The sequence below is a fragment of the Vigna unguiculata genome, chromosome 9 (genome assembly GCF_004118075.2).
Source record: "Vigna unguiculata cultivar IT97K-499-35 chromosome 9, ASM411807v1, whole genome shotgun sequence".
NCBI classification, from domain to species: Eukaryota; Viridiplantae; Streptophyta; class Magnoliopsida; order Fabales; family Fabaceae; genus Vigna; species Vigna unguiculata.
Window position 1 is genome coordinate 31,971,476 of NC_040287.1, and position 144,179 is coordinate 32,115,654.

General features: G+C 31.3%; 14 protein-coding genes and 1 long non-coding RNA gene across 18 annotated transcripts in view; 9 read left to right on the top strand and 6 right to left on the bottom strand.

Moving 5' to 3' along the window:
* The first annotated feature begins 15,228 nt into the window (after positions 1 to 15,228).
* LOC114162832 (dof zinc finger protein DOF3.5-like) lies at positions 15,229 to 16,911 on the top strand. Its single transcript, XM_028046811.1, has one exon. It carries the CDS (start codon positions 15,691 to 15,693, stop codon positions 16,549 to 16,551), a length of 861 nt encoding a protein of 286 aa, XP_027902612.1. The 5' UTR covers positions 15,229 to 15,690; the 3' UTR covers positions 16,552 to 16,911.
* A 2,670-nt stretch (positions 16,912 to 19,581) lies between these two features.
* Positions 19,582 to 22,534, bottom strand: LOC114164415. Its single transcript, XM_028049086.1, has 6 exons — positions 22,088 to 22,534; positions 21,832 to 21,976; positions 20,530 to 20,617; positions 20,392 to 20,443; positions 20,013 to 20,067; positions 19,582 to 19,818 (listed from the first exon to the last, which is right to left on the bottom strand). The coding sequence occupies exons 1-6, from the start codon at positions 22,448 to 22,450 to the stop codon at positions 19,784 to 19,786; spliced, it is 738 nt and encodes a 245-aa protein (XP_027904887.1). The 5' UTR covers positions 22,451 to 22,534; the 3' UTR covers positions 19,582 to 19,783.
* Positions 22,535 to 29,029: 6,495 nt separating this feature from the next.
* On the top strand, positions 29,030 to 33,134 carry LOC114162241 (receptor-like protein kinase 2). The gene is made up of 2 exons (XM_028046069.1): positions 29,030 to 32,106; positions 32,469 to 33,134. The coding sequence occupies exons 1-2, from the start codon at positions 29,301 to 29,303 to the stop codon at positions 32,930 to 32,932; spliced, it is 3,270 nt and encodes a 1,089-aa protein (XP_027901870.1). The 5' UTR covers positions 29,030 to 29,300; the 3' UTR covers positions 32,933 to 33,134.
* Positions 33,135 to 36,172: 3,038 nt separating this feature from the next.
* LOC114162650 lies at positions 36,173 to 39,142 on the bottom strand. Its single transcript, XM_028046607.1, has 10 exons — positions 38,789 to 39,142; positions 38,604 to 38,669; positions 38,072 to 38,152; positions 37,931 to 37,984; positions 37,781 to 37,849; positions 37,233 to 37,295; positions 37,027 to 37,109; positions 36,871 to 36,936; positions 36,694 to 36,776; positions 36,173 to 36,602 (listed from the first exon to the last, which is right to left on the bottom strand). The coding sequence occupies exons 1-9, from the start codon at positions 39,017 to 39,019 to the stop codon at positions 36,734 to 36,736; spliced, it is 756 nt and encodes a 251-aa protein (XP_027902408.1). The 5' UTR covers positions 39,020 to 39,142; the 3' UTR covers positions 36,173 to 36,602; positions 36,694 to 36,733.
* Positions 39,143 to 49,399: 10,257 nt separating this feature from the next.
* On the top strand, positions 49,400 to 51,311 carry LOC114162316 (glycolipid transfer protein 2-like). The gene is made up of 6 exons (XM_028046162.1): positions 49,400 to 49,847; positions 49,938 to 49,993; positions 50,198 to 50,328; positions 50,518 to 50,653; positions 50,827 to 50,970; positions 51,061 to 51,311. Exons 1-6 carry the CDS (start codon positions 49,688 to 49,690, stop codon positions 51,094 to 51,096), a joined length of 663 nt encoding a protein of 220 aa, XP_027901963.1. The 5' UTR covers positions 49,400 to 49,687; the 3' UTR covers positions 51,097 to 51,311.
* A 527-nt stretch (positions 51,312 to 51,838) lies between these two features.
* LOC114163668 (endoglucanase 25-like) lies at positions 51,839 to 54,129 on the bottom strand. The gene is made up of 6 exons (XM_028047964.1): positions 53,748 to 54,129; positions 53,359 to 53,666; positions 52,774 to 53,235; positions 52,570 to 52,702; positions 52,284 to 52,456; positions 51,839 to 52,195 (listed from the first exon to the last, which is right to left on the bottom strand). Exons 1-6 carry the CDS (start codon positions 54,127 to 54,129, stop codon positions 51,839 to 51,841), a joined length of 1,815 nt encoding a protein of 604 aa, XP_027903765.1.
* Positions 54,130 to 60,657: 6,528 nt separating this feature from the next.
* On the bottom strand, positions 60,658 to 62,030 carry LOC114162245 (pathogen-related protein-like). The gene is made up of 4 exons (XM_028046072.1): positions 61,787 to 62,030; positions 61,561 to 61,693; positions 61,171 to 61,472; positions 60,658 to 61,084 (listed from the first exon to the last, which is right to left on the bottom strand). The coding sequence occupies exons 1-4, from the start codon at positions 61,919 to 61,921 to the stop codon at positions 60,941 to 60,943; spliced, it is 714 nt and encodes a 237-aa protein (XP_027901873.1). The 5' UTR covers positions 61,922 to 62,030; the 3' UTR covers positions 60,658 to 60,940.
* Positions 62,031 to 79,250: 17,220 nt separating this feature from the next.
* On the top strand, positions 79,251 to 81,694 carry LOC114162848 (WAT1-related protein At3g28050-like). The gene is made up of 7 exons (XM_028046827.1): positions 79,251 to 79,639; positions 79,762 to 79,827; positions 79,950 to 80,063; positions 80,272 to 80,509; positions 80,611 to 80,769; positions 80,864 to 81,015; positions 81,216 to 81,694. Exons 1-7 carry the CDS (start codon positions 79,467 to 79,469, stop codon positions 81,364 to 81,366), a joined length of 1,053 nt encoding a protein of 350 aa, XP_027902628.1. The 5' UTR covers positions 79,251 to 79,466; the 3' UTR covers positions 81,367 to 81,694.
* Positions 81,695 to 82,669: 975 nt separating this feature from the next.
* On the bottom strand, positions 82,670 to 86,772 carry LOC114164332 (WAT1-related protein At5g40240-like). The gene is made up of 7 exons (XM_028048966.1): positions 86,424 to 86,772; positions 86,257 to 86,319; positions 85,868 to 85,981; positions 83,705 to 83,939; positions 83,439 to 83,597; positions 83,202 to 83,353; positions 82,670 to 83,121 (listed from the first exon to the last, which is right to left on the bottom strand). The coding sequence occupies exons 1-7, from the start codon at positions 86,597 to 86,599 to the stop codon at positions 82,959 to 82,961; spliced, it is 1,062 nt and encodes a 353-aa protein (XP_027904767.1). The 5' UTR covers positions 86,600 to 86,772; the 3' UTR covers positions 82,670 to 82,958.
* A 5,281-nt stretch (positions 86,773 to 92,053) lies between these two features.
* Positions 92,054 to 94,792, top strand: LOC114195856 (WAT1-related protein At1g70260-like). Its single transcript, XM_028086276.1, has 7 exons — positions 92,054 to 92,332; positions 92,446 to 92,508; positions 92,606 to 92,722; positions 93,513 to 93,753; positions 93,879 to 94,037; positions 94,133 to 94,284; positions 94,432 to 94,792. Exons 1-7 carry the CDS (start codon positions 92,133 to 92,135, stop codon positions 94,589 to 94,591), a joined length of 1,092 nt encoding a protein of 363 aa, XP_027942077.1. The 5' UTR covers positions 92,054 to 92,132; the 3' UTR covers positions 94,592 to 94,792.
* Positions 94,793 to 106,862: 12,070 nt separating this feature from the next.
* On the top strand, positions 106,863 to 109,562 carry LOC114162614 (WAT1-related protein At1g70260-like). 3 transcript variants are annotated; one of them, XM_028046561.1, is made up of 7 exons: positions 106,863 to 107,357; positions 107,464 to 107,526; positions 107,657 to 107,794; positions 108,432 to 108,672; positions 108,784 to 108,942; positions 109,040 to 109,130; positions 109,287 to 109,452. In XM_028046561.1, the coding sequence occupies exons 1-7, from the start codon at positions 107,158 to 107,160 to the stop codon at positions 109,292 to 109,294; spliced, it is 900 nt and encodes a 299-aa protein (XP_027902362.1). In that variant the 5' UTR covers positions 106,863 to 107,157; the 3' UTR covers positions 109,295 to 109,452. The 3 variants fall into 3 exon arrangements, with proteins under 3 accessions (XP_027902362.1, XP_027902359.1, XP_027902360.1); XM_028046558.1 differs by having other exon boundaries at positions 106,867 to 107,357; positions 109,040 to 109,191; positions 109,287 to 109,562; XM_028046559.1 differs by having other exon boundaries at positions 106,872 to 107,357; positions 107,657 to 107,773; positions 109,040 to 109,191; positions 109,287 to 109,562.
* A 14,538-nt stretch (positions 109,563 to 124,100) lies between these two features.
* On the top strand, positions 124,101 to 130,429 carry LOC114196229. Of its 2 annotated transcripts, none has more exons than XM_028086810.1 (5): positions 124,101 to 124,561; positions 124,649 to 124,728; positions 124,803 to 124,990; positions 129,518 to 129,626; positions 129,923 to 130,429. In XM_028086810.1, the coding sequence occupies exons 1-5, from the start codon at positions 124,267 to 124,269 to the stop codon at positions 130,229 to 130,231; spliced, it is 981 nt and encodes a 326-aa protein (XP_027942611.1). In that variant the 5' UTR covers positions 124,101 to 124,266; the 3' UTR covers positions 130,232 to 130,429. The 2 variants fall into 2 exon arrangements, with proteins under 2 accessions (XP_027942611.1, XP_027942612.1); XM_028086811.1 differs by having other exon boundaries at positions 124,102 to 124,561; positions 124,815 to 124,990.
* A 2,609-nt stretch (positions 130,430 to 133,038) lies between these two features.
* LOC114162652 (serine carboxypeptidase-like 42) lies at positions 133,039 to 136,370 on the top strand. Its single transcript, XM_028046610.1, is given in 11 exon segments — positions 133,039 to 133,416; positions 133,888 to 133,995; positions 134,109 to 134,201; positions 134,343 to 134,435; positions 134,759 to 134,844; positions 134,951 to 135,229; positions 135,326 to 135,459; positions 135,616 to 135,708; positions 135,795 to 135,874; positions 135,877 to 135,911; positions 136,013 to 136,370. Coding segments are annotated over 11 exon segments (1,419 nt in total). The 5' UTR covers positions 133,039 to 133,166; the 3' UTR covers positions 136,181 to 136,370.
* A 116-nt stretch (positions 136,371 to 136,486) lies between these two features.
* Positions 136,487 to 138,321, bottom strand: LOC114162653. The gene is made up of 3 exons (XR_003599269.1): positions 138,196 to 138,321; positions 137,969 to 138,040; positions 136,487 to 136,741 (listed from the first exon to the last, which is right to left on the bottom strand). It is a non-coding gene; the product is annotated as an uncharacterized LOC114162653 (long non-coding RNA).
* Positions 138,322 to 142,072: 3,751 nt separating this feature from the next.
* The window catches only part of LOC114196263 (protein trichome berefringence-like 7), a 3,351-nt gene continuing 1,244 nt past the window's right edge, over positions 142,073 to 144,179 (top strand). The window contains exon 1 of the mRNA XM_028086851.1: positions 142,073 to 143,426. Within this exon, the coding sequence (XP_027942652.1) occupies positions 142,453 to 143,426 (974 nt within the window). The 5' untranslated portion in view covers positions 142,073 to 142,452. The remainder of the gene's footprint in view (positions 143,427 to 144,179) is intronic.

Consider the following 144,179-nt stretch of genomic DNA (forward strand, 5'->3'; position numbering starts at 1 on the left):
TAAAGTGAATAGAAAGTGAAGTGTTTGATATAATGGAAAGATAATGAATTTTACAAAGTTAATAGTTATGTATGATTGATTTTATTTATTATAAATGTTGATAGGTTGCTTTTATATATATATATATATATATATATATATATATATATATATATATATATATATATATATATATTAAATTATAAATATTTTTGTCAGAAATATTAGTTGGAAAAACGAAAATATATAAATTACTTTATAAATAATAATCATTAATATTTTTTTATAATTGATAATAATATTAAAAAGTAAAAGAAAACAAGAAAGTAAAATTATTTAAAAAAAATGAAATATTAGATAGAGGAAAAAAAGGGGTAATTGATAACGATAATGTCAAGTTAAGTAAAAAAGTCAAGTTGAATCATAACCTTTGAACATGAAGAATTTTAAAGAAAGACGATATAAATACGTTAAAATTATTGTTGTACAATAATTGAAAGTTTTGTAATACTATATAAAAAAAAATACTTTATCGACATAATTTTATTGAGAAAAAAATTTGTTGTAAAACATAATTTATTAATAAATTTTATCGATGAATTTTATAATTTTAATTATTTATGGGTATAGATAAAAGAATATTAATTAAACTCAACCATTCTTATAATAAAGAAAAAAAAATACAAGATAAAAATAAATGAGAAAATGAGTAAAAATAGCATGAGGCATGCATAATGGTGTCTTTAGAGAAAAAATGTCTCTCATTATTCTCGCTGTTGCACAAGATAAAATAAAGTTACATGTGTTTCTCTCTCAAGATACAAATTTGAGATTTTGAAATAAAAATTTAAAAGGACATATATGGTCAGTATCTAAAATTCGAGAAGAAAAAGAAAAAACAAAACATGTGGGTTTGGTAGTACATTGATAAACAACACTTGTGGGAGAAAAATAATTTTGAGATTGTTAGGTCAAGGCGAGAAGAACTTTATATTGCTCTTTAAAGAAACCAAACTGAGCTTCAGCTTTGTCATCATTCTTGGCACAAAGATCGGCAGGAGATGAGTCAATATCAACCATACTAGTAGAGGGATTGGAGGGAGGAGAATCGACTTTGGCGTTTTGGCAAGGTCATGCTTAATCCAACAGTTATCAGAAGCATGATTGGTTCAATGACTATGGTCATAATATTTGGGACTAGACTAAGGAAAGTGTCCCTATCCATGATTGTCAGATAAAACACCACGAAAATGTTTACCATGTCTTCGTGAAAAGCAAGATTAGCAATATATAGAGTCTTGAGAAGTAGAATAAAAAATAGCCTTAAATTTACGTTCTTGTTGAAGAATCAAAGAGAATTATTTCATTATGGTAAGAGATCAACAAGAAAGGAGTAAATGTGAAATGTAATTTAAATCTGATACCATGTCAGATATGTATAAGCAATGAGAAGGAAAAATATGCACAAGAGAGTTTGCTTACTAATTTATTAGAACCTTGTTCAATATATAGAGTACAATGTCTCATCATGTAAAATAAAATTAAAACCTAATAAAACATAATATTTGATAATAATAAAAGAGAATCAAATATATGATATTTTTATCAATATAAATAAAAGCAGAAGATATATAATATCTTTATCATTTTCAAGACAATAACCCGTTAGATCAACTGAGTGTAGTGAAGAATTTATGAACCTTATAAACACTATTATCTTACAACACAACATGGAGAAGAAGACTAAAAACACAGTTTTTATAAGTTGATGTGTTTGTTGTGTATTTTTTTCATGTAAATAAGTGACACTTATAAATAGAAGAAAAAGACCTAGGAGTAGATTATAATAAATGATTTTATAATAAAATAGTTTGTAACCAATAAACTTAATGTAAAAAATCCTTTATTCATAAAGACATTTACCTCTAAAATTAATATTGTATAAAAATATTATTAACAATGAAATTTTATTTTTAATTATTTATTTTTTAAATTGTATTAAATATTTCCCTCAATTAATATCATATTGTAATATGAAATAATCACAAATTAGTATAGTCAAAAACAAACACATAATTTGTTATCCACAAAAAAAAAAGGAAAAATTGAAAACAAATAATATGATTTTGTTTGTATCAATATTAATACAAAATAAAATTCTTCGTAATTGATAATGAATTGCTCATAATCGATTATAACAAGCTTATTGCGAAATCAATTTAGAGTGTGTTTGGAAACACTTTGATAAAATTGATTTTATTTGATGTGGAAAAATCAATTTTGGTTAATGGAGAAGTAGAAAGAATTGTTTCTCTTTTATGTGAGTTTTCCATCTACAATTGATTTTAAAAATTGATTTGGGTGCCTCCAAACAATTTATTAGCATGAATTAATTTTAGGTATTGATTTGGGTGTTTTCAAAGTGAAACCAAACATGCAATTAGTATATTTAGTTATATGTTACATAATTAATTTTACTTGAATGGATTCATGACAAATAAGTTATAATTAGTTTTTTTTTTTTAAAAACGTGAATTAATTTTTAAATTGATTTTACAAACCAAACAAGTATATCTATTCTGCAACAATGATAATTAAGGTCGAACTTAATTTATTATTTTTATCCCCTAATCAAATACGTAAACCAACTTCAACATAATCTATTAACTCTCATCTATAATTAATGACATCATATATGTGTTTACATTTTTTTTCCACCATAAACGTCATCATTGGCCCCATATACTTCAACAATCACTTCAAAAACCATGTGAACACATAAATCAACCATCAGACACTTACTTGAAATTATTCGAAATTAGAGTATTAACAAAGTTTCTCACGCCTGAGCACAAACCCTTTTACCACACTTGTAGCACTTCAAAGGGCGGAGGAAATACATCGGTGCCTTACTCAACCTATGGTCACCACAAGTTGCTGGATTGAAGCCACAAATTTTATTTTTCCTGACCATAGAAGTTTCTTGTCTCTGTCTTTGTTCACATGTTTGAATGCTTTTTGTCTATTTTACGTGCAAACACAAATGTGGTTTAGCTTTAAATATTATTATTCAAGCATAGTAAAAAAGATGGTGTTGTAGTAATACATTCAATATTTTAAAACATCCAGGTGCATGAAGATGGAGCAAACTAGTCATTATACACATAATACCGACAAATCCTCCACTCTTTTCTCATCTTACACACATTTTCTCACTCCAATCTGTTTCCAATCCACTAAAATATTTAATTCCTCATAAATAGTAAATTATCTATACCAAACACAAGGCACAAGAAAGCTGAAAAAATAGAATTCTCAAAATGGGTTGGAACCCACGACGTCAACCTGTCTTATCACGAGTTCGGATCGGATTGAATTAAAATTTTTTTATAAATTTTAATACGGGTTGATTTTTTACCTGGCTCACCTAGAACCCGACTCACTCGGGTTGAACCCGTGGTGAGCCGGGTTGGCTTATCAACCCACAAATAAATGGTCACACAATATTTTTTATTAAGTTGGATTTTGTATTTGGGTCATGTTAGGTTATTTTTTTAGCCAACACATAGATAATTTGTATTTTTGTGATTTTAATTTGTATTTAGATTGTATTAAAATTTATTTATATTTTAATTAGAATTAGAATTTAGTTTTGATTGAAAAAAATTAAACAAATTGTATTTTTTTTTAATTAAGTGAATATGTGAGCTAACCCGTTTAACACATCAATCCGAGATGGATCGGGGCGCAGGTTCGAATTTTTTTGGCTCGCTAATAAGTGAACCAAGTTGGGTTGACTCACTAAGTAATCAACCCGTGGTTGATCGAGTCAAATCAGACCGGATTATCCATTTTAACAGCTCTAGAAAAAGGATAGAATGAATAATTTTATGATTTATCATTAATTACCTGGAGTATTTAAAACAAGAAAAAACACTTGCATTTTTCAATTTAAACTTTGATGAAAAAAAAATCATCAAACATTAAATATCACTGCTGGACTTAGACTGATAGATTAAACCCTTATAACTGTTTGAGTTTCTCTCTATGGGATAAGAATTAAATATCTCTCTTGCAGTTGAATTGTTTAGTTAAGTTAGATAAGGACGAAGAAGTTAACAAATACACTTTATCTGTTTATTGGCTAAGAATACAAGTATTAGAATTTTTTTTTTTTCAATGTAAACCTCTTGATTATATCCTTATTTATTTAGAGTTTATCAGTAAATATATTATAACCCTCTATATTATTTTAATTCCTTTTCTCTTTGTGATCGTGTACAGGAATTGGTACATTGTACACCGAATTAATCATAATTTAGTATTTTGTTGATAAAAAAATACTTATTATTTTTTATTTTCATTAGATTTTAATTAATAGTTACACATGTTAAAATAAGTTTGAATATATTTTGAACAATTGTATTTCACTTTAAATTGAGATTCATGAAATTGAACTCATGTTACTTAAGTGGATCAAATCTAAGGTATAAAATAATATCAAAATGATTCAATCGACGAAGGCCAGTTAAACTTATTTAATGAAAAACTGATTTGTTAATAGGTTTACCAACTCAAAAAATTACAACATTTAAGAATTAGTCCAAGTTAGGTAATAACTCTAGACAAATTGAAACACTTGAGAAATAGTTAAAAATAGTGATTTTCTTTTCTTCTTTTGTAAAAAGTGTTTACAACCCGTTCTTTTTAATTTTAATTTTTTAATTTAATTTAAATTATTTTGAAGGTAAATTAAAGGATTAAATATATTTTTAGTTCAATTTTAAGTGAAAATTGGAATTAGTTTTTTTTTTTAATTTTAGTCTGATTTAGTTTCCAACTTTAAAAATGCTTGAATTTAGTTTTTTTAACCAAATTTTAATAAATTTATTTGATGTTTCAAACATGTTTCACAATAGTCTTTGAATTGTTTACACCGTTTGATACATATTTCACCCTCAATGTCTATTGAGATTATGCGTCTGAAACGTCACATCAATTTAACAAAATTTGATTAAAATGAATAAATTCATACATCTATAAAATTAGGAGATTAACCGGTCAAAGTTTTAAATAAAAACTAATTTTAATTTTAAATGAAAGTTAGAAAACAAAAAACATATTCAACCCTAAATTAAAAGTATGTACTTCATATCATAATTACTTTCTCAAATATCATTAATTTTCGTCTTGTAAAATATACGATTTAATAATTTATATTAATTTATAGATTTTAATCACAACCTTTATAATTTTATATTACTTTTACTAACAATATTTTACAACATTAAAAATACTAATTTATTTACTTTCTTTATTTGCGATTAGATTATTAAACATGGAATAAAGCCTATAATTACCAACTCTAAAATATTACATTTAGTATTTAAAAAAAGTATTCAATAGAAGTGTTTTGCTATACATAATTGAACAAGAGCAATTGAAATGTGAACTCTAAATATTCATTAAAACATAATAATTTGTTTGATCTGGAAATTCATCTAAATAACTGTATTTTAAAATGAAATTATAAATAAATGTACAAATAATATGCACTATAAAAGGAAATGTAATGATTAAGTTTGCGATTAAACATGATATAGTATGTATTGTGTTGTCCCTTTTTGTTTCCAAGAAATCCAAAACTAATCATTTGAACAAGCAATGTGTATTTGGCAGCCCTTTAGGAACCCTTATGACTCTCAGAAAAGTCTTCTTTTGACGGCTTTACTTTAAAGTTGAAATAGCATTCATGCTTGACTTTGCATTTATTACACACATATATATAATACATCTAATAATACTACTCACTAGTCTACACGTTTTGCCTATGACTTTATTCAAATTTCTTAAATACCTTCACCAATATATTTAATAATCATAAAACCCTAAATTAATATCTTGTTCTGGGGACTTCATTTTTATTTTACCAATATAGAGCTAATTAATTATTTAACAAAACTTATGGAAAATATATTTTAGAAAAACACTTTTTAAAAGAATTTTCTTATACTTGGCGTAATAGGCAAGGATGCATGTTTTTTAATTGATTGTGGTAACTTAGTGAAGGAGGAGATCTAATCAAAGTGTATGAAAGCGTTTTTGTAACCATCTTTTGTTGAAAGCAACAACTCAATCAACTAATGAAGTTATTAATTTCGTAATAAAAAAGGAAGATAAAACTCTTGTATATGCATGAAAAGTGACGTTGAAATCGTGTTTAATTTTTCATAAATGTTCAATATCGGTCCACTTGATTAATGTCTATCATAAAGGGATCAAAAGTTTTAACATGTCAACTTTTGGTATCATTGATATGCTAGCTAGAGGATAAATTCTCATAAAATAAATATAAAACCATCAAACAAAAATAACCATATGAACAATGTAGTGTTAAATTTATTTATACCCGTATAAGACTATAATTTAATCTCAACTCAACTCATTTTAAGACTTTAAATAAAAAGTTTTAATATACTTTTAACTTATATGATGTTCAAATTACTTATTTATACACAACGGAAGACTTTAACTTGTACATGCATAATTTATATAATAACAAAACTTCAATTCAACTATAATTTTTAAGATAAAATTATGTAATAAAAAGTAATCGTGTGAGTGGAATTTGGATTTAGATTAGTTTAAGAAGCACCTAATTAGGTAGGACTTAGTGATTTACGCTTCTAGATGATCCATTTAATAAGAAAAGAACAGTAATTAGAAATTAGTAACTACCCTGCATCACAAAATAGTGATAAAAAGAATTTAAAGGTCTTATACTCCTTCAGTCAAAGTAGTACCCTCCATCAAATAGAATCTGAAGGGTGATTTGTGGGGCCAAAAACAAGAACATTTAGAAAGGACATGGTCATGAGCACTTTGCTGAAACGGTCCTAATTTCATATGCTTGATTTGATAAAGAAAAAGTTAAATATATATTTTTTCGTTTAATTTTTAGTGAGAATTGAAATTAGTATTTTTTGGAAACTCAAATCAATTTAGTCCATCAATTATGTAAATACATAAATTTAATCTTTTTAATCAAATTTTATTAAGTTTATTTGACGTTTCAAACATATTTCACTACAGTATTTTAGTTTGTTTACATCGTTTTACACATGTTCGTTTCAATGTTATCTGAAAAATGCGTTTGAAAAGTAAAATAAATTTAAAAAAATTTAGTTTAAGTGACTAAATTCACATATTTATCAAGATACAAAAGACTAAATTGATTTAAAATTTTCAAGAAGGACTAATTTCAATTTTTACTATAAGTTAAAGGACAAAAAATATATTTAAAAAAAGAGAGTAACATTTGAATTCGTAATGATAGGAAGTTGTGTACAATTAATCCTACTCTATGAATATTGTAATTAAATTTAGTGGTGATATAGATATGTTTGGCATCCTATTTTCTAACCAAACCTCGTATTTATATTTTACCTTTTTGAAGTTTTCAATGAATAGAACTAATCAACATGTAATCACATGTGAAAGGAAACAAGCAGTGGTAGCTAGCTTCCAAAAAACTTTAATTTGACTTTAACTTCGGTCCAAAGGATGAATGTCAATGAAATTGTTACTTAATTAAAATCATTATGAAATTGTGGCAGAATTCAACCTTGTTTTTAATAACAAAGAAAGCACATTAGAGAACGTAAATGAATATGATGGAGGGAACGATAATCTTAATTAAACCACATATGGATGTTAACAATTATGTTTGGATACTTCAAAAAGGCTGCGTGTGCTTCCAAATACGTGGCTTTCATTGAATTGTGAACAATAAATTTTTTCCATATATTTTAAAAAATTGTTGTTCGTGAGACATACTAAAAACATATGAATTTTTTTTTCTCTACTTGAATAGAAAAGGAAAATTGGAATATGTTTGTTTTCGTGTTTGACTAAAAGTCAGAAAAAGTACTGAAAATGAACAAAATCACAGTGGGTTTTGGGTAATTATGAAGGTATTTCTTTGTATGTATATATCTTATAAGGAAAATTCTATCGTTCCTTTTTATTTTGGAAAAAGTACGATTTCAGAATGCAAAGAATGATAAAATAATTTTATGAATACCTTATAAAGAAAATTCCATCGTTCCTTTTTATTTTGGAAAAAAGTATTATTTCAGAATGAAAAAGAATGATAAAAAAGTTTATGAATTAAAGGTTTATCCTAATAATTATTATTATTACTCCTTAAGAAACGTTCCTTTATTTATTTATTTTATTGTAAGGGCTTTAGCAAAAGCTCTAAAAAAAACGGACCTTTTGAGAGAGTATATTAAAAAAAAAAACTAATATCTGTAATATTAATTTTAAAGCAGTCTGTACGGATTTTGGGTGAAATCCTATAATGGCCCAATATGTGTACCAAGCCTGAAACTTTTCATTCATAGTAGCTATTTCTATCTATAATCCCACAATTTACTTCTAGCACCCCTCCCACTTTTAAGTTGTTTTTTTTATCTAAATAAATACATATGTTCTCGAGCACCTCTGTCCCCTTCACCATTTCAATTTTACATACAACGAAAATTTATTAGCACTATTTTCTTACAAAATCCCTTGTACGTGTAAAATTATATTTTAAGAAAAAAAATTATATTGTGTATTCATAAATATCATTGAAAAATGTCAATATTGTATTTTATCGTAAAAGACTTATATAATTACTTACACCGCAACAAAATTATTAAATAATAAATAATTATAATTAGTCTCTAAATTAATTAAAAATTAATAAATAATTAAAATTTTGATAGTTAATATTAAGAATTAATTTAAACTATATTTCATAAATCAGTTATAATTTTTTATTGAGACTATTTTAGATAACAAAATTATTTAATTAGAGACTAATTTAAAATTAATAATAATAGTAACTAAAATTTTGATAATTAATGTTAGAAACTAATTTATACTCTAATTCATAAATCAATTATAGTTTTTGTGTTGAAGATCCAATTTTGTTTGATTTTTATCATAGTGTGATTATATGTTTTTTTCTTCTCTCCTTCCCAATCTTCTTTGTAAAATCTTAGTCTTTGAATTTTTTTTTTCTGATATTTTTGTAAAAGGGTTGAAATACTTCGAGTATTTCCATTTAATATATTTTTTATTAATCGGTTGAGTCCTAACATGAGGTTATTATTTTTATTTTGTTATTATTTTTGAAAGATTTTTATACTCCCTGTTCTTCTTGGAAAAGAAAAACACTTTGTAATGGATTTGCCTAACAAAACACTAACTCTCGCCACTAACCATTTAGACCTGAGTGTTCTCTAAAGTCAAGAGGTTATATTCGTATTTGTCTTGATAAAAGACACTCTTTGATAATTAATTATCAGTAGATATGTTCTTCTTAATATTATTAAAAGTAATTTAAATATTTTAATAGAATTATCAAAATTGTTCACTAAATATACATTAATATCATATGAATAAAATATTAATATAACAAAGACAAATAATATACTATTAAGTCTTAACATTATATTCTTTTCATTTCTTTCATCTTTTTTCTTTTTACATGTCACTGCACCGCTTAATTGACGATATTGACTTCGGTCATAATTTACGATTTTGATTAGTTAATCTTTACGAATTTAGAAAATCCAATATATTAGGATTGAATCCCATCCAATAATAGGAATTTAAAATTATTACAGTGGGTTTCGTTTTGTTGTTTTATCAAAACAGGCTATTCAAATTCTTCAGCGCGAGCTTATCCCTATGATCTATGAATAGAGATGGCAAATAAACTCGTCTCCGTGGGTATTGCCCGAACCCGTCCCCGTTTTGACGGGAAATCCCCGCATTGACTGGGTATGGGTATGGGTATGGGGAATCCCCGACTTTTTCAGTTGAGTATGGGGATGGGTATGGGGATGTACATATACCCGCCATAATACCCGTCCCTGCCATATCTTCATTCTCGTTTAAATTATTAAAATATTCACAATTAATCAAGTAACCCATATATATATATATATATATATATATATATATATTCTATTTTTTATTTCTTTTAATTATTTCATTTGTCATTAAACTCATTCTCATCTCCAATATATTTTTTATCTTATCATAACCTTTATGTAATTATGTTAAAATAATGTATGTTAATAAAAAAAATTATGCCTTACATTTGAATATTTATATTATTTTTTAATATTTTTATTTATTATAAATTTTCCTTTCACATGAGAATGTTTATACTCTCAATTTAAGGTAATATAAAAAAAATTCTTTACTTATTATTATTATTATTAATTTTTGTTTAATTTGAAGAACTCTTTTGTTTCATTAAAGTAATTTTCGTTATTTTTCAACCATTAAGTATATATGTTGATATTTGAAAAGTTTTCTTAGTTCTCTGAGATATTTTTCGTCTTATCATACCTTAGTTATACATTTGATTTCCTTTGTGTGATTTTTTTCGATAGTCTCTCAAATTATTTCTAAAACACACATTTGTTAGTTTTTTAATATTTTTATTTATTGTTTTTATTTTCATCATGTAGAATAATATATCATAATGTAATTGTTTCACTTTAAATTCTGTTTGAAGTGGTTAAAATTATATATATATATATATATATATATATATATATATATATATATATATATATATATAATGATATTTAGGAATAGTATATGATAATTCACTACAAGAAAAAATGAAATGGTGACTGATTTAGTCAGTAACCCATATCAGTCACTATTTTTCGTCATTGGTGGTAGTAGTTGATTTATTGTCTAAATTAGTGACTGATTCAATGATCGAATCGGTACTTGATTTAGTGACCAATTTAATTACTAATTTATTTGTAATTTAATGATAAATTTTTTGGTCACTAATGATATTTCTATTTATTTTTAACCACTTCAAACATAATTTAATAATTAGTTCTCTAAGGTTTTTTTCATTTTATCATACCTTAATTATACATTTGATTTCCTTTGTGCGATTTCTTTCGATAGTCTCTCAAATTATTTCTAAAACACACATTTGTTAGTTTTTTAATATTTTTATTTATTGTTTATTTTCATCATGTAGAATAAAATATTTCGATATATTCTATCTAATTATTTGTTATTTTATAACTCACTATTAATCATACTGTAATTTTTTTTACTTTAATTGTATAAATAACTTTTATTTACTACAATATAAAAATTTAATGTAATTTCTATGAATATTTTTTTGTCACTATGCAACATATATTGAAGTTCAAAAGATACAAAATCTATGTCAAAATTTTATTATTATGTTTATTATTTGTTTTTTGTGTTATTTTGATCAAGTGATGTATTATAACTTTTTATTAGTGTATAAAAAAGAGATTCATTATAATTTAAAAAATTGAAGTAAACAAATATTTAAAATATATTTTAATTTGAATATTTGTTCTTTGTGTCATTTTGATCAAGTGATATATTATAACTTTTATTAGTGTATAAAAAAGAGATTCATTAGAATTTAAAAAATTGAAGGAAACCAATATTTAAAATATATTTTAATTTGAATATTTGTTTTCCTTTTATACTTTTTTGAAATATTTTTTAATTTTATCAACTAAGTTCATTAATGTTGTAGTTTGCAAATTTAATAAATGTTTTGGTTCACATGAAATTTTATTTGGTATTCTAATATAAAATATAAACAATTATAATTTATTTTAATGTATTTGGCATCGAAGAAAATCCTCCTAATATTGAATATTTCATAATATTATGTTTTCTTTACCGTAATTTTTTTTCTTTTATAAAAATTAATATTGAAGTAGTTAGAACATGGGTATGGGTATGGGTACGAGATTATACCCGTTACCCGGTGGGGATGGGGATGGGAAAAAAGTTTGATACCCGTTGAGTTTGGGTATGGGGATGAGGATGAATTTTTTATGCGGGGATGGGTATGGGATAGTGAAACCCGTCCCCGCCCCGCCCCGTTGCCATCCCTATCTACGAAGGTTATCTCCAACAGATTCTCGTAAAGAAAGAAAATATTTACAAAAAAATATATGAGTCACATATATATATATATATATATATATATATATATATATATATATATATATATATATATATATATATATATATATATACACACGAGCCATGTAATCTTAGATCATATAGGGATGGGTACATCCCATCTCAACAAGGGACAAATAAATCTCGACCTAATCCATATCTGAACTTAGGAATACAAACGTACACCTCAGTGTATATGAGTTCATGCATATAGACGCAGTGGCGGATCTTAACCTATATCTTTATGGAAGTCAAAATAATACATTCAAAATTTGTATTATTAATACAATAAAAACATGAGTATAATTGTAACTATAAAAGAATTCACACACATACGTAAAATATATAAGTATATAAATGATTGTCCTTAGTTTCTTAAGATCCTTAACCAATAGTTAAGTTTCTTAAGATCTTTCATCAATAATTAAAACAAAACTAAAAGTAATTGAATCAGAGCTAAAATGGTCTACAATAAATTCATCTTTCATTTTATTTTACAATATATATATATATATATATATATATATATATATATATATATATAAACTTAAGACTGAAAAATAATTTATCATAAACTAATAAAAATTAAAATACGTAATTCCCAGAAACAAAATATATGATAATCAAGTTACAAATAAAAATCGGTTATGAAAAAACATATAATACATTATTTTTTCTTCTATATTATAAACAATGAATAAACCAAAGACTTATATTTCTTCAAGTGAGACAATACACTTACCTTCTTTTTTTCTTCGATAATGGAAGAGAATAAAGGAGGGAAATAAGAACAAAAATAACGAGTTTGTGTCTAATTATTTTTTTTTTCATAAACAAACGAAAGAAACACGAGTGAAGAGAGAGATGAGAACAAAAATAACGAGTTTATGTCTAATTTCATTTTTTTGTTCATAAACAAAAGAAAAACACACACAAATAAGTGTGAAAAATCACTACAATATATAAAAAATTAAAAAATAATTGGAAAAAAATTAAAAAATTAAAAAATTAAAAAATATTTTTTAATTCTTTATTATATTTAATTTATGTTTTATTATTTATTAATATTAAATATTATACTTTATAAAATAAATAAAAATATATTCAATTAAATTTTCATAAATTTTCAACATTTTCAATATATATAATCCATAGTTTAAAACATTTTAAAATAAAATATATAACTTTAAACTTTTTTTAAATAAAATATATAACTAAAAAAAAATTTAAAAAAAATAGGGAGGTCAGGCCACCCGCCTGCTCTTCCTATAATCCACCACTGTATAGATGTATGTTCCCGTACATATGGGGTCATACAGAACTATAAGAGTGTATTTAAGAATATGGTGAACGTAAAGAAATGTACAACAATTATGATTACAACATAACATTGATGGGTTTTATTGATATTTACAAAAAGAATAAAATCGGTTACAAAAATAAGGAAGTCATGATTAGATTAAATAATATAAAAAAGGGTTCAATATTCAAGGTAAAGAATATATCTTTGTATTCATATTTTACTCACACTTAAACTAAAAGTATTATTGACTTAAGTGTCGGAGTGTTACAGGTATCCAACCTCCATAAACATTGCTAAGTAGTAGTCCAGGGAAGCCTTGCCAAAAAGAAACAAAAGATCTAACATTTTTGAGACAACTCGATTTCATACAAGAATAATATATATTAATTATTAAGATTGGTATTATGATTATTATTTGGGAAAAATAAGGTGTAACAGGTAGCAATTAGGACAGTGGTCGATCTATAATCATATTTTTCAATATAAACTAAGAATCAATTTCAGCTGGCGGTGTTCTTCTCCTCGTGCAGTTCAAATTGGAAAAATAATTTATACTACTATTTTATAACACCTTAAATGATTCTTTTATTTCATGGTCAATTTTAAATGTATGAGAAAACTGATAGATATTTTATGTTAATATGGCAGCAACAGACCGAAAAAGCCAAGTAATCACTCACGCAGAACAAAATTCCAGAGGAGTTGATATACAGAGACATTAATTAGCTAAGGAGGAAAATGCTTTTTCTTTTTAAATTTAAGATAACTTTGTTGAACTTTTTAAATCTAGAGAACAAATTTTGAGATACATATATATTACAACCCATGCGATAATATTTATATACTAAATGATTTAAATAAATAAAATTTGAACTTAAAAGATGAAACAGCGGTTTTGGAGCAGATAGGAGCACAAGGTGTTGTGGAGCATGAATAGGTCATTGGGACTTATTATCGGTCTAGTCCACCATCATGGTGCCTTTATTTCTACTTCTGATTTCTGAAATTCAATACTGATGAAGCTTCAAGCACATGTGGTGTGTATTATATATGCTACTATATAATTATTTGGTTGATGCATGCACGCATTCCTCATAGATGCATTGTTAGTTGAAACATACGTAGATTGAAATATTGAGTACGTTAATGTTAGAGGGAGTGAAGTACGTAGGAACTAAGTGCAATTTGATTTGTTGGAACATCGTTAACCATGCTAGATTTAATGATAATAAAAGTTTAGCGAAACATGCATAATGCATAAGAAAAGAAATAGCGGAAGGAGTTTGAGACGTGGAAGCCACTGATCCCGAAGTATGAATACGTATGATAGCATCTTTCGTGAAAGCAACGTTAAACCCCCACGTGCCTCGAATGTTCTCTTTGGATCGAATCTCCTCCAATGCTACCATCGCAACCCTTCTCTCTTTCTCTTCCTTCCATGTAACATCAATTCCTTTCCAACTCATTTCTATTTTAATCCCACATACCATTGCAAACTTCTCCACTCCAACTTCACTTGGACTCCGTTTCAGAGTACCCAGCTTTTTTATTTTAGGAATATAATTACTGTCATTTGTTTAGTTTAGTTTATAAGGGGAAGAAAGATTAATGTATTGTGGGAAGTGTGGAATTGAATGAAGTGAGCGGTGAAATAAAGAAAAGAAGAATGGATTTAGTTATAGCATTAGGAAACGAAAGGATGGGAAATGTGCCACGTATCCCCGTTAAGCACGTGGTGGTGGTTTCCATACCCGTAACGCTAGGCTTCCATATGATGTGAATACATTACTGTATATAGTATTCTATAAACCTTAATTCCCTGCTCTGCATCCAGTACACTGCATTGTTTCACACATTAATAATTTATATATCTATTTGGTAATGCAGAACTACCTGAATTTAACCCTGCCTCTGGAACTACATCATCAAATCAATATTGAACTTTCCTTAAACACATAAAACGTCTCTGATTCTCAAACTAGTGTGGGTCAATTCATAGTTTTAAGCTGGATGATGATTTTTGGGCACGCGGCTTGTTAAAGAATGAGTGGAGAAGCAAGTGTTTGACTTATGAAGCTGAATCAGTATCAGAAAGTAAGGGCAATGAAGAAAAATCCAGTGTCGAAGGAGACACGCCCCATCCGCCTATGAAACAGCACAGCATAACATGAAATTGACATCAACATCAAAGACTCACACAAACACATGCACACCCTTCCTTAATTTTAACGATTCCCCAACCGCCCACGTTCCTCCCAACGCTTCCACCACACATATATTCACACACACCAACAAATCCCTCTCCAATCTCACTCTCACTCCATCCCCACCCACCCTTCTTATATCACACCTCTCCCAAATAAATGTTCCCACATACCCTTATTACCGCGGCTGCCCTTCAACGCATGTTGCATCATCACTTTCCCACCCCAATGGAACAACGTTCGAGGTGGAAACCCAACATCGAGGTCGCGCCCAATTGTCCTCGTTGCGCTTCCACCAACACCAAATTCTGTTACTACAACAACTACAGCTTGTCGCAGCCCCGCTATTTCTGCAAAGCCTGCAGACGCTACTGGACCAAAGGCGGCTCTCTCCGCAACGTCCCCGTCGGCGGCGGCTGCCGCAAGAACCGCCGCGCCAAGTCCTCCTCGCGCCACAACCAAACCCAACGCTCTTTCACCTCTCATCAAACCCATCCAAACAACAACGCCTCTCGTGAAATAGACATGGCCCTTGTCTTCGCCAAATTCTTGAACCCCAAACAAAACGTTGGAGAGGATAACAATGCCTCCTCTTCTTCCAACAATTACTTCACACCCGACACCGTTCAAACCGAGAATGATACTGCAGTTGTTCAGTCGCCGAACAAGGGTTTGTCGTCGGATCCTGCCATTGTTGAATCCGACTCCGACGCGGTGGTGGCAATTGAGAATTTCGGTGGGGAGGAATTGAGTTTGGGTGAGATTGACGACTTGGAGAGGCTTCTGGGTGTGTGTGGTGATGAAGACGGTCTCTGGTGTGATGCTACCTTGTCCTCTTCCGTTACTTGGGAACCACCCGTGAAGGAATTGGAATGCTCGATGCCGTTGAGTGAAAACGATGCCCAATTATTACCCATCACTTCTGCTTCTTCTACCGTGCATTCAATGAGTGACACTTGCTGGAGCAGTTGGGGTTCCTTAGATCTTTCAGCCATGGAAGTGTTCTCATCAACTCCTTGATCAATTCGATCTGATGATTTTACATGAACTTCATAAGATCTGATCTTCTTCTTATTATTTGAAAAGAAGAGAAGAAGCAGAGAGAGTTAATTAATTACGCTACGAATACCTCACATGTGTTCCTATATTTCTAAAAAGGTAGAATCTTATAGAAATTGTTTGTGTTTAGTGGATGTAGAATAAAGTTGTATTTGGGGTCGTGGAAATGCAGTTGAGAAAGCTATATATACCCTCGGATCTGAAACTCGGTTCACGCAGCCCATCTGTACCTTTTGGAATATATACATACTAATCATATAGATACTATAAACTTGAATTTTCTATGCAATCTCTTCACTCTTCATATCATACATTAATTCTTGTAGCCGTTGATTTCAGTCAAAGTTTTATAGTTACATCTCAATCTAATATGTATTCAACACGACAATATATTAATTCGTATTACAAATATAAAAAAGTATGTTTATCATATTTAAAAATTGTATATTATTGACGTTAATGAGTAAAAACTGTGTTTTAATTGTTTTTAGACGAACGACAACAGTTTTAGTCGTTTCTAGATGGATAACAAAGGTTTATGCATGTCGTGGGATTCAGAGTGATGGATTCTATTTTTTTTTTCAGATCCATGTACTAATAATTTCTCTTGACTAATCAATTCCAATTTTTTCACACGCCTGTTCCAAAACCCTAGTCATTTTTGGGGTAAGGTTTCCTTCACCTTCTTCATACCCACGAGTGGTGCATGCAATTGATATTAGGATGGAGTATATTTCATAGATTGACTCCACCCAATGACGAGAAAGACCCCTATAATAGTTGCGTAGGAGTGTTTCATAAGTGGACTTTACACCAATGATGAGGAAGAACCCTAATACTGGAGTAGGAGACACACACACACAAACACTATTACCTTATAACGAACTATATCTTTCAGAACCCTTCATCCTCCTTTCAAGCGATTTTTCTCAGTCTTGGTGTCCCTTTTGTGAGTCAGATTTTGTAACTATCTCCTCTTCCATCCACCAACAAATGGATATGGGGTTCGTTAATATGTCTCACTTTTTCTTCTATGTAATTGTTGGTTCTGAATAAATATCTCACGAGTTAATATGGCTTTGGTTATTTCTACAACTTCGCATACCTTATGCTAAGTTTATATACTACAGTGTTTGACTTAATAAAAAATATGATAAGTGTGGGTTCCCAGGCATGATATATATACATATAATCTAGAGAGAAAGTGGGGAGGGTACGTCTAACAGTTCTATTTTGAACTTCTTTACCATAAATAATGTATTTTTTTTTTCAAGTTAAAGTGAAACTTAAGATTTGATAGTTTATTTGCTATATTTTAAAGTGAACATTTTTTATTGTGGAACGAACGTAGGAATGAATTGTTGAAATTATTCTGACTTAATTAAGTGCTAATCCCGACATACATATATATATATATATATATATATATATAATAATTCGGAAAAAAAAATTGTGTGGTCCAAGTTGTTATCTGAAAAGTCTAAGATGGTGGATTTTGTATCTTGTTATTCACATCTAAAAGAAGTTATTCAAACACGAGATACTTATGCATTCCGGGAAGAATATGAAAAAATAATGATATTTTGACTACTAAATTTTAATAACTTTCTCTTACAACTTAAAATATCATTTTGTAAGTGATTTTGAAATATAAAGAAATTAGAAAATGAAAAAAATAAATAGTCACTTATAAAATATCATCGTATTATAAAAAAATATTGTCAAAATTTAGTTGTCAAAAAATATTTTTTAATATTTTTCGATATGAAATTTCTTAGATTTCGATTTGAGTGTGGCATGAAAGATTTGATTATTTTAGGTGACGACAAATGTAGTCGTGGTACACGAGTAGGTTCTAGGTAACAGTTTGGAAGGGAAAATGTTGAGGTGGTGGGATAGAATTAATGAATTAGTTATAGTCCATATGCATGTAATAAAGTAAAAGACGATAGGGAAAAGAGTCCCACCCATATTCCAACTTAGTTTGCTTCCTTCCATCGTTTTCTCTCTTCTATAGGAAAATTTACAGATGGAATCACCTTACACTTTAATATCAATTATGTCCTCGCTTTATTTCTGGTTTTGCAGCTGTACACCACCCACTATATATATTGTGAAAAATAAAATCTGTATATTTGTTATTTAAAATTTAAATATATTATTACAAGTGGAGAAGCACTAAAAATGGAAATTAGTATACTACAATATTGCTAAGATGTTATTTGGAATGTAAGAAAGTAAAATTTATTTTTGCAGACATAATATTAAATTGTTTCTCCCTTTTGTGTTATCAGAGAAAGGAAGAGGGGTGAAAATCGATTGTAGAGAAGGTTCGTAAGAAGCGGAAGATATGTTGCTTTAATTTCTAATGTTGTTCTTTCTATCCTTCTTCAGAATTCCTAAAAAGGTTGCTAGAAAATTGATTTAAATGCAGAGTACTTTTGTGTGAGGTAAAGGACAAGAAAGTAGGAAGATTGATTCATAGAGATGGAAAAATATTTGTAACCCGAAAGAGTTTGAGATACTTACAATAAAAAACATGCTATTTTAACGATATACTTCTATGAAAATAATGTATAAGGGATTTGTTGCTATCAAGTGTGGTCTAGTGCGATATAATTTTTGAACAAACTGGTTTAGGTTTTGACAATGAGAAGTTTTAGACGGTGCAAATATTAATGTTTCTTGCTTTTTTTCTGATTATGTTTTTGTTTAGGATGATTGTCTAATATTTATATTTGTATAATTACTCTCTATCTTTTTTTTTTTTTCTTTCTGACTTGATGGTATATGTAAGTTTGGATAAGCATTATTTGTTTGCTTATAAAAGAAATGTACAATTTTTTAACTACAAATGAAATTTAACCTATACAAGCGTCATACCTAACCTATTAAGTTATAAATTGATATAAAGTTGTGCATTTTAACGCTTTTCTTTTATTAAGCTTTTAATTACCATATACGCCTGGTTGGATATTAAAATATTCGAACTTGAGAAAGAAGACACATACATGGTGTCTTTAAAATATATTTAAAAATATTAAAAGTAATATTTTAAAGATACAATACAATACCAAAAATACAATAAAAAAATTCAAATTTTAAAAATAAATATTGTTTCTTCATAAATAGGACATTTGAAGTGTTAAAAGCATGTGATGGACTTCACCGACCCAATCACGCATGTGTGTCATCAATCATCGCGAAAGGCAGGATAGTTAAGCAACGCTGTTAGGCACCAAATTGAATCGTATTTTGTTAGAATCATACCATACCATACCAACTTCTTACGGTATTAAATATAAGTATTTATTGTCAATATAAATTGAAAATAAATGATGATGCCTAAAATTTATTCAGTAATATTTTTAATAATAATAATGAATAGAAGAAATAATTAAGAAAGGGATGGATATATGTACCTGAAGCCATGGGTGGATAGCTGTCCAAAAATGTACTAATTGCTTTCAAGGCATTCTGCAGAGATTAGAGCTCCCAGTTAATCTAAAAGTATTGATTCTTCTTTTTCACCACAAAAATAATTTTTTTTATTTTTAAAAATTAATATTAGAAAATTAAAAGCAAAATCATCATTGTATTAAAATAGACCGACATACAAAATATAAATAATGCTCGTTTTGTCACAAAGTAGAAAAAAAATCACAATTTTTTTTAATTGAATTATGCTATTACTCGTTGATATCATCACTCTATTCTAAAAATAATAATTTAAGTTTAAAAATACTTTAACAATACTTGTGTTGAAAAAAAAAGAAATTAAATTTTGAATGAGGAAGATACCAGTACTAGTTCACCCGGTTTTATTGGAAGTTCCTCCAAGCCCGTTATCTTGCTGCAAATAGCTACACATAGTTATATCTGCCTTTTATAAGAAAAAAAAAATGTTTAGAAATTAGAGAACAGATATCATGGATTTACCTAATAACCAATCTTCCTTCAACTTCTTCAAACCAAAAGAATCTGCATCCTTTTGAGAAGGGTAGCTTCTTTTTGTCGTTTCCCCACTCTGCAAACAACATTAACAAGTGTTCTCTTTTATTAAAAAAAGAAGTTTAAAGTTTTACAATGCAGATTACCAATTTAAAAAAGGTAAATGATTTGTAGGGTCAGAGAAGAAATAAACTTGCTAAAACTGTGTCCGGATTTAGCCCACCCGTTGTTTATGACGAACCCAATTTCCAATAGGAAGTGATAAGGCCACACAAACCCAGAGTATTTGGATATTGTTGTGAGAGATGCTGATTCAAAGTTGATATAAAAAATAAGACTGTTTTCTTTCTGTATGTCCATTATTACTAAACACACCCCATACTGATTATAAGATTAAAATATTCTCTCACCACATTACATCACCACTGTTGTTCAAGGATGTCAATGTGAGTCGACCGACTCACATGGATTGGCTCAACACGAGTTTAGTTAAAAATGAGTGAGTTTAACTTCGTTTTTGAATCATAAATGTTGAATTAGTGAGTTGACCTACTTATAATTTTTTTTTTTGTAATTTATTTTATATATTTATTTCATAATCGTGGAAGTAAATTGACTTAATTTATTTTTGTATAATAGTAGAATCAGAGTGTTCACTCAATTCTCAAAATATTATTATAAAGACATTAGTTAAAAATTAAAATATCAACTTATATAATTTGACAAATAAATAAATTAAACTTTCAAACTATTCAAATATTATTGAGCAACATTTATTAAATTGTAAATTTATATAATTAGAAGCAGTAAATAGTTATAATAAAAAAATTAAATATTGTAAAAAATTAATAGTATTGTTATTGATAGGTTGCGGATCAACCACTTTAACTCATGAGTTAAGTGAGTCGAATAAATTTAATCACAAAATAAAATTTGTTCAATCTAAACGGTTATGAACAAGGTTGACTCAGTCATTATAACTCATTTTAAGATTTGTAAATAACAATAAAAGAGGAGAGAGAACCTCATTTCATATATTATGTAAAACTTATTTAAAAAAATTAATTTCCAAGATTATCATTGTAGAAAACTTGTTCTAAAAATTCTTTTATTAGAAGGTAATTCAAAATCGTAAGATAAAAATATCAGAAAACTTAAATCTTCAGATATTCTTGAAACAGATTTTACAAAGTATAAAATAATCATTTTGAGAATTAGGACGTAGCTAAAAATTGTAGGAGTGGAAGAAGAAAAAGACGAAAACAAAAAGAAGGAAAAGAAGTGAGATACCCAAGTGCCAAAACACTGTAGCCATGAGTTTGGCCTCTCTCACATCTTTCACGTTGACATCTTCCACATTGATATCTCGCACAGCAATTTTTACATTTGGACCCATCGCTTCCATCACGCTCTGCAAGAACTTTATCACATTCTCCTAAATCAAAAAGCAACGCAGGGAGTAATTTGTTAGAGTTAATCGAAACCATGAAATGCACATTATTGAAAGAAGGTAAAGAGAAAAAGAAGAGAAAATATTGAAACTAACCTGGCCTTTGTAGGGACTGTAGAAGAGGTAGTCCTGGTATTCACAATCATCTGAAATCAACTGTTGCAATTCCTCAATGTTTTTATCATTCAAGGCACGGTGGAAATCTTTCACAACGCTCTCTATAACCGAACGTGGCACCAATTCACCACTTTCCCCTGCCCCCACTTTCCAGTTTCGTAACCCTATTTTGGGCCTCTTTTCTCCCACCAACGTCAATGGAAACAACGCACCCTTCAAACGAGTACTCTTGTTCTTGTTGTTGTTGTTTATTTGGGCAATGCATGGTCGTGCGTCACTGATCTTAATTTTTGAGCTTATGCAAGTTCCTAATGTGGCACACGTTTGGGGTAGTGATGCCATGGCTAGCAAAACAAAACGAATTTGGGAATTGAAACAACTCGGCGCTTATTTCATTATTCTAAGTTACTTGCCAAGTGGTCTTTGCATCTAACTAGTGTCCATAGTTTTTCATTTAAGAAAGGAATGAATGCTATTTGGAGGCACGCTTTTTGTGAAGTTCCACATCTTTTACAACCTTTTCATTTACATAAAACATTAAGAGATAATTGTGAACTAAACTTAAATGAGAGTTAGTGACAAAAGTTAATTGACATTTTGTGAGTTATATTATAGAAGGAAGGTGTGATTTGAGGCGATTGAGATGATTAATTGAGAAGTTGAGTGTGATAGATAGATAGACATAGAAAGACATAAAGGAGTAAATGGTTAGATTTAGGTTAACATTTGTGATTGGAAGATTATACATGTGAAAGGGCACAGAAATTATTGTTGTGGCAGATAATGCAACGACAAGCAAGGGTCCCTCAATCATGAATTATGATCTCACATCACAAGAATGTTTGCTTTCCCATTTTCCATCCTCTTCATTTAATGAACCTTTGCTTATTCTCTACCTTCGTTTTTCGGAAACTAAAACCTACACTCAATTAATTAGTTCAAATGCTAGGGACAACAAGTTTTTGTATGCATGACCCTTCAGCAGAACAGCAAGCACACACATGCATGATGGGATATGTTAACTATTGCATTATTCTGTTTCTTCCCCATTTAACAAATCTGCCCCTTCCACACGCACTCATTAATTATTACTATACATACATATCAACATTTTCTACATCTATATAATTAAAAAATAGAATAAAATTAACCTTTAACATCTTTTTCAACGATCATATCTTCCTTAAATTTGTTGTATAATATTGATATAATATATTTAACACATTTTTTTTGAAAGTGATTCTTAAGATTTGATCTAATAAATTAATGTTAAAAAATTTCTAATCGTTTTCAATTCCATATATATATATATATATATATATATATATATATATATATATATATATATAAAGAATAAAAGTACAAAAATAGTATACACATCTAATTCAATATATTAATCAAAACTAAATAAAAAATATTAAATTGAAATTTTATTTAAAATATATACTTCTCATTTTCCATGAGGTTTTTATATGATTAGTAATAGTATATGTATAACGATGTTCTAATTCAAGAGATTATTATTAGTGGTAGTATATAAGTTCTTTGTCTGTAATTTTGTGTAAGGTTATTCTTTGATTGTAATTTTTTAATTTAGGACTTTAAATTGGACCTCAATTAAAACATAATCAATCAATTAAGAGTTGATGAGTGAAGGAGAGAATGGGGTGGACCAAGCAAATCATGAGAAGTGTGACTTAGAGTAAGGAAAGTCATGATACAAGCATAGGATATGCCATACTTGGATGTGGTACTAAGAGAGATATTCTATATTCTTTTCAAGTTTAGGTGCCATTGAGTTCTTAAATTTTGTAACCTAGAAAAAAAGGAAGTTTAATTAGTGGTAGAATTAAAGACAAACTTTTAGATATTATTTTAAAATTAAAAAAATGGTGTCACAATTAATATTGTTCTAGATCCTTTGGTTTTGTTCAGCATCTCTTTATAAGAGAGTTATGTTCCCATTGTAACAATTTTTTTTTTAACGAATATATTTTCTTTTAATTTGGTGAGAGTTTATTTGTTGAGAGGTAATCACTTTTTTTCTTAGGCAGTGTTCTTTTAGGAAGAATGATTTGAGGGAGAGGAAAATAATTAGAGGTTGAAGTTGGTGTTGTTTCTTTTATGGAATTTGGAGGTGGTTTTGGAGTGCGTTAGAGAGTGAAGTTTGTGAAAGTTTGTAATTGGATTGACTTATGTGACATTAAAAAAAAGGTTTAAATATTATTGTGGTCCCTGATTTGATTCAGTTTGTTCAATTTGGTCCTTTTTTCTTGCATTCAATTTAGTCCCTGATTTGTTAAATTATATTCAATTTGATCATTTTTGTTGATGCTGTTTAAATTGAAAACGACATAGTGTACATGTTGACACTGTTCACATTATGACTGATTGTGTTTTATTCAAATAAATCCTAGTTAAATTTATTAAATTTAGTTCATGTTTTAGTTAAATTGGTTCAATATAATCTCATCCTTTATTTCATAACCATTCATCATTATCACCACCACCACCACTACCACCACTAAATTTAATTAAATCTATGTCTCAAATCTAAATCAAAGTGACATGTTCTCATCTCTCTTCTTACTCCATCTTTCATTTTTCTTCACTTATATTTATTCTTATAGTGTTATATGTTAACACAAAACTTAAACATAGGAGATTCTCATATTTTATAATAAAAAAATCGTTTTATTGATGATCTTAAAAGATAATATGTAATTGATTTACTTCTATTGTCAATTAAACTTGATAGACGGTCAACTTCAAAATCATTTATATAGAAGATTTTTTATACTCTTTATACTCGTTAAGAATATATATTAATTAACTATCAAGAAGATATCGTGTCTACTTTAAAAAAAATCGTTTAATTTCAAACTTGATTTGATTGAGCAAATATTAATCGTTGTTAAAGAAAACTTTGCTGAATAAATGAGCTGGATAAAAGTATAAGAAATATTTTTATTAATTGCAAATTCTCTGTAAATTTAAATTTTCTTATCACAGTCAATAATCAATTACGTGCAGAAGATGGAAATTTCAACACTTTTTGTAATTACTTCATTAATATATTATTTTTCTGTAAGCAAGTGATCCAAGTAATAATACACTCAATTCCTTATAAATATCTTAAATTCGAACCGTATGAATGTTAAAAAAAGAAAACACGATTAAGGTATAATTGAAAAGATTGCTCCTATAAAAACATAATATTATAACTAAAAACCTAATTATTACTTGTTCTAAAATCTTACATGATTTTCTATAAAACCTTGTTTCTTTGCCACGGATGATTTTTTCAAAATATAATTTAAATTCAGTAAAACAGATTACATTTATAATTCAGATTCCTTTTAATTAGATCAATTAGATTTGAATTTTTTTAATCCAATTTAAATTGAATTACATTTAGATTAAATTTACTCTGTTAATTAGATTAAATATAATGAAATCGATATAATATATTTGACTATTAGGTTTCTTAGACAGAGTCAGACTAACTTGACTCAATTTGAATGTCGACATGGATTTGGTTCACTCGGTTTGACTTAGGTCTCGGTCACTTCACCTCTGCTCGATCTTCCATCCTATCCTACTTGGCTTGATTCTTCAACTAGGGTTGATTCGACTCTATTCTTTGGCCTTGACTGACTCAGTTCAATTCTTCGATCAAGGCCATCTCAACTTTACCTTTCGACTCTAGTTGACTTGCCTTAATTTTCAGATTAGGTTGACTCACATTGACCTTTGGCCTAACCCGACTTGTCTAGGCCTTTAACCTGGGCAAACTCAACTTGATCTTTGGTCCTAATTGACTCACCTTGGCCTTTGGTCTGAGCAAACATATCTTGATCTTCGACTTGGACCGACTCAACTTGTCCTTTTGGTCTGACACAGTCAACTCTATCGAGGTTGACTTGGCTTGATTTTCGTCTTAAGCCAAGTCACCTCAACCTTCAATCTGAGTCAATTTTGCGACCTTAAACCTAGATCGACTTGGTTTGACGTTATCCTCAACCACCTTGATTTAAGTTAGATGCACTTTGATTTTGAATTTTCAAAATTTAAAAAATATCATGTCTAAATCTGATCCAAATCAATTAGGTGGATTCTACATAAAATCCAAATATATAAATTTAGATTTAAAATAAATTCATTTTAATAGACTTAAATAATATAAATTTAAATTATTATGGATTGAATTGTGTTGTCCATGCTTACATCTCATTAACTCAGATATTTTTTCTTAAAAAAAGTTAAACCGAATAAAAAAAAGTTCATGATAAATTTAAATCATATTTATTAAGCAAAATTTTATTTATCATAATAGCTTATTTCCACCCAGAGCGAGTTAACTGTAACTGTATTCAACCATGTACAGTGTTGAGATTATAATATCTTCTGCCCACTTCTTATTTTTTGCTTGAAGAATTTTGTCCTTTTCTTTTTTATAAGTCTGTTTGTTAAGTTTAACTTTGATTCAGCAAATTCAGAGAGGTAAGAATCATATGATTTCCAATTACATTCCAAGAAAGGTATGAAAGAAGTCAAAGATTAAAGGAAGAGGTAGAAGCAGTAATTGCAAACAAAAAATAATTATCGAAGAAATTAGTCACTAATCTCTAGTTGTTGTGGTTAGGGAATCATTTGTCCCCACCTTCCAAATCCCAGCTTATCCTAACCCTAAGGCCCACATGATCCCTAAACAGATACCAACTTGTTTTCATCCCCAAATCACTCCACATCTCCTTAAGTCCTCTGTTACTCAAATATCATTTTCTGTCCTTCAATTTTTTCTCTCTGTCTGCTTTCTTCACATTCAAGTTCTCTTTGCTGTTTCTCAACAATTATTTCCCAACATATCACACACAGTTAAGACAACCTCACCTACAATAATTTAGTATTATTTATATTCATTATCTCAACTCAACCCTTCTCTTAGACCAATCAAGATAATACAAATAATTAAATGAGCTGCACAATTTTCACTTTCATGACGAATTGATCTGATTACTAGCATAGGCTATTGTTAAAGGAACAATTGTATGTGAAGAAGAGCTGGATTCACATCACTGTTAGTTGGATTTAGAAGAATATTTGTGTTAGAAAAAAGGCATTCATACAATGTATCTATATTTTCTTTGGGAAAGTCGTATGCTGACTTTCATGATAAGGAATAACTTTATCAAATAGAACATGATTTGAGATCTCTCCATGCAGGTATAACAGAAAAGGTTGTAGTTATGTGACTTCTTCTACCACTTCTTAATTACTTTTGTGTTTCTCATTTTCTATTAGGTGGAGCTACTCCATCTTAATACTTGGATTCTTATGTCAAATTAGATGAACCATCATTGTGGTGACTTGGTAAATTCACAGCAACTCTTGTCACTTGCACCTAAAAGAAGAGGAGAAGAATCGAAAATAGAACTGCTGTCATGTCATTCAAATGTGTATCAGCAATTTCTGATGACTGTCTGCTAGTTACCTTTATATATATATATATATATATGAAAGATGTTAAAAAGTGAAGTTTAAGATTAACTCAACACTACAAAACTGATTTATGAGGAATTGCTTTATCTGAAAAGTAATGTCCAAGAAATCTTGCTAGGATAGACTTTTCTTAACAAATTGCTCTAATACCATGTTAAGAAGTAGAGTTTAAGCCTAATTCAACCCCACAAAATCAACTTGTATGGTAAGGTTTGTACCCTATTTATATACTATAAAATTATTTTATCTCTAGTCGATCTGAGACTTAAAAAAAAAACAATATACATGTTGGAAGAGTAAGACTTACACATATTAAAGTTAATTTATCTGTTCATATAAATTTGACAAATCCAAAAACGGATGTTCTGATAACTACTGCTATGTCAAAGTTTGTATGTATATTATGCAATCTTATAGATCATATTTAATTGTAAGAGAAACTGTGATTACTTTTTTTAATAAATTTCTTTAATTTTTAAACATGTACTTTTAGAGGAGTTAAGTGAAAATTTCCTTCAATGATATTTAAAAAATAAACCATGCATAAAAATGAAGTTAATTAATGATATACCAAATGACTATAAAATTATATGAAACTTTACAATTTGAATAAAAATTCTTAAGTCAGCAGTTGGATTAATGAAATTTATTTTCTGTAAAAAGTTGTGAAACTAGAAATTCTGTAATGATGAGTTGATAAAAGTATTAGATAATCAGAATAAACAGTAATATTCCTTATACTTCCATTCAAATTTGGTATACAAGTTTATGGATTTCATTTTGTTTTGTGCATGTTGACTACATACAGGGAAAATAGATTAGATTTTGGACCTCCACCTTGCAGAATAGCCAGTTACATTTAGGTTTCAAAGTATATCCACCATAAGAATGTTGTGTCAAATTATAGCAATACTTGCCCTTTTTCTATAATTCTATTTTCCAAATTTGTATCTCTCTGCAAGTAGCGGATGCACAGGACCCATTAGACACTATAAAAGGCAATCAAGTCATTTTCCCAATGGATATTCTACTGCATTAGATCTTCTATATTGCTCCCTTACTCTCTCTAGAATCTTGCAAGAGAAATGTTTAGATTTCATAGAAATCTGGTAAATAAATTTTTAGACTGCTTAGTGTACGCTTGAATAGTAAAAAATAAACCATCATTAGAGTTGCTTAACACACTCTTAACACGTCCAATAATGACGTATAAAATTTAAAAGTTTTAAGGAGTTTTCTTTCGAAGTGTTCAATCTTCAAGAGCTTAAAATAGAAATTAGAATTATCTCAAGTTAAAAGAAACGACTTTTAAATTTATGAAAACACTCCCACTACAGAAGCTATCAGTAAATATGTAGCGATAAGGATTACAGCTAGGAAGGGTTAAATAATACAGAGACAAGTGAAGTAGAAAATCGTGTAGTACCTCGTCTTCCCTACCTTTCTGTCTGCTTAATGATGCTTCTAATTTGTCTGTTTCTTTGTTCGGGCTTTGCTGTAAATTCACCACAAATATAAAAGTGAAGCAGTGTTTAAAGAGTAAGGAACGGTCTACATCTTCATCAGTAAACTTAAATGGAGATAAGAGACTTTCAATGTCCAACCATGGTGCAAAAGAGGGCATAGTAACTTAGAGACTAGTGCTGCTATGTTTGGATGAGATACAACAGTAGCAGAACACCACCTCATCATGTCAAGAAATGCATTAACTCTTTTTATCTTGTTTCTTAATATCTCCTTGTGTCCTTCCATCTCTGCTCTGAACCAGGAAGGCCTCTCTCTACTGTCATGGCTTTCAACATTTAACTCCTCCAACTCTGTCTCTGCCTTCTCTTCATGGGATCCAACAGACCAAGATCCTTGCACATGGGATTACATAACATGTTCCAAAGAAGGGTTTGTGTCAGAGATCATAATAACATCCATAGATATGCGTAGCAGCTTCCCAACGCAGGTCCTTTCTTTTGGCCACCTCACCACTCTTGTGATCTCAAATGGGAATCTCACGGGTGAGATTCCAGGTTCAGTGGGAAACTTGTCCTCCTTGGTCACTTTGGATCTTAGCTTCAATGCTTTGTCAGGAAGCATTCCAGAAGAAATAGGAATGCTAGCCAAGCTGCAGTTGTTATTGTTGAATTCCAATTCCTTGAAGGGTGGAATTCCAACTACAATTGGAAACTGTTCAAAGCTTCAGCATCTGGCACTTTACGACAACCAGCTATCTGGAATGATACCTGGAGAAATAGGGCAGTTGAGTAATCTGGAAACTCTTAGAGCAGGAGGAAATCCAGGTATTCATGGAGAAATTCCAATGCAGATATCAGACTGCAAGGCCCTTGTTTTTCTGGGACTTGCAGTTACTGGGGTTTCTGGGGAGATTCCACCGAGTATAGGGGAGCTTAAAAATCTCAAGACACTTTCAGTCTACACGGCGCATCTCTCAGGTCATATCCCAGCAGAGATTCAGAACTGCTCAGCCTTGGAGGATTTGTTTCTGTATGAAAACCAGCTTTCTGGAAACATTCCTTATGAATTGGGCTCCATGCAAAACCTGAGGAGGGTGTTGCTGTGGCAGAACAATTTAACTGGGACCATTCCGGAAAGTCTTGGTAACTGCACAAATCTCAAGGTTATAGATTTCTCTTTGAATTCTCTGGAGGGTCAGATACCTGGGACTCTCAGTAATCTACTCTTTCTGGAGGAGTTTCTTTTGTCTGATAATAGTATTTATGGCGAAATACCTTCCTATGTTGGCAACTTTTCCAGGCTAAAGCAACTTGAATTGGACAACAACAAATTCTCCGGGCAGATTCCACCTGTTATGGGACAACTGAAGGAACTCACCCTCTTTTATGCTTGGCAGAATCAACTGAATGGAAGTATACCAACAGAACTTTCCAACTGTGATAAACTTGAAGCACTTGATCTTTCGCACAATTTCCTCACTGGCTCTATTCCAAGTGCACTCTTTCATCTGGGGAATTTGACTCAGTTGTTGCTGATATCAAACAGACTTTCAGGTCAAATTCCAGCTGATATTGGCAGTTGCACTAGTTTGATCAGGTTACGGCTGGGATCAAATAACTTTACTGGTCAAATTCCACCAGAAATAGGTCATTTAAGAAGTTTGAGCTTTCTTGAATTGTCAAATAATCTACTCAGTGGAGATATTCCCTCTGAGATAGGTAACTGTGCTCATCTAGAATTGCTTGACTTGCACTGCAATGTGCTGGAAGGAAGCATTCCTTCCTCGTTGAAATTCCTAGTTGGTCTCAATGTGTTAGATCTTTCTGCAAACAGAATAACGGGAAGCATTCCGGAGGATTTGGGCAAACTGAAATCTCTAAATAAGTTTATTTTAAGTGGAAACCTTATCTCTGGTGTGATCCCAGGGACACTGGGGCAGTGTAAGGATTTGCAGTTGCTGGATATAAGTAACAATAGGATCACTGGTTCTATTCCAGATGAGATTGGTCATTTGCAAGGATTAGATATCCTCTTGAACTTGAGTTGGAATTCACTTAGTGGCCCCATTCCAGGGACCTTCTCAAATCTCTCAAAACTATCCATCTTGGACCTCTCTCACAACAAGCTCACAGGTACACTCACTGTATTGGTTAGTCTTGACAATCTTGTGTCTTTAAATGTCTCCTATAATAGCTTTTCTGGTACTCTTCCTGATACGAAGTTCTTCCGGGATCTACCCTCCGCTGCATTTGCTGGTAACCCTGACCTTTGCATCAGCAAATGTTATACAAGTGAAAATGGCCAGGGCTTCAACAAGTCAATAAGAAATGTTATTGTCTACACTTTCCTTGGGGTTGTTTTAACTTCTGTTTTTGTCACTTGTGGAGTAATTTTAGCTCTCCGTATTCATGGGGGAAACTTTGGCAGGAATTTTGATAGTGATGAAATGGAATGGGCTTTCACTCCATTCCAGAAAGTCAACTTCTCCATTGATGACATTTTAACAAAGTTGTCAGAATCAAACATTGTCGGAAAGGGTTGCTCAGGAATTGTTTATCGCGTAGAGACTCCTATGAAACAGATTATTGCAGTGAAGAAACTATGGCCAATAAAGAAGGAAGAGCCACAAGAGAGAGATCTGTTTACTGCAGAAGTTCAGACCCTTGGATCAATAAGACACAAGAATATAGTGAGACTTTTAGGTTGCTGTGACAATGGAAGAACTAGATTGCTCTTGTTTGATTACATATGTAATGGAAGTTTGTTCGGACTGCTTCATGAAAAGAGATTGTTCTTGGATTGGGATGCGAGGTATAAGATCATACTGGGAGCAGCTCATGGTTTAGAATATCTTCATCACGATTGTATCCCTCCAATCGTACACAGGGATATTAAGGCTAACAACATCTTAGTAGGTCCACAATTTGAAGCCTTTCTTGCAGATTTTGGCCTTGCAAAGCTCGTGAGTTCCTCAGAGTGTTCAGGGGCCTCTCATACAGTTGCAGGTTCTTATGGATACATTGCTCCTGGTGAGTATAAAAGTTTTTGTCATTCTAAAACAGAAGTTCCGTTTAAGAAAACTCAGTCCTACATCATTGTTTTGTCAAAAAGTCATTAAAAAAATCACTGCCTTTCTATTCTTTAAGACATTCCTTTACTCTCTCTTTTGGTACATTAAAAAAAACCTGCGCGTGCACACTTTAAGACATTGATTTTTTATTTTAAAATTAGGTTGTTCTTTCCATAATAGTTCCTGAAACCGTATTAGAATTAAGAGCTATATCCTACTTTAATCTTCTTTTATTCTTGTTTCGTATTTTTGTCCATTTTGGGTCATTATCCCAATGGATTGTGACTGCTGACTAATCACCTATTATCTCTCAAACTGCAGAATATGGATACAGTTTAAGGATCACAGAAAAGAGTGATGTATACAGTTTCGGTGTTGTACTTCTTGAGGTCTTAACGGGGATGGAACCAACTGATAACAGTATTCCAGAGGGTGCCCACATTGTCACATGGGTTAGCAACGAAATACGAGAGAAAAGAAGGGAATTTACATCCATCCTTGATCAGCAACTAGTATTGCAGAGTGGAACAAAAACCTCTGAGATGCTTCAAGTTCTAGGAGTGGCTCTCCTCTGTGTGAATCCATCACCAGAAGAAAGGCCTACTATGAAAGACGTAACAGCAATGCTCAAGGAGATCAGGCTTGAAAATGATGACTTCGAAAAACCAAATTTTCTCCATAAAGGCATGGTTGTGAATCCAAAAGCAGCAGTTCACTGTTCAAGTTTCTCCAGATCATGTGAACCATTAATAATAGAATCAACATCTTCTTCTTCTTCTTCTTAGCCACCAATTTGATTACTAGATTTGTTAATTTTTTTTTCAAGTGACAAATTATTTGTATAGATTAGTATTATATGGATTTGGATCCTTCTCTTTAGGAGATATGATGTTGTTAGAAAGAGAAAGGCACAAAACATAATTGGTGGATGGATTCTACAACCACGGTGGTAATTGTTTAATAAAAACTATGCCTCTCTCTATTCAACAAAGACCACATGTCGATATCTTTTTACTCAAGAGCAATATGTTATCTTATGGCAATTCCTCACTACACAATTATGTTCTTTCTGTAGATAAACTCGAGTTAAAAACAAGTGAGATAACGCCAGAAACTTGCATTTCAATGAGAATAGAAGAGCGTTGTTGCAATAAAGTATCAAACTGTTGCTTGTATTGCACTAAAATCCATGAAGAAAATGGTGTAGGACTAGTCCCTCTCACACAATCTAAGAACCTGCTTTTGCCGACAACAGTGGCAGAAGTAAACAAATTAATAGTGGTACCGTGGCTCAGAGCTTTGGTTCAATTAACCTTGCTAATAATGACTTGTTAGAGAAGGGGCCTTAGCATACGAACAAAGCTTTCAAGGGACTGGAGAGATGGGCCATTGAAAAGCAAGAGTTGACAGTGCCTTCTTTCCTGGCATAAACCTCTAAAGCGCAAAATTATAGAGAAGAGAAGCACCTGGACCACAAGCCTTCATAAATGTTCCCACCAATTATTTATGTATAGATAGAGATAGCTCGTGCCCATGTCAGTGAAAAGAAGTCCTTGCTTTTATTCATGTGATAGGTGACCATCCTTGGCCCACACATAGTTTCATACATCTTATCTGCATGCCTGGTTACAAACCAAGCAATTAACTACTAGTTTTCCCTTACAACACTAAACTCTGTAATCAGATATTTAATATATCTAGTTATTTTGCCCAGTAACAAAATACTGTACGTAGTTCAGTTTATGTAGAACAGCATTTCATTTGTACCTTATATACTTGAGGAAATATAGAACTGCGTGCATCAGCAACAAAGAGAACAAATGGAGCACAATAAACCACGTTTGGAGGAAACAAAAACAGGAGACAAAGATGAATCTATTCAAGAGGACAGCACGGAGTAACTACTGGTGTTTTTGTTTCTTACAAACACAAACACATATAAATTAACCCTACTGGTGTCAGGAGAAGAGCTGAAGAACTAGAAAACAGTCAAATGATGTAATAATGACTATAGTTCGAATTCAAGGGACTTTCAGAAGTTAAGGTGTGAATGCTTCTAAACAAAATTTCTGGTTTTGTTCAAGTGCCCTAATGGGGCAGTGGGAACAGCCAATGATGTTCGTTTCATGTTTGCATAATATTGGACATTAATTATTTAAAAAAAATATATAATGGTAGATTAATTAATATTTCATACTAAACTACATTAGAAAATATAAAATAGGTGTTAAATAGTAGAAGTCTATGATTTTTTTTTTCTTATTCTTTTGGAGCATGGTTTGTTTTTTTTTTTTTTTATCAAAATTCTGAACAAAATCATTAAAACTTGTTTGGATTTAAATATACATTTCTATAAAAACTGATTTGGATTTATTGAAGTAGTATGAAACTGTTCTGAACCAGAAATCAATTTTAAAAATCAGTTATAAGTGTTATTTTATGTGAGCTTAGGTTTTTGAAATAAAGAAGTGTAAATTTCATTTTAAGAAATGTAATTTATACAATACTTCATGTAATATAACAACATTTTTATGCGCATATCTTCTTCCTCATGTTTATTACTTATTATAATGAAGAGAGATAAAAACACAAAAAGAATAAATCGTACAAAGGAAAGCATTTTCTCTCTAATTTTATTGTGTTTGAACTTAAAAATAGGAAATATGCAAAAAGAAAGAAAGATGAAAGAGTTTGTGAATTCAATTCTTCAATTAATATTTAAAAATTATAAGGTTGGATTAATAAGTTCATAATAGAAGACATAAGAGATCTTGAGTTTTTCTCCTCTATGGATAAAAAATTGTGGTTAATATATATATATATATATATATATATATATATATATATATATATATATATATATATAACATTTTCTCTTTCACCCTTGTACATCTACTGCACATTACAAATTACAGGTTTAGAGATGTCTGTTTTGTGTTTCATCCACTCCATTTCAAGGTAAAAATAGGACATTCACAGAAAGAAAAGAAGAAAAGGTAGGAAAAAACAGCAGTAGACATGGCACGTGAAAGTCATTCTCTATTTTCCTCCACTTACAATACAACCATAGAAATAGGGTGCAAGAATTTAGGAAAGTCCACAAAACGTAGAAGTAAAGGTTTTGTTCACTAGAAAAGTCTATACGAATGGATTATCATTCCCATATTAGTGTTATTTTATTTGATTTTTTAGATTTTATATAGTGATATTTATTTTTATAAAGTTTTATTTTGTTAGCAAGTTAATTCCGTTAATTCTATAATAATAATTCTGTTAAAGTATGTTTCTCTCTCTCTCTCCCAGTTTTTGTAGACATTTTTCTTTCAGTTTTGTTTAACAACCATTATCATCTAAATTAAAAATGTAAGAAGATAAAATTACTAAAGTATTTTCGTCCTTAGAAAATACAAACAGCAGCACTAATAACAGATTCCTACATAAAAAGTAACTTACTATAAAGAAAACCTTAAAAACTTAATTACCACTATAATTGTTTTAATAATCAATCATATCTTTTCGTGAATTTCATCACAAATCTTTCTGTGCTAAAATAATAACAGCAGATATAGAGATATTAATTATAGGTAAAGTGTTTCGGGTACAGGTGACAAATAGACAATGCTTGATCAATAAAAAAAGGTGGAAGCAAGGGTAGTGGAGTGTGATAGTACAAGTAAATAATTGTAGATAAAACACAAGGAGCAGAATATCTTGGTACTTTTTTGGGGTCCATAACTTGGTACTTTAAAGTTACTTCGTTTACCTGTTTCGCCTCATTAAAACGGTTAAGCAATTTACATTGAAAGAACTGGACCATGTTATGATGGTCTTCAGCAACCGCAACACTTGGAAACTGGAAAGTATCAATTATAAGACAAATCACACGGACACCCCATCATGATTTCTCAATTATGCGTCCCAGAAAGAGAGGCCAAACATGAGATGAAATGATATTAATGAAGTTTACTTTGGTTCTATGAGTATACTTTTAGAGTTTTATTGTCCTATATTATTAATGCAAAAAATAAATAAAAAGCTAATATTATTATACATTACAGTGTAAATAATCCATTTCAAGTTCTACATATTAAAAATGAGAAAACATGTTAAGCATTACAGTATAAAACAGTATGACATCACAGATTGTTGTGTAAGTGGATATATAGTACATGGACATTGTACCCTTAGAAAATATCATAAATAGCTTATAACAAAAGAAAATATGATTGTATTTCCAGGAGGATTGCAAAACAAATTTCATGACATTATTACAATTATAACATAAGATACAAAGAACAATGACACCCGAACCTCGTGCGATCAAATGGTGTTTCAATATTTTGATCAGCTCAATGTAGCACACAACTTCAGTGAGATAGCAGTATCCATAAGAACCACAAATGACACCATTTCCTTGAATGCCACACTTACCAAAATTCTAGGTGGAGAGGAACACTGAGAAAACAATAAGCAGGTGTAAGATTGTAATATGGTTTGTGACATTACATAAAACATAGAAAAGCCTGAAAAAGAAACTTTAACTCACTGAATAGTATCTTTTGAACAGGATAATTACGGTTTATCGATCAAAACTTCTTCCCTGGGTGCCACTTTATGCTGCATCCAACACTTTATACAAGTAGAAAAACAACGTAAATGTAACATAGGCCTAAGCTTGAAAGACTCTCAAACAATTTAAAGGACAACAATATGTAGAAAGTACCTGGGCTTTTGCACTGATGGTACCGGTTGGCCACTAAGAACACGATCTATTGCCAAGCCCAAGTCTCTTTATATAGAAATATAAATGGTTACTACTGCCAAGAAATAAAAAATGTTTGAACAATTGTTCAATGGTAATTCAATATAAGAAACCAACCTTCCAGTGACTGGTACATTATTACTTGGCCGTGAATCATCAAATTGGCCATGATAAACCAGCTCAAATGGCCTTCGACCAGCCTGTTATTAATTTATAGAAATATGATATATACACTGACACTTGAGGGTTTAGTTTAACCCCTAATCAAATCATGCTGATCAATGTGCAGTACAATGAATAATGATGGTTGTAATTGTAATTGCCTTTTTGAAAAGGAAAAATTCTGGGGTACAAACAGCTCCAAAATCCCGTGCAACATCCTGCGACTGCATAAAAAAATTCATCAAATATCAGTGTTTAACCACATTCCAGATAAAGCTTCTATTCAATTTGAGTCATTGCTATCAGAAAAGACTTTCCAGTTTTAATATAAATATGCTATAGTGATCTGGAAAATGCAGAACTTTTAAGACATTCTGAATTGAACATATGGATAATAATAATAAATTATTGACATTTCAATATGTGGTTCTGATATTCACATCATAAAAATACGTACATTAGTTTGTGAATTAAATAATTCAATAAAAACAAAAAATTGATTGACCTCCTTTTTCTAGATGGTCTTAGGTTTTAATGGCAGAGTTTGGATAACTGTTTAATATTATTTTAAGTAGTTGGTTATTTAGGTTCATCATCCCAGTATCAACATGATATTCACCACTGCTTTACATGGAAAAAGATCATGTCATTAACTGTAGGCTAAAGGAGTCCAACTCAGATAATGTTACTGAAGAATGTAAAAGCATACCTCATCATATAGGTATGGAAAAGGATATTTAAACAGTTTAGCATCTTCTGCCATGAATTCTGGACCATCCTGTGAGGCACAATTCCAAGTTGCACAAGTCATTCAATACTTTCAATGTAGCTTTATTCCAGGATATGAAGTTACTAGAACCTGGGGGTGTGTGGCTACGGAATTTGAAGATATAGCAACTACAGCAAGTCCTTTCTGTACAAAGAGGAAAGAATATTCTTATAACATATTTTACTTGTGAAGAAAGTAGTATGTTTCTTCCCGGGTAATTGATTTGACTACCTCCATAAAGAATTTTGTAAGCTTTACAATGTCTTTTTTCAGGTGCTTAACGAATGGACAGTGGTTGCATAGAAACATAACCTGCATGACCGCAAAAAATAGGAGGATGAGCAGGGTCTTACTTTGCCTATTGTCACTACTTTAACAACTAGAGAATATCGAAATGTCACCAAATTAAGAACTAGAGAAAGGTCTTAATTTATGCATCGTAATTCATAAGGAAGAACAACCATAACACTTCACAAAATTTTAGCCACGAAAATGGTTTCCCTCAATTTCTTTTAGCTTGTACGAACGAAGACATAAGCATCCCATAAGCAAAAAGGGAATTACTTACTTGCAACTATTATTCTGCAATATCTACTTTAATACAAAAGTTGCATGAAAATGCTAACACTTGGACAGTTAAATAAACTCTTCCCAATTATATATTAAAGACTCCAAACATAACATAAGAATGAACAATCAATGAAGTGAGAAAAACAAACAAAGTTGACAAAAGGCAGAAAAAATGAAGATAGTGGCATCTTACCAGTAGAGCTGGATATGCTTCAAAATCTTCTAATGTCCAAACCTTCCCAGTAAGGGGCTCCGGAAGCTAATACAATTTCAATCCATCCAAAATAAATAAATAAATCATATAATAATTACTCCATTCCATGTTCCCCAAAGAAAACAAAAACTAAAAAAAAATGGTGCAGAGGGGAAGGTAAAAACCTCGAATTCCGGTGCCCTGAATCCCAAGGTAACACCTTTGGACTCGGTTCTAGAAGCCCGAACAAAGAATGTTGTTGGGGATAGATTTTTTCTGCGTTGCAAGCGTAGGGGATGAAAACCCAGGTTTGGAACAGAGCATGCTTGTGATAATGAGAAGGCAGTTGCAGAAGAACCAAACTGCACAAAAGGTGACCCAACAGAAAATATGTTCGGTCTCAGTCTCAATGCCATTGCTGTGTTACTCTTACTCCAACATTCACCTCAACCTCAATTCTCCATCATCATCATCATCAATATCGTCCTCTTCTTTCGTCACCCCTTCGTTCTTTTCTGGTCTTCGTTATTCCACACTCATAATGGGCCTTTATTGTAATGGGTCATCACTGAAACCCAATTAGAAGGGCCATTATATAAAATAAATAAATTATGGGGGCTTCTTCCTGCACCTCCAATAATTTCTCCTGTACTCCTAAAATCTACTTTAATTCTATCTTTGTCCATGGTTAAAATTTGAGTTAATGCTTTTTACCGCAGTGCACCCCCAAAATTTCGTGCCTCACCGTACTGCACCCCCAAAAGCAGATTCTCTGCACTCTCTGCACCCCTTGCACATGGAATCTCTTTGACCTTTATTTTATGCACTCTCTGCGCAGCACTCTCTGCACCCCCTCCACACACTCTTCATCCCCTTCTCCTTCTTCTCCCTCTTCTCCCACACAACACCACCCACCTTCTCCCTCTTCTCCCACACAACAACACCCACGCCATCCTTTTCTCTTCTCCACACACCATTGTTCTCCCCAGCGTCGTCGGCAAGCGCGTTTCTTCTCTTCCCGCCGGTTCTCCATTTTTCACGGTACGTGTGTATGTTGATTTTAATTGATTTTAGTTGTAGCTTTGAATGTTGTTGTTTTGTCTTAAACCTGTTTCGAAAATAATGTGGAAGGTGGGTTGTGTTGATGTCTGTGTATTTGAGAGAGGGTTTTCGAGTTTTTTTTTTTATTTAGGAAACGGATTATGGAATCCGTTTCCCCTGCTTTTTGTTTTTTTTTTCTAAACGGATTGTGGAATCCGTTTGGGTTATTTTTTTTTTTAGGAAACGGATTTTGTAATCCGTTTCCTTTTTATTTATTTTTTTTCAAAAACGGATTGTGAAATCCGTTTGGTAACTTTTTTTTTGTTTTTTTGCTAAACGGATTGTGGAATCCGTTTGGGTAATTTTTTACGACCTCTTCATCGCTGGCTTATCAGATTACTATTTGCATCCTTTTTCTGCACTTTTCATATTTTATATCTTTTGAAAAATTAAATAACTATTAATTTAAAGAATGTCAATAAATATTGAGGTTAAAAGAAATTAAGATTTTGGTAGAACAAAAAATAAGAAAAAAAATGCATTAATTATAGTTAGTAAGAAAAAAATGTAAAAAAGAAAAGTAAGAAAAAAAAATCAAGTAACAATTTCTTTCTACGTAGTGTTCTTTCTCTGCAGTGGCAACGAGACATGTAAGCTTATTATGTATTTGTTAGGTGGTGTATTTAGTAATCACGGATGCATAAAGCAAAAGAATCCGTTTCCTTTTTATTTATTTTTTCAAAAACGGATTGTGAAATCCGTTTGGTAACTTTTTTTTTTGGAAACGGATTGTGGATTCCGTTTCCTTTTTTTTTTCAAAAAAATTTGTTTTTTTTTTTTGGAAACGGATTGTGGAATCCGTTTCGTGTTTATGAAACGGATTCTGTAATCCGTTTCATAAAAAAATTTGCAAATTTTTTATGAAACGGATTACATAATCCGTTTCATACACTGTGAAACGGATTCCGTAATCCGTTTCATAAAAAAAATTGCAATTTTTTTTATGAAATGAATCACGGAATCCGTTTCACAGTGTTATGAAACGGATTCTGTAATCCGTTTCCCATAAATTTTGATTTTTTTGGAGAAACAGCTTTTGTATTCCGTTTGGTAAAAGTTTGAAACGCGTTATATAGTTTATGAAACGGAAAACAAATTCCGTTTCACTTCACAAGCAAACAGAAAAAAAACTTTAGCTAGTAAGAAGCTGGTAAGAAGGCTAACCTGGATGGGAAAAGACAACGCAGTTAACCAAAACGACCTTCTTTCAAACAACCACCAATCAAATAACCTTCGATCACAATAAACACAATGCTAAAGACAACGACAGAATAAAAAACATTCCTTAAAAAAAATGTGATACAAACCAGAGGGACCACCACTGACAATGAACGAATGAATGAAGGTTAGAAAATCTCAGGGACCACGAACCACACAGAAGAGAATGAGAGCAAGAAAGCACCAGACAAGAAACGAAACGCAACGCGAGCACAAAATAGTTGGGGGTGTAGGAGGTTGGTGACGCAGTAAATTTCCTAACGACTTTCACCCACTCTGATAAATAAGGGTATAAGAGTCTTTTTTGAGGGTACAGAAGAAGTGTTGGAGGTGCAGGGAGAAGACCCCTAAATTATTGGGCTAAAAAACTTGCCTGTGTGTAGATTGGACTCCTGTTGTTGCTGCTTGATATCTTGTTTCTTTCTGGATCTAAAAAGGGACTTCTCGTTGCACTCCAATTTTTTTTTTTAGAACTCTCAAAAATTACTCTTTTATTCTTACTTACTTTTACCTACCTTGGTGGTGGAACATAATTAAAAAAAATTTACTGCGGTGCTACTATTATTTTGCTTTTTACTTTTGAGAGTCTGCACCTCCAACACTTCAAAGGATGTCAGATTATACTGTGGATCTCGACATCAATAACCTACTTTTTTTTTCATTTCATATGTAATTTTTTTTGATAAAATTTATGATTCTTAAATTCAAGTAAAGATCGTATAATATGTATAAAAATTAATATATTGGTTTTATGATTTTTTTTTCATTTATTTGAGTATGTTTTCATTAAAAAAAAATTAAAAAATGAGGGTAATTAAAAAATACATTGCGAATGTTAACATCCACAATACAAATTCAACGGATGTCAGGTTATGTTGCGGATGTTGACATCCGCAACATACTTTTATTTTTTCTTTTCATATGTAATTTTTTTGGATAAAATTTATGATCCATAAATTCTAATAAAAATTGTATAATATGTATAAAGATTAATATAGTGGTTTGATAATTTTTTTTCCTTTATTTGAATATGTTTTCATTAAAAAAAAAAACATGGGTAATTAAAAAATACATTGTGGAATGTCGACATCCGCAATACAATTTTACAGATGTTAGATTATGTTACAGATGTCGACATTCGTAACATATTTTTTTTATATGTACTTTTTTTAGATAAAATTTATGATCCATGTAAAAATTATATAATATATATAAAGATTAATATAGTATTTGATAATTTGCTTTCATTTATTTGAGTATATTTTTATTAAAAAATGGGGATAATTAGAAAATGTATTACGAAGGTTGACCTCCGCAATACAATTTTAATAAATGTGATGTTATATCTAAATTTAATGAGTAAAATCATATTTAACCATCCAATAAATTAAATTAGATGTAGAATATTCATGGCTCATGTCACAACAACCACATACGTTGCATACGTTGGGGGGAAAAGAACATAAATTAGGTACTAGTACAGAAAAGAGGGAACCAGTTTAGTTGGGACTTCGGAACTCTTACTGAAAATTCTAATAAAGTTATAAACTCAATTGGGTTCATAATTTCTGCCGACAACAATAAATTATGATTTGCTTTTGGCAGAGAAACTGTTATTTTTTGTTTGTAAACTACAATGTAGACACACTTCCATTATTTAGGACTCATCTGATTTTAGTATAAGTACTACACAAATGTTGTTTCAAAAGATCAAACATCATTTTGAAGATGATTAGCAGCGTGACAATGCCAAGTGTTCTCTAACAGGAAAATGTTGGCTTAAAAAATTTAATTATTTGATCAAATTAGAAATTTTCCATGGCTTCAGGAGTTTACTTAAGAGAGAAAATTTAATACATTAATTATATTGGATAGAATCTCTAATTAATTTCAAATTGGTTCGATCCATTATCAGTTTCTCGTGAAACATATTCTGAAATAGTTTGTGTGGATTGGATTCCGGTCCTTAATTATTAATTGATATTTTTTATTTAAAAACTAAGACGAAACTTATGTCGTCTTCCAATGGGTTGTGTTGAGTGTTAAATAAATGAGCAAAATATAATTAAGAAGCTTCCTAAAGAATCTAGCATGTTCACACTTCCATATCCATATGCATAATATGCATATAAAAAGTGTATTTTGTTTTGTAATTTGTATATGAGTAGCTCATACATACGTAAATTGTTAATATCAAAATTGAGCAAGTTATGCTCTATCCAACGTTTTACGTCATTGGTGACGGATGCGATCGCATATTTACACTTCCATTTCATAAGTTTTTTAATTCCATTTTAGTGTAAATTATTATGATATCTGTTTAATTATAAATCATCGCAGTTGAATTTTTTTAACTATTATAATATTCACTTAAGAAAAAACAATATCTAAATAACTTATAGTTGACTTGGCCACTAAATAAAAGTTATCATAGAATATAGGTCAATTTTACAAATTTAATGTTTTAAAACTATTTGGTATTTTATTAAATAAACTCAAATTAACAAAACAAACGCACACATATAATTTAATTATTTAAACATATTTTTGAAATACTATCAAAATATTTTATTAATATCCAACAATAAAACCATTTAAATATTGAAATTACTATATGCTCATGCAAATAGTTATTAAATAGAGTAACTTGATTCCTATGTATCGGATGCATCACATGTTTTTTTTTTTTTTTTTACTTTAATAAATGAGAATTATATAATTATATATTATTAGATAACATTTGAATGGTATTATTGAAAGAAAAAAATACACATGACTTTTTAAAGTAGTCATGAAACTATTATTAATTCTTTTTTTTACCGTGAAGCAAATTAGTTTTAATTTTTTACATAATAAAAAAATGGGAATTCAAAAAAACATGAGTTGAAAATACAATAAATGATAAAATTAAAAAAAAATAATATATATATATATATATATATATATATATAACTCATAAATATATTAGTGTTTTAGATTAGGTGTCATAGTAGTTTATTATATGAGTTGATTTAGGACTTATTAATACTAAATATTTTCGTGTCTCCTGAAAATAAATTAAGGAGACAAATAAACTTGTTTTAGAGGAGTATTGTTCGAATTCGTTTCGATTTTAATGAAAATTTATTACATTGATAAAATATTATGAGTTGTACCAATTTTTAAAGGGTTAAATATGTTTATTGTCCCTTAATTTTAAGTGAATTTTGGAATTAGTTTATTTCAAAATTTTAGACTAATTTAGTCCTTCATCCTTTAAGATACGTAGATTTAGTCATTTTAATCAAATTATGTTAAGTTTATTTGACATTTCAAGCGTGTTTCATAACAGTATTTGACTTACTATTAAAGCAAAAATGTGTCAAACAGTATAAACAACTCAAATACAATCTTGAAACGTGTTTGAAATGTCAAATATCAAATAAACTTAATAAAATTTTATTAAAATGACTAAATCCACACATTCCAAAAGATGAAAGATTAAATTAGTCTAAAGTTTCGAAATGAACTAATTCCAAAATTCACTGAGAATTAAGAGACCAAAAACATATTTAACCATTTTTTTTAAACTAGGTATATGGGATGAATATGTATATCTCTCTCGTCCTCGTCTCCATACTCATTCTAATATTAATTTTTGTCCTCATACATGATCTCCTTTTAAAATGTTAAAATTAACACCTCTAATTTATTAGATTATCTAAAAAAAATTATTTAATCTTAGTTTCATAACTTATTTTTAAGATATGCATTTATATTTAACCATTTTTACTATTTTCTATAATTATTTGATATTTATCTAATTGTTATTTATTATTTTTATTTGATATTTATAAATTGTAAATTCTTTATTAATATCTGACATTGGAAAAAAGTAATGTGTATCCTTTTAATGTGTAATACTTCACAAAATAATGTTTTATTTAATGTGATTTTTATTGTTTGTAAAACAATAATTTAATTAATATTTAAAACAATAATATACGTTTCTGAATGGAGATGAAAATGCGATTTGAAAGTCGTTGTATATTTGGATCAATTTTTACTTTAGCATAAAAATGTGATAGACAAACCCACGCTCCCATATCTCATTGTCATCCTTTGAAGAAACTCAACAATCATATTAAAGGTAATTGACTTAGATGGAGACAAACATACTTTACTGCAGTAAAATTCAACCCACATGATAAAAATACTACTACAAATCAAGTATGAGTTAAAAGGTCTTATATCAAATAAAAATAATAGGCTTGAGGAACACAGAGAAAATCAAATTGATAAAATAGAAATTGAGTTTACATGCTAATATACTAAGGAAAACACATATATTAATATAATGGTGTATTTTTATTTTTGTCATGTTATTTTATTTTATTTTGTTGAATTAAAAAAATATTTTTTATAATAGTTCTCGTTAATTTTAATATGTACTATCTTAATTTTAATATATTTTAATCGATTTGTTTGTTTTTTGTGTTATTTTGTTTAAATTTTAAACAATATTTAAGATTTAAATATGAAATTAAAAGAATATGAAGTAATAAATCAGTGAGAAAACAAATGAGATGTGATGTAAGAGAGGATAGAAAACTTGAGAATCGTAAAAAAAGGTTAGAATTTTAAGAGCAAGAAAAGTATATTTAAAATACTTTATACCTTTTATATCTTTTTATAAATGATATATTACGTTAATAATTTGATTTGTTTTTCTGGACAGTTATCTAAAGCTGATTTGTATAATTATTTAAGTAAAATAATAGAAGTACGTAGGTTGGTTTTTGAATTAAACAATATATTCCAGTGATGGCTGCAGATAAAGCAGTGAAAATATATTTGAGAAGGGAATGGTGATGTAAGTCTAAAATTAGAAATGGAGAAGCAAAACCACTAACCAACAACTAACCCAACCTCTTTGATTTCAATTTTAATTGGAAACCCATCTTATCTTAAGATCTATGCATCCTAACAAAACTCAATCCAACCACAATAACCTATAATTTAAGCTTTGTCCCGTGCTTGCTGGACCACTCACAAAACAGAATAACTTCAATAAAAAAAATAAACTTTGCTATGAACGATTTCATATCATAATGTTTTATTGTTTCATAATTTTTAATAATAATAATAATTAAAATTCATCAAGTTGATAGTAAATATTATTTCTATTACAGTAAAAAAATTAACTGAAAAGTAGGCTCTTAACTTTTTTCAGGAGAATAATTTAGTGGAAAAGCATGACAAGATATTACCAAAAATATTATTTTTAGATGATATTATTTTCGAAGAATAAACTAAACTTATGAAACGATTTTCATCTTCAATTTTTTTTTTCTGTATCAATCACATTTTAAACATGAAGTTAAACGCTAGCTATATATTTTTTGAAACATTCTTCTAAATATATTTTCATTAACTAAAATTTGTCTAAAGTTATAATTTTTTATTAACTTGGTTAAGAATCGAAGTGTGAGTGTAAATTTCACATTGATTAAAAATAAGAAAGTAGAGTACTATGTAACGATATTGATTGATTAGAAATGAGAAAATATAATATTATATAGAGATTCTGTAAGGTTTTGGGTTAAAAGTGGTCTCAATATTTTATGTGATCAGACTCAGATCTCATTGATGTTGTATCTTTTATGTAAAAGCATAAGGTTTTTGGTTAAAAGTGGTCTCAATATTTTATGTGATCAGACTCAGATCTCATTAATATTGTATCTTTTATGTAAAAGCATAGATACTTCCCTTATATAATATAGGTCCTAGATTGGAAATGGCATACCACAAATTTTAGAGGTGCTGATACCTAATAGTGCGAAAGCAATTGTACGATATTGTCACAAAAGAATGGCACACCAATGAGATGTTAGCATGACCATACTTGATTGGTAAAACAGAACGATCTATTAAACTACACTTTTGTTTCTTAAACATTTTATATTCCAGGTAGAAGAGAGATTCGGGATAAGCCAAAGAGAACGGCATTCACCAATTACGTAAATAGTTCAGGTTATTTTAGAACCAATATGATGTAAGGACAAGGACAAATGCAATATTAGATTTATTAAAGTAGTCACGAAAAATATAATAGATATATTAAACGAATGATTTAATGTTTTACAATGAAAATGAGTTAACCAAGAATACACTTATGTTAATTGATTTGAGATGAGTTGATGTCAAACAACTTTCGACTAAGTAATCACAAGTGGAGTATCTTTCCAGTATTTGAAAGTTGTAGAAGGTGATAGATATGTGTCTAATTATTCGTTTTTTTCTTATTTGGATCTCTGAGGAAAAAAAATAATCTAGTATTTAAATCATTCGCTAAGTTGAATTGTTAATAGCAGTCCACATAATCACTTAATTTTCATGCTAATATATTTCTCAATCCTAGTTGACTTCAATTTATCAGGTATACTAAATAGTAACTTATATATGTATGTAGATTTTCAAAGCCAACTGTATTTTTGAAATTGGTTATTCGATAAAGTTCTCCATGGTAGATATATTTACGGTTATAGTCATAGAGATTATAATTTTATATTTATGACATTGATTTTACACGCTTTTTCTCCGTGATAAACAATGGCTCCACAACAAAGTATTAAAATAAAATTTTTACTCCAAAACCTTAAGACAATAATATTATGAGTCTTTATTCTTATATAATGTTTAATCCCTCAAGGGTGAGTTCCTAAGGCATTTGATACCACTCTTACTCCAAAACCTTAAAACAATAATATTATCAGTCTTTATTTTAATATAGTATTTAATTTTGTATATTTTATCCAATGTGAAACTTTTGACTCACACTTAAATTATTTCCTATAAAAACATATAAAAAAGCACACACCAATAATCATACAATAAAAAATTAAAACAAAGAAAAAACAGAATACCTAGGTTCATCATCATTTTAAACCTCGATCAAAATAGAGTCACGTATAAAATGCAACTAAAACATGTTTATACTCACCTATAAATTCATAAATACACAAACCTCTTTCCTTAGTATCCAAGAATCCAATTTCATTCTTTCTGAGTTTGCTTTCATTTTTTCACTAACCATATTCTTAAACACTCTCCTCACACTTTGGTGGGAGAATTAAGTTTCAAAATTTTGAACTTATTACTATTACCTCCTCTATGTATTGTCACGTAAAATTGAGTAAACATTTCAACTTTATCTCACTAACATAATAATTACTGTGCTAATTATTTGGAGTTTAAGGTAAGTTGGAAACATTAGGTAAAATTGGAGAAAAAATGACCAATATATAAGTAGAAAGACTTTAAAATTTATTGTTTTAAGATTTTGAATAAGAAGTGACGTGTTAATAATATTTTATATGAGCTTATTAACACCTCGATGATATTAAATCTCCTAGTGTCTAATCTCGTGAAAAACTTTGGTATCAGAGTTAAAATTTCCCTGTATCTCCTCTGATAAAAATATCACACTAACTGCAAAAGGTTTTAAGAACTCTAATCTGAAAAAAACGAGAATCAAATAAGGCATCATCACCTTGCAAAATCACCCCAACACACACTCTAGGCTTTTATCTTACTGTTTAAAGTTTTATCTAAACTGCTTTTCAGAAGAAAAGTATTAAAGACAAAAGTACTAAAAAAATGTTAAAAATAAAAACAAAATCCAGTAAGTATTAAAGACAAAAATAATATTTGAATCTTCGTAATTTACATAAAAATAACAGAATTAAAAAGAACAAGGGGCGTATGTATCAAATTAAGAATGTATTATACTTATAAAAATTAAATTAAGCATTGATAAAACGTACATGAGCAAAAATCAGTAACATTTTGCACTTATACACTGTATTAATAATTTTGTCTACAGAGAATCCATTGCACGTACATGTTTAACCTTAAAAATATGTTAAATATTAATGTTAAACCAATTTGAGAAGTTATAATTGAATAGCTTCTAGGAAAAGAAAATAAAAGACTCCAAAAAAGAAGTCACTTCTTTCACATAATGCTTTGATATTTTATTTTAACTCAAACAAACAAAACAAAGTTGGTTTGTCCCTGTGATGCCTGTGATGAACCATACTTTTCTGTTCATCATATGAGACCCAATTGAAAAAGCATATCCTACTATTATCTTTATCAGTTCTGATGCAAGGCCCAATAGGGCAACATTTAACACCAAAATGTATAAAAATTCTAAGCAGCAGTAACAACTAACAAAGCTGTAACAGTTAATATGAGATCTAGATAAACGGCTATAATCTCTGGCCATGTCAATTTCAGCATGGGACCTATACAAATTTGATTTATTCGGATAATGTTTCATTAACATAAGGTAAGGGAGTGATTGATGATAACTACAAGGTCAAATATAAAGTCACAATCAATGACTTACAGAGGAAACTGATAGCACAAGAATATTATTAAGAAATCAATACCAAAAAAAAAACTAGTTGAAGCCAAACTCGCTGTTTTACTAGACGTGAAGAACAATTAAATAATTGGTAAGGTGGGCAAAGCAAGATTCACTCCTTGGTTCAACCACTTGATCAAAATTTTGAAATTTCTCTTACTCTCTCTCTATCTGGGAGCAAGTATAATATAGATATTTGAACCAATTAACTACGGTTGGAAGTTCAAGGCTTGAAGCTATCTAGCTAGAGGTATTAATAGAGAAGCCAAGTTGGGTATTGAAGCTGCATACATAACATACATGTTTGTGTATCCGAGAAGTGGAAGAGGGAGAGGGAGGGAAGATAACAAGGAGAATGAAGAGGAGCAGAGATATGGAGAAGAGATCAGAGATAAACTCTGCCATTGAAGAGTTGTCTTTAATGGCTATAGTCAAACCAGGAGGAAATCATGAGACAGCACACATCCCCACCAAACCTTTCCTATCTCTATGCTACATGGTTCTTCAAGTTCTTGGTGGGTTTACTCGCTTGTTTTTACTTGAAACATGAATGTGATGTAACACCAAACACATTGTCTTTATGTTTGATTGATGCTCTCTTGCAGATAAGATAGGCCCAACGATGGCTGTTTTGAGACAAGACGTTCACCAGAATATTATGGTACAAATCAAACTTGAAACTCTCAATTGATTCAGTTCACTTCAAGGAAACTATCTCTGCATGCCAATTATTGGGATCTTCTAAATTTTCTGCTTCTTGTGTAGTTGTACGAGGTTTAGTTTTCAGTAAGCATTTAATTGCACATTGATCGAATAGTCAACTATCAGTTATTGGCTTGTGCTATTGAATTCTGTGTCTGTGCAGAGATTGGAAATGATGCATGAATTGAACCCCTCAATGAATTCAAATTTGGTTGAAATATTGAAATCAGAAGCTAGCAAAGGCAACACAAGAAAGAGGTTTAGTTGTAGTAAAGCCTTTCTTTGGCTCACTAGGTAAACATTGCATATATTATATTGCTGTTTTCATTTACTATTTTGTTATTCCTAACACTTGGGTTAGGTTGTATCATCAGTTTCTTTCAGCTCTAAAAATTGTTGAGAAAAAACGACAGGCTAATAACTGTTACTCAGATTAAGTAACAGAAGAAATTAATATTCATTCATAGATGTGCAACTTTACAGATCCCTGGATTTCTCTTCAGCATTGTTACGAGCACTAGAAATGGATCCTAAAAAGAATATGGAGCAAATAGTTCAAGAGTCTTATGATGCAACCCTGTCACCATGGCATGGATGGATTTCATCAGCTGCTTTCAGAGTAAGAAATAGCCACTTGTTCATCTCTTTCTTGTGTTAAATCAATTTCAAACATGTTGATGGCTTTTACAAGCTAACCTCAACTTGTCTGTTCCAATAAAACTTGCAGACTTTAGTGTAGTCACCAAAATTGTGCAATTGCTTCTTGCTGAACTAACCGGAACACTGCTGCAGGTAGCTATAAAACTAGTGCCAGATACTCAAACTTTCATGGATCTCCTCAAGGAAAGAGATGAAAGCTGTGACACCCTAAAGGACCAAATGCAGATCTTGGTTTCTTTGCTTGTGCCTTTTCTTGAGGATGTTCATTGTATTCTTGTAAGCTTATTTCATGCTTTCAAACATAACATATGTCCGACATGCTCCTTCAATTTTCTGTCATCTTACCTCATTAATATTATTTTGCAGAAAGTGTATAACTTGGACAGGATTAAATCAACTTGAAGATAGAAGAATTTGTACAGCTTTTGTGTAGTGTATATTTTGGTTTCATTCCTCTCTGTTTTCATGTAAATGGCTTGTATAGTAAAATTTTCGTCAACACTGATATGTAGTTATAAGTTTGCTTTCGGCTACTCAATCTATAGATATTATTATACATCAAAATTGTACATGTTGAATTCAAAGTTTTATTTTGTCTACATGGAGGATCTAATTTAGAGCCTTGTTACATCCAAAACGTGCTAAGTTAATTAAAGTTAGTAATTTCTTTGCGTTACATATATGCTTGCTGTTTATTTGAGCACAACAATTTCTTCTTGTGTTGGGCTATAGCGTGCAGTGCTCACAAATTTTCAAAGGTAAAATGATAGATAGTATGATTACAAATATGCACTTTTTCTGTTTCCAAAGATTGGTTGTTTCCACAAACAGTTTTTTGATATGTTGAAGAAATGAAAACCTTGAGGATACTGTTAAACGTTCCTCCAAATAAAGTGTTATGCATGACCAGATTTTTTATATTTCAAATGATTTCACAGTTGAATATAACACCTTGGTGGCGTAAAAGATTCCTAATATAACCAATTCCTGGGTCTGTCCTCGTACAAAATTGCATGGTGGACGCGTGAACTTACATTAGAAAACACGAAACATCATTAAAATTCAATCCATCAAATGATTGACGTTTAATGCACATGCTCAATTTGGAACAAAACAGAATCTAATGAACATGTTCAAATATAGATCAAGTCCATCCCCACAATGTGCTCTTTAGGTCACGTGAACTATAAGGAGGATCTTGAAGCGCAATCAGTGCTGCAACTAAGCCTGCATTACTGGCTATGTTCGGTTCAGTGAACTTTTGGTTGGTCCTCTGATCCATGAAATTATCATTAGTGTCTGGCCCTCCCACCATGGCTCCCAAAAGAACTTGTGGATTTGGATCTTTGGAGTTTAGCCATTTCTTACCATCGTCACAATTGTAAGGTTGGTTATTCCAAGGGATTGATGCACTTCTGTGATGAACTTGGACAGGATACCTGTCACCATAGCCCACTAAATAACTCATTTGCAAAGGGTTCTGCCCCAATATGTAGTTAACCTGAAGAACACATTACAGAATGAAACATAAATAAACCTTTTTTCCAATTTACATGCAACAATGAAATGGTAAGGAAGCTAGGAATTGCCTGAGAAGTGGCAAAATCGCGAAGCATTTTCACGGAGAATGTATCAGTCTTGCAACTTGCACTAGACATTTTGAGATGATCAAGGTAATCGCTGTATAATTTACTGAGAAAAGATGCTGTAGCAGCAAACTGGAGCAATGGTTCATAATCAGGTTTCAGGATAATCAACCCACCTATCATTATGTTTAACATGTCATATACATAGATAACACGCATGCGCACACATAGGTAAATAATCGCAAACAAACGAGTGATGTAGGATGCAATTGATAGTAGAATTAATTACCAGGTGTCCTGCTAAAGTATTTATTGAATACATAAGAACACATGAGTGCATCGGTTGAGTTAGATGAAAGTTTCAGAACATCCTCGTATGGGAAGCCAGGATCACGGAAGTATCGAATACCGGTTAGCAAAACCTACAAAGATAAAAAATCAGACCAAAAATAAATTCTCCTCAAAATTCAGTTTGTGTATCTATTGAAGTTACCTCCACTGCATTGAGCTTGTTATTCCAGTAAACAACCCCTTTGTCAACGCTTGATTCACTACTCTTGGCTGAAAAAAAAGTTTCAGTTGCAATTTCAAGGTAATTAGTGTTTGCAGTAGCAAGAAATAACCATGTTGCACCCCAAGCCAACTCATCTTGGTAGCTGGTTGAGTTATAAAGCATTGTTGCTTGTTTTCCACATGCATCAACCATGGTGTGAGTCCCTTGTTTGGTAGGTATTGCCCCAAAGAGCCCTTCTGCTGCATCCTTAAGTCTCTTTGAGTAATCTCTGTCCTCCTTGAATACCATCGATGCTGCAGATAATGCTGCAACAATTTCACCAGCTAAATCTGTAGCAGAGCCATTGCAAATTGAAACTGGTCTCTCATATTTCATATCTTCGGGTCGTTGCCAGCAACTCAAATCATTAGGTTCATTGTTGATACTAATGGTACTTCCAACCTAATGAAATTGAATAAAACAATGAAAAAAAAGGATCAATTTCTCTTCATATCTATTAGTATTTAATTCAGAATTGGAGTGGTACCCCAAGATCCTTTCCCAACAAAAAAAGTTGTAACTTGCCTGGGAATACAGCATCAAGTTTGATCCATCTGCTGAATTTGGGGGAGTGAACACCTTGAGCAGGTAGTCACTGCCCCATCTAATGATGTCCCTAACATGATCAAGTTCACCAATATCAGCATATTTACTTTGATATTCCATGACAGTCCAACTCAACAAGGTCATGGTGTAAGCTGTGGTGAAGGTAAACTTAATGTTGTTGCCAGAATCATAAAATCCACCAGTAAGATCATTGTTAGCGGAATCCCCATCTTTTAATCCTGAATCTCCCCGAAATTTAACTGGACTGTTCCTCGGATAATGCCCAGCTGAACAAAAGTAAAAAATAAATAACCAGTTGAACTGCACCTAGAAAATTAATTTTGTAGCAGCAGAAATAGAAGTAGTACATTTTTGGGCATCATAAAATGTTAGAGCTTGGTTTATTGCCACTTTGAGATCGATTGAAGAGCCTTGATGCTTGTGCTTCTGAGGTAAAAAATGCACCAACAAAACAGCTGCTAGGATGGCTAAGATTATTGTTACAAGAACAAAAAGAAAACAATGAAAATGCTTCCTGTCAGTGATAACAAGATTGTAGTCAACAGATTTTGGGTATTGGGAAGGGATTGATTCATAGGCAGTGGAAGAATGAGGAGCAAGTTTAAAGTCAAGTGCTATAGAGTTCCAGCGGCTAGCTGAAGGAAGAAGACGACCAGCCTCTGAAACTGTGTGCACATATATCACAGGGTCTCTCTCTGACTCAAAAGTAGATGACACTGCTGGTGGCATGATTATGTAGATTGCTATATTTGAATCTGCTGGAGAAGAAAATAAAATGTATGTAATCCCGTAGAAGAGAATCTGGCTCCTAGTTTCTATCTAAACTAGCTAGTTTTGTCAATAAGACAAGTATATACACACATACAGCTGGTTCGGAAACAAGGCTGAGAAATTTGGAGAACATGTTCTTATTTGTTGGTATATGGTTATGAACAATTCTTATTTGAAAAATTCTTCTACTCACAGATAATCATGTTACTTATACCATTGCTTTTATTTGAGTTTAGCTCTCACTCCCACCAAATATAAGGCTTCAAATTGGGTGCAGAAACTTAAAAATAATCTCTGTATGATAAAATCTATATGGTGTGTAAACTAAGAGATACAGAAGTGCCTTTATTCTGAGACTGTCTCAGTAACTAGTGTTGTAACTAAGATTTTCAGAAGAAGAAAAATAATCTCCAAAGGTTGATATATTAGTAAGTCCATTTGGTTCATATAACTAAACTGTGTTACACTGCGGATTATTAATAAAACAGTTATTTTAATAAGTAAATTTCATGTTATTGGTTGTGTCTGTGTGTTTGGTCACCATAGCTTATTGGAATTCATTTGGGTTGATATTCCAAAGCGTGGGTTTTGTCTTTTCTGTGCCGTCTAAAATTCCAGCACTATAGGTGTCAAAATTGTATTCTTGTAATACCATAAGCTCAAAAGTTCAAGCCGAATGAACAATGAATAAAGCCTCAGTCTGAATATTCCCTATTGTAGACATGACAAAAGAATTCAAATTTAGAGAGGATTTTGGTTTGACCTAATTAGAGAGGGATTTTTCTTAATGTGTAAATAACAGAGTAAATTAAAGAATTTAAGAGATTTAATATATAATTTATTTATTTTTTCTATCTCTATTCTAAATAATCAGATTTTTTCTCTACTCAAGTTTTTTTTTTTTTTATTTCTTATAGATCAAATGTTTTGTATTAGATCATTTCAATCAATTTCTTGATCAATAGCCGTTTCTAAAATAAAAACTCTAATTTCTTGTAGTATCTCTGGTATTGTTGATAAGCTGAGTTCTTTAGTATAAGAAGTAAGCCCAATCTTTATTCGTGGTTGGAGCAAGTTTATATAAAAGTCGCAGGTAAACAGCGAAGCTTAAATTGGAAATGACAGGTCTGGTTTATTTTCTCTTCTCAGATGACATAATTTAAATAAATTTTTATCATTATAATGTTCACATAATAATAGAATAGAAAAAAAAATCAAACATAAAATTTCAAAGTAATATTTAAAAAATAACAAGTTAAAAATAAAATTAAGGCGTAAAATTATAGCATAAAAATTACGTTATCCAAATTCGACAAAGAATCATTCACCAAATATTAGTTATCTTAGTTAAACTAAGAACAGTATCTAAATAATTAAATTAGCAATAGGTCTCTAAATTGATTACGAATTTGCAAATCTATTTTTTTTAAGGAATCTATAACTATGTATAAAAAAAATTCTTCATTTTGCTGTTCACTTTTTTTCTTCATTTCTACCGTTCAAGTTATCATTTTATTCAACTTTAATTGATTTCTCAAATTTAACCATTTATTTTTAAATTTAACTATTTTTATAAATTAAATAAATAAAAATTATCTACTAAATAAATAAAAATTAGATTTAATTATGCTTTGAATATCGATAAATTTAGAAACTTTCAATTGGATCTCCTGTTAAATTTTGTGTTCGATTGAGTTTTCAAAATTTCAACACTTTTAAATTGAACCCTAAGATTTTTCTGTTACGTGATAATTATCTTGCACTGTCACTCGCGCTTAAATATCCCTACATAATACATGGTCGTAAACTACCATAATTTGCCCAAGAATTTGATGTTGTATTTACAAAAAAATATTCTTAAAGTTAAGAAAAATTACAAATTTATAAAATAAAAAATAAAAAATAAAAAAAATATAATATTACAAAATAAAAAATAAAAATTATAATATTATAAAATTATGAAATATAAAATAAAAATATATAATTATATGATTTAAAAAAGTTATAATTTAATAAAATTATAACTTTAAATTATAAATTTATAAAATTATAACTTTTTTAAATCATAAAATTATATATTTTTATTTTATATTTCATAATTTATATTTTTTTATTAATTATAAATTTATAATTTCTACTTTTTTTATTTTGTAATATTATATACTTTTTTATTTTTAATTTTATATTTTATAAATTTATAGTTTCCATTAGTTTTAAGAATACTTTTTAGATAAATACAGTACAATTACACATTCTTGAGAGAGATCTTGGTGTTATGGTAGTCTGAAACAATATATTATATGATAATATTAAAACGGTGTGGTAATACAAGATAATTATCACATTATAGAGGTAATAAAAAAATCTAACGAATATAAGGAGACTAATTCAATTGAAAAGTTTTGAAATTTTGAAGACTTAGTATAGATTATGAAGATTTAATAAGTACTCATATGATGGTTTTCAAATTTATTAGGATCCAAAAAATAATTAAACCTAAAAATTATCTATAGAATAAATAAAAACTATATAATTATAAAACTTATTTATATTTATTTTATAATTATAATTTTATTATTTTTTGTTATAGAAGAAAATGAACAAACGTTAACGATGCACATGTGTTTTCAATAATTATTTAAAAAAATATTGGTTGTAGTTTTGAAAAGAGTAAACAAAATATCAATTTAAAAAAAAAATATTGGTTGTGGTTTTGAAAAGAGTAAACAGAATATCAATTTAAAGAAAACTGTAAGACTCACTTTCCATTCTGCCCTTTTTTTTTAGGACTACCTTAACCATTGGGCCTTAGGGCTGGCCCAGAAAGGGAAAACAGAACTAGTCCGCCCCAAACCCTAGAGCTGTTGTTGCTCCCGTCTTCTGCTAGGGTTCCAACGTTCCTCAGATTCGCGTTTAGCTTGGCCATTGTTTTGCTCACGTAAGTACTTTTCTCCTTATCACCTCTGTCTAGTATAGTTTTCGTAGTCACAGTGGGAAAACTCTGTATTAACTCGTTTTACCCGCTGTTCCAGTTTGTCAGTCTAGAGCTGTTGTGCTCCTTGATTCAGTGTCGAAGTCCTGTACAAACCCATTTCCAGGTAGGGAAGCTCTGGCTCATTCTCGTGTTTTCATTTCTTTCTTGTCATGCGACTGTTGTTTTGAGATTATGTGGCTGGTGTGATGTTGTGATAGCTGTGAACGCATGTATATCCTTGGTTTGGAATGACGTGGGTAACTATTGCAGGAAAACAGTGGTGAGACCTGCTAATCTCGCCCAAGCGAGCTGGTCTCGCCTAGGCGAGACGAACAGGGACTCGCCCAAACCCTTTTTCGCGAAAGGTTGCCTAGGCGACCAGCTCATTATTTTTGAACGAGCGAGTATCTCCCCGGGCGAGAAGGGTCTCGCCTAAGCGAGATCCCGCGTTGGTTCCTGGTTCCTCTTTCGAGCCCTTGCCTAGGCGAAGGGGACTCGCCTGAGCGAGAACGTCTCGCCTGAGCGAGGCCCTTCAGTCTGAGCGAGGGGCTGAGCGGGACAGTGCTTTGTTTGGTTGCTTGGTTGCCCTTGGATGCTTGATAATTGTTTGGGTATGATTGTTATGATGATATACATGTATATATATATATATATATATATATATATATATATATATATATATATATATATAATGGGTTGCTATGTATGCAAGACAAAATTTATAAATGGTGAATGATGGATATCGTGGGAACTTGGCATGTGAAATTAATGAGTGAGTTAGAATTAATGGGACATGGCATTGATATGAGATGAGGCCCTACACCCATGGGGTGGTAATAACCAGTGGTAAGGATTCAACATGTGATATGAATGCGGAATTATTTTCAAAGGGTGGTATGAAATTGTAAGCATGATTAGTCTTCTCGTATTGTTGATTTATGCTTGGTTCGTGTCAGTGCATAAATCCTTGAGACCTCTAGGCGGGGTCTTAGGGTCGTGCTTCAGTGGTCGGGACGTAATTCCATGGCCCATGTTAGTGGGTGTCTATGGTGGTGCCCCATCTGTATAACTGGGTAAGGATTCAAGGTAAGGATTGCATCCTGACACTCTAAGGAGCCAGTTAGTCTCACTTAGAGCGGACTGACTCCTGTGGTGAGAGTAGCAGGAGGCCTGAAATTCATTAAGGGCTAACCTTGTGGTGAGGGAAATTGATTCATCGTAACATTTGTAACACATAGCTCGGGGGTGAGCAGAGGTATCTACCATAAGTGCAAGCATCCGCTGAATCCGACCTGGCTATACGTATTCGGATGAGTCGAGTCGTAGTGTATTGCCTGACAAGTCGTAACATGCTTGGTTGAATTGAGTGTATGATATTGTGAAATTATATCTGATCTGATGGATGAAATCTTTTGTGTTTTAGCTTACCCTACTTTTGTTGTTGTGTGTTCTGCTGTGTGGTACTCTCTCTTGTGATGATCATCAACTTGTTGGTGTGAGCAGATGCGAGGAACACCCGCGAACAACAGGGTGGTGATAGTTCCGCTGCATAATTTGCATAGACTGGACCTTAATTCTTGATGGGTTTCCTTTCGGGCCTGGGCCCATGTATTATTTTTTGCTTAGTACTCTACTTCATTTGTTAGACCATTCAACTGTTTTCAGTTGGCATCGTGGTGTGCCTAGTTTTGTAACGTTAAAGACCCCAAGATTGCGTTGTTATACTCTCTACGTGTAGCATTTCTTTAGTTACGCTTATAAATTAAGGGTTAAATATGTTTTTGGTCCCTTAACTTTTAGTGAATTTTGAAATTAGTCCATTTTGAAACTTTGGACCAATTTAGTCCTTTATCTTTCGAAATACGTGGATTTAGTCATTTTAATCAAATTTTGTTAAATTTATTTGACATTTCAAGCGCATTTCATAATACTATTTGACTTAACATTAAAGCAAAAATGTGTCAAACAATATACACAACTGAAACACAATCATGAAATGTGTACGAAACATCAAATAAATCTAACAAAATTTGATTAAAAGGACTAAATCCACATATTTCGAAAGATGAAAGACTAAATTGGTCTAAAGTTTCGAAATGGACTAATTCCAAAATTCACTAAAAGTTAAAGGACCAAAAACATATTTAACCCATAAATTAAATAGGACGTTAAAAAACTATTGATCTACTTTAGTAATTATAAACTTCAAATTAAATAGTGTTCATTTTTTCATTATCAATAAATCATGTCTGAAGTAACTATAAAATAATCGTATATACATGAATTCAAAACGATTATAATTTTTATAACAATTATTTGTCTATAAAGGGTAAGAATATTTATAAAATATTTATTTCTCATATATTTGATAAACTTTTTAACATTAATTTATTAGATCGAATCTTAAGAAACACTTTCAAAAAATTTCCTTAAGTTTTGAAATTATGAATCCTCTCATAATGTAATAACAAATAGCCAAATAAATTAATATATTAAAATTTATTCTTAACAAGTTAATATATTAAAATAAAGCGGGATATTACCAATCAATGTTTTAAATTTCATTAATCATTTTAAGCTGAATAATTTATTAAATATTTATAAAAAAATTTATAACAACTTATTTATTTAATAAAAATTACATTTTATAAAAATATTTATATTTCATAATAATAATTTTTTTCTTGTAAAATCATAATACCACAATTTATAATAAATAAATATTTTTAAAACAAATTGTATTACATTGCATTTTATAATATAAATTATTTATTTAAAAATGATAAAAGTAAATTTAGAAATTAGAATAAGAGAGAAAAGAAAACAATTGATAAATGATTCAGAAGATAAAAGAAAAGTATTTTAAAACTGTCGATATTAAGAATGCAAAATTAGTAAAATATAAAATTTTTTACTCCCAGAAATTGAGCATTCTTATTCCTAACCCTTTTTCTTCATAATATATATTTTAAAGCAAATGAATTAAAAAATTATAATAAAAAAATTATAATGAAAAATATTTAGAAATATATATATATATATATATATATATATAATCTTCCAATTTTTATACAAAATATTTTTAGTTTAAAAGATACATCAATATTTTTTAGCTGAATGGAAATTTTATTCATTTCCTATAGATTGTTATGGATAGAAATAGATAAATGAAGGAAGTGAAAAAAAAAATGTTATACAATTGGTCTTTTCCAGGATGATCCAAATGTTAGCTTTAAGTCTATTCATACAAAATAAAAGGACTGAAATGTTATGGCCAACTTTTTTTTTTTTATGGAAGAAAAAAATTCAGTAGTAATAATCTTATCTCATTAAAAAAATGCTTTTTTGGGGTGGTCTACATTTTATGTAACCATATAATTATTTCTTTTTTCACATTACTTTTTTTGCTTAAACAAGTCAATAACAGACTGCAAAATAATGCAGTGCTGATAGTTACGTGCATGATAAGAGAAAATATGAAAGAAAAAAAAAATACATAAGAAAATGATATGTACAGAGAATTATTGAGTTTCATTGAAGATTAGGATAATGAAACAAACCATACTTATGGATAAATAATCATTTAACTAATCAGAACTTCTTAATGCAACATACATGGAAGATGATTTAGGGAAGGGATCTGAACAAGCTTATTATAATTACATGGGGGGAAAGGATAAATAACTAATAAATTACAACCTTAATGCTGGGATTAGGGTGTAAACACTAAAATTAAACAAGCAACACATGATAATTTTTTTGAAGGTTAAACTTTTTGAACATGTTCTTCTCTAGCTAGCCAGTGTTCCTGAGTACAGGACAGCTGGTGGCAACAGCATCTTCAGCACTGCCCTCAAACTCACCTTTCAGGAGACCTCCCAGCAGTTCCGCAGGATCATAGAAAAACTCCACCTTCACTATTTTCGAATTCTCATCCAACTATATATCACCACAAACACAGTGTCATCAAAATATCATAACAGTAATTGTTTTCATTTTTCTATCTATGGTTGATCAGTTGTTACCGTGAAAATGGCCATTCCATAGATTTCAATTATGTCTCCAGTGGGAGCATGGCCATTGAAGGGACCCTCCATGTAACCCCAGTGTCTGAACTTGTACACGATCTGTGGTGGTCCTGAATAGACGTGCAGAATCTCCAGAGCAAAACCGCGTGGAAATGCTGTGGTAAAGGCCTTGTGGGATGAATCTGCTGTTTCTGCATATGGATTGTAGGGTCTTAGTTTCTCTGGCAGAGAGGTTTGCAGAAGAGGGATATACCCTCCACCAAGCTTCCTTTTCTCTTCCAAACTTATGCCTTTTCTTCCTGTGATGTGAGTCCCAGCAATTAACATCAAACAAGTCCAAACCATCAAATACAGAACAAGATTGAGTCTTAGAAAATAAAACGGTACCGTTTAGGCTGAAGATGTATTTCTCTGGATCCACTGATCGGTTCTCCTGAAAATCAAGCTTGTGGAACATTTCCATCTCCCACTGCTTCACCATAGTCTGCACCTGCTCTTCCAGTGAGCCCGGAGCCCATACCTGTCATCAAAATCATAACCAAACTCTTGATTCAGCTAAAACATACAAATTAATTGGCATGAAATTCACAGAAACCTAGCTGATAATTATTACCTTTGTTCGGCCTTCTTCAAATAGTTTGTTCACAGCTTCATAACTTGGAGGACCGTATCTCCATTTGGTGTTCTCCTCAATGTCTTGCCGCAATAAGGGACGGTACTTGTCCTCCGCAACTCTTGATGCTGTCATCTTTAGACCGCTGCAGCGTTTTTTTCATCTCTCTTTCTTTTATGGATAGTAAGTCATGTACATCCAAAACTGTTTGAAAAAGAATGAAAGTTATATATATGATATATGATGTGATAATAGAAAAGGAGAGAAAAAAATTAATAAGTATAAAACGGAGGATCGTTTATATTATTATCATTTTTTCCCGGAAAGTTAGTTTTTATTTTTCAAAAATGAAATTTCATTTATCTTTTGAATTTGTAAAAGCTTTTCAATTTTTACTTATAATTGATTGGGGAAACAGTATTATGTTAACATTTGAAATAATTTAAAGGATAAATTATTTCTTCGCTCTTTATTTTTGTAGGAAAATAATAATTTGACCTTTTTTTTATAGGTCTAAATATTGTAATGTGATAGTGATAGTATATTATGTATTTATCTCACTTTCAATTTGGTCCCTATATTTTTATTTTGTTTCAATGTAGTTCTAATAGTTTTAAAAATTGAGTAATTTCATTTTTCTCCTGGTTAAAACAAAATTTAATTTTTATATAGATGGTATACTATATTTTTATTAAATATTTTTAAGAAGATTAAGTTTATTTAAATTTATATTTTACCATGAACTTTATTTAAAATTCTGTTAAATTTTTTAATAGAAAGTAATGTTAATAAAAAAAATTCAAAATTAATTTCAACTAACAAATATGTTAAATTTGTTTATCAATTACATTTCATAAAATAAAATAAATTAATCAAATTTTTAAACTCTTTTAAAACATATTTTACATTTAACTTTTGTATTGATATTTTATTACATCATATTTTAATATTATTTTCTACTTGAATTTATATTTCAAACAATTATATATTTTTAAAATGTATAAAATTTAATAATTTTTATACAAATGTTTTTGAGTTGATTTAAAAATAATAATTATAAAAATTCAAATGTTAAATTTGAAAATAATTTTAAACAATTTTATAACAAGTTAAAACAAATAAATTTAAAATTTGAAAATAATTTTAAATAAAGTTTGTGACATCACATTTAATAGATACATTCTAATAAATCAAACATCACATATTATAATATAAATAGAGCAACGACATAAAGTATAATTCATTACAATTATCTCAAATTATACTGGAAAAGGAATACTTAGGCACAAAATAATGTTATAAACATAACTTAACATTAAACAGTTGTCCAGGATGATTGCTCACAGAGCAAGAAATTACTAAATAAATAGTTCATTAAAAGATGCTCAAAGAGCAAGATCCAACATGCCTAACTAGACAATAGCATCTCCATCGTCATGGTGATTACTAGGAGCTTCCACATCTGCTCACACCAATGTTACCAATGTTTGTGATCATTGAAAAAAAGAAAATCAAACAAGAAACAGATACATAGAAAAAGGGTAAGCAAGTGAAAAATAATTTTTAACATATAAATAAGTAAGCAATTTATTAAATAAATTATAAACAAGCAAATCAGTAAGCACACAAAGCATGTGATAACAAACAACAAAAGATCCTCTAACTCAATTATCCGGATACATGTCATGAGATCAGATTCACCGGTTGTTTACACTTGTGGTGACCTCTACTACTCTATAGAGCCATTGCCAATGGGTTTCACCTTACCACATACAAGTTAGTCCATGATCATCTAAGGTCATTATCTTGCCAAAGACTAGGACATCTTGCTACTCTCAACACTTAAACCAATCTACTCTGTGTGAGTCTGATTGATTCTTTAAAGTGTCATGATGCAACCTTACTTGAATCCTTATTTAATTACATACACTACAATAACACCACCATAAAGTCTCCTAAGAGACTCATGGAATTACATCAAGCACATACCAACACATATTCTCACACATCCATTATTATTTCAAACCAAGCACAATAATTTCAGTTCAAAATATCTCATCATACATGCATTGTCACAAATTCATGCTTTTAAGAATACTTTAATCAACCACAAGTAAAATAAGAGAATTTAAAATCACCATGTCTTATTCTCGCTTAAGCTATGAGGTCTCGCTTAAGTGACAAAATCCCCTCGCATAAGCCAGAATCTCCTCGCCTAAGCGAGAACTCAACAGAAGGTACAATACACAAATGTGAGTTCTCGCTTGGACAAAAGTTCTCGCTTAAGTTAGACTTTCTCGCTTAGGCGAGACTGCTCTCGCTTGGACAAAAGTTCTCGCTTGAGGGACAACTCGTGCAGCAGCAAAAGGGAGTTTTATGCTATTCTCGCTTAGGCTAGAGGCTTCTGGCCTAGGCGAGATTAGCAGATTATCACCTACTTGCGCATGCATATCTTGAATCTAGCCAGAAACAGCATACAATTTATATTCACACACTCACAAGCATCAAAACAACATTTTAAGCAACATGCAACGTACGAATGGCAACAGGGCAGGACGGGTACGGGTATCATGATCGAATCCCCATCCCCATAATAAAAATTCATCTCCATCCCCATCCTCAAACCTAGAGGGTATACAAATTTTGACCCATCCTCATCTCCACTGGGTAACGGGTATATTCTTATACCCATACCCATTTTTTTTATGTTCCAAATATCAATTAAATAATTTTTATAAAAAATTTAAAAAATCACACTAAAGGAATCATGATACTATCAAAATATTCAATATTAAAATAACATACTCTTTTTTCTTTTCATGATGTCAAATATTAAGAAAAATTATTATAGTAGTATAAATCTTAAATTAAAGTATAAATAACAACTAGAGAAAATTTAAATAATTATATAAAAATTAAACAATTACACATTACTAAAATTTAATAATAACCAAAATATTTATTAATTTTACAAACAATCAGTGGTTTCATTTGCATTCGATCCACCTACACATAGAAAAAAAATGAAAAATTAGATATGATATAATAATTGAAATTAAAAATTTTAATTACTTTAATATATGTACTTTCTTCATCAGATTCATTTTCACTCGTGAAAACATATTTTTCTTTTAATTTTCTAACACCTACAAACACATAATATAGAATATTAAATGATAATTCACAAAAAAAAAATACTAGCAATAAATATTAATAAATTTGAGTAACTTACCTAGATGGTTTGAGTTTCATATCCAACTTCTTGTACACATCAAAGCCTCTATAGTAATATGATGAAGTCGACTAGGTGAGAAGTTAATATTTGACCACTAGTACTAAAAGCACAAATAACAAAATTAAATAATAAAAATTCAAATTTAAACATAGATTCTTCATCTTTTGATCTTGAATTAAACTAAGGGTTTATGCAATTGAGCACTTAAAATTGAGAGTCAAACATCCTCATGAAACAAAAAATAAACAATAAATAAAAATATCATCAAGGAGTAAAGATAATTAAATGTGTGACCTAAATTTGATCCAATGAAATTGAGAATATCCATTTGAACATAACACAAAGGAAAAAAAATGTATATTTAAGATTGTGATAAAAGGAAAAATATCTTGAAGATCTCCTTCAACCTTAAAGAACAAGCAAAACAATTAAGAGAGAGCAAGAAAAAATATATAACAAAGTAACAAAAAGAAGAGTTACAAATTAAGAGTCAAGCATTTTCATGAAAATAATACATATATATATATATATTATTTTATATTATATAATATTATATATTATATTATTATGTATATATATATTATATGTATATGCGTAAATATATTATCTTTATATATATATATATATATTATTTAATAAATTATAGATATTTTAATAATTTAAACGATGAAAGATATTTGGACGGGGATATGTATATCCACATTTCCATCCTTAGTTGAAAACTTCGGGTATTACTCATACTCATACCCATACACAGTTAATGCGGTTAATGCGGTGATTCTTCGTCAAAACTGAGACGAGTTCGGGTGATACCCCTAGGTACGAGTTTATTTGCCATCTCGATGCGAGGCACTTGAAAACTTTAAAACCCTAGCTTCCCTTACCTTAAAACTAAAAGCAAATTGCAGAGAGAGAGCCTTAACCGAAGAGTACCATAGTTCTACTACAGCTTAAGAAGCTGATAAACATGAACAAAGGGAAAAATAGTGAGGTCTATGATCACGAATCAGGAACAAACTAACACTTCATCCATTTCACATGTTTTTATGTTGAGTGTAAGTGAAATTAATTATTATTTAATTAGTTTATGCACATAAAAGATAAAAAAAAATTAATATTCCTAATTTAGATCTCTACAAGAATTTTTGTAAGATTTTTACCGATAGAAATAATTTTGTCAATAAACTCAAATTTTCTGATAGATTTTATCTATAAATTTTAAAATTTAAATACTAATAGTAAAATAAGCAACAAATTTCTCTCAAGTCTAATAAGATTTTTTTATATATTAAGGGAAGATGAATGAGAATAAGAAGAGAATAGAAAGAAAAAAAAGAGGAGGAAGAAGATAAGAAGGATGATGAAAAGAAAGAGGAGGAGGAGAAAGAGACACTTCGACCACAGTCAAAACTTGTTAATAATTATTGACGAATTTTTTATCATTAGTAATTATAGACAGATTTTGTAATTTGTCAATAAAATTTATCGATGATTATTTTATAAATAAATTTCTTATATTGATAATATGTCAATAAACTTAAATTATTAACGAATTTTTTGTTTTATCCTTTTGTAATACATGATTTTCTTGTAATGATATATAACGTATATAACTTATAGAAAGTTATAATTATTTTACTTAAATGAAATTTTGGTATTTTATTTTAGTTGAGTGATAAAAAATTTTAGCTTCAAACTAATCCTTATTTCCAATTTTTGTTAACCTTGTCATATATATTTGAATTATTTTGAACCATACATTAATAAAAGAGTAAAAAAAATTAAAAATAAAGAAAAATAAGGAAATTATAACAAAGGCGAAAACATTAAAACTATAACTACAGAACTATAACTACAGAATTATACAGCAAAATACAATATATAATTATAAATTTACAAAATGTAACAATTAATTTTTATAAAATAGTACATAGGTTTTCATTGATTTTAATTTCACTAACCCAAACTATCATCGACACTCTTCTTTAAATTCTAAATCAAATCATTGAACTAACTAAGTCATAACTGACTAAAAACAATATATTAGACATCCGTATTGTTTAGTAGATTTATAAAACGATTATCAATTTTTTTTAAAACATATTAATTCAAATAAGATATGTAAATTAAGTAATCTATAACACCTTTTCAATGTACATAATTTGTTTTCCGGTTTTATTCTTTAATAATCATTTTTAACTCAAAAAACAATTCAATATAAAAGTCATCAAAACCAAAAGAACAAAAATTTATTTACAATAAAATTCTCAAAATTATTTATTTTTAGAATTATTTTTATAAAAATCATTTTATAACTTAATAATATTTTTTTAGTTTAATAATGATTACAGTAATATATTTTTTTATGATAAAGAGAAAAGTTTACACGCATACAAGATATTAATAATAATAATATTATTATTATTAATTTTAGTAGTAATAATAATAAAATATTATACAAAAAAATTGTTTAAATCTATTTTTATTTTAAAAAAATAGTTGTATAATTTTTAGTGTACGATAAATTTAATCTGCATCAACAATTAAAATATATTTGAATTAATTATATATTTTTCACATACATTCTTTTGTAAAATTTATATTACATAAGTCATTCAGATTTACATACATTTTTTAATCTGCCCATCTTATTAATACGTTAAATATACCATAATTAATTAATATCTAAAAAAAAGTAAAATAAAAGTTTATATTATTTCATTCAATAATGCTGTGAAACTTTTTATGACAGTCAAAATAAATTTTCTATGTCTGTTTTACAATCAAAATATATATATATATATATAACATGAACGTTAAAACAAATTTTCTATGTTAATTTTATAATTGACATAGATTTAGTAAATATCGAAAATTTAAAACTTTTATGATGATTGTACAATTGTTATATAAAGTTCATCTTTGTATCAAAGAATCACTTTTTTTTCATTTTTGTCTATCAAGGTTGAGTAAAAAGTACGATACATTATCGAGATATATGTGGACTCTTATTGTATTGATTATTTGAATGTATAAAAATGAAATTGTTTTAGGGAGTAAGGTGAAGGCCGGTGAGAAAGTGTTTAGTTTAGTAAAAATTAAGGTTTGGATGTGGATAACTAATAAAATTTTGAAAGCGAGATTTTCATACTCAAATTGGAGCTTATGTTTGATAACATTATTTTTTATCTTTTATTGGTGTTAAGTTTTTTAAATAAAATCAATTTCTCCATAGATTTTATTTTGTTTAACCTTCAAGTTTATCTTGTTTTTGCATTATTTTGTATTTTAATTGTTTTATGTTTCTTTAGCTGTAATTTATATTTTGAGTGTGTGAAATAAGTCGATAAGAAGCAATTATAATGGAGGAAAACAAGTTGAAACTAAAGGAAACATGATTGGACAAGAAAGAATGATTTTTAGACAAATACCCACACCATGGGGCATAAAAAAAATCAACATTGGGCGTCAAGTTGAGTCACTAGGCAAACTAGTTGCTCGATGGGCAAAAATGACAACCCAGGCCTGCAATATTTGAGTCACGAAGTGAAAATATGGCTCGCTTAGCAAGTTACAAGTCGGAAAGCATCGAATTTTAGGTTCGCTAGGTGAGAATGAAGTCGTTGGGCAAGAATGTCAACCTTGATTCGTGAATATGGTTATTCAATCATGTTTCTACGTGGCGTTTAAGGATTTCTCATTTTTCACAAAGAAAAACATCTTGGGTGCTTAGGAGAGGCTCTTGGAGGCTGCTAGAGGTATTGGAAAACTCTTTCTTCTCCTTCTTGGGTATCCTTCTTCATCCATTGAGAGTTTTCCCCTTCAAGGTTGGTGGGGATGATGGGCTACAAAATTGGAGGTGGAGATGCGAATGAGAGGCGCAATTGAAGCATGGAGGAGTTGTGAATAGCCTTGGGAGAGGAATTGCTTCTACTTTATGGTTCTAATTTCTTCCCTATTCTTTAATTTTGTAAAACCCTAGGTTCTCTACCGTGGAGAACTATTTTTATTTGTTGAGATTAGATGTAAAACACTGAATTCTTTTGTAGAATAGTGTTGTGTGTGTGTGTGTGTGTGTGTATATATATATATGATTTTCCAATTTAATTTAATATTTGATTTCCATGCATAATATTTGACGTGGATTGGTCCCATGTTTGATTTATGATTCTTGAGGTGTTAGGATAGACTTGAATTTGAATACCTAATGGGTCCTTGTATTTGGGAATCGAACTTAGTTTATTAGTAATCTTAGACTCTTGAAATTAGTGATTGATTTCACTTGTTGAGGATTCAAGGGATTGAAACTTGATGAGTGATCATAAGCTCAAGGGCTTTAGGAATATGATTTGAATATTCTTGTGAGTTGATTTTAACATGAATATGAAATTGAGATAATTTAGAATGGATGACAATGAACTGGTTGAAGTCTAATGTTGACAAATTAAAAATACACTATGTTAATTTCTTGTTGGACACTAATTGTTCGATAAAAATACAAAAAAAAAGTTTCCATTGTGTTTTTGTGAACTTTATGGTGTAATTAAGTTATTGAATGTGAGAATTGTCATGTGTCACACAAATTCCTTAGAAAAAAATGATATTTATCACTTGTTATGTGCGATCGGTGCACTTGACTTCTTGACAGAAATGTCAGCCTTATGTGATAAATCTTTAGGTTGTTAGCTTGTCCAACCTTCATTATGATCCTTTTTGGAGATGAATTTTCTTGGCTTTAGTGAGGTGTGGGAATTGGTTATTGAATTTGGGATGCAATTTAGGTGAGCGTTATGCAACTTTATTAGCATGTTAGGTGTCTTATCTTTTAAGTGAAAGCCATGTTTTTCTGACCTTCAATATCTTAAGTTCATACTGGTATATATTAAGAGCAACCATAGTATAAGCTCTACCCCACACACCTGGTTTTAATGCTAACATTGATAATCACAATATTGCAAGGACCCATGATTTGGTAGTTCAACATGTGCACGTCTCATTTTTTTTTTTCATTTACACATTTCTTTTTCTTTCATGGTTTTTCAATGTTTTGGATGTGATTTGTTTGGGAAAGTTTTTGTTGTTGTTTTACCTTCACCTGCGACGAAGGTTTTTAGATTTGTTTTCTCTTTTTCTTCTTTTGTTTTTGTTCGAACCTTTCTTAAGTTGTGTATATGGATTGAAGCACTCAAATGTTTCATTATTTTATATATCTTTTATTGTTGATAAAAAAATGTTGGTTCTAAAAAATTTGTCGTATAAAAACATGAAAAAATATCATATTTAGGATTTTTCTTTCTAATTTTTATGATAATTAAAATTTCAATTGTTATATAAAAAAAACAAATAGTATTTTAATTGTCATATGTGTTACTTTTTATGATAATTAAGGTCAAGATCATCATAGAAAATAACACTTTTATGACGTATATAAGTTTAATCGTCCAAGAAATTGCTTAATTTTGTGACATTTTTTTATTTGTATAACATACTTTTAATACAAGAAAATATTTTATTGTGACCATTTTTAAAGATAAAAATAATTAATCAATATAATAAATAATTTAAAAATTAATTTAAAAACTATTTTAATTATTAATAATTTTTTGTTTATAAATTAATATTTAAATAGGTATTTTAGTAAGTAATTATTTTTTATTTTTAACATTGGTAACTAATAATTTTTTTTTTCATAATAAACAAAATGTCCGGTAAAAGATTTTTAAACAAAACATGAATGATCTAATACATAAACAATTATAAAAGTTACTAAAAGTTAATACGTTCAGTTTCATACAAAATTACTGGTTAACTTTAATATAAATATTTATAATAAATTCCTAAAATAAATATATATGCAAGAAAATATATCTACGATTCCCGATCCTTTTATAATACATCATCTTCAATGGAGATGATTTAGTAAATATCTAAAAATTTAGGATGAAATTAACATTTAAATATTTAAATAATCAATTTTCTTGTGGGTTCCTTCCTTGAAAAAATGTTATAGAAAAGACAAATACGATATATAGTACAATAAATATAGGGTTAAATATGTTTTTGGTCCCTTAACTTTTAATGAAAATTAGATTTAGTTCCTCTTCGAAATCTTGGCCTAATTTAGTTCTCTAGCTTTAGAAATGTTTAGATTCAGTCCTTTTAACCCATTTTTAAAGTTTATTTAACGTTTTAAACGCGTTTTATGAGAACATTTAAGTTGTTTACCCCACTTGACACATTTCTGCCTCAATGTTAGCTAAGAAATTGTCTTGAAACACATTTGAGTCGTGAAATAAACTTAACAAAAGTTTTGTTAAAAGGACTAAATCCAAACATTTGTAAAGTTAGAGGACTAAATTGAGACAAGATTTTGTAAATGGACTAATTTCAATTTTCACTTAAAGTTAAGAGACAAAAAACATATTTAACTCATAAATATATTAAAAGAATTAGAAAAATTAAATTACAATATTTAAAGTTGAAGATGAGAAAAATTATAGTATATAAAAATATATAAAATACTTTTAGTTCACCCAATATCTTTCTAACATTGAAATGGAATAGTATTATACCCATACAAATTTTGTTCGAAAAGGTCAATTATGCATGACTTGTACTAAACTGTGTTCCACAAAAAAAAAAAAAAATATATATATATATATATATATATATATATATATATATATATTACATTAGTATTTGTTTCCTTATTAAAAAGTAAACAAAAACAAACAAAATATCTTATTTTAAAATGAAAAATCACAATAAGAGAGACAAAGCTCCACGTGCTCATCGAATAAAAAATTTTGGTTTTTCCTTCCAACATTGGTAAATAATAATTATAATAATAATTAGCAGTATGTGGATATGCATTTTATAATTTTAAAAAACATATAAAGGAATTATTTTTTTTTTCATGCATGCATCCATAATGTTAGAAAGAGACTGAAAAGCAAGAATATAACTTCAGTACTATTGGTGACCATGCTTAGAATTTAATAAATTTTTTAAATCTAACAAGGTAACTTCCGGGTAAAAGTTATCAATGGTGGCAATCATTACATAATGGGTGTGTCAAAAGGAAAAAAACAAAATCATAGACTTTTATGGTTTCGAAGTAAGCGTCACATTCCTCTTTGATGCAATAAGAAGAAATGGACATTCCTGACTTTTTCCTCACAAGTGGTGCTTCTATTGAGAAAACTACAGTGCTACTCCTTCTCAGAAACCAAAACCTTGATTTTCATTTATCTGGAATTAAATTTTCATTCATCACAAATAAATCATTAATCCATTTGGTCTTGAATAATATCTGCAAGCTTGTTCTCATAGACTATAGATGTTGGAAGTCACATGCATGTTAATGCTGCTGTTAGGAATCTAAATATGAATCTAAGTCCTAAATTGATTAGAAATGAGAAAGTGAAACACTATATAAGAATAAAGACCCATAAATCCATTGCCTTAAGGTTTTGGGTTGATACAGTGCTTTATATGGTTTGGCTCAGGTCTTATTGGTATTGTTCTCCCCCTTTGTAAAACCTGACAAGTGGTATCAGAACCGATGGTTAATACCGGCTCAGACAAGTGCAGTACCAGTATGGTCCTAGTATCGAAAGTCTTCCTGACAGTGTGGGTCAGGTAAGCGTGTCCCGTTAAGAAAAGAACGGCGGTACAGAAAATGGCAGAAAAGGAGTACTCGTGGTTGGGCAGCTTCCGCTGGAGGGAGAGTGGTGTCAGTGCTTTATATAGTTTGGTTCAGGTCTCATTGGTGTTGTATCTCCCAAATTATACCTCCTCCTTAAAAACCTAACAGCTGCTACATTAATTTCAAACTCCTTCAAATGAGAAAATTTCTGCTTAAACCAAAAGCTAGGAATGAAACTATGATAAGCATTTCATCTTCCAAGGTGTATATTATAATGGAGTCACTAAAAAGAACAGTTCAAAATTAGATAATCACATTAACATGCTTCATTAAGTTGCGGTCACAACTTTTTTTTTATTAAAAAAAATATAATAATTATATTTTTATTTATAAACTTATGAAATTATAAAACATGGAAAGGTAACTAATATTTGGGGAGACGGAAAATGTTTCACCGTAAATAATTATAATCAATGACGAATCTTGAACAATATATTTGGGGAGTCAAAATAATACATTCAAGATTTATATATTTAAATTCACCGATACAATAAAAATGAATATATATATATATATATATATATATATATATATATATATATATATATATATATATATATATCAATATAATTGTAAAATAAGTCACACATATTCGTTCCTTTAAATTTTTTAACCCATTTATAATTAAATCAAAATTAAAATTTTTGACTATTTTTTTTCCTTCAATGTACATAACCATATTGTCAACAAAAAATTCATCCTTCATTTTACTAATGTGAATATATTAATTCAACAAGTCTTCACAGACTGATTTCAACCTTAGTGCTAATCAAGTCAACATATATTGTATTTGATATTTATGTTGTGTTAAGAAATGCCAAAATTTTTGTAACTGAAGATACAAAATTGGGCCACGCAAGCCTAGCACAAAAATTTAAAGTTGAAGATAAACTGCAGAAATTTTTGGGAATTTCTTCCTACACCTCTAAAATGTTTTCTGCACCTTCAAGAATTTTTGAAAATTCAAAAATACCCTTTAATCATTTTAAAAAAGTTACGTAGATTGCATTCGAAATTTACTTTTAAATATCGACTTTCAGTAAAGATACTTCTGAATATCGGCGAAGAATTTGCATTTCCGGTTGTCAAAACAAATATATATCAAATGTTGACTTTATATATATATATATATATATATATATATATATATATATATATATATATATATATATATTTGTTTTTTTCAAATTTAAAGATTAACTCTTTTTAATCTTTTTTAATTTAATTTATATTTTAATACATTATATAAAAACAAAATTTTATATATATTAATGTTTAATTTAATTTTTTAAATATATATTAAAAATACTTAAAAAATAAATTAAAATTAAAAATACTTAAACTTCAAAATAAAAAAATTGTTAATTTAAAGGTTTTATTAACTTAATTTAAAGTTTATATATATATATATATATATATATATATATATATTAACTTAATATTTACTGGAAGTCCACATCCGAAGATAAATTTGGAGATGCGATCTGTGTAACTTTTCTCAAATGGTCAAAGGATATTTTTGGATTTTAAAAAATTCTTCGAAGTGCAGAAGAAATCTTGGAAGTGTAGGAAGAAATTTCCAAATTTGTTTTGAACAATTTGTGGATCAATGCACTCAATTGCAAGACGGGCTTAACTTTCTAACCCAATTTTTATACGAACTAGTTCGACCGATCCAAATTTGACAAACCCGCAGTCAATCCAGTGAAAATAGTTTAAACTAACTTGTTTTGTCATATTTAGGAAAATAATGGCATCTTTCGTCTCCGACAAGATCCCTTATACGCAAATGAATGATGTTAGGACTACAAGATGGAAGTGTACGTGTTAACTTATCAAAACTTATAGATATAATATTAATTCCAATCTATTTTATGATTTGAAAAAAAAAAATGAACAATTGCGATTCAATCATCTATCTATCTACCTTAGGGGGAGTGACAATACAGGTTGATCAAACCCATTTAGACTTGTTCTGCACTTGGGTTGCAAAATGTAGACTGGATTGGCTTGTCCCTAGTTAAAAATGTTGGCTGAAAAATCTAGTCTACCCACTAAGTTCTAGCCCACGGGTCTGTGGGGCAACTCGTTTTTTTATATTTTTTATTTATTTCTTATGATAAAGCTTTAAATGTTCAATAAATTAGAAAATTTTAACAAGTTCACAGAATTAAGTAAAGACTTTTGGGAATTGAATGATAAATTGATAATTCAACATTTTTATCATATTTATATTCGTACTTTGACATATACGATATATTCTTCAAATTTTAGCATTCAAAAATACATAATACTTATTTTTTTCCAATCATACAAACATTTAGAACGTCCATGCATAACTACAAAAGAAAAATAATCGATATACACAACTGCCGGTTAATTGAATATCTTAACCCACTCCAATTTTTTTCAGGCTTGCATATGAACCTATTTGTTAAACCTACGTTATCACCCCTAATCTACCTATTGTCTCAATCATGAATTAGTTCTCTCTGCTTTTCTTTGATAAATTATACATATTTATTAAAGTGTTTTTTCTTTAAATTGTAACAACATTATAAGTAATCTCTTTCTATCTAAATGATCTATTCTAATTATCTCTCACAAGGTTAACTCTTAAATTCCCAATTTCCAACAATTTTAGACTTGTTTACTCGGCGTTGGTTTGAAGTTAATTATATACTTTACCTATAATTTATAGGAATCTGATGTGTATACTGATAACTACATTTTTTTAATAATTGAAAACCATGATAGTTACATGATTGAAATTATTAGCCTTTATGATAATGTTTTAAAACCGACATCTAAGGCCGAATTTTATTAATTAATAATATAAAAAAGAACTTATATTAGTAATATAATAACAGTTCAATCTTTGTATATATATAAAATATGATTAAAGTGAGGAATAAATTAAGTTAAAAATTACTAATCTTGAACTTCCTCGCCCTTGTTTCAGTATTTTTTTTAGCATGCTGGGAAGTATAATTTCTGATCAGAAACACAAGTTTATAATTTAAATAAACAAATAGGAGAAATAATTAGCACATAAATTGGCCGTGATTCATTGTATCAGAGATTATGAAATGATGTGAACGTCTTCATATAATAAGTTTTGTTTTTTTTTTTTAAGTAACAGGAAACCATATTTACAATTTATATATTTAATTATTATTATTATTATTATTATTAATATAATAAAAATTAAAAATTAAAATATTAGTTCCATATTCAAAAATAAATAAAAAAATTAATATTTTTGTATTTTTATTTATATATATAAATTTATTTTTTTATTCTTATTTCAAAAATAAAAAAGTTCAAGGTTATAACATATTAAAATATATAATCACTAAAAAAGTATATATGATAATCAAATCAAAATTAAAAATAAGTTATAAAAAAATACATAGTTTATTTTTTCTTTTATATTCATATAAAATTATTATATCAAAAGACCCATGACATAAAAAAATAATGAAATTAATATTTTAATTTTGGGGTGAGAGAATTTTTTTTATAATAAAATTAAATTTATTAAAAATATAATAAAAATAATAAATTTGTGTTTAACTTTTAAAAAAATATAAAATAATATGTAAAATAGTGGAAGATAAACCAAAACAGAAATCAATAGACAAATAGAGAGAAAAAAATTAATAAATTTTTTTATTATTTATTATATTTAATTTTATGTTTTACTGTATATTAGCATTAAATAATGTATTTTATAAAAAAATTAAAAAATTATTTAATATAATTTTCATAATATATATAAAATTTCAAAATTTTGGAGGTCAGGCCATTCTCATCTCCAAGAAGATTCTTCCTTAAAAGGAAAATGGGTTCATTTATCATTTCTAACAAAGACCTAATTAATAATAATAGGAAAATGAGTATTTGACATTTTTTTTAACAAACTTGATAAATTTTCTATAAATAGAATTAAAATAGATTAATTTTTTTATTTTTTAATTAAAATGAAGTAATAAAATAGTATTTTTTTTTTGTCTTAAATAAGTAATTTGTCAAACTTTATTAAAGTTTTCCATAATACTAATGAGTTAATATTTATTGTTGGTCCTTAAAAATTAATACTTTAAGAGTATTTTTGTTGTTGTAAAAAATAATTACTTTTACAATATAAAGTTTAGTTTATTTATTTTTTCAGTGTACATCGATATTTAAAATTAAATAAAATCACTATAAATCATCATAAATAATAACAAAAAAGGGCGTGTACAAAATTGAAGAAAAAATATCTTAATAAACGATCATAAGAGAAGATAGTATTTAAAATGGGAACAATTAAAGTCAAATTAGCATAACAAGGTTTGTAAATGATTTGATTTCAAATATAATAATTTATATTTTTAAATTAAAATAGAGAATTATAAAGATGACTAATTTTTTGTTTTCAAAAGTAAAATATATTATTATTGAAAAACAATCAATAACATTATTTTTGTAGTAAGTATTCAAATAAAAAATGATAAATAACTTTAATTACTTTATATTTAGATATATATAAAATGTGAAATTGAAAAAAACTTCAAGAACCAAGGTCCCAAAAGGTTAGTCCCATTCATAAAAAAAGTGATAAACAAACACTTTGATGTGATATACGCTCATTATATATATCATATGATTTTATTTTTATCATTATATTTGTAATTTACTTATATTTATTTTATACTTAATGTCATTCCTATATTTTTTGAAAAAATTTAATGTATTGCCTTCCGGATCATGAGCTGACATTTAGTAAGCTTTTTCTTCTTCATCGTCGTGATCTCTACTTGTAACACACTCAAACACTAAATAACTAAAAACTTCTATGAATTCTCAAATTCATTCAAAAAATATGTCGTTTAGTAAAGAAATTAGTTTGAATAACATCGCCTTGTTTTATAGAAGAAACATTAAATTGAAGATCAGATATTTGAAGAAACTCTCCTTATAAGAATCTTAATTTCCAATCTTTCAACAACAATAGAATGAATAAGTTAAGAAACAGCCATATCATTGTACAACCTTTTTAAAAAAGAAACAATGACTACAAAGAAGATGAATGTGATAATAGCTAACTTCTTTTTAATTCTTTTAAAATGAGATTGAAGTGGTGTTCTAAGAACACGAGCTAAAGTTGTGTTTAAAACAGAAATTATATTTTTTAAAATAAATATGAGAAAAAAAAGTAACTTTGAAAAGTTAGTTTGTCCTCTCTCTATCTACCTTCCTTTTTTTGCATTTACGTTATTGTATTTTTGATGATAAAGACAAGCTATTTATGTGGTGGACTTTAGATAAAAGACGCAGGTTTCGGTCACAATCCTCACCATACGCACTTTCCTTTGTCATTCATTCACATTCTGTAATAAATTTAAGTAACCGTAGATCTGCAATTGAATAATGCAATGGTTTAGTACAAGTGTAAGGTGCATATATATATATATATATATATATATATATATATATATATATATAACTTTAATCCAATATATTTAAAGTATTTGACATAATTTTTATTCAAAACCTTGCAGTGAGTTTATGTGTATTTTTTTTCTCTAATATAGTTATTATGGTAAAAAGATATTAATACTCCTCCAAAGCATTCCATGTTATGATCTCTTTTTTTTCTTATATCTGAGTGTTCAATTTTTTTCTTTGTTTTTAAACCTCCCAAATTTCTATCCTTTTTATTATTCCAAAATCTCCTCCATTTATTAAACTTAAATATACTTTAATGTCTTTCCTTTATTGCTGATTTTTTAAAGTGTAACTATTTTCATGATTGTTAATAAGTCTGTATTTTACTTATAATGTTTTTCAATATTGAGTTTATTAATCTAATCGATATTGGATATAACATCACAATAGTGTTTAACTTTGTCATTTTTATCTTTAAATTATTTTTAACAATCTCTCTTTAAGAATGAGTTTCTTTCATATGAAATATTTTCTCTTAGATGTGTAGTGATGGCCTACTTATACCATGTTGTTATGGTTATGGTGTTTTTGTGTCTTTGTGAGATTGTTATAGGTGGTTTAAAGAGTCACCATGACAAACCATCATCAAGCTTTGATATCACTTATGTGTTTTTTTATTTGGACAATAATATTTTTATAACTTTTTTTTTCAATATGAAATGACATTTTTTAAATATTTTTAAAATATAAAAAAAATGAAAAAATATCATCTCAAATTTTAAGAAAAAATGGTTAAAATTTAATTTTTAAAAGATTATTTTCCTTTTTTTTAGAACTGTGTCACCAAAGAGATATTATATATATGATTTCAATTTAACATATATTAACATTCCACTTTTAACTCAAAATTTAAGAAAATAAATTTATGAATCTTTATATATATATATATATATATATATATATATATATATATATATTTATATATATAATCTCTGTCTTCTAACTTTGTCATCCCTTATAAGTTGTATATATAATCTCTCCCTTGTATCGTCAGATAAAAATAAACACATGATTATCAAATGCATAATCCACGCAATGATCCCTTTTATTAGTTTTGAAGATAATTTCTGTTCTCTGTGCCCCACCAAATTTCAGTCATTTTCAGTTGTCTCCACTTGAACTGGTGCAATCAGAAACACTTTCGTCTTTATAATAAACTCCTCCTCGGAGCGAGTGAATGAATATTAAGCATCTTCTCATGCTTAGCAAATTGCATTCACCAGAATTTCCTTCAGAAAACCACCATGAGGGAATTGGGTGTGGTTGCTCTCCTTTTATCCATAGAGTTCTTGGATGTGATTGTTTACACTCTAAGCAAAGCAGCCATGAAGAAGGGCATGAATGATTTTGTGTTCGTCATGTACTCCAATGCCTTGGCATCTTGCTTACTTCTTCCCATAACCTTATTCTTTCACAGGTATCTCCATCGATATTTCTTTTCTTTTCTTTTCTTTTCCCTTTACCCATATATTAACGAATTCTAGACAAGTAAATACGTTGTCCTCTCTCTCTCTCTCTTTTTAATCGTTTTCATGGCAGGAAAAGAGCTCCTCCGCCACTCACTTATTCCGTTGTTGGCCAAATATTTTTTAATGGCGTGTTAAGGTAATTACTTTTTTCAGTGTAACAATCTCAATTTTGGTTTAACCTGAATGAATGTCTTGTTGATGAGGGAGCAGGTTTATGGTTATTCATTTTCTACTCTTGTGTTGTTGTCTGTCTTGCAGTTGTAGTGTTCAGATGCTCAGGTTTTTTGGAATCGGTTTCAGCTCTCCTACTTTAGCAACTGCAATGTCTGACTTAATCCCTGCTTTTACCTTCATACTGGCCATCTTCTTCAGGTTCTTATCTTTGATCTCATTTTGTAACAACTGTTTTCTCTTGAAGGCACTGAACCGCAAGCAGATTTCTTATCACAATTTTTACTCAGAAACTTGAGATCTCAGCAGTGAAATGTGACGAGTGCAATCACATTTTGGAATTAATAGCTACCTTATAGTAGGTATTGCATAATTTTCATAGTTAATCCGTTTGGTAATTGTGGCACAGGATGGAAAAATTGGATTGGAAAACTAACAGCACACGGGCCAAGTCCATCGGGACATTTGTATCAATCACTGGAGCCTTGTTAATTACTCTGTACAAAGGCAAGGCAATCATAAATAATCACCCATCTAATAAATTGTTTCCCAAAAACCTTGTTTCATCTGAGCAATTTGATTGGGTAATTGGAGCAATGTTGCTTGTGGGTCATAGCTTTGTTCTCTCATTGTTGTTTATAGTTCAGGTAACTAATGCAGATATCGAACACCCTTTTGGCTTATGTGCAAATGAGTATAACAAATGCTCAAAAATATTGGTTTCACTTAGTTTCTTTCGAATTTGTAGACATGGATAATCAGAAATTACCCTGCAGAGCTTATTGTGGTACTCATTCGCGGTATATTAGTAGCTCTACTATCCGTTCCAGCTTCTCTGATTTCAGTTAAGGATTCAAGGGCTTTGAAATTGGGATTTGATGTGCAGTTGATAGCTATTATATGTCAAGTAAGAATAGAGACTGTGAAACTATTCCCTGACAGTATTATACAAGTTCTGTTGTTCTGATTTTTGGGTTAACTTGGTGTGTTTCTGAATGTAGGCAATTTTCAGCGTATCCTTTCGAAGTGTTGTTCATATATGGGTGATGGGAAAGAAGGGCCCTCTCTATGTTGCAATGTTTAAGCCAATTGGAATAGTGTTTGCGGCTATAATGGGAATTTCGTTTCTGGGTGACTCTCTATATCTTGGCAGGTATAAATTTCTTTCATGTCTTAATCATAAGAGAAAAGTGGAAGAATGCTTTTCGTTTGCGTGTGAGTGATCACAGTCTAAGGAAGACAATTAGGAAAGGGGAATATTCTAAGTTTGTGTATGTGAATGCGATTGAAAAAAAATACTGTTTTCTTAGAAAGAATAGGATTATCAAAGTCTTGGCTTTGTTTTGTGTACAGTGTGCTTGGAGCAGCCATAGTGGTGATTGGTTTTTATGGTGTTCTTTGGGGGAAAAGCCAAGAGAGAACAAAGGAAGAGAGTGAAGATCATACGTTGGAATCATCCTCGCCCGTTGCCCCTCTTTTGCAGAACAAGAGAATGGAAGAATAGAATCATCCCATCCCAGTGATAATGATTTTTGACAAATGCTGAATTTATGAGCACTTACAGATATCTAATATTTTGACGGCAGAATGAAAAAAAAAATATATATATATATATATATATATATATATATATATATTATGGCAGACTGAAAAAATAAAATATATTTTTTTCAGTCTAATTTGATAAGATAACATGGGTCTGTTTTTGTTCAAAGCATTGGCCCCTTGATTTGCAGCACTGCACCTTTGATAGTCTCTTGCTTCAGATCTTCATTTCTTGAGTATCAATATGACCCGTTTAAATTGTCACTGCATTTACTGTTTTTGAATTACTTTCTAGTATTTGTTCTTATAAGACATTTTTTAATATGTTTTTTTAAGTATGGTCCATACATTACATGAAAAAATATTAAACATAGTTAGAAAAAATACCACAAATACAGGCACTTAATATAATTACATCTCTCTTTTATGTTCAAATTTCCATAGTAATTTTGTTTGCAACATTATCATTATTTTACTTAATTTTAAATAAATATTAAATTTAAATTATCTATGTAAACACAAAATTGTGTCCCCTTTTTTATTATATAATGAGTTTATTTTTCTTCTCTTTCCTTACTCTTTTTAAATTTAAAATTTAATCAGCGCAATAGAAGATATAGAAAAAAAATTGTTTTGGACCAAACCTTCAACATGCAGTCCTATTTTATTAATCAATACACATAATAAACAAACAAGATGAAAGATAAAAAGAGAAAAAAAAAAGAAGGAAAACTCTTTAAATTCTGGTGATAAATATGTGAACAATTTAAACCCATTTCTCAATGAAAATACGTGGAACCATCATTTCCGCGAGATGTCGTAGCATTTTGTTATAGGATTTTCATTTCTGAATGACGTTATAGATTGTTCGTACTAGGCTTCTTATTTTCTTGAAATGCGACTTGATGTTCATATCAGACGAACTTTTCTTTTCCAACAATGATACGTAGACGTCAACAAATATAAAGACCCATTTAACATATATCATTTTCATTTTTTCTTGTCACATCTTATCACCTACATAGAGACCCATCCCTCGTCACAGTCTTTCTCTCTCGTGGTGTAGAGTGTAGAGTGTTGACAACCTTTTTTATTTTTTTTAAAAGACTATGATATTTTAACAATTTTTTTATAAAATTTAACAAAGTTTATTTTTTAATATACATCCAATTTTTTTTCTTCATTTTCAAGTTACATAAAATTTATTTTTCATTTATTGAGGTGTCATCACATATTTATTATAAAAATATTTATTATAAAAATGTTGATCAACAAAATTTTATTAAAAAATAATTTTCCAAATAAAAATATTACAACATGACTTATGAACAAAACAAAACATTTTACAACTCACAAAGTTGATGTCATCTTTAAATTCCAACTATAGATCGACACACCTACACACTAGTAATTAGGTAACCACTAGTCCTCATCCTCAAAAGAAAGGAGAGAAATAATATACTTCAGAGACAGGACAGATTCCTTTATTCTGAGTACAATATTAAAAACTGCCTATTTGATGGCAGAATTGGAGAATCCTTTTAAGATGAACTAATGCCCCTGTATGTTGTCTTCATGGCTGTTTTCCTCCAAAAGGGGCTCATCTCCCACTTTCGGATAACGTATCATTCTCACTCCACCATCTTTAATGTCTTCGGCTTTCCCCCATAACACAGAATAAAACCCGACAACAATCACAATAGCACCAACCAGACTGCATTGAATGGTAACAATGAATTCATATTGGATAAAATAAACTCAATAGTACAATCAAACACAAGCTACACAACCCACCTTCCAAGATAGAATGCGTCTCCGAGGAAGAGGACACCTAAAACCACTGATATGACTATTCCTAAGGGCTTGAACATGGAAACAAAAACTGGTCCTGTCTGGTGCAAACACCAAGAACTAACACCAACTTGAAATGCAGAGCCCATGACTCCCTGTCAATGTTTACAGATGAAGGTCATACTTCTAGGTAAAGATAATGCAGTAATTATTAGCGGTAATTTGATTTATTTTGATTACCGAGTATAAAACTGCAAGCAACCTTAACTTAGGTTCCAAGCTCCAAGCACTGATGTCTCTTTCCACAACTAAACAAGTCACACCAGATTGAATGGCCACAAAGAAACAATAAAAGAATACAACAATCAACTCTGCTGGATACTTTTTAAGAGTAGAAGCCTGTAATATAGCAAATTACATTAACCAAACATAGAGTATTTGAACCATGCTGGTAGAAATCACAGATTATGAGAGCTCTGTCAATAATACTATGGTGGTAACTTTACCTGTAAAATAATATATGCTGAAGCCATCACACAATCAACAGCGAGAAATAATCCTGCAAGTATCCAATTAGAATCTTCCGATAAAAGTGGCTTCGGAGATGAGTTTGCCGATGACACTCCCAGCAAAAGTGCAGGGCCCTTGTACAAAGTCACAATAAATGCACCAGCAATTGATACTATTGTTCCCAAGGACTTAGCTAGGCTGCTAAATTTTCTCCAATCTAATTGTTCCATTCTGGAACCAGAAAGTGGGAAAAGTTTAAATAAATCTATAGCGGTGAACCACCAATAGAAAAACAACAATGTCATCATTTGCTCTTTAATGAAATAAAGTACACATTTTGCGAGCCTTTAATCTTAAAATAACTAAAAAAGACTTTCCAATTTACCCACCCGACTAAACTCTTCATTTGATCCAGATATATGTTTATATAAAGAATCATTTTTGCTGATAAAAAAAATTATATAAATACAGAATCATGAAGTTATCGTGTTGGCATCAGGTGTCCAAACTCCAAAATGAAATATTTTTTATTTTATTTTCAAGAGAAAACATAATTGGCAATCTATAGCACCTAGAACACCAAAGAGTTAGACAAAGCCTAGAAGGCTCCAAAGCCAATTTTCCTCTTTATTCATCATTGCTACTACTATGATGACCACAACCAGAGCGCTTGGAGGGATAGATCCAGATTATCTGGAACAACTTCATCTAAAGGGAAGAGAATTTCTGGAAAAACAAACCAGAAATGGAATTCAAAGATTATGGTAAGAATCTTGGGAGAACCATGCCAAAAGAGCCAGTCGCTATGGTTAGAAAGCCCAAAGCCTTATTGTACACTAGAATTCCAACTTTGAATCAAACTCCTATCGAGACTAAGACGGTCTAACCAATCTAAAACTACTAAACCATCCCTATATAAAACTTTTTGATGATAACTATTATTCAATGTGACTTATACATATGTATATGTTCTTTATTATAAACCTTATAATGTGTGTTTTGTACCAACACTTGTTAGATGACCTCTCATATAATTGTATAAAGTGCTAAACATATTCTACATTATCAGCTGTAACTAGAATTAAAACAAAAGTATACTTGGTAAGTTTATATCTTCTAGTTACAAAATCTGCCTAAACAAAATATTTCACAGCGTTCATACTGAAGCTAAGAAAAGAAACAAATGAAACATGAAGTGATTTATTTCATTCAATCATATACTTTTACTGCATATATTCAAATTTTTTTTATGATACGCTTTGCAGTATCTATGTAAATCCAGTCTTCAGTTTCGTAATCAAGTCATGCAACGACGATTTCAAGCAATCAGTAAAGATTACGATATTAAGAATCACTTGAAGCAATGGTCAAATTCATGAAAGTTATACAAGACTCAAGTCTAAAGTGAAGAACATATGGAAATACTAACTTACATATTCTTTCCAAGTGTTTTTGTGGGTTCTAAGTTTTGTGGGATAGTATGAATCAATCAGTGGGCCTAAACTGCTTTTTCTTAGATAGTTTCTGTACTATCTTTTGAGGTCTTAATCTTAGGAAGAGATTGAGATAGACTAACTAGGAGTGGTTTGTGTATCATATGTAATATGTGATTAATTAGTGAAACCTCTTAGTTATCTTAAGAGAGAATTAGACTAAACATAACTCGTGAGTTCAGTATAAAATTATTGTGTCGTTTTGTTTGGATAATAGAGGATTTATCGTTTGTTAGAAAAAGTCTAGAGCTCTATTCAATCCCTTTTCTAGAGTAAGTTGTTCTTACAACTCCATACCTTGCAATTTGATCCTAACATATACCCAACACTTCCATGTAATATCTATTTTAATCAAACCTAATTAATATCCACAAAACTAATAATATTCTGATCCAAACTATATATAGTTCCATGCAGTTCCCCTACGCTCAACAGTCATATGAAAATATAATCTTCACATTGTATTGATTTAATATTGAAAGCAACACGTTTAGAAACCCATTGGCAAGCAAAAACTTGGAAACCACATCTAGTTTGTGGAACCAAAAATGACATTCACATTGCCCCCATAACGAAATAAATCATGTTAGAGTTAAGTACAAGAAGCAAGAGCACACACAGAAGGAAGGGTAAGGACATAAGCAAGAAGAAGGAAGCGGGATGAACCTAAAAAGAACAGCAAGTACGAAAGTAAAACCAGGAACGAGGTTGAGCATGGATGTGCTGAGTGTAGCTGAGCCGTAGTAAATCCCAGCATACCCAAAAGCCTGCGCCAAATAACTAAAACAAACTAAAACAAAACGCATTTCAGGCATTAGAATCAACTGTACTTTCAAATTAATAAATTAATTCTCCAGCTGTGTGCGTTCAGTCTCTTTCTAACTTTGTATAGCAAAAAACTGTCCGCAAATACATCAATTTAAGAACATAAAGAGTAAAATTAAGTTTTATATAAAATATGTACAAAAACTGATAACACATTTTTTTAATGCACAATATATAAATACATATATCTCTGCACAATATTCATGAAATGGGTAAATTTTTTAACTTGCCCGAGCAGTCCAAGCAGGAAGAATTCACAAAGGATGGAAAAAGTGATTGGAGGACGTTCAAATCTGCCAAGTATTATAAGCCAATCATAAATCATTAATGGCGAGGTCGAGTTCTGAAAAATAGCAACTGAACTGATAATAATTTATAGAGAAAGATAGGTGGTAACCTGTGTATAAGTAAGGAAATGGGAAGAAGAAGGAGGGCAGCGATTGTGTTGGAATAGAAGATGAAGATGAAATTGGTCATTCCTTGTGCCATGACTTTTTTGCTCAATATGATTAACCCAACCTGAGCAAACTCCGCCATAATCATTCCAACAAACGGAAGAGTCAACTTCCCCATCTTCACATAAATTGCACTTATTACCAGCGGCAGTGTTCAAGGAAAACGCGAAACCTATTTCAATTCAGAGTCAACTTCCACTCTCTGTTTCTTCCTCATTCTTATGAAACTATTTCTATCCTGTCCGGTGTTTCTATCAAGGTTTCCTCTGTACTAGAAAGCAGAACCGTTGGATTAGATCGTCTTAAACAAATTGCAGCAGAGGTTGTCAAAATCCTGTTGCGGCTGCGGACAGAAATGCAATTTACCTGTTTTCAATAATTTACACACTTAATTAGTAATTTTAATTCTTATTATTTAGTTTTTTCATTTATTTTATTCCTATATTTTATTTATTAAATTCTAATGTTTGTTAAATAAAATCTGTAATAAGTTAAATCAACTTTAAAATGGTTTAGAAATTAAGGATCGCAGCGAGATAGAATGAGGTCTATTATTCGGTTAAATCATCGAATTATTGGTTTTATTTTGGTAGTAAAATTTCAAGTAAGTCTTTTTTTTTTTCTAAATCAGGTTTTTATTTTAGAAAATTCATTATAATTAACTTTTTTTCGTTACTAGTACACACAGTTAATTATGTGATGTGTTAGCAGGTATTTTTGATTTATTTTTTAATTTTTTTTTAAATTTGTTATTTTTTATAATTTTTCTTTAAAAAAATAAAAATGGTCACATGTCAAGTTGATGTTGTGTCACGTGGCAAAGACAGTATGGCGTGGTAGTGACAGTGTCATGTGTCATTATTGAATGTTAAAATTCTCAATTTAGTCATTATATTTGTTATTTTATCTCAATTTGATCCTAATCTTTTTAGAATTAAAGCAATTTCATCCTTATTCAAATTGAGACAAAATTTAACCTTTATATAAATGTCACAATAATATTTTTAACAAGATCAAGCTTTTATTTTATATTAAACTTTATTTAAATATTGTTTTAAATATATATATATATATATATATATATATATATATTAATAATTTATAGGCAAATGTTAAAGTTGGTTTAAAAATATCAACTTTATAAATTGAATTGTAAAATTTTAAATAAATATATTTATTTTAAATTGTTATAAAATTGTTTTAAATTTTATATTTAAATTTATAAAGTTGTTATTTTTAAAATCACTCTAACATTTATCTATAAATTATAGATATATAAATATTTAAACAAAATTTAAATAAAGTTCAATACAAAATATGCATTAAAATAAACTTAATTTTGTTAAAATTATCATTGTAAAATCTATATAAAAAATAAATTTGGTATAAGGATGAAATTTGTGCCAGTGTCACTTCACATCGCCTTTATCCCATGTTACAACATCAGTTTGACACATGTAGGGATATCAATAAAATTCGTACCCGCGGGTATCCGTGGATAAAACCTGCAAGGTAGGATACTGATATTAAAAATGGATTTGATATCCGCATGTTAACGGAGCGGGTAAGGTATCATAGTATCTGTACCCGTACTCATTAAACTTTAATTCACAAAAATATTTCATATATATATATATATATATATATATATATTAGTAAAAAACATTTTGAGTCTTCATTCAGTAATGGTGGTCAGATTCTTACCCCACATCAGAGTAGATTACTTTCAGATATTGTGGAGGCATTGATGTGTCTCCAAGACTAATTATGGAGCAACATGGAAGGTAATGAAATTAACACTTTTATTTAGATATTTTAATCAAGTGTTGTTAGAAATTTTTAATAAACTTATGTTTTCAGGCTCTTCTAGATTAAATTGGACAACATGAAACTTTATACAATGTTACAAGGTGTGGACATTGATGAAATTAGTAATTTCTTTAATATTTCATTCAAAAATAAACTATAATATAAATTGCTAGTGATTTTTTATTTGTTTATTTTTCAAGAATCAATCGAAGAAGGTGGATTTGTTGATTCAAGCACTAATTATGGTTAAATATTTATTTTTTAAAATATTTTTGTAAATACCCGCAGGTACTCGTGGATACCCACAAATATGAAAAAAAATAGGCGGATACCTGACGGATATGGGTATGGGTACGAGGCGAATATTTATCTAACAGGTAGGGTACGGGAGAACTATTACTCGTACCCTACCTGCCCCGTTGACATCCCTAGACACATGACAATTTTTATGTTTTCTAAACTATAAAAAAAGTTAAAAATTAAAAAAAAAAAAAATCACTTGTTGACACATGACACATAGCTAACAGCGTTAGTATACTACTAACAAAAATGACCTAATTGTAACAAAATTTTCAAAATAAGAAGCTGATTAAGACAATAAAAAGACCTAATTAAAATTTTTTTACAAAAGTAAAGACCAATAAAATGATTTAACTTTATTATGTTATATTCATTCTCAAAGAAAAAAAATTCATCATCGCTGTCATATCCATATTCAAGGACTATAATATTTTTCCATCCTCATGTTCATTGAAGAATGGGTATATACATGATACCTATATTCATAGCTATTTTTTTATAATTTCAATATGATTTTTTATAAAAAATTAAAAAATTATAATAAAAAATAAACATAATATTATAAAATATTCAATATCAAATAAATATATTTTTTTAATATTAAATATTTAAAAAATATAATTATATATATATTTTAAATTAAATTATAAAATAAAATTTCATAAAAATCAAAATATTTATTAAATTTACAGACGCTCTTTTCTTTTTATCCCTTGAGTGGTTTCTGATAATTAATGGTTATGATCTTGAGATGTAATATTATAAAGATGGTTGGGGAGTGGGCTTTAAAACATGGATGGTTTCTGATTTTTTTTTTTTTTAAATTGGACAATTTAAAAATTAAAAAATATTTTAAAATTGTACACTCTAAAATTATTTTGATAAAAAAGTTGATTATATATAATTTGAAGGTAAAGAATAAATTATAGATCGTGTTCTTTAAAAGTTAAATATTTTTTATATTTACAACCTAAAAATCATATTTTTTGTAATTATCTTTAATTTAGGATTGATTTTTGAATTATGTAATTTAAAACTTATTTTAATTTTCAGATTGCACGGTCTAAATGAAGCAAAAATGAAAAGTTTTTTTTTTAATATATGTTGTGCATGAAGTCCACAAAGAAGATTGCCATGGTTTCTAAAAGCATTTATTGACTTTGTTGATATTCTACACATTGACTTTCATTTAAAATGCAAAATGATGATCCATTTCCATCATGCTTTCAAGAGAGTTCTTATGATTTTGATTTTGTATTTGTAGTTGTGTTAACAGAGTAAACTACTTCTGGTATATCAGTTTACGTTGACATTGGTCAAAACATATTGAAGAAAGAGTGCTTGCTTAGGTGTATAGATAATGAATTGTTACAATTATCAAATTTTGTTGAACTGAATTACTCAATAATTAATCAACTCTTAATTCTAAATATACATATACCTATTTATAAGAATATTTTTTATTTATCTTGTTTTACATTATACCTATTTTTTTATTTCCTCTTTCTCCCGAGTGTCCTTAAATCAGTTCTTTAATAGTATATCCAAATGAAGAAATATTGAGCGTAAGCATGTTATTACAATATCACTTCAGTATAATTAATTAATTGATTGAATGACAAACTAAAACATGTTTTGCTATGTTTTATAAATACACCGACCTTATACATCATTCTGCCCAATATTTTAACAATGTCAAAGTCATAATTTTTATTTTTCGCTTTTCCACTTTGAGGGAAAGAAACTTCCCACTTTTTTTTTTTATTTAAAAGTTTTAAATGTCGTATAAGATGAGTTCTTACTTGGAATGTGGAGGCAAAGAAAAGTCATTTTCCCCTTTAAATTTCAATTTGATATTAAACATATAGGTCCAACATATTAACTCCAATTAAGTAAATTTATGTAAATGGTTTAATTATCTTAAGCTTGTAAGTTTACTCTACTAATTTATATAACAAAATGTGATTAAGTGAATGATACAGTAGGATGTTAACAGATTTGGATCCATTCAATCAAATTGATATTCAAATTAAATTTCTTTATATTTCTAAATTTATAAAATATAATTTGAACCAATTAAGTGCTAATTAATTTCAGCATTGAATTTATAATTTACAAAATTTTCATCCCAAATTTAAAAATGAATATGAGTTTTTTTTCCCTATTATTACTTATTATGTATGAAATATTATCTTATAATTATGGTTTCTTTTGTAAATTTTATATTATTTTGTGTGTAGAAACCTTTTAAAATTAAATATGTTAATCACTTTTTTTTCCACAAAGACAAGTATTTATTTTTAAGAAAAATCACATTTATATAGTATTACATCCAATTAATATTCTCATGAGAATTAATTGAATTTTATTTTATTTTCTTCTATATCTAAATTGTTCAATATAACCACCCTTATCAATTTTATGACAATGTCATTTTAAAATATGTCAATCTTTTTTCTTTTTATTTTCTGGTCCACCTTACAGAATGAAATGATATAAGCATTATCCACTTCTTGTTAGTAGCAATGCAAATAGATCCTTATTTTATAGAATTCTCACTATGCTGCCTCCGTCAACCCTATTTTATCATTGACCACTTTTATAAAATAAAATTAGAAAAAGTTAATGGTAGCACATTGTCGATATTATTGTATAAAAGCATTTTGTGAGGGGCTCCAGTATATGAAAGGAATTTAAAATCAAAAAATAACAGGGAAGAAATTCAGCTCTCTCCTCATAGCAACCTTTCAAATTCTGAAGGAGCAACAGTAACAATGTTATGGGCTCAGTTTGGTACTTTCTAGTTTCCCCCAACACTGTATTGACCAGGCTTCGCCAACAGGCCCACCAACAAGCGCATGAGTCTTGACGACAACCTCGTCGAGTTTCATTAATTCATCTCAATTTTGACAAAAAATGTAGAAACATTCATAAAATATTTCACACATAACATTTCCCTCAGACATTAATTAACTGAATCTTTCATATTAAATATCCTCAATGGTAGGGCCACAAAAGATGTCTTCCACTAATTCATTAACCATACTAGAAAGCTTTCCCTCATTGGTCCACAATTATTCATATATTTATACCATATGGTTAAAAAACACATAAGATAAGCACAATAAACCAGAGAGTGATCCACATTAGTACATATACAAGTGTTTTCTAACCTCTGGTGGTTCAACGAGAAAACGTTAATTAAGACCAAAATGAAGAGAGGACAAATGAATGGAGAATGTAGACAAAATAAAATATATATATTCAATGATTTAAAAACGTCAGCTTTGGTCCTTTGTTTAAGAATTTGGGACACACGAGATGCAACTTCACCTCCAAAGTACCTTCCCCATTTGTTGAAGGGTTATATTTGCATGGCCCATGTCTTCTATTCCTCTCTCTTTGCTTCTTATATATATTAGCAGAAACCAAGCTTTTCAAGAGCAACTCAGTATATAGAGAGGGTAAGAGGGTTTCTATTTATACCAATACCACCATTGACATATATCACTCTTTAAGAGAGAACACAAGAAGAACATTCAATGGAGGCTAAGACTAAGATGTCTGAGGTGCTGCCGTTCATAATCATGGTGATTATGGAAGGTTGGACCATAGGACTCACTATTTTCGCAAAAACTGCAATAACTAATGGAATGAGCCCATTTGTGTTCATAGTTTATACCAATGCTTTGGCCACTATACTACTGTTCCCTTCTTCCTTTTTATCACACCAAGAGGACAGGTCCTTCTCTTTCTTCTTTCCCTCTTTCCTTAACATGCACCAAGTTGTTTGCATGGAGGATTTGTTTTGGTTCTGATTTCAATGTTCTGTTTTTTTGTTTTTTTTTTTCACAGAAAGGAGCGGCCAACTTTTACTTTCTCTTTGTTCATGCGATTCTTGTTCCTTGGTTTTATAGGGTATACACATGCATTTCTCTCTCTTGAGGGTTTTTGAATAATGGAATTAAACTTCTATGCATTTTTATGCAGTAGTATTGTATTCATGATTTTGCAGGATAACCATGACTCAGAGCTTTTTATTCCTGGGTCTAAGTTATAGTTCCCCAATACTTGTGTGTGCCATGGGACACTTGATTCCAACGTTTAACTTTCTTCTCTCTCTCATTCTCAGGTTCCTCAAAAACTTCCGTTACTTATTTCTTTATACACATCTTCATTTCGATCACAATGCACATTTGCCATATGTGTATCAAAAGATTTATGCGATATTATACTTTATTAGTAAATTGTAAAATTGTACAAAAAACGATAATATATCTGTATTGAAACGGCTTTTAGATCATTTTCACTGATGTAAAATAAAAGTCGGACGCTAACTTTTTTTCCTAATTACTGGTTAACAATCATATGCATAATAATTATTTATTATTTCATTAATTTAAATCATAAGAAATGAGAACTATAAACGCAGAAAACATTTTATAAATCAAATTATCATTACTATATATATATATATATATATATATATATATATATAATAGTATTTCATACTTTTTTCCATAAATATTTATATAGAAAAGAAAAAGTAATTTTTTTCCTTACAAATTAATTTTTTTTGTGCTTAAATAAATTTAAACTTATGAAATAAGTTTAGTTATTTTTTTTTATCGTGTTGTTTTACTGAAAGGATATGACCAAAAAACCATGTATATACTAATGAAACGACAAAACTATATATGTATGAAATTTTTATTAAATTTTATAATAATATTCCAAAAGTAATGTTTATCATGAATTCAATTTACTTTTACCATACACAAAATTTTAACTCTATCAATATATATATATCATTTCATCATATACTTGAATGATCGATATTAAAAAAAGAATAATCATTAAGAGATGAAAAGTATGATGTGAACTTATAAATCAATTTAATTAATAGTTTTAGTTTATTTCAGGAAGGCAGAGTTGAATTTAAGAAGCACAGGTATCCAAGTCCAAATAATTGGTATCGTGGTATCAATAATGGGAGCAGTGTTAGCTGAATTCTTCAAGGGACCACTTATAAGACCCTCTTCTCACCACCTTAAACAAACGAAGCAACTTCTTGTCTTCTCCTCAACACCAGAGTTTTGGCTTCTTGGTGGCGCTTTGCTTGCTACAGCTTTTTTCTCACTTTCACTTTCCAACTTTATCCAAGTATACACCTTCTCTTTTAATTTTCAAACCCTTTTCATATTTTTTTTTTCTATCCTCAATATTATTCTTTCGAATGAATCTTCGTGGTAATTCAAGGTTGTTCTTATTACTTCTCTCCCTGCTAGAAAGAAACCATCCAGCAATATCCAGAACCAATGAAGTTGGTTTCTTATTCCAGCTTAATTGGAACGATCCTCAGTGCAGTAGTGTCGTGTATAGTCGAGAGAGACATAAATGCTTGGAAGATAAAACGTAACAAGGATCTTATTCTCATTGTTCTAACTGTGAGTATCAACACATATTCAATATCATTATTTGATATGCATAATTAATAACAGAAAAACATAATTATGTGCTGCTGATGAGAAATATTTAACAGGCACTAGTAGGAGGTGTGATTCGTCCAAATATTCAAGTATGGTTAACCAGAATGAAGGGTCCACTTTATGTATCACTTTTCAAGCCCTTTGGTATTGCCTTCGCCACTACTTTTGGACTTTGCTTCTTTTCTAATAGTCTTCATTATGGAAGGTACTTGAAGTCTCTTCAACCCATGGATATTTTTATATGCCTTTTTTTTTTCTGATGTGATTAATTATGCACAAGACTTTGGTTCACTTGATTTGTCTGTATCTCTCCTTCATACGTAATTTGTTTTTATTTGAAAAAAAAATGCAGTGTGATCGGAGCAATTTTGCTTGGAATGGGATATTATACAGTGATATATGGACAAATCAAAGGAAATGAAGAAGAGAGAAGCTCTGAAGATAGCTCTGAAGATAGCTCTGATTCTTTGGACAAGAAGATACCACTTCTGCAAGAAAAGATGGAAGTGTAAATAGAGTTATTACTATCATACTCTTTCTCACTTTCGTGTGAATAAAACTTCGAAACATATGGTTGAGAAATTCACCTATTTACCAGAACTTCCTCCATATCGTTTCATAGAAGTTTCCAGTTATATATGTAACATGAAATATATAAGTTGCGTGCAAAAAGAAAAAAGAAAAAGGTAGTGGAATTGAAACCTTTACAATATCTTCGTTGTAGAAAAGATTTCTATATGTATATATAACATGTATATTCATCGTTACTGTATTGATATATACGTGACCCACATATTTATAGTCGAGTCATTCAAATTTCCCATCGTGGTTATATAAAAGAAATTCGACAAGCCAAAAAGACTTGACAAAATATGCACAATATCAGGGTGATAGACTCTTCAAAAGAGAGAGAGCATTCTTTTTCTTGAAAAAGACAGCCAAAATCATCTTTCCCACAAATTAGACAAACTAAAGATTATAAATTTAAGTTGTTATAAAATCAAAAGGCTAAAAGAAAATTTCAACAATCAATCATAGATGTAATATTACTTTAACTATCTTTTTATAAGCAAAGTTTTATTAAAAAGACAAGTACAAAAGATGCTTTATTCCACATACAATAGTTATACAACCCATATCAAAATAAAAGAGGAACCATATGACCAATACATTAGCTAATATATATATATATATATATATATATATATATATATATATATATATATATATATTTTAATATCCCATTTAATAGTCTAAACCATCAAACAAAACATTGCACATCCGATAGCTCAAAGCATAAAACCCAAAGTATAAACATTATGTTAGTTCCCACAAAAACTAGATAAACTGCTATACAATTTATATACACAACTTGCATTAGAGTTTTCAAAAGAGAAAACACAAGTCTAAACCAAAAACACTAGAATTTTCATAGAAACTCTAATGTGTAGCATTTCCTCCTCCTTCCTGCACAGGGCTAGTTGTAAGATCTTCAACTGCTCACACCAATCAAGTGATCATGACAAGAAATAACAGACACCAAAAACAAAAGAGACAAAAGAAGGGGAAGCTAATGGTTTAAAAAGAAAACATAAATCAATTCTATAGTTAATAACATACAACAGACACAAATAATCAATTTGTTTCACACAATTTGATAATCTAAGACTCAATTAATCCATATTCATGCATTGAGGTTGGATCCAGGCAGTTGTGCACTTGTAGTGGCATCTCATGCTCTGTAGAGCAATAGATACAGAATAAAACTCTACTACATACAAAGTTAGTCCGTTAACACCTATGGTCAAGAAAAAATCTCTAGGCTAGGACCTCATGCTACTCTCACCATATACCCCATTCCTCTCTATTTGAGAACTTGAATAGTTATTAGAGCGTCAGAATAACTTCCAAGACAATCCCCACTTCAATGCATACACTACTACAATACATAGCTAATTCTCCTTGAATTAGTACTAGCATAGATATATTTAGTTATCAATCATTATCCCAATTAACTTCTATAACCACAACATACCACTCAAATCACTCAAGAATGCAAGTTTCAGGTTCGTACTTGCTCGTCGAGCGAGTAACACTGGCCCATTCTCACCCAGCTAGTAGCACTCGCCCAACCATTGACCTGACTTAGAAATTCGCCTAGCGAGTAGCACTCGCCCAACCACTAGCCTAGGTTTGGAAGTTCCTGACTTGGAAATTCGCCCAACGAGAATTACTCGCTCAACGAGTTTGCGAATCTGCATAATTCTGTAATAAGTGTTTGGCATAATTCTGCAATCAGTGTTCTGCATAATTCTGCATATCAACTCATTCGCCAAGCGAGTAGGCTTGCCCAACGAGTAAGCAAATCTGCACAATTCTGCAGAAACTGATTTAAGCAAAAATTATACCTATTCAACCAATCCATACAACTCCAAAACCTCTATAGAGACCATTCGAGTATCAAACATTAATTCTATCAAAATATTCACACTAATTGCATCCAATTGCACCCATAACATACAATTATTCTCAAACAACAGATAAAAGCTAAGTATTTATCGTTTTCAAACATGATAACCTAGTTCACATATCAAACACATAAGTCAATTACATAATAATCATATAATAACATTCTTAACAAGTTTGTGAGACATGATAGATATTAGCTTCCCTTACTTGAGATACTATATACAAACAGTTCATAAAGAGTTCCAATACACCTCACAACCCGACAGAGTCCCCAACTCTCCCTAAGAACAAGAAGAACATGATTAGAGTGCATCGATAGAACCATTGATCAATGAAAAAACATAAGGAGAACTCAGAAGACACATGTGATCTAGAATCATCCGCATGCAAGGAGATTTAGACAAAACCAAAGAAAAGAACAGAAATTCAACTTACTCTATTTGAGAAATTGATCGGACAAAAACATAGGGTGTGTCGCAGGGATCCCCCTAGCGGTCTCTGATCGTTGAACATATGATTACAAGAGTAAAAAACTTAGAGAGAAGACATAGATGATTTTAGAAATAGTTCTTAGAGAGATAGTGTTTATAACTAATGAAACTCGTTTATTAGATTTCTATTTATATTTAAGACTTTTTAATAATAAAATAATCGAGTTCCATTATTTTAAACACTTACTCATTTTAAACAACTATTTATTAGGTTCTCACATATATGATTATCCCTATCTATAAAAGTTAATGTTTTATATTTAATTTAGTCCCTATATTTGTTATTTTTGTTCAATTTAGTCCTAATTTTGTTTAAAATTGAGCAATTTTGTTCATTTTGAAATTGAGACCAAATTTAATTTTTATATAAAAGTTATAATGATGTGAATTTTAATATATTTAGTAAAAACTGTGAATTTTAATATAAAAATTAAATTTAGTCTCAATTTGGAGAGGGAAAAAATTGGTTCATGTTAACAAAAATTGGGACTAAATTGAATAAAAATATCGAATATAGGGACCAAATTGAATATAAAAATTGACTCTGACATGTGGCATGCAGTTGGGTTGACACGTGAACATTTAAAACAATTAAAAAATAATTTAAAAAAGACAAAAAATACCCACGAAGTGATACGTGACAATCACTGTTCATGGCCGTTAATGATTTAAACGATGTTAGTACAAAATGAACAAATTGAATAAAATTGACGAAAATTGAAAATTATTTAAACACAAAAACAAAATTATGACCGATTTAAGAAAACTTAACGAAACTTGAAACGAAAAAGATATTTTAACCTAACAAGGTTTTGATTAACTCAATCGTGGAGACACTTTGTTAAATTAGAGTATATTGTTGTTTTTCCATATATTAAAGTTCTATTATTTTTATTTTTATATTGATTTTCTTTTCTCTTATCTTATTTTAGCTTAATCAATTTATTATTTTTAAGCATCATTGATATTAGAGACATTAAATAACCGATATTAATTGTATATATTTTGCTGCTATACACGTATACAGTATTGGATTTAGGAAAATTCTTATTATGCTAGGTGATCGCAATTTAATATGAAATTGACGTTAGGAAAAAAAAAGTTGCTAGTAATATAGTGTGGCGGTACGACGTTAAATTTTAAGTTTAAAAAAATTAATAAAATTTAGTCATAAGAAATGTAATTTAGGAATTTAATAATTTTAATCATTCTTGTATGTTGTTGAAAGTTTTCCGTGCAATAAAGTTGAATCATATAAAACGTGAGTTAAACAAGAGCAGGGTTCGTGAAGAACAGAATTCCGACCAGATTTTTGCTCATTTTAATACACAAAAATGGTTTCATTAAAAAATAAAATAAAATAATATTATAATACATTTTCAATAAAATGATTTTAAACTATTTTTTTAATAAACTGTTGATATTTGAAAATTTATTAATTATTTGTAAATAAATAATAAATATAATTTAATTAATTTACTAATTTAGTTAATGTTAAGATATCATAATATACTTAGCATTTTTTTTACATAAAGTTGTTGTTAATAAATTAAAACATAGTACAAGGTTATTATTAAGATTATTATTATTATTATTATTATTATTAGGGTTAAATATGTTTTTGGTCCCTCAAGTTTCAGTGAATTTTGGAATTAGTCCATTATCAAAATTTTATACCAATTTAGTTCTTCATCTCTCAAAATGTATGAATTTAGTCCTTTTAACCAAATTTTGTTAAGTTTATCTGATGTTTCAAGCGCATTTCATGATAGTATTTAAGTTAACATTGAAGCAAAAATGTGTCAAACAGTGTAAATAATTTAAATATTATCATGAAATGCGCTTGAAATGTCAGATAAACTTAACAAAATTTGGTTAAAATGACTAAATTCACGCATTTTGAAAGAAGGACTAAATTGGTTAAAAGTTTTGATGAGGGACTAATTCCAAATTTCGCTGAAACTTCCAAAAACATATTTAACCCTTATTATTATTATTATTATTATTAAATTAAGGTATCATTACTGATTAAGTTTCCTAATTTTTGATTTGGTTTAATTTGGTCTCCTAATTATTGGTTGATTGAATTTAGTCTCCCAATTATTTAAAAGGATACAATTTGGTCATCTCCACTAAGTTCGAGTTAACATCATGTTGGTATAGAACACGTGTCAAGCCTTAAAATTTTTGTTTTTTTAAATTTTTATTTTCTTTTAAAAAACTTATAAATTGTCACGTGTCAGGTTACCATCATGCCACGTGACAGTTTATAATCGTGACACATGGCAGTGGTAACAATTATTTTCAAATTACTCCACTATTTCAATTTTAGGTTCAATTTAGTACCCTTACTTTTTAAAAGGATCCAATTTTGTCCTTCTATATTTGAGACCAAAATAGTAAATAAACTTAATTATAACTTATATATACATACTAATAGATAGTAGCTAAAGTTAATAAATATTAGCTATTAGCTAGTAGCTAGTAGCTAGTAGTTAGTAGCTAGAGCTAGTAGCTAAAGCTAATAGCAAGTAGCTAGAGTTAGTAGCTAGTAGCTAAAGCTAGTAGCTAATAGTTAAAGCTAGTAGCTAGAAGCTAGAGCTAGAGCTAGTAGCTAGTAGCTAATAGCTAATAGTTAGAGCTAGTAACTAGCAGCTAGAGCTAGTCGCTAGTAGCTAGTAGCTAGAGCTAGTCACTAGAAGCTAGTAGCTAATAGCTAGAAACTAGTAGCAAGTAGCTAGCTCTAGTAGCTAATAGCTAGTAGCTAGAGCTAGTAGCTAGGGCTAGTAGCTAATAACTAGTAGCTAGTAGCTAGAGCTAGAAGTTAGTAGCTTGTAGCTAGAGCTAGTAGCTAGAGCTAGAACTAGTAGCTAGTAGCTAATAGTTAGTAGCTAGAGCTAGTATCTAGTAGCTAGAGCTTGTATCCAATAGCTAGTAGCTAGAGCTAGTATCCAGTGACTAATAGCTAGAGCTAGTATCCGGTAGCTAGTAGCTAGCAGCTAGCAGCTAGTAGCTAAAGCTAGTACGAGAGCTAGTAGCTAGTACGAGAGCTAGTAGATAGTAGCTAAAGCTAGTAGCTAGAGCTAGTAGCTAGTAACTAGTGGCTAGTAGCTAGTAGCTAGTAGCTAGAGCTAGTAGCTAGAGTTAGTAGCTAGTAACTAATAGATAATAGGTAGTAGTTAGTAGCTAGTAGCTAGTATCTAGAGCTAGTAGCTAGTAGCTAGAGCTAATAGCTAGTAGCTAGAAGCTAGAAATAGTAGCTAGTAGCTAGAGCTAGTAGCTAGTAGCTAGAGCTAGTAACAAGTAGCTAGAGCTAGTAGCTAGTAGCTAGTAACCAGTAGCTAGTAGCTAGAGCTAGAAGCTAGTAGCTAGTAGCTAGAGGTAGTTGCTAGTAGCTAGTTCCTAGAGCTAGTAGCTAGTACCTAGAGCTAGTAGCTAGTAGCTAGTAGCTAGTAGCTAGTAGCTAGTAGCTAGTAGCTAGTAGCTAGTAGCTAGTAGCTAGTAGCTAGAGCTAAAGCTAGTAGCTAGAAGCTAGAGCTAGTAGCTAGTAGCTAGTAGTTAGAGCTAGTATCTAGTAGCTAGTAGCCAAGAGCTAGAGCTAGTAGTTAGGCTAGTAGCTAGTAGTTAAAGCTAGTAGCTAGTATCTAGTAGGTAGTAGCTAGTACCTAGTAGCTAGAGCTAGTAGCTAGTAGCAAGTAGCTAGTAGCTAAAAGCTAGAGCTAGTAGCTAATAGCTAGAGCTAGTAGCTAGAGCTAATAGCTAGAGCTAGTAGCTAGAGCTACTAGCTAGTAGCTAGTAACTAGTAGCTATAAGCTAGTAGCTATAAGCTAGTAGCTAGTAGCTAGAGCTCGTAGCTAGTAGCTAGTACCTTGAGCTAGTAGCTAGTAGCTAGTAGCTAGTAGCTAGTAGGTAGTAGCTAGTAGCTAGAGCTAATAGCTAGTAACTAGTAACTAGAGCTAGAGCTAGTAGCTAGTAGCTAGTAGCTTGTAGCTAGTAGCTTGTAGCTAGTAGCTTGTAGCTTGTAGCTTATAGCTAGTAGCTTGTAGCTTGTAGCTAGTAGCTAGTAGCTATTAGCTAGAGCTAGAGCTAGAGCTAGTAGGTAGTAGCTAGAGGTAGTAGCTAGTAGCTAGTAGCTAGTAGCTAGTAGCTAGTTGCTAGAGGTGGTAACTAGTAGCTAGAGCTAGTAACTAGTAGCTAGATCTTGTAACCAGTAGCTAGAGCTAGTAACCAGTAGCTAGTAGCACATGTTGTCTTCTGTCTTCAGTCTTCAAACTTCAAGTATTGGTATATTGTCTTCTTTCAAGTACACCCTTGACATTCTTCTCTTTGCTTTATTTGAAAGTGGGCATATAAATCAAATCTAATATAGACAATGGACAATGACGTTTATGGTATGTTTGTTGTCAAATGATGAAATCAAAATAAGAATACTTAGCACGTTGTAATTGAGGTTTATTATTTGTTTATTTTGTTTATTTTTTAGGAATCAATTGGAAAATTTGGACTTTTTGATCTAAATACTAGTTAAAGAATTTTCATTTTGTTGAACATCATTTTATATTTACTTTTATAATTATTTGGACTTGTATGAACTTGAGTTTATTTGAACTTTATTTAAAATCTATGACAGTGATGTATTTTATTTTATTTGAATTTATGATTAAATATTTGTTTTTTAAATAATTTTGTAAATATTCGCGGGTATCCGTAGATACCCGCAGATATGAAAAAAATAGGCGGGTACCCGCATAACGGATACCCGACGGATATGGGTACGGATACGAGGCATATATTTATCCAGCGGGTAGGGTACATAGGAGCTACTACCCGTACCCTACCCACCCCATTGACATCCTTAACAAGAATCAAACAGTGAACAAATTTCAACCCAGAACCATTTCCAAATTTAAGTCAAATTTGAGGGACCAATACATCTTTCTTCGTTTAAAAAACTATTTTCATACTTCTGTTAAATACTAAAGGATACAAAATCGAGGCAATTGTTTGACTTTTATAAGGTTTCAAAGAAATCTTGAGAAACACATTCTTAAGGAAGATTTAGCAACGAAAATTATAATTCCAAATAAATGACTAGAATAAATATTGACTTTTAGTAATGTAACAATAACCCTCCTTTAAAATTATTTCTTTTAGTGGTAACAGTACTCGAATATGGGCTTAGTGATCCAATATGTTATTGAACAAATACAACAAGTCATTTTTAAAAGAATTTTTTTTATAAAATACAAAACTAAACTATATTTATAATATTCTTTTTAAATGTTACATTTTTAAACCATTACATTTTTTTTACCAGCAAAGAATAAATGAAGTTATATATGGAATGTAATATACATATGCACTAATTTTTTTGTCTAACTACTCATCTTTGAGTTTGAGTATGCATTCTTGGTGGACTTGTGGCAAGAATTAAACATAGATTATTTATGTGATGTAACGGACATTCATAGGCTCTTTAAAAAAAATAATTAAAATTAAGCATCAATTATCTTTCCCCTGTGCAAGCGATAGAAAATATGTTGTTTGATTCACTTCAATGTACAAACAAAAATCATGAATTCACAATTATAATAATCTTTTAAACAATATATTTTCTTACACTAACTCGCTCTCATAATATGAAATAAAAAAAATTAACAATAATATCATGTATTTGGTACTAAATTTCAATGAATAGAAATACTAAATTTTAAATATTATTAACACTAACATTGATAAATCTAATAATTTAATTATTTTACCATAAATTTAAATTTTCTGTAGTGAATTTATATTATTCTCTTAATATTTTAAATACCAACATTAATATATTATTAACTTACAAAATTTATACTTTTCAAATTTTCTAAACCCGAAATGAAAAAAGTAAAACCTAAATCAGAATTCGTTTCTGAAAAAGTCGAATTCCAACAAGTTTCAGAAAAACAGGTTCAAAATTCGATTACAGTCACAAATTCTCACCTTGTAAAAGAAAGTGCATTTCAGTAAGAAAAAATATAGGTTAACAAATTTTTTCTTTACACAAATTATTTATTTAGATAAAAAAAATATTATTTCACTATTTTATTTTGATTAAAAAAATAAAAAATGAATTATGAAAATTTTGTTTAATTTATAAAAAAAAATGTCAAAAAAGATAGTTTTCCTTTGGGTAAATAATGGATAATGATTCAATGACTACCGAAATTTGACTCCTATGTTATTCCCTGACGTGGAAAGTAATTTTTAATTTTTTTTTACTTGCAAAAGAGAGTGTGTCACGTGAGGGAAAGAGAAGTTAATTAATGTTAACTTTTTCAAACTGTGAAAGTGAATGGAAATGGCCAAAAGCGGTTTTGAAAAAAAATCATTTGCAGACCATTGAGAATGGTGTTGGAATCCTTCCAAACTTCACTGTGCCTACGAAATCTATATTTTCCTCCATGCGAAATCCACGGTGCTGGTCTTCTTCCTTGAAAAATCTCCACACTCCCTACAAAAGCCACAATCTTTGTTCCATTCCGTGAGAGAAGAGAAATGCAAAAAGGAAAACGAGTGGGAGAAGGCAAATACGGAAGACGAAGAATAGTCACAAGCATCGAAAAGAAGGGTCTGTCGCATAGGGTTAGGGAGAAGTGGTGAAGATGAAAGTGTGAGGAAGAAGACCCCATTTTTTCGAAATCCCCTTTGGAAGTTTTTTCGTTACCATTAAACCCTAAAGGAATGGTACAAGTTTAGCACCCTAACACCAGACCCCATTTGATATTGATGTGCAAAAAGTAATGGGTAGGTCACTATGTAATACATCAGGGGTCACTCACTAATGCAGTCACTATTATCATGTGTGTGAGGGGGGCACTTGTGGGCCAATTATTCCATAGGAATTTTTCTTATGAGTAAATATACCTTCCATACATGTTTTTTAGGTATTCCTAGATAGTATAAATGTTTTAGTTGTGGACTTCCTTACAATAGAGCAATGTGAAAAATGTTCAAGGTAGGTCACCACTTAATAAGTCAATGGTCACCAATAATTCCATGCAGAATTTATAATATATATATATATATATATATATATATATATATATATATATATATATATATATAAAGTTGGATTTCGTGGACCAATTATCTCACAACAATTTTTATTAGGTTCAATATACGTTGCAGACATGCTTTGAAGGTCATGTGAGTCACTGTGAATGATGTACAAGTTTAGCATCCTAACCACATACCCCATTTGATATTGATGTGCAAAAATTAATGGACAAGTCAACATGTAATACATCAAGGGTTAATGCAACCATTGTTATCATGTGTGTTAGGTGAGAGTTGTGGGTCAATTATTCCATACCAATTTCTATTAGGAGTAAATATGCCTTCCAGACATGTTATTGAGGTCTTCATAGACAACAAACATGTTTTAGTTGTCGACTTCCTTACAACAGAGCAGTGGTGAAACGAATGTGCAAAAGGTTCAAGGCAAGTCACCACTTAATAAGTCAGTGGTCACCAATTATTCCATGCAGAATTGATACATATATATAAGATGGATTTCATGGACCAATTATCTCACAATTTTTATTAGGTTTAATATACGTTGCAGACATGCTTTGAAGGTCATATGAGTCATTGTGAATGTTGTACAAGTTTAGCACCCTAACCACAGACCCCATTTGATATTGATGTGCAAAAAGTAATGGGTAGGTCACTACGTAATACATCAGGGATGACCAGTTAATACAACCAGTTATCACATGTGTTAGGTGGGAGTTGTGGGTCAATTATTCCACACGAATTTCTCTGAGGAGTAAATATACCTTCCATACATTTTATTGAGGTCTTCCTAGACAGTAAACATGTTTTAGTTGTGAACTTCCTTACAACAGAGCAATGGTGAAACAGGTGTGCAAAAAGTTCAAGGCAGGTCACCACTTAATAAGTTAGTGGTCATCAGTTATTCCATGCAGAATTGATACATATATATAAGCTGGATTTCGTGGACTAATTATCTCGCAACAATTTTTATTAGGTTCAATATACATTGCAGACATGCTTTGAAGGTCATGTGAGTCATTGTGAATGGTGTAGGAGTTTAGCACCCTAACTGCATACCCCATTTGATATTGATGTGCAAAAATTGATGGTCAAGTCACTAAGTAATACATCATGGGTGACTAGTTAATGCAACCACAATTATCACGTGTGTTAGGTGAGAGTTGTGGGTCAATTATTCCACACCAATTTCTCTTAGGAGTAAATATACCTTCCATACATGTTATTGAGGTCTTCCTAGACAGTAAACATGCTTTAGTTGTGGACTTCCTTACAATAGAGAAGTGGTGAAACTAATGTGCAAAACGTTCAAGGCAGGTCACCACTTAATAAGTTAGTGGTCACCAGTTATTCCATGCAGAATATATATATATATATATATATATATATATATATATATATATATATATATATATATATATATATATATATATATATATATATAATGTGTGTGTGTGAGTGAGAGAGAGAGAGAGAGCTAGATTTCGTGGACCAATTATCTCGCAACAATTTTTATTAGGTTCAATATTCGTTGTAGACATGCTTTGAATGTCATGTAGTCACTGTGAATGGTGTACAAGTTTAGTGTCGTAACCACATACCCCATTTGATATTGATGTGCAAAAAGTAATGGACAGGTCAACATGTAATACATCAGGGGTGACCAGTTAATGCAACCACTATTATCATGTGTGAGCTGGGGAGTTGTGGGCCAATTTTTCCACACCAATTTCTCTTATAAGTATATTTTAGTGACTGGAGTCAATTTTGGTGGAGCCTTTAGCGAGAATATAAATAAAAAAAAGAATCAAAATGGAACACAATATCCACCACACTACATCCTAGAGCCTCCTCTTTCTTGGCCTTCGAAAATCTGCACTTCTTCGTCTCATAATTGGAGCTGAAGAGGGAGATCTATTGTTGCGTTTGGATATTTTAGGAATAAAGAACAAAACTTTGAAGAAATCTTTGAGTTTCAGTGAATTTCGTAGGTACGATGGAGTTTGGAAGGATTCCAACACCATTCTCAATGATTTGCGAATGGGTTTTTTCCAAAACCGCTTTTGGCCATTTTGTTTCACTTTCACGGCTTGAAAAAGTTAACATTAATTAACTTCTATTTCCCTCACGTGACACACTCTCTTTTGCAAGTAAAAAAAAATTAAAAATTACTTTCCACGTCAGGGAGTAACATAGTAGTCAAATTTTAGTGGTCATTTAATCATTATCCGTAAATAATATTGAGGTGGTGCCTGACTCATACGAGGTACAGGTCCCACAAACTTGACAACACTGCAAAGATTCACAAAAAAATATTCCACAGAATAATATTTTATTCAGATTCTAATTGAATCTTTCTTCATTACACGCAAATGGTAGTATACATCAGCGTCAGCATTAAATATCATCTTGTGGTAGGGCCACAAGAAATGTCCGCCACTAATGCATTCCCAACCATACTATAAACTTTCCTCTTATTGGCCCCATTTATTTATGCATTATACCATGGTTAATTAACTCCATAAGATCAACTACTCTAAGCCAAAGAGTGACACATATTAAACTGTTTTTTTTACCCTTGGTTTAACATTAATGATGCCAAACCAAGACCAAAAAGAAAAGAGGACAAATTAACAGAGAACAAGTGCGTAAGATCCACCAAGAAGAAAATAACTCAATCATTAAAAACTCCTTCACACGTCATCTTTGGTCCCTTGTTTAAGAATTTGGGACACTCGAGTTGCAACTTCACCTCCAAAGTACCTTCCCCTTTTTCTCAAGGGTTGCAACTTGCAAGGTCCCATCTCTTTTCTTCCACCATTGTTTCTTATAATAGAAGCACTAACAAGTTTCTCCACACACACAGGGTAAGTGGCTTTCTTGGTGCTTCTTCAAGCTCCTACTTGGAGCGCACACAGACCAAGACAAGTTCCATACCAGATACTCAAAAAGTTCCCCCCTCTAGCTGTAATTAAATACATAAGAAACAAAGTTCTAGTTTCTATTTATACCACCATTAACATATATATTATCCTGACGGAGAACACAAGAAGGACAATTCAATGGAGGCTAAGAACAAGATGTCTGAGGTGCTGCCGTTCATAATCATGGTGGTTATGGAAGGTTGGACCATAGGGCTCACCATTTTTGCAAAAACTGCAATAACTAATGGAATGAGCCCATTTGTGTTCATAGTTTATACCAATGCTTTGGCCACTATACTACTGTTCCCTTCTTCCTTTTTATCACACCAAGAGGACAGGTCCTTCTCTTCCTCCTTCCCTTCTCCTTGTGTTGCTAGCTAGTGAAGTTTCTTGCATGGAGGTTTTGTTTTGGTTCTGATCTTCAGTATTCTCTCTTCTGCACAGAAAGCAGCGCCAAACTTTTACTTTCTCTTTGTTCATGCGATTCTTGTTCATCGGTTTAATAGGGTACATACACATAAACATTCTCTCTCTCTTTCTTGTTAACCTACTTGTGGTCTTTGAATGGTTGTAACAATTGCTGAAGATAAGTAGTATTCATATTTGTAACATTTGATTACATTAATGGATTTTGCAGGGTAACCATGACTCAGGCCTTTTTATTTCTGGGTCTAAGCTATAGTTCGCCAATACTTGTGTGTGCCATGAGCCACTTGTTCCCAACGTTTAATTTTCTGCTCTCTCTCATTCTCAGGTTCCACATCATCAAAACTCAGTAATTTGCTTGTCTATTCATTTTTGCCATTGTGTCCATTTTCCATCTATTGTAATGTATCCAAATATTTCGAGAGAGTGAAGGTGAAACTAAATATGCTTTAAGCTAAATCGGAATTGTTATCGATCTTTCATTTCTGATCCCTGTTTTGCATAATTATTCTTTCAATTTTAGTTCACAAAATTGAAAAAAATAAAATAATAATATATCATTTTTACCGTATTCTTAATTCTAAGAATGTTTTATTTCTTTTTATTGCAGTTTGATTGAACCCTTAAATTTATCATATTCATTTAAGATGCAACCATGATTTGATTAATTAATTAAAGTAAAAAAAAAAAAAAAAAGGTGTACAAAATTGAGAATTGAAATAAAATTGTAAAGTTTTAGATTCTGAAAACTAAAATTATAGACAAAATAAAAATACCAAAATGGTAAACTTAAAATAAAGAGCACTTAAATTAATTATATTAAAAAACTGATATCTGAGTGAGTGTATGTAAACAATATTATCTAATCTTTAAGATTGTGCTTTAAGATATTATTAGTTGAAAATATAAACAAAATAAAACTAAAATTGTGAATTATTTTTCAAGAGTTAGCTATAGATGTAATAAGTTTATACTGTTTATTTCAGGAAGACAGAGTTGAATCTGAGAAGCCCTGGTATCCAAGTCCAAGTGATTGGTGTGTTGGTATCAATAATGGGAGCAGTGGTAGTTGAATTCTACAAGGGACCACTCGTAAGACCTTCTTCTCACCACCTTCGACAAACTAAGCAACTTCTTCTCTTCTCCTCAACACCAGAATTTTGGCTTCTTGGTGGCGCTTTGCTTGCTGCAGCTTCCTTCTCCCTTTCGATTTCCAACTTCATCCAGGTATACTCCTTTTAATGTTTTTTTCTTTTTCCTTCTATTCTTAAAATCATGTTTTCCCTCTGATGAAAATTGTGGTGATTAAAGTTTATTTCTTTTCTTTCCACCTATTAGAAAGAAACTCTAGAGCAATATCCGGAACCAATGAAGATGGTTTCTTATTCTAGCTTAATTGGAATGATCCTCTGTGCAATAGTATCGTGTATCATTGAGAGGGACATAAATGCTTGGAAGATAAAACGTAATAAGGACCTTATTCTCATTGTTCTAACTGTGAGTATCGACACATATATATTGAATATCATTTTGATATGCAGAATTAATAACAGCAAAACATAATTATGTGCTGCTGATGAGAAATATTTAACAGGCACTAGTAGGAGGTGTGATTCGTCCAAATATTCAAGTATGGTTAACTCGCACGAAGGGTCCACTTTATGTGCCACTTTTCAAGCCCTTTGGTATTGCATTTGCCACTACTTTTGCAGTTTGCTTCTTTTCTAACAGCCTTCATTATGGAAGGTATTTGGACTAAAATCGAATTCATGCCCAGATGCATATTTTTATACAATATAAAAATTTTGGTTCCTAATTTTTAAAAAAATAAAATTGTGCAGTGTTATAGGAACAACTATACTTGGAATGGGGTATTATACAGTAATATATGGACAAGTGAAAGGAAACGAGGAAGAGACAAACTGTGACGATAGCTCAGAATCCTTGGACAAGAAGATACCTCTTCTGCCAGAAAAGATGGAAGTGTGACCAAAATTTTGAAAGATTCTAACTGTATATAAATCATGAAACATGTAAATACCATAAAAACAAGGTGATTAAAATCATTGCATTTTCGTTGTAAAATATCCGTGAATATAAAACACAGTGTACATGTATCTCGATGTATGAGTTTTGGAATGATAAAATTTGATGATATAGTTATATAAAAGAAGTCATCAAATCAGGCTAATACTTAAAAAATGGAAATTCATATTTTGATTACTAAATTTTAATAATTTTTTTATAATTTTAAATATTTTCTTTTTAAGTGATTTTTTTTTATTTTCAATATTCAAAAATTATTTAAAAGATCACCTCTCATGTTATAAAACAAAGTTTTTAAAATTTAATAATTAAATTATCATTTTTCTTAAAAGCAAGTGTACAAAGAAGAAGGAAAGTTCATATCATGTCAGTAGAAGTTTTGCATGTACTGATATAATTGTGATGGACTTTCTTTTGATCGAAAAAGACAATCAAAATTATCTTTTCCACGAAAAATTTAAACAAACTGGAAAAATATGAATTAAACTGAGTGATATTTTATAAAATCAAAAGCTAAAGTAAAAGTTTCCTAAATCAGTATAAGTTGCTGTCAGTGTAACGGTACATGTCAGTATTAACAAATTTACAATTACAATTCATTCATAAATGTTTTATAACATGTTTTTTAAGATAATTAAACAAAAAATAGTCTACATTTAACAAGTTGCTGCTTACTTAACTCTCAACAAAATGTTTGTTTTATTTAAGAATGAAACGAAATTGCAACTTTTTAATGGAAATTGCGGTTGAAAAGCTAAGTTTTCTCAAATTAATAACAAATAAAAGTTGTCTGCTGTTATTCCTACGAAAAAAATCAGTTCTACACAATCAGACGAATCACACGAAAAACAAATCAGACGAAAAATTTAGTGAAACGATATTTTTAATACATTTTATTATGGATAAATTTTGTCAATTAAATTGTTGAATCATAATGATTGTATACATATAAAGTTGTTGGATAATGATTGCTTGATTGAATATTACTTGTATTCAAAGCGGTGCATCATAAATTTGAATAAAGTAGAATTCTAAAACATCGATTAAATTTTAATTGCGTAAAATTTAGAAATTGAAAACTTTTCATAAAAATAATTTAGCAGTTAAGTTAATAGATTTACACAAAATATAATTAAAAATTAATTTAGTGACCAACTTTTTAATTAGAAACTAATTAAGAAATATTTTTTTAGTAATAAAACTTTAATAGTAACTAATTTAGAAATCAATCCATTTTAAAAATTATTTTAGATGAATTATAATTTTTTTGAAATCCATTTTAAAAATTATTTTAGATGAATTATAATTTTTTTGAAATTATTTTAGTTATCGATAATTTTTTATTTATAAATTATATCTAATTTGATAGTTATAATGATTAATAATTATTTTTGGTACTAGCTAAGGATTTTGTAGTATTACTTGTTGTAAAAAGTTAGAAAGAAACAAATTAGGTATCAAAATAAATACATTTCAAGCTTTTATTTTGATAGACTTTAAATTAGTTTAATTATTAAAATCTTATTTTAATTATAATTTTTAAAATATCTCATTGTATAATATGTTGACCGGATACCAGAAATTTATTAGAGTTTAATCGAATAAAAGCAACTTTAGTCGATATATTATTTAAAGATAGAAATGAGACAAAAATGAAGTAGGCTGAAAAGAAATAAGAGTGAGAAAAATGATAGAAAGTTTGTGGCTTTTAAATTGAAAGAAAGAAGAATAAAAGAAATAAAAGGCTTAAGAAAATGGTAGTTTATACTTTACTAGTTTGGTTTCACAGAAAATTGAAGAGAAAAATAACTTATTTTTTATAAAGACACATTCACTGATGCATGTGATGTTATGAGATAGAAAATAAATAACAAAATTAGCATTGAAAGATTGAGTAGGTTCACACAAATAAACAAGCTCTCATTCCTTCCCTGCTTCCAACAAAAAGAAGAGATATTTAATAGATCCCACAGGAATATTTTCATTTATTCTCTACTTCTCTCCTTAAAGAAATAAAATTATGTTTATCTCCCTCCCTTCTTAAATTTAATTCAATCAAACAAACACAAAAATAATGAAACTTTTAATATATTTTCATTTTAAAATTAAATTTTAGCATTGTTAAAATCTAACTTTTAATTTTAATTTTTTAAATATCATAGCAATAAATATTAATATTTTCAATAATTGAAATCTTATTTGTATATTTTTTATAATAATAAAACTTTAATTAATAATAATTAAGGTCTACTTTTTATTTTATAAATTTTATTTGAATTTAAAAACAAATTCTTCTCTAGTTTTCAACTTTTTGGGTTTTCCCAATTGGTTACTTCATTTGAATTTAATAATAATTTTTTTTTACTTCCCAATTCTTCTCTAGTTTTCATTTTTTGCATCGCAGATTCATCTTTTCGAAATATATTTATTTTATATGTTTCTGAACGTGTATTTCGAAATGTAGTTTTAGATTCCAAAATATGTTTAGAAATATACATAACAATAATTTTTTTTTAAATATATTTTGAGTTGTATAATTCAAAAATATTTTTAGGTTGAAAATATGTTTTAAAATGAACATTCTAAAATACATTTTTTTAAAAATAAGATGCCGAAATATCTTTATCTTTTTATTATAATTTTAATGAATAAATTTAGATTTATGAATTTTTTGAGGGTGAAGAAAAAAAAGAAGATACTTGCAAAAACAGCCCTTTATATAAACAAAAAGACAAAAAGGTTTTTGTCTAAATATATTAGATCAAATAAATTAAGTTACTTAAAATGATTAAAATATTAAAAATTAGTTTAAATAGATAAAAGAAATGCAAGAATATTCAATTTAATATTTCAAAATTAAAAATTGTAAAGGACAAAAATAAAAAAAATTAAATATGTTGTTGACCTTAACTTTAAGTAAAAATTGTAATTAATTAATTTTTGAAACTTTGGTCTAATTTAATTCCCAATTCTAAAAATGTGTGGATTTAGTTCACTAAACCAAATTTCGTTAAGTTAACATTGAAGAATCTCATATAATTATAAAGTTGAAAAACTAAACTGAACCAAAATTTAAAAATAAAATAATTTCGATTTTTACTAAAAATTAAGAGTTAAAAATATATTTAACTTAATTCAAAATATATAAACAAAAGAATGAGATAAAAATAATTATATATATATATATAAAATTATTTTATATATATGCATACAAAATAGGATATATATATATATATATATATATATATATATATATATATATATATATATATATATATATATATATATATATATATATATATATATATATATATATATATATATATATATATATATATATATATATCCATTTCGAATTACTCAACCCAAGCATAAGAATTATTTTTGTCATCCTAGTACTTCTCGGTGTTAGTCCCACTTTCATTTTGAGTTATAATTTGACGTCAAAATCTATCAGAAATTTCTATCCTGTGGTATTTAAGATGTTGTAATATATGCTGAATTCTTATCGATGAAAAAGGTTATAATAACTTAATTTAATTGAGATAAAACTACGAGGTGTTACTTCTCTGCCTAGGAAAATATTAAATATATGCACTTATTATTTTTCTCTTTCTTTATTCTCTATCTATCACATTATTTTTATCTTTTATCTTGTGTTATTGTAATGTCTCATTTAATTATTAAGCGAAATTAAAAGAAAACGTCACACAATACAAGTACAAAAACGTAGTCCTGGGGTCTTTAACACCACCCCGACAAAACTCAGGCACACCACGATGCCAAAGGAAAGCTGAATACGAAAACAACATAGAGTGTAGCGTAGAAATACAGAAAGAGATACATGGGCCATGACCCTAAATAAAACACAAGGAAAACTCCAGCCCAGATGGCTAAGCAGCGGAATCTCCATTCGCTTGTTGACCAAGAGAACCTCGCCCATCTGCTCCCATCAACCGAGTCGATGATCATCGCAAGAAAGAAGAACCACATACAAGGCAACCATACAACAAACAGGGTAAGCTAGAACCAACACATTCTTATCATACAGTCAATTACATTATTATCATTCCACATCCATATAGCAATCAAGCATGTCATGACTCTTCATTCGATACACTACGACTCGACTCGACTCATCCGGATATGTATAACTTAGTCGGATTCAGCGGATGCTTGCACTTGTGGTGGATACCCCTGCTCGAACCTGAGCTGCTCACCCCCGAGCTATGTGTTACAAATGTCACGATGAAACAATTCTCCCTCACCACAAGGTTAGTCCTTAATGAATTTCAGGCCTCCTACTACTCTCACCACAGGGGTCAGTCCGCTCTAAGTGAGACTAACTGGCCCCTTAGAGTGTCAGGATACAGTCCTTACCTTGAATCCTTACTTAGTTATACAGATGGGGCACCACCATAGACACCCACTAACAGGGGCCATGGGATTACGTCCCGACCACTGAAGCGCAACCCCGGAGGTCTCGCCTAGAGACCCCAAGGAATTTACACGCTGACACGGACCAACATTCATAACTCAGCACTACTAGAATATTAAAAGCATGTTTACAATTCCATACCCATCCATGAGATTTATTCCTCATACGCATCACATTTGAGCCCATACCACTGATCATCACCATCCCATGAGTCTAGGATCTCATCTCATGTCAATACCATGTTCCTTAGATTTCAAACCACACATTCATTTTGCATGCTAAGTCTCATACCAACTCTTCATCCACAATTCACGAATCATGTCAAAAATATACTTCATGCTCCATTATATACAGATCATTCCTCATACAATCATACTCAACCAAAACAGATCATTCAGGGACCAATAGACATTCAAACACAGCACAGTCTCGCCCAGCACCTCGCTCAGGCTGAGGGGTCTCGCTCAGGCGAGCCTCCCCCTCGCCTAGGCGAGAGCAAAAAAACAAGTGTGTGGGCAACGCGGGATCTCGCTTAAGCGAGATCCCTCTCGCCTGGGCGAGTTGCCTGCTCGCTCAAAAGATGAGCGAGCCGCCTGGGCGACTTTTCGCGCAGGAGCTCTAGGTGAGCTCCCTGTTTCATCTCGCTTAGGCGAGACTGACTCGCCTGGGCGAGATTAACAGGTCTCGCCACTGTTTTTCACTGCACAGCCATGTTTTTCCAACCGAACAACACATACAAAGCATTTCACACGTCAAAACGACAGATCCAACCATACAATTCAACAACCAACACAAAAACAGTTCTAAAAGAGTCAAAACTAGAACCCTAACTTCCCGTACCTGGAAGAGGGTTAACGGAGCTTCAACACGGGACCTCGGAACGCACTAACCCAAGGATGACTCGCAGAACTGGCAGGACAGCGAAAAGGAATCAAGGAAACTGAGTCAACAGAGGCTTGTTAACTGGAAATATGAAACAAGGTAGCGAAATGGGAATCAGTACGGCTGGGGAAGACACTTACATGGAGTGGAAGCCCCTTTAGCTTACGTGACAGTCGAACGGAACCCTAGCGGAAGTGAAAGACGGCTGCAGTTCAAGGCAAGGGCAAACTCTCTGAAAATGGTAGAATACATTAGGTTTAGGGCATACCTAAGGTCTTATACTGTGGGCCGGCCTTTAGGCCCAATACTGTAGGGCAACCCACTAACTTTTAGGGCTGAGAAAAGAAATGGGCCTTACATTCCCCCCAACAAGAAAATTTTCGACCTCGAAAATAAAGACTCACCAGGTAAACAGATGTGGATGTGATTTTCTCATGTCCTCCTCTAACTCCCAAGTCGAATCACCCGTCCTCCGATCCCAGATGACTTTAACAAGGCTAACGGTCTTTCCACGACATTCCTCAACCTTGCTATCCTCAAGAGCTATGGGTGGTACTTCTACTGTGAGATCTTCCCTGATCTGTATATCCTCAGCTTCCAACACATGAGCCGGGTCGAATACATACTTCCTCAGCTGTGACACATGAAACACTGGATGAAGGTTCGCCAACTGTGGAGGTAAAGCTATCTCATAAGCCACTGGTCCAATCCTCCTCGTAATCTGATACGGGCCAAGGAATTTAGGCGAAAGCTTCCTTAAGCGGAGAGCCCTTCCCACGCCCGTGGTTCGGGTCACCCTCAAGAATACATGGTCTCCCGCTGCAAACTCCAAAGGCCTCCTCCTGCGATCCGCATAGGCCTTCTGTCTACTCTGCGAAGCCAACATCCTGTCTCTCACCATCCTCACCTTCTCGGTGGTCTGCTCTAACAGCTCAGGTCCAACCAACACGGCCTCTCCATCCTGATACCAGCAAAGAGGAGTCCTACACCTCCTGCCGTAAAGAGCCTCGTATGGCGTCATGCCAATGCTCGCATGAAAGCTGTTGTTGTAGGTGAACTCGATCAAGGGCAACACCTCATCCCAAGCCCCCAGATGATCTAATATGCAAGTCCTCAACAAATCCTCTAACGACTGGATCGTCCTCTCAGACTGGCCATCTGTCTGAGGGTGATACGCTGAACTCATGGTGAGCTTGCTACCCATAGCACTCTGTAACGTCTGCCAAAACCGGGACGTGAACCGCGAGTCTCTGTCGGAAACTATGCTCGAGGGCACTCCATGAAGTCTTATTATCTCCTTAATGTACAACTGGGCCAGCTTGGCCATAGACATCCTCAAGTTCATCGCCAAAAAGTGAGCACTCTTGGTCAACCGATCCACTATCACCCAGATAGTGTCATGTCCTCTAAAAGTCCGTGGAAGATGAGTCACGAAGTCCATGGAGATAATGTCCCATTTGCACACCGGTACCTCCAACGACTGTAGAACGCCACCAGGCCTCTGATGTTCCACTTTCGCCTTCTGACATGTTAAACAAGCTGATACAAACTGAGCCACATCCTTCTTCATTCCCTGCCACCAGAAAGTTTCCTTGAGGTCCTGGTACATCTTAGTTATGCCAGGATGCAAGCTAAGACGACTCTTGTGTCCCTCCTCAAGGATCAACTTTCTCACCTCAGCGTCATCTGGTATACATACTCTGCCTCGAAACCTCAGTATATCATCATTACCCAAAGCAAAGTCTCTAGCCTCGTCCGACCCAATCTGATCTCTAACTCTGTTCAGACTGGCATCCAACAACTGCCTCTCTCTGATCGAGCCCAAGAAATCACTAGATATAGTAAGGATACTACACCTAATGGACTCGGACCCCAACTCCACCTGTATCCTCATATCTCTGAACTTTTCTAGTAGCTCTACCTCTTTTATCATGAGATGTGCCGTATGTACCGTCTTTCTACTCAGAGCATCTGCTACCACATTTGCCTTCCCCGAATGGTATAGAAGTTCGAAGTCATAATCCTTCAGGAATTCCATCCACCTCCTCTGCCTCATGTTCAACTCCTTCTGATCAAACAAGTACTTGAGGCTCTTATGATCGCTGAACACTCGAAACTGAGCACCATAAAGATAGAGCCTCCAAATTTTCAAGACAAATACTATCGCTGCCAACTCAAGGTCATGAGTGGGGTAGTTACGCTCATGTATCTTAAGCTGCCTCGAAGCATATGCCACTGCCTTCTTTTCTTGCATCAAAACACACCCAAGTCCGAGGTGAGAGGCGTTACAGTAGACTTCAAACGGCTTCCCGACATCCGGAATTACCAATATAGGAGCACTCGTCAGTCTCCTCTTTAACTCTTGAAAGCTCTCCTCACACTTGTCCGTCCAAGTGAAGGGTTGGTCTTTCCGGGTAAGCAGAATCAGAGGCGCCACTATCTTGGAGAATCCCTCTATGAATCTCCTGTAGTAGCCTGCTAACCCCACAAAGCTTTTGATCTCTATGGCCGACTTAGGACTTTCCCACTTAACCACTGCCTCGACCTTTGCCGGGTCCACTGCAATCCCCTGGGCGGATATCACATGCCCCAAAAACTGAACCTCATCCATCCAGAACTCACACTTGGACAACTTAGCATACAACTGCTTCTCTCTCAAAACACCAAGCACCAACCTCAGGTGTTCTGCATGTTCCTCCTGAGTCTTGGAATAGATAAGGATGTCGTCTATGAAGACTACGACAAACTTATCTAGGAAAGGTCGGAAGATCCTGTTCATGTAGTCCATGAACACTGCCGGAGCGTTGGTCACACCGAACGGCATAACCACATACTCATAGTGGCCATACCTCGACCTGAAAGTTGTCTTCTATACATCATCAGCCTTTACCAAAATCTGATGATAACCCGATCGCAGATCTATCTTCGAGAACACTGATGACCCATGCAACTGATCCATCAAGTCATCAATTCTCGGGAGCGGATACTTATTCTTGATCGTCATCTTGTTCAGCTGCCTGTAGTCCACACACAGACACGAACTCCCGTCCTTTTTCTTTACCAACAACACTGGTGCTCCCCAAGGCGAAGTACTGGGCCGTATGAACTGTTTCTCCATCAGATCTTCTATCTATTTCTTGAGCTCTACCAACTCTGCCGGAGCCATGCGATATGGGGCCATCGAGACCGGGCCTGTGCCTGGGACTAGATCGATGGAAAACTCCACCTCTCTACTAGGAGGCAATCCCGGTACCTCCTCCGGAAACACATCCACAAACTCCTGAATAACCGGTATCACTGACGTTGCTTCTCCTCTCTCCACCTCCATATGCGTGAAGATCATGTAGCACTGCGCACCGTCCTGTAGCTCTCTCATAACTCCCTGGGAGGATACCAACTCATGCTCCTCTGAGTCGGGAAACAATAACTTCTTCTCCCGACAATCTATCAGAATGCGATTGGCAGAGAGCCAATCCATCCCTAAGATCACCTCCAACTCCTGTAGAGGTAGGCATATTAAGTTCACCCTGTACATGCGTCCCTCTACCTCTACTGGAAGCCTAGCACACAAGGACGACGTCCTGACCAAACCCGACGCTGGGGTAGATACTGCAAGTTCACAATGCAGCTCGCGCATCGGCAAACCCAACTGTTCCACACAAGCAAAAGACACAAAAGAGTGTGTCGCTCCAGAATCATACAGCACACACAAAGATCCACCCGCTATCATGCATCGACCTATAACAAGATTACCTGAGCCTGCAGCCTCTGCTCCGGTCATGGCATATACCCTGCCTGTCGCCTGAGGCCGGTTGCCTCTATCTCTCCGCCGGTGCTGGTGAGGAGTCTGAACTGGAGGGCGTGCTGCTGCCCTAGCAAGGGTAGGACAATCCCTCCCAAAGTGGCCTTCCTTGCCACAGTTGTTGCACCGACGGTAACCCTCCATACGCGGGCAAGCACTCCTCAGATGAGGGCCCCCGCATATATTGCACTGCACTCGACCCTGCTGGTGGGGGAGACCCCTAGACCCTTGGGACGGATGGTGGGGCCTATCGTACGGTCTCCTCCGCTCCTCATGCCTGGGCTTGGACCCAGATGGTCCACCGATCCTCTGAGGCGGTTGTGGCTGCTGTGGACGCTGGCCTTCCACCTCGCGCTTCATCTTCTCCATCACCCTGGCCTTCTCTACCAAAGCGGCAAAATCCTTGATGGACAAGCGTGCCACCATCAGGCGAATATCACCGCGAAGCCCATTCTCGAACTTCCTGCATCGCCACTCCTCATCGAGTGGTAGGGTGTAGAAACGGCTGAGGTGTTTGAACCTCTCAGCATACTCTGTGACAGTCTTCCCTCCCTGGGTCAACTGAAGGAACTCCACCTCCTTGGCGTATCGGATGCTGTCCGGGAAGTACTCGGAGAGGAACCTATCCCTGAAAGTTTCCCACGTCACTGGCTCATCCCTCTCCTCCAGGATGGATCGGGTGCTGCTCCACCAATGCTCTGCCTCCCCCGTGAGCATATACACAGAGAACGCCAACCTGTTCTCTGCAGGGCACATCTTCGCATCATAGATGCGCTCCAGGTCCTTCAGCCATTGGTCTGCGGCGTCAGGACTGGTCTTCCCGTCAAACTTCGCCGGGTGATGTCTCAGAAAGTCCTCCAGGCTCCACTCCCTAACTGCAGGTCGTGGTTCAGGACCAAACACAGGGGCAATCACCCTGTTCTCCTCCAACTGGCGGAGAGCCTCCATGTGTTGCCGATGAGCATCCTCAGCAGCTACCCTCGCAGCCTCCATCTGCTGCATCACTGCCTGTTGCTGCTCAAGCGACGCCGCCTGTCGCTGCATGGATGCCTCATGCTGCTGCATCATCGCAGCACTCTGCTGCGTCATAGCTGCTACCATTGCCTCTATGGCTCTGGCGATATCTGGCGCGTCCCCCCGGGATGATTGAGAAGCTCGACGAGGAGGTGCCATAGTCCACTGGCACACAGAAAACCACTTGGTTAGACTTGATAAAGGCAAGAATTCTAACTGAACACTCAGAGACACACGGAGAAAGCTAAGTGGACATCCAAGTCCACAGACCTGAGGAATGACCGCTCTTATACCATAAATGTAACGTCCCATTTAATTATTAAGCGAAATTAAAGGAAAACGTCACATAATACAAGTACAAAAACGTAGTCCTGGGGTCTTTAACACCACCCCGACAAAACTCAGGCACACCACGATGCCAAAGGAAAGCTGAATACGAAAACAACATAGAGTGTAGCGTAGAAATACAGAAAGAGATACATGGGCCATGGCCCTAAATAAAACACAAGGAAAACTCCAGCCCAGATGGCTAAGCAGCGGAATCTCCATTCGCTTGTTGACCAAGAGAACCTCGCCCATCTGCTCCCATCAACCGAGTCGATGATCATCGCAAGAAAGAAGAACCACATACAAGGCAACCATACAACAAACAGGGTAAGCTAGAGCCAACACATTCTTATCATACAGTCAATTACATTATTATCATTCCACATCCATATAGCAATCAAGCATGTCATGACTCTTCATTTGATACACTACGACTCGACTCGACTCATCCGGATATGTATAACTTAGTCGGATTTAGCGGATGCTTGCACTTGTGGTGGATACCCCTGCTCGAACCTGAGCTGCTCACCCCCGAGCTATGTGTTACAAATGTCACGATGAAACAATTCTCCCTCACCACAAGGTTAGCCCTTAATGAATTTCAGGCCTCCTACTACTCTCACCACAGGGGTCAGTCCGCTCTAAGTGAGACTAACTGGCCCCTTAGAGTGTCAAGATACAGTCCTTACCTTGAATCCTTACTTAGTTATACAGATGGGGCACCACCATAGACACCCACTAACAGGGGCCATGGGATTACGTCCCGACCACTGAAGCGCAACCCCGGAGGTCTCGCCTAGAGACCCCAAGAAATTTACACGCTGACACGGACCAACATTCATAACTCAGCACTACTAGAATATTAAAAGCATGTTTACAATTCCATACCCATCCATGAGATTTATTCCTCATACGCATCACATTTGAGCCCATACCACTGATCATCACCATCCCATGAGTCTAGGATCTCATCTCATGTCAATACCATGTTCCTTAGATTTCAAACCACACATTCATTTTGCATGCTAAGTCTCATACCAAATCTTCATCCACAATTCACGAATCATGTCAAAAATATACTTCATGCTCCATTATATACAGATCACTCCTCATACAATCATACTCAACCAAAACAGATCATTCAGGGACCAATAGACATTCAAACACAGCACAGTCTCGCCCAGCACCTCGCTCAGCACCTCGCTCAGGCTGAGGGGTCTCGCTCAGGCGAGCCTCCCCCTCGCCTAGGCGAGAGCAAAAAAACAAGTGTGTGGGCAACGCGGGATCTCGCTTAAGCGAGATCCCTCTCGCCTGGGCGAGTTGCCTGCTCGCTCAAAAGATGAGCGAGCCGCCTGGGCGACTTTTCGCGCAGGAGCTCTAGGTGAGCTCCCTGTTTCATCTCGCTTAGGCGAGACTGACTCGCCTGGGCGAGATTAACAGGTCTCGCCACTGTTTTTCACTGCACAGCCATGTTTTTCCAACCGAACAACACATACAAAGCATTTCACACGTCAAAACGACAGATCCAACCATACAATTCAACAACCAACACAAAAACAGTTCTAAAAGAGTCAAAACTAGAACCCTAACTTCCCGTACCTGGAAGAGGGTTAACGGAGCTTCAACACGGGACCTCGGAACGCACTAACCCAAGGATGACTCGCAGAACTGGCAGGACAGCGAAAAGGAATCAAGGAAACTGAGTCAACAGAGGCTTGTTAACTGGAAATATGAAACAAGGTAGCGAAATGGGAATCAGTACGGCTGGGGAAGACACTTACATGGAGTGGAAGCCCCTTTATCTTACGTGACAGTCGAACGGAACCCTAGCGGAAGTGAAAGACGGCTGCAGTTCAAGGCAAGGGCAAACTCTCTGAAAATGGTAGAATACATTAGGTTTAGGACAGACCTAAGGTCTTATACTGTGGGCCGGCCTTTAGGCCCAATACTGTAGGGCAACCCACTAACTTTTAGGGCTGAGAAAAGAAATGGGCCTTACAGTTATTATATTTATTTATTGACATATATTTTTTAAAGATATTAATATACTAATTTATTTTTTGTCTATTTTAATTTATCACTTCAATTATTTTTAAATTTTTTATTTTAATTTTTTTAAGTGATATAATGTGATAATCTAAAAACAATTATAATAATAAATTAAAAGTATATAAAATAAATAAATAAATAAATAAGAATGAATTAAAATATTATTATCTATTTTGTAAAACGAATTACAAATATAATTACTTGGTACAACAAAGTCAGAGACAAATTAGATCTAGGCTTTGTTCACTTCCTAAGATGGATTAGAGGGAGAGAGAGGTTGGGTTTGAGTGAATTTGAAAATGAAGGGTGTATTGTTTTTTTTAAGGGATTTGAAGGTGATTATGAGTGAATTTAATAATAAAGTTTGTGAGAGTTAGTGAGTGATTTGATTGATATGATAGATTAAAAAAATGTTTTAATATATTTAAAAGAGACTTTACCATTTTGTCCTTATGTAATAAATAGTATAAATTTGTGTTTGTATGAGTTTAATCAATTTTTAAATTTTTTATTTAATGCTACACTTTAAATAAATAATTTACAAAAATTAATAAAATAAATTATTTATTTTCATAATATTGAAATAAATTTTACCAAGCAATTGTAAATATCATTTTATTTGAAATTAAAAAATTAGTATGGAATATTTCTTTGGGATTAAAAAATTAAAAATTAATATTGCACGCAGTCCACGAATGGAGGATCGGTTCTACAGCTTAGGGATCAGATCTGCTACTTCTGTGATCGATTCCAAGCTTCATTGGATCGTTCCAAGCTGCATGACATACTTTTGGATCCGTTCCAAGGCAAGAAGATTGTTCCAACGTAGCAATTTCTCAGATTTTGGAACCGTTCCAGGCCACGAAGATCGTTCCAGCGATGCGAATTCTCATATGATTTCACTGCCGTGACAGCAACCGCTGCTTCAAACCAATTTGGTGTTTGTCTTCACCCTCATTCGCACCAAGAACAACAACAACAAGCTGCTTCGAATTGGAACCAGTACATGCAACACGTGAATACTATAATGTGATCATGGTAAATTGGTCATTTCATAAAACTCTCTTTTAAATCTGAGCTAAATAAGCGAGATGAAAAAATGTTCATATCCTTCAAATCCTTGCTAAACCTAGCTTGCATATCATACAAAACGAACAAGCTTTATCCCTCCTAATCTATCTTCTCATTTACACCACAACAGTAAATACGATAAAACGAACCGGCTCTTATTGTTTGCTCCCATTGATAACTCGTGGCAGAGAAGATTGGTTTCTCTCGTTTTCGTTTCCATAGTGAGAAAATAAGAAAAAAGGAAAAAAATATAAAATATTCTACTTTTAAGATACAAAATATAAATTTTTTCTGCTACTGAAAATCAGCGAGATAAACTAGTCGGATTAAACTCTTAAAACTTGAGTTTAGTTTGTAAAATATTGATGGTTCAAGAATGAGTCATTCATTTCATTGAACTTTAATCGAAATTTAAGTTTGTTGGGCTGAAAAAAATATTAAACTTGAGTTTTTCTTATTTATCTTATTTAAAGTTTTAATTCATTTTAATTTATGAAAAAAATATTTTAATACTTTATAAAGACAAAATTCTACAAATTATTTTAATAGTACTCTATTAATAAAAATATACATAAACTTTTATCTAAAGAAAGTTATTCATACATAAAAAAAAGATATTGTTTTCAGCAAATACAACTCAGGTCTCTTCGCTAAAACTTAACTTTGCAGCCAATTCAAACCAGACGCACCCTGATCACTGTAACAGACACAAAATGACATCAATAAGTGCATTGTATATCAAATGATATTAATCAACATAGGCTCACAACCTCAACTTATTATGGTTATGTAAACAAATGGAAGGCATTTGTTGGTATACAAAAGAATCGAACATTCATCTTTTACCATAGGTTTCTACCACCAAAGAACATATTTTAAATTATTATTTTTTAATTACCAGCAAGAAAATTCATATCAAGATTAATTAATTACCATAAGTATTTATAAAAGATACATTATAGAAAGAAGTTAAAATTGAAAAAAGAAAACATGACTATTCATAAAATTGGTTTATTTTTTAAATGAACTTCATTACAGAATAAGCCCAAACTTTGACATGATAGATGAAAGGGTATTGGACTCATGGGCTTGGGCCTTTGGATTTGATTTCACAAGCTCCGTTTTTAGAATTGAGCACTACCTGTGACTGTTCTGTTGCTGTTTTCCCCTGGCACTAGATTCTTGGAACCGAATGGATTTGATGAAGGCTTTGAGGTTGAGCCCTTGCGTAGGTGCAATTCCTTCACCGCCACTTATCACTCTCGGTGGTGTTAGCTTCTGTGCCCCTCCTCTCTTTACAACAAAACACTGTAGTCATTTTTGCATCTCTACAAACACTCGCAAAAAGCTTTTCTCTCCAATTCCACTTGGCAGAAAGAGAGACTCTGATCCAGAGCCGCTTCTGGAACCCTCCATTGTCCAAGAACTATCATTCGTAGAAGAAGAAGAACAAGAAGAAGAAGAATTCCTCGACGAGTATGAAGACGGTAAAGTTGCGCTCTGTCTCTCGAATCTAATCGCTTCTCTCTATTTCCGAAATTTTCTGAACTTTTCGTTTCATTGCGCAAAGACAGCGTTGGATGATAATGATGATGAAGACGACGGTGACGACGAGGGATACTATGAGGAAGAAGAGGAGGCTGGTGTGCCTTATGTAAGTTTTTGTTAGAAATTAGAATGATAAGTGTGTGTTTTGGTTGGGGAAAATGATATGATTTATTGATTTAGAACGTTTCTAAGGCAGGTGATGGCGGCGCAGGCGGTGGAATCTCCCTAGCTGGCACATGGTGGGACAAAAAAGCATTAGCCATTGCTAAAGAGGTTACTCTCTCTTTTGATGGGGAATTGCAAGTTTATGCTTTTAAAACACTGCTGAACTCCACCATTCAAGTGCGAATTGAGAACCTTTCCAAAAAGTAAGACGAAAATATTCTCCTTCTTCTTCTTCTTATCCTTATTATTGTTTTTATAATTAGTATGAGGATGAAGGCAGGGGTTGAGAGAGCAAAAACGATACGGCTAACTAGGACTCCGTTCTGTTTTAACTTTTTTTTATTATCAAATATTAAAATTAGACAATTTGGTAAGATTAAATAGCAAGGAAAATTTGACCACCGCATGCGTGGTTTTGTCTCAGTTATTGGCTGAATGGTTCCTTCCTGATTAAGATTTAGTTGTACCTCATTAAACAGGCACATTATTAGTTTGATAACTTTTATTATTGAATGGTTATTATGAATAAAAGCATATATTATTCTGAACTGTTTGTGATGAATCTTTAGTTTTTTTTATATATAATTGTGAGATCGGATAACTATGCAAGACCTTTTTTGATTAATTATATAAATAATATAATTTTGGATTTTCCCAATTATTTATGAGATTATGCTGATATATAAGTAACCTTGCACCTTAAGCATATAATTTGGGGTTCAATTCTGGAGGAAGCCAACTCCTTAAATGCATTACTTCTTGATTACTCTTTGACTCTGGCCGGAGGATACCTGAGGTTCACACACAAAATCTAAATATGTATGGAAATTTAGCAATACATACGTATGTGCTAGTAGTAATGTTATATTTGGTTTATCTTTCTTTTTGATATACTTATATAAGTTTCTGAAATTTTATGTGCTATATAGCAATGTTTCCTCCCTAAAAGTAATGTTACATTAATGTTTATCTTTCTTTTTTTTCATTTGTTCATAGTTTTTTTAAGCTTATTTCTGGTATACTGGGATAGGTTGATAGGCCAGATTGCAGAATGTGTAACTATTCTAAGGATGTGGGAAATTGGTGCAATTTTATTTGTAAAGATCTACATTGCAGAAAATTGGAAATGCTGAAGTTGAATGCACTTAAAGGTATTCAGCATTCCCGTGGCCCCTTTTACTTGCATAGTTTAAGGATTGCTAGGCCAGATTTCAGAATGTGTAGCTATTTTAAGGAATGTAGGAAATTGGTGCAATTTTATTTGTAAAGATCTACACTGCAAAAATGGAAAGGCTGAAGTTGAATGCACTTAATTGGTATTCAGTATTCCTGTGGCCCCTTTTACTTGCATAGTTTAAGGATTGTGGAGCTTGTCGCTAATAAGCATTCATTTTACATCCTCTCTCCTAAAGACGTAAAAAAGGTTTGACGATTTTAGTCCCATATTTCTAAGTGCATTGGACTGATGCAAAGTGCCTGATATATCACAATTTTTGAATGCAAATCCTATCTGTATACTGCTCAGTGAATGGATTTTTGGCTAACTACCTACGCATTAACTAAGTATCAATGATTTGGTGTTGTAAAATTTGACGAAAATACAAACAAAACTTGATTCTTGAGGCTTGTATGATCACTGCCCAAAGTATTTCAAAAGGGTACCCACCACCTCAGGAAGTCACTTTGCAACGGTCCGCATGCGTCCTCCTTTTTTTTTTTTTTTTTTCCTCTCATGGGCCTTATCTCCAAGCTCTTATTCCCCGCACGACCCTCCATTTCGGTGTGCCGCAAAGTAATGGGCTCCTCTATCTTTTTCTTCCATGAGCCATGAGGTCTCTAACACTTTTTCCCACCTATAAATACATTACTTCTCTACTCTCTTAAATTTATTTCTTGCTAGTTTATGGGTTCTTCGAAAAATCCGTTCAGGGTAGTGGTCATTAGCTTTTACAGCAGTCTTAAGGACTCATGGCTGACGGTATGGACACCACCACCAACAACAAAATAATATTTCGCGAAACCTTTTCCGAAGATTTAAAAAATCAAAGTCTTTGCTGGACAAAACTTTCAACGCTGGCAGAAACACTTGTCTACTCTATTAGACATGTAAGGAGTTGTTTATGCTCTTACAGCCGTCAAACTTGACTCTAGTAGTCCTACAAAACATATTGAAGATTGTATCAATTCAACTTAGGTATGACGACACACTTTGCTCAATGCATTATTTAATAATTTGTTTGATGTGTACTCCTCTTATAAGGAAGCCAAGGATATTTGGGACTCGTCGATTCTCAAATACACAACCGAAGGTCTTGTGAGGCAAAGGTTCGTCATTGGAAATTACTACTACTAGGAGATGATAAACGATGAAGACATCAAGATGCAGATCAATGAGTACCACAAGCTACTTGAATATATTAAAGCAAAAAACATAGTCATGCATGATGAGTTCATTTTAGAACTTCTAATAAAAAATCTTTCAGAATCCTAGACAAACTACAAACAACAATTGAAGCACAGGCACAGACAAATGTTATGTTACCCCATCCCTTATCATTCACTGAAGATACCAACCAAAAGAATTGTGATGCTACAAGGGCTATAAGACATTATCAACCAAAGCAAATATGGTAGAAGACGAGCCATCTCCAAAAGTGTACAAGAAAAAGCCCGATCACAAGAACAAAAATTTTAAAAATTCTCGTCCTAGTGGATCTAACCCCACTTTCAAGAAAAATGGAAATTGCTTTGTGTGTGGAAAATGAGGCCATCATTGAGTTAGAAACTACAATCCTCCTAAGGCAAATATAACCGAAGGAGAAAATACAATTCTTGCGGTTGTTTAACAAATAAACCTTGTGAGCAAATGGATGGTAGACTATGGTGCTACCAGGCACATCTGTGCAAACAAAAATGTGTTTACCTCCTTCACTAGTATAGGGAATGGAGAGGAATATGTTTATCTTGGTGATTCCATGACAACTCCTATCCTAATAAAAGGAAAATTTCTTCTAAATTTCACAAATGAGAAGACTCTAAGCTTAAGCAATGTGCTACATGTGCCATCAATCAGAGTTAATATAATCTTTGTAGCATTGTTGGGAAAAGTTGGTGTTAAAGTGTCATTTGAATATGATAAGATTGGTATGACAAAAAATAATGTGTTTGTAGGGGAAGGGATATTGTGATCAAGGTCCTTTTGTACTTAACATTTCTGAAATTGTCAATGAATCTAGTTCTTTTTTCTTTTATTGTTCATTTGTATGATGTGTTGCATGCTAGATTAGAACATGTAAATTCCTCATATGTTATGAAATTGTAATGACTCAGATTAATTAATATGCATTATAAACAAAGTAAAAAAGGAGGTGATATATGAGTGGAGTCTAAATTAACAAAGAAAACTTGTCATTCTGTATTAGGTCAAATTGAACTTCTAGGATTAATTCATATGGATTTAGTTCCTTTGGAGATGATTTTTACATGTTTCTTGTTGAAAATGATCCAAGTTTTTTAGAAGCTACTAGTGCTCTTAATGCAATACATCTTCCTCTGTCGGAAGGAACTAGATCAATATGAATTAATCTTAGAAGTTCAGTTTGATGTTCTTCAAAATGACAAGTTTTCTTTGTTAATTTAGACTCCACATATATATATCACATTTCTTACTTTGTTTATAATGTATATTAATTAATCCTAGTCGTTACAAGTTCATAACATACGAAGAATTTACATGTCCTAATCTAGCATGTCACACATCATACGAATCAAATCAACAATATAAGCAAAAGAACTAGATTCATTGACAATTTCAGAAATGTTAAGTACAAAAAGACCTTGATCACAATATCCCTTCCTCACAAACACATTATTTTTTGTCATAACAATCTTATCTTATTCAAATGACACTTTAACCCCACTTCTCCCAACAATGCTACATAGATTAGATTAACTTTGATTGATGCCACATGTAGCACATTACTTAAGGTTAGAGTCTTCTCATATGTGAGCTTTAGAAGAACTTTTCATTTTCTTAGGACATGAATTGTCTTGGAATCACCAAGATAAACATGTTCTTCTCCATCCCGCACTAGTATAGGAGGTAAGCGCACTTTTGTTTGCACAAATGTCCATAGTAGCACTAGTTTCTACCACCCATTTACTCACATTGGTCACAAGATTTATTTGTGAAACAAATGTGCGTGATGGCCTAGTTTTCCACACACAAAGCAATTTCCATTTTTCTTGAAAGTGGGGTTAGATCCATTGGGATTTAAAAATTTTCTTGTTCGTTTTGTAGATGGTTTGTCTTCTAATATATTTGCTTTGGCCAATAATGTCTTAGCCCTTGTAGCACTGACCAAAGTGTGTCGGGTACCTTATTCAAATGGACCCAATTAAAAATCTGATTTGCAGGACTACTGGAGTCAGATTTGGTGGTTGTAAGAGCGGAAGCAATTCTGTACATGTCTAATAGAGTAGACACACACACATTCATGCAAGCATTGGAAATATTGTTTTGCTTATCTGGTGTAGTGTTGGTATCCTTACCGTCAGCTATAAGTCAGAGATGATTGGTACCCTTTTCAAATAGGCTATTTCACTACAGCTGCATTTTCACACAATGCATTTTGTGGCTTAAATTATCGTTCTATTTTTTCTTAAACTGCTGCTAAAGTTGCTAGCTATTATCATGAATGCCTAGCTTAGTTGTTGTGTTCTGTCTGTAGGTCTGGCTCGCCCAGCATGGAAGATATTGAAGCCTTCTCTGCAACGTATAGAGCAAAATTGGATGAAGCAGAACTTGCTAAATCAGTTCCTGACAATTTATGTTTGGAGGTACCATCTCAAGTGTCTTGTTGACATGTTGTGTTATCTTTGGGGTGGGGGGTGGGTGGGGGAGATATAATTCGACGTTACCGCTATGATCAATATTTGTAAGCACAAACTATGAACTACTTTTCTGTCCTAATCAAATCCTCTGACAGGTTTGGATAATGTTTTTAAACATCGTATGTTCTTATGGGTTATGCTTTTCCCTCTTGATTTTGAAGGATGATCCCAACCATGATGGGATTTAAATTTTGATCATCAATGTTTTATATTATTAGCGTTTGACATATTTGCTTTTTCAGGTGTCTTCTCCTGGTGTTGAAAGAATAGTTCGGATTCCAGATGACCTAGATCGATTCAAGGACCGACCTATGTATGTGAAATACGTCATTAGTAATGATCCAAATAACCCGGCTGCAGAGAGTGAGGGTGTCTTCATGCTTGAATCCTTTGACCTGGAAACGAAATGTTGCACCTGGGGTTTAGCAGATGTGAAAGTCAACAGACAGAAATCAGGTAAAGGAAGACCCCTGAATAAAAAACAAAGAGAATGGCGTTTAAGCATTCCCTTTGATTCCTTACGTTTTGTTCGGTTGCACTCTGATATTTAAATAATTCATTTTCCCCGAAAGTTGTTGATTAATTATTAGATTTCTATCTTTCCTATGCAAATAGTATACGTGTCTCAACCTGTATGTACACATAAGCTCTGCGTTTATAGATAATTGGAACAATTAACTTTACCATGTACTCTTGTACTGCTCTTTTTTTCAAACTATTTATTGAATTTAATTCTAGGACTGTAAAAACTTGTATCATTAACATCGTTTTACACGGTTATTTTTCTTATATTTTTTTCATGGGATGCTAACAATGGCATGACAATGCCACGTCTCTGAGGAATGTGTTTGTGACTGTTACATACATTGCAGTTTTTCCGTTGTACAATTTTATAATTACTCATTTCCAATTCACTATTTAATGAAAAGTTTCTTTTACATTTTTTTTTCTTTTCATTCATTTAATATTTTGAATTACCCAAATATTTTTGCAGATCATTAGTACTTTATTTGTCTCATTAAGTTCTTTTGAATTTTAAATTTAAATCTCTTTAAAATTTTATAATTTTGACTCTTTTTGCATCTTTCTGTTTTATATATATAATTTTTTCATTAGTTCTGCCGAAAAATGTTAATAACGAACATTTATTTTAACCTTGCATTTTTTTTTCATCATAAAGTAATGATTCTAAACAAAATACTCTATTCATAGCAAGAGTTGGATTTGGGTTAACTCATTGTTTAAAATTTAAAAGTAGTATATAATTAGAAACCACTCTAAAAGTAGAGTCTTATAGGATTCTTGTGGGTGTGATTTTGCAGAAGAGACATAATTGCTAATTATAGCAAAGACAAGTCATTTTTCTAAAGCTTTGAATGTTCTTTTTGACTTTTGGTATAGACAGGAACCAGACAACAACACGATTAGTTTGAAGTCTGTTGATCCAATTTTATGACGGGGTTTGGTCACCCTTGCAAAATCTAGCATTCTTAATATGTTCCAAAATCTAATACAATATGTTGCAGAAAGTGGAAACCTATTAAATAGAAACGCACTTTTCCTTAGCTCCAATTTGGTATTCAAATCCTGTTTCATTAGTAGAAAACTAGAATGCAGGCTCTTTCATTTTTTGTAGATTTTTGTCTTTTTATGTGCATTTGACATATACTTTAGTTTATATAAAAAAAATTACATGAAAAAAGTGTCTCGCACACACGCGTGAGTATATTTGTCCCTTCAAAAGTAAATGTATTTCAAAGCATAAAGTGTATTTCACCTTTTATTCGCAAATGCATTGGATTCCTATGTGTATATATTTGTAGTTTGTATGCAATAAAAAATTTTTAAAACTCACATAAAAATGTTCAAGATATAATTTATTACAAAGTATTAATCTGGTTCACACATTCTTAATTTTGCTTTTGCATCTATAACACATTTTTAACTCGCTTGCTACGCCTAAGACACCAAATTAAAATGCTCTAAAAATCGAATTAAGAATGCATAAACTAAATTAAAATTACATTATTGAAAATCCCACAACGATGCTTTGGCGAGAACTTCATACAAAAAATAAAGAATTATGAGTAAAGGTAACATAAAACAACTTAATAATATTTTATTCTACTAGTATCTACTTAGTAAATTTTGATGTAGAGGAGTAGAACCAGGAATGCGTTGGATGCCGAAGGAATAATTTAGATTCTTAAAAAAGTAACAGTACGTATGAGTAGTATGAATGGTGTATTGTATATGAGCAGTTGCTTTTTCAGAATTTGAGCCCCGCGCATGTTTGAAAAGGTATAAAGTGTTTTGCGTCGACCTTTTTTCCTTATCTTTTGGACAACAAAGCAGAAACCTTAAACAAAACTATGGCACAGTCAGTGATGAGATTGAGACGCAGAAAGTGAGAGAAACAAGTGCGGCGAAATTGAAGGTAAGGTTACTAGTTAATACTAGTTGCGCCTTCCCAAACAAAGTAGAAATGCATAACTAACAAATTAAAATTAATTCACAAAATTAACAAATGTTAGCCATGAATCTACCACTCGAATAGGTCCAAAAAGAAGATACCAATTTTTTTTTCTTTGTTTGATGATAGATGTTTATCTTATCACTTTGTAGCATTGTGTTCACCTTTGATGAAATTTCCTAGATTTTATCGATAATCTTTAGAGGTAACCTTCCCCAGTACTATGCTACTTTCTTGGCCGTGTCTCTCGGTTCTTGGCAGAATAATATGTAGTATTCGTTGCTTTGGAATAATGATGTGTTGCAAAGTGGCTCTAACCTTAAACGGATTAGTTTTTATTTATCCAATAGTTTATGTTTTCACATGTTGATTGAAAATTGTCTTGTTACAGTCAACCAGAGAAAATTGAAGTCTGCATACCATTTATCCATGCATTTGATTTGAGGGCATATAACATATTCTATATGCAATTCAGATCTTGAAGTGGGAATTCACCTCCTTTTTGTTAAAAGAAATCCGGGATTCACGTGCATGCTTCTATAACAGAATCTCTTCACTAGAGATATGCTATCGTAATTAGTTTCTATTCATTTTGTTCTATTAAAGAAACCAATTACCTATTTTATAGGGATGAAAAGATCGAGTTTAAAAATATATATTCCTGGTAATCTTTTAACTTTCATGATGTTTTCAAATTCATAAACACTGCAAATGTAAAATTATAATAAAATAATAAAATAATAAAATACAAAACACCGAACCAAACATATTCCTATTAATTGTTTATTCAAACATACATGCGAACTAGAAACAACACTTTTAGTCCCTTTATGACTTTCTTTTTTTTAATTTATAGTTTGATTCGAATTTCTGACTGTATATGATAGGATGGGACCAAGTTCAAAACAATGTTTGTTATGTAGGCCAAATAGTAGTTAACTGAAAACATAATTTAACTGCTATATAAGAGTGAAGGGTTCCTGAGGAAACGGATAGGAATTGAAGTTGTTGAAATGAAAGGGTGTTGGTTAGTTGGGGTGTTGATTGTGGTGGGGTGTGGCTGCTTCTTGGGCAGCGTTGGGGTAGAAGGGTACCCTTCTCAGGATCTTATAGAGAGATTACCAGGGCAACCTAATGTTGGGTTCAAGCAATATGCAGGGTATGTGGATGTAGATGTCAACCATGGGAGAAGCCTCTTCTACTATTTTGTGGAAGCTGAGAAGGACCATCCAAACAAACCCCTCACTCTTTGGCTCAATGGAGGTTCGTAGTTCGTCACATCACCCCTTTCCTATGCTTAAGGAATCAACTCATTCTTTACCTTTCTTTCTTGTTCAATTTCAAGTTTTTCCACACTTTGACATCATCATCTCTAGTTTGTTTCTGTTTCACCTTCATTTTAAGGTTATCTTATCTAAGTTTTTCCATGTTCGTGTTTCTAAAGCATAGGTGGTTGGCATTTATCTTTCTTTGTCCCTACCAGTTTAGGTTCTGTCTCACTCGATAAAAATCCTGTTTGCTAGGACCCCCCTCATAGACAGATCCTCTGGATCAAAATTATGAAAAAGATGCAACAGTTTTCTTTTTCTTATTTTGGAAAAACAAAAAGAAGAAAAAACTACAACAGATAAATCAAATGCTCCTAGCTATTATTAAGGTTTGTTGGCATATTTTACAAGACACTATAAAACTGTCAAACTGCTTTAACTCAGAGCAAGTACCATTGTTTTTCAGGCCCAGGATGTTCCTCCATTGGAGGAGGTGCCTTTACTGAATTGGGTCCCTTTTATCCCAGAGGTGATGGACGTGGTCTTCGAAGAAATTCAATGTCTTGGAATAGAGGTATACATATTATATATGACAATTTTTTTTACATCGATTTTTCTTGTGATATTGGAGAATAATTTGGGTTGTTTACATTGATTCCTGATTCTGACATTGTGTCTTTTTCATAGCATCCAACCTCCTTTTCTTGGAGTCCCCAGCTGGAGTTGGTTGGTCATACTCAAACACAACTTCAGATTACAACTCTGGAGATGCATCCACAGGTAAACAGAGTCACCAATTAATATATTTTTTAATATCTCAGACTTTTATTAAGGCTGAGAATGAATCTATTTGGTTATCTTTGCATAATTTCAAACTCGTTTTACTAAGTTGAGCTTTAACAATTTTTCTATTTTTGGCAGCCAATGATACGCTTCTGTTCTTGCTGAAATGGTACGAGAAGTTTCCTTCTTACAGATCAAGGGAGCTGTTTCTTACTGGAGAAAGCTATGCAGGTCCAACCAATAATAATCTCATCCCAATTTCATAATTATTTTTATTGAATTGAAACTCCCAAAGTTGGTCTCGAGTTCCAAAATATTCCATATAATAGTACATTAGATGACGTGATTGTGTTAAGATTAAACTTTTTATTCTATTGTTTATGCACATGCAGATAACGTAATGTCATCATTCCTAACAGGGGTCATGATATAAAATTATTGCACTAGATTACCTTTTTGTTTTCCTTTTGGAAAAAGTTCTTTTGCCCTCCTCCTGCAAAAAAAAAAAAAAAGTATATATTTTTGTTTGTTACTGAGATTTAAATGTTATGCAGGACATTATATACCACAGTTAGCCAATGTTCTTTTGGACCACAATGCTCATTCAAATGGTTTCAAATTCAATATTAAAGGAGTTGCTGTAAGACCCCTTTGATGCAAAGTCTTTTGGCATTAGTTTACTCACTTATTTTTCTGCTACCGATGTTTTAATTTGAAAGTTATTTCACTCCTTCCTCGTTTGTTAGATTGGAAACCCACTTCTGAAACTTGATCGTGATGCACCAGCAACATATGAATACTTCTGGTCGCATGGAATGATCTCCGACGAACTTGGCCTTGCCATTGCGAATGATTGCGATTTTGATGACTATGTCTTCGCTGATACACACAACGTCTCTAAATCATGCAACAATGCAATAAATAAGGCAAATGAGATTGTTAGCGATTACATAAACTCCTATGATGTGATTGTGGATGTTTGCTATCCCTCCATAGTTGAACAAGAACTGAGATTGAAAAAGATGGTACAACGCCTCTTTCATTTCTGTTTATTTTAAGATGATTATAGTTAGATATAATGTAAGATTATAGACTAAACATTTTTTATTACTGTAATGCAGGCTACTAAAATAAGCATAGGTGTAGATGTATGCATGACTTATGAAAGAGCTTTTTATTTCAACCTCCCTGAGGTTCAGAAGGCTCTGCATGCAAACCGTACTAATCTTCCCTACAACTGGTCCATGTGCAGTGGGTAAGCCATTCATATCCTAGGAAAATTCTAATGATTAATTTGTCAATAACAATCTCCAAACTGAGTTAATCATGATAAACACAAGACACTGCATATTTCACATTGTTTTCTACTTTCGTTACTGATGTCTCTAATCCCGCATTTTCTTCATTGCAGTGTCTTAAATTATAGTGACACTGATCCTAATATAGACATGCTCCCAGTTCTCAAAAGGATAGTGCAAAACCATATTCCAGTATGGGTTTTCAGGTAAACTAATTTCCTTTATGGAGCATTAACAATGATGTATGGTAGTTAGCTGTGGTACACTAATTATTAACGTTAAATTATGACAGTGGAGACCAAGATTCTGTTGTGCCATTACTAGGTTCTCGAACACTCATTCGTGAACTAGCCCACGAGCTAAAGTTCAAGACTAAGTCCCATATGGAGCATGGTTCCACCAAGGGCAGGTACAAGGAAAAGAAAAATTATGTAACTTTTGTTGTTGTATGTTATAGTTCCCTGTGCTAATTGATGTTAACTTGGTGAGATTTGTTGAATAAATTTATAGGTTGGAGGTTGGGTAACAGAGTATGGAAATTTGTTGACTTTTGCGACTGTAAGAGGAGCTGCTCACATGGTACCCTTTGCACAGCCTTCAAGAGCACTCCAGCTGTTTAGTTCATTTGTGCGTGGAAGGAGATTGCCCAACACAACACACCCTTCAATTTACGATTAACTATGAACATTGAATGAATCTGCTGTCTGTTCATTCTTAGATTTGAAAAGTTTTAGCCTAGAAGAGTAAGTAGTGAGTGAAAGAGAAAGGTGTGTGTGTGTGTGTTTGTCTCTTAGGCCATTATTTATCATTTGTATGGAAAAAAGAGGGAAGAAAACAAAAGTAATAAAGATTCCATTCTTCTAGTCCATTCATTCCCTTCCTAGCTAGCTGCTGCATTCCATGTTCTTCATTCCTTACTTCCAACCTCATTCGGCCTTTATTCCTAAATCAAAGTTAAACTATAACTTACTTTGTAACATCCCATTTAACAGTCTAAACCATCAAACAAAACATTGCATATCTGATAGTTCAAAGCATAGAACCCAAAATATAAACAGTATGTTACAGTCATCCCACAAAAACTTGATAAACTGCTATACAATTTATATACACAACTTGCACTAGAGTTTTCAAAAGAGAAAACACAAGTCTAAACTAAAAACACTAGAATTTCCATAGAACTCTAGTGTGCAGCATTTCTTCCTCTTCCCTGCACGGGGCTAGCTGCAAGCTCTTCAACTGCTCACACCAATCAGGTGATCATGGCAAAAAATAACAGACACCAAAAAGAAAAGAGACAAAATAAGGGTAAGCTAATGATTTAAAAAGAGAACTTAAATGAATTTTATAGTTAATAACATACAAAGAGCACAAATAATCAATTAGTTTCACACAAATTAATAATCTAAGACCCACTTAATCCGGATTCATGCATTGAAGTTGGATCCAGGCAGTTGTGCACTTGTAGTGGCATCTCATGCTCTGCAGAGCGACAGATACAGAGTAAAACTCTACCACATACAAGGTTAGTCCGTTAACACCTATGGTCAAGGAAAAACCCCTAGGCTAGGACCTCCTGCTCCTCTCACCACATACCCCATTCCTCTCTACTTGAGAATTTGAATGGTTATTAGAGCGTCAGGATAACTGCCAAGACAATCCCTACCTCAATGCATACACTACCACAATCATTGCTAATCCTCCTTAGGTTAGCATCAACCAATCTCAACTCAGTATCATATAGACAGTCTCATATCATATACTCATCATTCATAATAATTAAAAAGCTTCCATAACTACAAAAATATCATTCAAATCACTCAAGAATGCAAGTTTCAATTTCGTACTTACTCGCCCAGCTAGTATCACTCGCCCAGCCACTGGCTGATGCTCGCCCAGCTAGTAGCACTAGCCCAGCCACTGGTACAGGTATGGAATTTCCCCCTGGAAATTCGCCCAGCTAGTACCACTCGCCCAGCCACTGGCCTATGCTCGCCCAGCTAGTAGAACTCGCCCAGCCACTGGTCCAGGATTGGAATTTCCTAACTTGAAAATTCGCCCAGCGAGTATTACTCACCTAGCGAGTCTGCGAATTTTCGTAATTATACAGATCAACTTATTGGCCCAGTGAGGATGCTTGCCCAGCGAGTAAGCAAATCTACACAATTCTACAGAAGTTGATTTAAGCAAAATTATACTTATTCAACCTATCCATACAACCTCAAAACCTTTATAGAGACCATTTGAGTATCACACATTAATTCTATCAACATAATCACACAAATTGCATCCAATTGCACCTATAGCATACAGTTATTCTCAAACATCAGATAAAACCTAAGTATTTATCATTTTCAAACATCACAACCCAGTCCACATATCAAACACATTAGTCAATTATAGAATAATCATGTAATAACATTTCTAATAGATTTGTGAGACATGATAAATATTAGCTTCCCTTACCTGAGATACTATACAGATAGTTCACAGAGAGTCCAAATACACTTCACAACCCGACAGAGTCCCCAATTCTCCCTAAGAACAACAAGAACATGATCAGAGTGCATTAATAGAACCACTGATCAGTGGAAAAAACATAAGGAGAACTCAGAAGGTACATGCAGTCTAGAATGATCCGCATGCAATGAGATTTAGACAAAAACAGAGAAAAGAGCAGAAAATCAACTTACTCTGTTTGAGAAATTGATCGGACAGAAACGTAGGGCGTGTCGCAGGGATTCCCCTAGCGGTCTCTGATCGTTGAACAGATGATTACAGGAGTCAGAAACTTAGAGAGAAAGCATAGAGAATTTTAAAAACAGTCCTTAGAGAGATAAAGTGTTTATAACTAATGAAACTCGTTTATTAGATTTTTATTTATATTTAAGATTTTTAACAATAAAATAATCGAGTTCCATTATTTTTAAACACTTACTCATTCTAAACTACTATTTTCTAGGTTCTCACATACTTTCAGGTCTCAATTCAACGACGATTAAAAAAAATAGACTTTTTAAATTTAACTCGACTAACTTAATTAGCAAGATAAACAAATTTAAGACTTAATTAGCAAGTTGAAGGGATTTAAACTGAATTGGAGTAGAATATCCTATTAGTAACCATATTATTCTATTTATCATTTTATTATAACTTTTCAAATATAACTATTTACTGTGTAGGTTAATAGTTTAACTTTTATTAGTAATGTTTAAAAAATTTATATATTTAATTAATTTATTTATTTAATTATATAATAATACTTTATAAAATAAACGAAAACTTTTGTTGTATTGTTATTAATATATAACTTATATCGCATTAAATATATAAAATAAATTAAAATATATATATTTTAAGTGAATTAATTTATCTAATCCGTTAAATTAATTTTTTAATTTTTAAAATATAAATTGGATTAAGTGACTTTTAACCCTGAATTGTAGCATGTGAACAAAAATAAAATATTTATTTGAATTTGATTTTTACAAGATTAAGACCTACTAGAACAATCAGAACTGATCCGGTCAAACTCTGGGGTTCCTGGCAGAGTGTTCTCAGTATGATAATTTCATCAGGCTGATTTATAATGGTTATCGTCAATGATTTTCTAAATTATAAGTATTATATGAAGAGCACAAAAACCGGTGTTACATTGAAACCATATACTAATATTATACTACTGTTACTTTCGTTCCACACATCAAGTTTTTCGAACTGTCCAGTTCATGTCCAGTCTCAGTTAGACTGATTTTATATGGATTCAAATTAAATCAGACTTTCTGGAATATTTGAACTGCGACAGTAGAACTGGCAATGCTATTATATATATACATATATATATATATATATATATATATATATATATATATATATATATATATATATATATATATATATATGTATATATATAATAATAAGATCAAACAATCATCATTAAACTCAAACAAGAGTTGTTGATTAAGACACATACATTTATTTTCTTATTGCGTAGAACAAAATATGACAATACTGTATTGATGAAAATGTGAATTACTCCTTTTATTATAGATTTAATTATACATGACACTGAAATTAACATATTATTGATTTTATTATAATATAATTTGTCACTTAATCAAGAGATCAAAGGTTCAAATCCGATTAAGTTACATTATCGCATTAATGTTGAAGAAATTATATATTAAAATTTATGAAATAAAACGCAAAGGAGGTTAATTACTTTAATTGTTAATAGAGTTAAAAAAAATTATATTTATATACTAAGAATATAATTTATTTTCTTATTGTAAATGAAATATTCATCTTTATTATCTATATCAATATATAAAGATATTCTCTCTTGTATTCACATTTCAAAATACTAATTTTACCATTTAAAATATAATTATTTATTAAATTTTTAAAAATTGACCCTTACTTTTACAAACTTTTTTATAACATAGTCTATGTATATTCTTCTCTTTTTTTCTATTTATTAATAATTATTCTCTCATCTTTTCTGATATATTTAACTTTATTTTTAATAAATATAATTTTATTTTATATATTAACTTAATAATATTATATTATCATCACCTACTAATATAATATTACGTATATTTAAAAAATGCATACACACAGGCGCAACAACGTCTGTATATACGCTAATATCTAATAAAAAATATTTAAATTTAAGTGAATATATATATATGTGTGTGTGTGTTGAAATAAGTAAAAGATATATTAAAGGATAAAATATCTTTATGGTTCCCAAAATTTATAAAAAATAGTATTAAAGGAATAAAATTCAAATATGAGACAATGGCCAAAGAATAAGAAAAAAAAAAAGCCTAGCTAAATTATCTTTTAAAACTTATATAGATTTATAGTTCAATTATGGGTTAAATATATTCTTTTTCTAAATTATTATAAAAAATAGTTAAATTAAATTACAAAATATTTCGTCTCTATTCTTTATAAAAATCGTAAAAATCATGTAATATAATATTTAAAAAAATATTTTACATGAAATTATATAAAATACGTTTTTTTTATAATAATTTAGAGACGAAAATATTTAATCATTTAATTATTAAGTATTATATTTTTATTGAGTCTTTATCAAAAATTTGTTTTATCAAGTGATTAATTTTTTTTTTCACCTAACTGCTTTATTATTGATTTGATTTTGTTGTTAACGTTATTTTTGTTTTTCTCTTTTTAACACGTTGATTAATTTGATTTTTATTTATTCAATCTTTTCTGACTCACCAGTCAATTCACTCTTAAAAATGAAAAAACAAAATGAGTTCACCAATAAATTAAAAAGAGAAACTGAAAAGAAAAAAAAAATTGTTAAATGAATTAAGGACCAGAAAGCAGAAATAATCCACTAACAAACGAAAAGATGGAGTAAAAGTTAAAACATAAACATTTAATAAAACAAATATTTTGATAAAATCATAACTAAAAATATTTAAATTTATAAATCACTTTAAGATCTGGCCCTAAATTTGTTTAAACTTAGTTAAATTAAAAATATTTAAACTTATCTGACCCTAAATTCATTCATTAAAAAATGGTTCTCCTATAAGATCTGACTTAGAAGTTATGTTTGTGTTTGGGCGCACCAACCTGGTGCGACGTCGCTTTCTCATTAACCCTTGACCACACATGCTATCACACCACTTTTGTTGGCTGAAACGTTGGAATATGTCTTGTGTGAGGTTGTGCTCGTCGATTTCATTATTGGTTGACACATCACGTGGAAGCTATAAAACTTCGACAACACATTGTTGGCTTTGGGGGTTCAGATATAACATCGTATAGTTGGAACTACTGCTTTCAAACCTAATATTACTGTCACTTAACGATTCTATTTACCAAAACAGAAGAATACAACCACTTGAATTACCCATTTATGGTACCACATAATTAGTTTATAAGAGACTTCCCTACGTTTAAGATTTCTATATAAATTAAGAATTGTCGTGAAGAGATGAAACAACACACGACCAAACCTATTTTGTTAATTAGCTGTTTCTGTTGTTGCGTGTGTATTATTCATTGCTATCTCAGTCAAACCGAATCATCTCACTAAAGACGCGAAAATTGTCAACAAGTGTCCAATGTTCACAGAAAGGAATTGAGTTTGACACAAGCCAGCTTATTATTGTTGTTCAAACTTACATGTTATGATCCAAGGGATATAAAAGTAAAATAAGAAAAAATAGAACTCTCTTAGGGAGTTTTCGTTAGTTAACTTCGTTATTTTATTTCCAGAATTGGGTCAAACTTTCTCATCCACTAAACTCTTACCATAAATATTTATTTATTTATTTATTTACCTCGATGAGTTAGAGGACGAAAAATAACATAAGAAAAGTTAGGAGGTTGTTTCAGTAACTTGGTTCGTTTCCTGATATGCACCGACAGATTTTATTATGCATTTACCGATGATTCCATGTTTATTTCAAGTTCTTCCTTTTAACGTAGCCAAACCAACCAAGCTATTCCATCCGGAATATGTTCGTAATGACCAAACTGCCCCTAACTCCACCAACTATATTTCCACTTTTATTTTCCATGCTGCAAATACAACCTCCACCAACTTCTTCAACCCCAACCTCCACCTTGTGCATTAAAACCCCCACCCCTCTCACCTCCACAAACTCTATCTTACATTTCAGTTTTCTCTCTCATCACTCTGCAATCCTATGTCTCCAAACTTGTTATTTTCTTGTCTTGGATTTATGTTATAATACTTATGAATGTTCTGTTTTTGTGTTAAGTAAAATGGTTTCCCTAAATTTAGACACTGAAAGTAGCTTTGTTTTCGTCTTTTGATAAACCAAAGTAGCGTCCTTTTTTTCACGTTTCCTTCTTAGTGAACTGCCTAGAAGTTGGAACGTGAGTGATTAACTTTACAGCCCGCGAGTTTTTTTTTTTTTTTCCTGGGTACTTTTACAATGGATATATGGAATAGTTGGTGGGTTTTGCAAATTATGCAGTTGCTGGGTTTTTTTAGTTTTTGGGTTTCATTTGCAAAGTTTAGGACTTTATTGTCAAGAGCTTTTGGTTATGGTCACAAAGCTATGAAGGGTGATTGCAGTGCTTGGATCTTTGTTTCCTCCAATGGGTTGGTCAAAGTTGGTTCTTTCCTATTCTTCCTCTTGGTCATTTCCTGGGCTTATTTATTTGCATTTCCCACTTCTCCCACAGTGATTAAGAGTTATGAGACTTCCAACGGTTCTTACTCACCTGTTCAGAGTCATGATATTCCCAACAGTTCTCACTCATCTATCCAGAGTCATGATATTCCCAACAGCTCTCACTCTTTTGCTCAGAGTTATGATGAGATTTTGAAATCCAATGTTTCAATGGACACATGCAATGTGTTTGAAGGAAGTTGGGTAAGGGATGATAGCAACCCTTTGTATGATGCTTCTCACTGCCCCTTTGCAGAAAGGGGTTTTAATTGCCTTGCTAATGGGAGAAAAGATAGAGGTTACACAAAATGGAGGTGGAAGCCTAAGAACTGTGAGATTCCAAAGTTTGATGCCCGTCGAATACTAGAACAACTTCGTGGGAAAAGGGTGGTTTTTGTTGGTGATTCGTTGAGTAGGACGCAATGGGAGTCCATGATATGTATGCTAATGACAGGAGTTGAGAATAAGAAGAGCGTCTACGAAATCAAAGGAAACAAGATCACAAAACAGATAAGGTTTTTAGGTGTAAGGTTTAGTACTTTTGATGTTAGAATTGATTTTTATCGATCGGTGTTCCTGGTGAAGCCTGGTTCTGTGCCTAGACATGCTCCTCAAAGGGTGAAGACTACGCTCAGATTGGATAAGATTGATGATATTAGCAACGAGTGGATTGATTCTGACTTTCTTATATTCAATTCAGGTCACTGGTGGACACGGACTAAGCTTTTTGACATGTGAGTGACTTCATTCTCCAAAGAGTGATATTATTTGCATTTTTGTTTAGATAGTACAAATACATTTTAATATCTCGTTTTCTATTTCTTTTTATAATTTACTCCTCATCGGCATGCTTTATGATATATATTTTTTACTTTATTTTGATCTTTGTATCCATAGAATGCATGTTTTACTGGAAATTTACAAATCTTACCTTCACAAGAATTACAAACGATAGGGAAATGGATCAGCTATGGTTTTATTTTTAACTGCACCTACTGCTGTCATAATCCAAGAGCTGAAAATCTGTCAACATATTTATTTTAATATCTTAACATAAAACCAATAAATAAATAAAGAGTGATGATACACAAACACCCCATTTTCTACTATACACCTATCTAGCACAATAAAATAGCATTTTTATTTAAAATATAAAATAATTTGGGATGAATAAAGTAGAAAAGTAAAGATATTAGTATTTTTATTTTTAGGTGTTAGAAAGGTACAAGAAAAATTGACAGGTGTGTGTATATGTAAAATTTTCCATGAATAAATAAGGGTGGGGATCCTCTGCAGTTTTTAGTCCAGAACATAGATGTGCCGGAATTTCACTGTTGGGTGTTCAAAAGATATTCAACTAGCAATAGCTTTTCTTCAAATGGTAACCTCATCCCTATGGTAATTTTGGACACTTGCTGCAGTGAAATTTTACCTTTCTGAATGTTTTTCATGACTCGTGAGTATTACTGGAAAGATCTTAAAATTGA

What these genes read in the sequence shown, in the direction of transcription:
- LOC114162832 (XM_028046811.1), top strand. Translation starts at nt 15,691, where the DNA reads ATGTTCCCACATACCCTTATTACCGCGGCTGCCCTTCAACGCATGTTG.
- LOC114164415 (XM_028049086.1), bottom strand. Translation starts at nt 22,450, where the DNA reads ATGGCATCACTACCCCAAACGTGTGCCACATTAGGAACTTGCATAAGC. An exon ending in GAAGGAAGATTGGTTATTAG is followed by an intron (nt 20,444 to 20,529) that starts GTAAATCCATGA and finishes AGCTATTTGCAG; the next exon opens with CAAGATAACGGGCTTGGAGG. An exon ending in CTATCCACCCATGGCTTCAG is followed by an intron (nt 19,819 to 20,012) that starts GTACATATATCC and finishes GGTGCCTAACAG; the next exon opens with CGTTGCTTAACTATCCTGCC.
- LOC114162241 (XM_028046069.1), top strand. Translation starts at nt 29,301, where the DNA reads ATGTCAAGAAATGCATTAACTCTTTTTATCTTGTTTCTTAATATCTCC. An exon ending in TTATGGATACATTGCTCCTG is followed by an intron (nt 32,107 to 32,468) that starts GTGAGTATAAAA and finishes CTCAAACTGCAG; the next exon opens with AATATGGATACAGTTTAAGG.
- LOC114162650 (XM_028046607.1), bottom strand. Translation starts at nt 39,019, where the DNA reads ATGGCATTGAGACTGAGACCGAACATATTTTCTGTTGGGTCACCTTTT. An exon ending in TTACAAAATTCTTTATGGAG is followed by an intron (nt 37,985 to 38,071) that starts GTAGTCAAATCA and finishes CTCTTTGTACAG; the next exon opens with AAAGGACTTGCTGTAGTTGC. An exon ending in AATTTTTCCTTTTCAAAAAG is followed by an intron (nt 37,110 to 37,232) that starts GCAATTACAATT and finishes AATTAATAACAG; the next exon opens with GCTGGTCGAAGGCCATTTGA.
- LOC114162316 (XM_028046162.1), top strand. Translation starts at nt 49,688, where the DNA reads ATGAAGAGGAGCAGAGATATGGAGAAGAGATCAGAGATAAACTCTGCC. An exon ending in TTTCATCAGCTGCTTTCAGA is followed by an intron (nt 50,654 to 50,826) that starts GTAAGAAATAGC and finishes ACACTGCTGCAG; the next exon opens with GTAGCTATAAAACTAGTGCC. An exon ending in AGGATGTTCATTGTATTCTT is followed by an intron (nt 50,971 to 51,060) that starts GTAAGCTTATTT and finishes ATTATTTTGCAG; the next exon opens with AAAGTGTATAACTTGGACAG.
- LOC114163668 (XM_028047964.1), bottom strand. Translation starts at nt 54,129, where the DNA reads ATGCCACCAGCAGTGTCATCTACTTTTGAGTCAGAGAGAGACCCTGTG. An exon ending in ATTTTATGATGCCCAAAAAT is followed by an intron (nt 53,667 to 53,747) that starts GTACTACTTCTA and finishes ACTTTTGTTCAG; the next exon opens with CTGGGCATTATCCGAGGAAC. An exon ending in ATACTTTAGCAGGACACCTG is followed by an intron (nt 52,457 to 52,569) that starts GTAATTAATTCT and finishes ACATAATGATAG; the next exon opens with GTGGGTTGATTATCCTGAAA.
- LOC114162245 (XM_028046072.1), bottom strand. Translation starts at nt 61,921, where the DNA reads ATGACAGCATCAAGAGTTGCGGAGGACAAGTACCGTCCCTTATTGCGG. An exon ending in ATACATCTTCAGCCTAAACG is followed by an intron (nt 61,473 to 61,560) that starts GTACCGTTTTAT and finishes CTCACATCACAG; the next exon opens with GAAGAAAAGGCATAAGTTTG. An exon ending in ATGGAATGGCCATTTTCACG is followed by an intron (nt 61,085 to 61,170) that starts GTAACAACTGAT and finishes GGTGATATATAG; the next exon opens with TTGGATGAGAATTCGAAAAT.
- LOC114162848 (XM_028046827.1), top strand. Translation starts at nt 79,467, where the DNA reads ATGAGGGAATTGGGTGTGGTTGCTCTCCTTTTATCCATAGAGTTCTTG. An exon ending in ATAACCTTATTCTTTCACAG is followed by an intron (nt 79,640 to 79,761) that starts GTATCTCCATCG and finishes TTTTCATGGCAG; the next exon opens with GAAAAGAGCTCCTCCGCCAC. An exon ending in GACTCTCTATATCTTGGCAG is followed by an intron (nt 81,016 to 81,215) that starts GTATAAATTTCT and finishes TTTTGTGTACAG; the next exon opens with TGTGCTTGGAGCAGCCATAG.
- LOC114164332 (XM_028048966.1), bottom strand. Translation starts at nt 86,599, where the DNA reads ATGGGGAAGTTGACTCTTCCGTTTGTTGGAATGATTATGGCGGAGTTT. An exon ending in GTACTTGCTGTTCTTTTTAG is followed by an intron (nt 83,940 to 85,867) that starts GTTCATCCCGCT and finishes TTCTGGTTCCAG; the next exon opens with AATGGAACAATTAGATTGGA. An exon ending in TGCTTGCAGTTTTATACTCG is followed by an intron (nt 83,354 to 83,438) that starts GTAATCAAAATA and finishes AAACATTGACAG; the next exon opens with GGAGTCATGGGCTCTGCATT.
- LOC114195856 (XM_028086276.1), top strand. Translation starts at nt 92,133, where the DNA reads ATGGAGGCTAAGACTAAGATGTCTGAGGTGCTGCCGTTCATAATCATG. An exon ending in CACTTTCCAACTTTATCCAA is followed by an intron (nt 93,754 to 93,878) that starts GTATACACCTTC and finishes TCTCCCTGCTAG; the next exon opens with AAAGAAACCATCCAGCAATA. An exon ending in TTATTCTCATTGTTCTAACT is followed by an intron (nt 94,038 to 94,132) that starts GTGAGTATCAAC and finishes AATATTTAACAG; the next exon opens with GCACTAGTAGGAGGTGTGAT.
- LOC114162614 (XM_028046558.1), top strand. Translation starts at nt 107,158, where the DNA reads ATGGAGGCTAAGAACAAGATGTCTGAGGTGCTGCCGTTCATAATCATG. An exon ending in TTATCACACCAAGAGGACAG is followed by an intron (nt 107,358 to 107,463) that starts GTCCTTCTCTTC and finishes TCTTCTGCACAG; the next exon opens with AAAGCAGCGCCAAACTTTTA. An exon ending in TTCCACATCATCAAAACTCA is followed by an intron (nt 107,795 to 108,431) that starts GTAATTTGCTTG and finishes TGTTTATTTCAG; the next exon opens with GAAGACAGAGTTGAATCTGA.
- LOC114196229 (XM_028086810.1), top strand. Translation starts at nt 124,267, where the DNA reads ATGGATTTGATGAAGGCTTTGAGGTTGAGCCCTTGCGTAGGTGCAATT. An exon ending in ATTGAGAACCTTTCCAAAAA is followed by an intron (nt 124,991 to 129,517) that starts GTAAGACGAAAA and finishes TTCTGTCTGTAG; the next exon opens with GTCTGGCTCGCCCAGCATGG. An exon ending in CTGACAATTTATGTTTGGAG is followed by an intron (nt 129,627 to 129,922) that starts GTACCATCTCAA and finishes TTGCTTTTTCAG; the next exon opens with GTGTCTTCTCCTGGTGTTGA.